The sequence below is a fragment of the Nerophis lumbriciformis genome, linkage group LG09, assembly GCF_033978685.3.
Source record: "Nerophis lumbriciformis linkage group LG09, RoL_Nlum_v2.1, whole genome shotgun sequence".
Taxonomy (NCBI): domain Eukaryota; kingdom Metazoa; phylum Chordata; class Actinopteri; order Syngnathiformes; family Syngnathidae; genus Nerophis; species Nerophis lumbriciformis.
This window is the reverse complement of record NC_084556.2, coordinates 10,324,484-10,450,000: the sequence shown is the minus strand read 5'-3', so window position 1 is coordinate 10,450,000 and position 125,517 is coordinate 10,324,484. Positions and strand designations below refer to the sequence as shown.

The following is a 125,517-nucleotide window of genomic DNA, read 5'->3' as shown; positions in this document are numbered from 1 at the left end:
AGTTGAAAATGATTTGCAAATCATTGTATTCCGTTTATATTTACATCTAAAACAATTTCCCAACTCATATGGAAACGGGGTTTGTACAAGGTAATGAATAGCATTATAATGTTTGTGTTTTCATTCTGGTAGTTTAATGTTAAGGTCTTAATAAAACATGTTTTAATGTTTGTGAGGGGCCACAAATTAGCGCCTTAAAGCTAAATGCTAGCCTCCAAATGCTAGTCGCTGTAGGATTCCCAATTTAGTACTTTATAGAATAGAACTCGGGCCGCATTACAAGGAAAGAAACTAACGTTGCAATTAAAAAAAGAAAATAAATTTGAAATATTATAGGAAAAAAGCAGTTTGTTGTTTTTAATCAAAAAGTTGCATTTTTATAGAAAATAGTGTGCAATATGACTTGTCGCTAGCTAAGCTAAGCTAAGCACAAGCTTTGCTTCCTAGCCTGAAGTGTCCCCAACCAAAATATTGGCATCCCAAGGCTATTTACAAGCTAATAATTATTGTTTTAATTTAAGTTAAAAAGTTAAAGTACCACACACACACATTAGTTGTGGTGAAATTACTCTCTGCATTTGACCCATTCCCTTGTTCCACCCCCTGGGAGGTGAGGGGAGCAGTGAGCAGCAGCGGTGACCGTGCTCGGGAATCATTTAGGTGATTTAACCCCTAATTCCAACCTTTGATGCTGAGGTTATGCATTTTTATAGTCTTTGGTATGACTTGGCCGGGGATACTCTAACCATGTAGCCATGAGCATTCTAATTTTGGTAGTTTAATATTTTTAATATTAAATATCGATTTGTATGCACCGAAAAGCTAGCATCTTCAAGCTCGATGCTCGTTATTAAATGCTCGTCACTAGCATTCTCAATCCGTTACTTTTTAGAATAGAATTACGGCTTCACTCAAAGGAGAACAACTTTGAAAAATTCCGCTAAAATCCTATATTTCATCCCCTTAAATATATATTTTTAAAGATCATTTTGAAGATGAACATTATTATTTTGAGAACGGCAGCAGTGTTAATGTGTACAGGATAGTCATAATAAAACGAGTAAAGTCATATTTAAAGTTAGAAAAATAATGTTGTAACATTTTGGAGCGGAAGTCTTCCCCTCTTACTAAATGCCACATGATCTGTAAACCTGATATGAAAGCCCCAAATTTCACCTTGAACACAACATGTCTGCCAATTGAAGCCAGCATCACTGTTGCCACCCCCTCCTCTTCCTCCTCCATTATCCTGCGGCTTCAATGATGAAGAAGGTATGTGGGCTCTGAGCCAGCTGCCCTGCCTGCCTGTGGGAGAAAAGCACCCAGTGTGGGGTTCAACACTATGAGGCAGGCAGGTTACCACGGCAACCGACCAACCAACCACCAGCAGTCAGTCAGGGAAAGCTCTTGAGCAAATTAAGGAGACTTTTCAAGTTGTTTAACATTACAAAATATCTTAACATAAATTTTTACACCATTGCATTAAAGACAGTTATTTTATTTTATATATTTTAATTGTTTGTTTCTCACACTCTTTTAGTTAGCTCCTTACCTTCCTCTGCTTCGTGCTCAGCTGAAACTTGTCTCCAAATTTGTGTTCATTTTCCCTTTGTCATTTTTATTAACTTTTAAATGTTATTTATTAACTATATATTTTACTACAAACTGTATATCTTTTTTTTTTAATTTTACATGTACTCTCTTATCATTTATTTTTTGTATTCATAATTATGATTGTATTGACATCTATTTTTTATTAACGTCTCTAGAAAAAGATTTAAAAGTAGTTTTTTTAGATTCCAAAATATTATTTCCCTTTTTATTAATTTCATTCATAGTTATTGCACAATTCTTCAAAATGTTATTTAATTTGTATTCTTTCATACTTAGTGGATTCCTTGTGTTTTGTTAACTAAATGTTTTTGCTATGTTTAGTTTGTTATTCTTCATGAACTCAATTAATTATTTATTTGTATGCATATTTATTATTATGTTCATATTATTATTATCATTGCTATTGTATTATTGTCTCCAGCAAAATATTATAGTTTTTTTTTACTTTAAATGGATTCCCTAAATAATATTTCCCTTATTATTTTTTGCCATTGTTATTTCAATTTAAAAAAAAAAAAATTAAATTATGTGTATTTTTTGCATATTTAGTCGACTCCCTATTTGTCATGATTTATTCAGTTTTTTTTTGTTTATCATTACATTTTTATTGTTATTTATTTAGCTAAATAATGTTATCATTATTCTTGAACTTTTTGCAGATTCCTTAATTGTATTGCATTATTATTAGTAGTAGTAGTAGTACTAGTAGGGGTTTTCTTTGTCTTTAGCAAAGTATTCAAAAGTTGTTGTTTTTTTTACTAAAAATGATTTGTCTACTAAATGTATTTGTCAATATTAAACCTTTTCAAAATGGTATTAATTAATGGGAATTTATTTTCATATTTAGTGGATTCCTTATTATGTGTCATGATTTATGATGTTTTTGTCTGTCAATGCCTTTTATTTATTTTTTTTTATTTTTTTTGTTTTACTAAATATTTTTATCATTGTTCTTTAACTTTGCACAGATTTGCATTTTTTTGTTTATGATTATGTTTATTATTTCTATTGTTATTTGTCTTAATAGTACTATATTATCTGTATTTATCATTATTTTATTTTTAATTTTGTTAAGTATTTAATGCCTCAAGCAAAATATTAGTAACATTTTTCTAACCTTATGCTGCCTTTTGTTTTTACTGTCATCGTCAACTTTCACTAGTCTCTTTATAAAAAAATTCAATTAGATTTTTTCTCTTTTACCTTTTATGGATCCTTCATGTATTATTTGTAGGGATGTCCGATAATGACTTTTTGCCGATATCCGATATTCCGATATTGTCCAACTCTTTAATTACCGATACCGATATCAACCGATACCAATATCAACCGATATATTGTATTGTACCATATGTCCCGGCAAGAAATCTGCGTTCAAAGAACTCTGGCTTATTAGTGATTCCCAGAGCCCCAAAAAAGTCTGCGGGCTATAGAGCGTTTTCTATTCGGGCTCCAGTACTATGGAATGCCCTCCCGGTAACAGTTAGAGATGCTACCTCAGTAGAAGCATTTAAGTCCCATCTTAAAACTCATTTGTATACTCTAGCCTTTAAATAGCCCCCCTTTTTTAGACCAGTTGATCTGCCATTTCTTTTCTTTTCTCCTCTGCTCCCCCCTATCCCTTGTGGAGGGGGAGACACACAGGTCCGGTGGCCATGGATGAAGTGCTGGCTGTCCAGAGTCGGGACCCGGGGTGGACCGCTCGCCTGTGCATCGGTTGGGAACATCTGTGCGCTGCTGACCCGTCTCCACTCGGGATGGTTTCCTGCTGACCCCACTATGGACTGGACTCTTACTATTATGTTGGATCCACTATGGACTGGACTCTCACAATATTGTGTCAGACCCACTTGACATCCATTGCATTCGGTCTCCCCTAGAGGGGGGGGTTACCCACATATGCGGTCCTCTCCAAGGTTTCTCATAGTCATTCACATCGACGTCCCACTGGGGTGAGTTTTTCCTTGCCCTTATGTGGGCTCTGTACCGAGGATGTCGTTGTGGCTTGTGCAGCCCTTTGAGACACTTGTGATTTAGGGCTATATAAATAAACATTGATTGATTGATATACAGTCGTGGAATTAACACATTATTATGCCTAATTTGGACAACCAGGTATGGTGAAGATAAGGTCCTTCTTTTAAAAATTAAGAAAATAAAATAAGATAAATAAATTAAAAACATTTTCTTGAATAAAAAAGAAAGTAAAACAATATAAAAACAGTTACATAGAAACTAGTAATGAATGAAAATGAGTAAAATTAACTGTTAAAGGTTAGTACTATTAGTGGACCAGCAGCACGCACAATCATGTGTGCTTACGGACTGTATCTCTTGCAGACTGAATTGATATATATTGATATATAATGTAGGAACCAGAGTATTAATAACAGAAAGAAACAACCCTTTTGTGTGAATGAGTGTAAATGGAAGAGGGAGGTTTTTTGGGTTGGTGCACTAATTGTAAGTGTATCTTGTGTTTGTTATGTTGATTTAATAAAAAAATTTAAAAAAAAAATAAAAAAATAAACGATACCGATAAAAAACAAAAAACGATACCGATAATTTCTGATATTACATTTTAACGCATTTATCGGACATCTCTAATTATTTGTCATGCCTCATGACTTATAAATATTTGTATACAACATCATCATTCATTATCCTTCTCAATTCTATGTTTTGTGCATATAGATATGACTCCAGTTGTTAAATGAATTCCATAAATATTAGGACATGCATCTTTCCGCAAGACAAATTAACAGATGTCTTGTTTTTTTGTTTTTTTTTCCCATTGCCTTCTGCTCATTGGGCCTGACGCCTGTTATGATTTGCTGTGTGATCTACTTATTGGGATTTTTGACAGCACAGAAACGTTCACGTGGCACAAGCGGGCTTATCAAGGTGTAAATTTCCGGCACTAGGACCTCTCGGCCACCGTGACGTTTCCCTTTGTCTCCCCCACTCAGGACTTCCTCCTCCTGCTGCTGCCGCCGCCGCCTCAGAGGGGCTCATTCCGCGTCTTTTCTCCCATCAGCAGCGGCCTGGATGCTCGCCGGGCTCGAACATGGCTGTGAATCTCGCAAAGAACAGACTGGCTCTGCTCACCGCCTACCAGGACGTCATTGACGAGACTTCCGACACTGACTGGTGAGTCCTGCATTGCCCCTCCGCCCCTCCTCCCACGAACCTGCTCTCATCTTCGGGATGCTCAATCTTTTTGTGTGTCCCCGATGAGGATGCCGGGTTAATAAGTCCCATCGCAAGAGCATGTGGAGTCAGCCTCCATTTAAAATCCAAAGTGTGACTACTTATCAGAGCCTTAATAAGTGGAACTCCATTATTGTTTCAGCCCCACTCGTGTTTTTGCACTGCAGTAAGCTCAAAAATTGCTCGACTTGCCAAAAAAAAATAAAAATACAGCATGATACTGATGAGCTTCTGCATCCCCAAAATGAGGGCGAGGAAGGAAGGAAGAGAGGGGCGAGGCTCGTAGAGGGTTGGTTTAGTGAAGAAGGAGGAGGAGGAGAAGGAAGAGGGGGGTTTCCATCATCACCCTTTGTGGCCTTACACCAGTGTGATCCAAGTTTTTAGCTGATAAGGTTAGGAAACAACATATTTATGTAGGTCATGATGGCCTCGTGGATACCTGATGCTACACAAGTATTGACCTACAATTTCTTCATCTTTTGATGTGTATATTTTTGGGGGGGGGGGGGGGGGGGGGGGGGGGGCTTGAAAGATGTTGCTGTGCAGCGCAGATAAAGCTGTTGATTATATTGTTAATGCTTGCATGTTCCCCATTATGATGACGATTGGAAGTGCATGAGAATGTGGGAATACATTTAATTGCTTCCGTGGCGCTGCTCTTAAGTCAAAACACTTGTATCTCAAATCAGTGTCACCCATATAAATGAATTGCAAATCAATGTTATTGGTGCCCCTCCCCCCCCAACCCCCAAACGGCACAATTTGAACATGTAGCATGCCTTTTAAAAACAAACTTTAAATATGAAGTATCGTATGAAACAACACAACAGAAGATACGAACAATGAAGTAATGTAGTAACAGCATACGCTGTTTACCTTGGAGTGTTCACTTACACTGTGTCTCCTTCCAGGTTATTCTCCATCAAACACACCATCAGCAGCTTTTCCGTATTTTCATGGTTAAATGTGCGCTGTTTAGATACTATTTTAACATTCTTGGCTGGCATTATCAACTCAGACTAGCAGTGGTACGCTCCAATTGCTTCTACGCTCATGTTTTTGATGTTTTCTTTTTTTAATTCAATGAATATCACCCACTTCTTCTTCTCAGCTCTGTCCTTCACAATCACTTACTTCCTTCCAATGCTTGGAAAGACAAAGTTATGTTGATCTCTAGCTATAAGCTAATGCTAGCGAGTGCGACCAGATGTTTTGTTTCGGCTCTTACGGGGTTCACTGTAACATTTGTTTACGCCAACAAATGTCGGGCATGCTTGCAACACACATTTTTGCTTTCGACTTAAAGCATAACAATTAGCTGAGAGACACACTCATTAAGTTGGGACACTGTTGAGTTGAGGCATCACTCGATACTCGTGCAGCACGAGGAGCACACTGCTCAGTTAGCATTATTACCTCGGCATCTACTGTAAACAACTGTGCGAGTTTCAAACCGACCGCGGAGTAGTAATTTTTTGAAGTCCAAGATAAATTCTGCTGATACTCTAAATCAGGGGTGTCAAGCTCAAATACAGAGTGGGCCAAAATTTAAAACTGATCAAAGCCGCGGGCCAAGGTTGAACAAATTAACCTTTTAATAGGGACCCAAACAAGTTTTGCATTGAATATTGAACAAGCAAGGCTTATATAACTTTATAGTGACATGCAAAATCGAGTTTCAAATAGCAATAATAATAATTAAAAAAATATCAATGGCATATCAAATACAATTTAAATAAAAATTGAATGCCTCATTTCTATTTGCAGCCTTCTGAGGTAAATATCAACATTAACTTTTTCCACAGGCTAATAAATTTGAAAATAACCAACCATTCAGGGCTTTAAACTGCTCAGTTTGCAACACACTGATGTGCCCAAGCCAGATACCTGGCATCTTTTCTTGGATGCTAGTTCATTAATGTCGGGGCTCAGGCTTTGAGCTGAGGCAACCTTCATTATCGAACGAAGGTGTTCATCTGTCATTATATCTCGTAGTCCACCCGAACCACAGTCTTGGGGGCGTGCCTTAAAGGCACTGCCTTTAATGTCCTCTCGGGCTGTCGTTACGTCTGCTTTTCATCCATTCTAACAACGTGCCGGCCCAGTCACAAGATATGTGCGGCTTCCGTACGCACAAACACGTGAATGCAACGCATACTTGATCAACAACGATACAGGTTACACTGAGGGTGGCCGTATAAACAACTTTAACACTGTTAGAAATATACGCCACACTGTGAATCCACACCAAACAAGAATGACAAACACATTTCGGGAGAACATCCGCACCGTAACACAACATAAACACAACAGAAGAAATACCCAGAATCCATTGCAGCACTAACTCTTCCGGGACGATACAAATACACCTTGTCGCGTCCCGGAAGAGTTAGTGCTGCAAAGGATTCTGGGTATTTGTTCTGTTGTGTTTATGTTGTGTTACGGTGCGGATGTTCTCCCGAAATGTGTTTGTCATTCTTGACACCCATGCTCTAAATAAAAGCGACTATCATTGTTTAAGGCAAATAACAACAAACTACATTAAGAGGTTGCCCACAGCCACAACTGTCAATGGCAATCATTTTTGAAAGGGCGGTTATCGCAGACTCCGTGGTACATTTGCTCTCATAGAGAGGCGACGAGGGTGCGGGGGGAATTTAATAGGTGCAATCCTGGTTCGAAATTTTAAATAAAGTCATACTTTTAAATATATTGTTATTAACAAGATGGACAGCGCCCCTGCTGGCTGAGGCCAGGTAGTGCACTCAGATTTTCCTCAATTGCTTCAAGGCGCGATTAATCGGTTTCACGCGATCGATAGAATTCTTAATAATCGATTATTATGCTGACGCGTAGTTGGTTAGCACCTTTTTAGCATTAGCAGAACAAAACTTATATATTTTTTTAATTAAATAGGTCTGCCCCAAATGTACTCGTCTTGAGCTCTGCTCCTGCAGTTTTTGCCCTATCCTGCCAAATAACCAACATGACCATCGTTTAAAGTTTTTTTCTGGATAGAAGCCACGGCGAGCATCTGTGATTATCAGTGCTGACAGCGAAATGTGTTCACGTCACCCAGCTGTGGCCATCGAACAAAAATCAATATATGGTGCCCCTCTATTGTCGTTTAACTATCACTATTTAAATCCAACCCCACACATGATGGACTCCATCTTAAGTAGATATGGCATGTACTTATGTTTGCCCTTCTGGTCGGGAATGATTTGTATGTGTGTGTGTGTGTGTGTGGGTGTGTGTGTGTGTACGACAGAAAGTAAATTATTCCTTCCAGGGGCCGATCGAGCAAAAGGTAAAAAAGTCATTGGCATAGGTCATATTTGACTTTCAGCAGACGTGTAGTTAAACTGTAACTTATTGTCCTTGAACGTGACACCTTTTTGTTTTTTTTAGAAAAGTACACGGTAATGGTTTAGTTGATTTCGGACATGTTTAAGTATTAAGTACCGCAAGTAATTTTTTCCAAGTCCAAATCAAGTCTCAAGTCTTTCGTCCCATGTCCAAGTCGAGTTTCAAATGACTGAAATGAAAGTTTTCGCATCAAGTGTACAGTTATCTGAGATAACACTGCATTGCTGTGTTTTTTTGAATTTCGAGTATGTACTGTACTATACCATCTATCAATGTTATCAATTAATAATCATCAATGACTAATTGTCTGCCTCAATTGTAACATTTTTTAGCATTAATAACAAATATAACATGACTGTGCTTCTATTCTTCGCGTCATGTTAGTTAGCAGATTTTAGCATGCTATAACTTCATCAGCAAAAAATTAGTATTTGTGTCACTAACCGTGTTCAGAAAATCACTTTGAAAAAGTAATACATTTTAGTTACTCATTACTTTACCAAAAAATAATTGTATTATTAACGGAATTACCATTTAATAAATGTCATTAATTACTACCGAAAGTAATTGTGTTACTCAAAAAAGAAAAAAAATCAAATATATGGAATATGCTGATAGACGTTTCATGAGGGCAGAAAATGTGTTTGTGTGTGATGTGTAACGTCAGCAAAAGCACGCTTTGAGCAGGATTTTAACAGCGTTAGTTTACTGACAGTGAAGACTGCTCTGTTGAATCTGTTAACTGGTTTGTGTTGCCTCTGGTTAATAAAGAGATTGAATCATATCTTCTTGTCCACATACGGGGGTATTGTAGGATTACAATCTTGTCACTTCAATCATTGATTTGTTGTTCATTATTACCTCGTAGTAGTAATGTGTACGTGTGCGTGTATTACATGTTGTTTGCTGTGTGATGTTGCCTTTTATTTGAAATCCAGTTCATTTTAGTGTGGTGCTGGTTGTTTCATTAGTAAAAAGATATTACCTGCATTTAACTTGCTTTGCTTCTGACGCTGTCTTGTTGACATAAAACCACATAAAAAATAGCGTGCCACATTACATCAAACGCATCGTTAACGGCGTTGCAATGTACATAAGAGTAATTAATTAGATTTCCGTATTTTTCAGACTATAAGTCGCTCTGGAGTATAAGTCACACCGGCCGGAAATGCATAATAAAGAAGGAAAAAACATATATAATTCGCACTGGAGTATAAGTCGCATTTTTTGGGGAAATTTATTTGATAAAACCCAACACCAAGAATAGACATTTGAAAGGCAATTTAAAATAAATAAAGAATAGTGAACAACAGGCTGAATAAGTGTACGTTATATGACACATAAATAACCAACTGAGAACGTGCCTGGTATGTTAACGTAACATATTGTGGTAAGAGTCATTCAAATAACTATAACATATAGAACATGCTATACGTTTACCAAACAATTTGTCACTCCTAATCGCTAAATCCCATGAAATCTTATACGTCTAGTCTCTTACGTGAATGAGCTAAATAATATTATTTGATATTTTACGGTAATGTGTTAATAATTTCACACATAAGTCGCTCCTGAGTATAAGTCGCACCCCGCTATGAAAAAAACTGCGACTTATAGTCCGAAAAATACGGTATTTGTTACTAGTAAAAGTAATAGCGTTTGTATTCGTAAGAGCGTTATTACAAATATTGGTAAAGAGTTAGTATTTGTTTCACTAATTTTAGATACAACGTGAAGTTAGTTAATGTCAACACAACTTGAATTTTACATTGAACTTATTAAATAGCGATGGTTGCTGCTATGGTGGATGCACGATCATGTTCAAAGTGTCGCCTTTATCATTGCTAATGTATCCTGTTTAGCATTAATGTGTGCTAAACTTCTTTTGTGTCCATCTGTATTTTTACAGCAGCTGAAGTATTCTCAAACAGCCAATTTTGTCGTTTTAGTTGAGGGGAAAGCCGAAAAAGCTGCCTTCAGCAGGAGGCTAATTTCCCTTTTACCCAACCAAGTGACTCATTTCTTGCTTTGGGTGTGAAACTGAAAGTTACTTTTCTCTGCAGCTGCCTTATATCAGCAGGAAGGAAGAAACACAGGTTATGCAATGTTTTTATCTCGGACTACATGTTTGTTTGGACGCAAGTGCACATATGAATGGAAGCCAAAGGACACTGGTCATCAGAATCAAACATGATTTTGGAGATTTTAGTCCCGGTAGTCTTTTTTTGGGAGGACAAAAATTAGTGTGTTATTGAGCAATCTCAGTTCGACATACAAGGTTTTGGACTGATAGGGCTTGGTTGTTATTCTCCGCCAAATCAAGACGCTTTTGCAACTATGCTATCATCCTCTACAATCCGTGCTGATTTACGGTGTGGAATTCTAACCATGGAAATATTTACAAGATCAATCTTAAGCGGAGATACAAGGTTATAGCTAACTCGTTTTAAGATTTATTTTCTGGCGAATATGCTATCATCTTCTACAAACTATTTTGCAGTGCTGACAAACTGTTAAATTTTAACTGCAGCGTTATTCATAAAATCAATCTGAGGTGGAGATAAGGGATGTCATGATAAACGATATAATGATAAACCGCGATAAAACTACCCACGGTTAGTATTATCGTTTTAAATTAAAATTATCATTAAACTGATTGATAACTCTTTGATAAACACTGCTCATGACTGGAGAAGCAACCTACCCCCAGCTAGCCTAAATGCTAACACGAATACAATACACATTAACCTCTTTCCCCATCTTAAAACGACATACGCCAACCTAAACTTATGTAAACACATTACTGTCTGAGCAACAAAGAAATTAAATTGTGCACATTGAACCTATAGGCTGTGCTCTATTAGTCAGAATCGATCGATAGTCGAAGGAATGTGACAACAGTAAGTGAATTTGTGTGACATCACAGATACCTTTTTTAAATCACAATATGGCCTGAACAATATCCAGAACAATATTGTTATGTAACATATTTATTCTTCCAAGAAAGTACATTGTGTGGCTATTTATTTATTGTATTTATGACTACTTTTTGAGCACATTCAACTATACCGTGATAATGATAAACGTGATAATTTTGGTGACAATAACTGTGATATAAAAATTATCATTTCGCTACATTCCTAGTGGAGATACAAGGGTAACGCTAATTCTTACAAATGTTTCCACAAATTTTAAATGAAAGCGCTTGGTAGTCATCCATCCATCCATTTTCTACCGCTTATTCCCTTTGGGGTCGCGGGGGGCGCTGCAGCCTATCTCAGCTACAATCGGGCAGAAGGCGGGGTAAACCCTGGACAAGTCGCCACCTCATCGCAGGGCCAACACAGATAGACAGACAACATTCACACTCACATTCAAGCATTAGGGCCAATTTAGTGTTGCCAATCAACCTATCCCCAGGTGCATGTCTTTGGAGGTGGGAGGAAGCCGGAATACCCGGAGAGAACGCACGCAGTCACGGGGAGGACATGCAAACTCCACACAGAAAGATCCCGAGCCCGGGATTTAACTCAGGACTACTCAGGACCTTCGTATTGTAAGGCAGATGCACTAACCCCTCTTCCGCCGTGCTGTCCGCTTGGTAGTCATTTCCTGCCAAATCAATAGTCATTTGCAACAATGCTGCAATCTTCTACAAGATGCGCTGACTGTCGAATTTTAACCATGGCAGTATTTACAAGATCAATCTTAAGCAGAGATACGAGGTTGAAGATTTTTTCGTAAATTTGGACTGATAGCGCTCGATCGTTGTATAATTTTCTGGCGACTTTATACTCATTAGGAACTATGCTAACATATTCTAAAGTATATGCGTCGGTGATGACTAGCTGTGTTTAATTTGAAACACAGCCATGATTATAAGATAAATCTTAGGCAGAGATGCAAACTTACAGCTAACTCTTGCAAGATTTTCACAGTTTTGTACTGATAACGCTTGGTTGTTTTGTTGTCAATAAGAACTGTTGTCAATTAGTTCTCATTAGCAACTATGCTATCATACATTATACAATATTTCTGGTAGTGCTGATTAAGTTTTTCATTTTTACCACAGCACTGTTAATTAGATCAATCTTTTAGCGCGGGAATAAGGTTACAGCTAACTGTTTTTCACAAATTTGGACATAGAATCCATATTCATCAGCAGCTGTGCTAACTGTGTACAATTGTAGCCACAGGGATGTTTATAAGAAGACCTTTGGCGGATCATTGCTATACATTAATAATTAAGGCAAAGGTTTGTTGTGTCTGAAATGTAAAATGTTGTAATGGTGTAGTCGGTGTGATGGTGATGCAGCAGAGGGCCTGAGGCCTGGCCCCGTTTTTCACACTTGACAAGATTTGAACAAAAGCAGAGACTTCCAAACGCGACTGACCCCAAACAACACCCCCCGACAATTCCCCTTCAACACCGCCCCTAGTAATGATACACTCATCAATCCAGAGACTGCAGATCAGAGAACGCCACGGGTTTGTTTTAACTGTTGAAAATGACTTTAATGTGCAGGTGCGTTGGTTTAGGTGATGATTAAAAAAATTGAAGATCAAGATGTCAGGGTGTCTCTCTGACTTTGTGCCCGGTGGAGGGATCAAGCAAAGCTGTTAGGATTAACGTCGGGAAGGTCATCTTTACATGCATGACATAAGCCATGTTTCCACCAAGGTAAACCGTGATCCCAATCACTAAACAGCAATGGTCATCATCAAACCATACTGAAGGGTACTGAATACAGATGAAACAATATAGGTTTTGTTGTTAAACCTGTGATAAAACTGCTATTGTACCACATAAAAATGTAATTATCACGTTTATTGGATAGCCTTAGTGATGGATAGTCTTAGGGATGTTTGATGTAGTTGATGTTTGCCGTTGCTTTCCCTGAAGCCATAAGAGAAAAAAAAAGACATTCATCGACAAACTGGAAATGTCAAGATGTCAGTGAAGGTGACGCTCTAGAAAAAGACTGGTGAGCAAGTCAAGGTTATCCCATATCAAACAATCCGCAGACGACAGGTCGAATGGAATGCGGCGCAGCGGCTGATTGGGCCGAAGGCTGCTGTCTGTCATATGACCCCCACCACCCCAATGGCCCTCTCCAGCTGTGTAGAGAGGACATTACCTGGTGAGTCAGAAGGAGAAAGGGCCAGTAAGAGGAGCTGAGCAGGAGGACCTGTTACCTGAGCAGCTCTCGTCTCAAAAGGCCAATGTTGTGACATTTTTCAACAATTTTAAATAACAATTAGTGTAATTTAGAGTCAGTCAATCGTGTATTAGCCGATATGTATTGATGATGCTGGAAGTTGGACAGTTTCATGTGATTTCCATAAGCGATACCGGATTTGTAACATCCCGTTTTGTGTGTTTATATTTTTGATGCTAATGCTAATTTGTGCACTCCTATCTGTGTTCCCAAGAAGACCTTTTGATTTTTACGCATACACTATATCTCTGCACATGTTATTTTAAAATGTGCAGCAAAGCCTGTTTAAAAAAAAGAAACATTTTAAATAAAAGTAATTAATAATATTTATATGTGCTTTTTTCTAGTGATTTAAAGCGCGTACACCGAGAACCCATTATACAATCAGACGTTGGTGGTGGTAAGCTACATTTGTAGCCACAACTGTCCTGGGTAGACTGACGGAAACGTGGCTGCCAATGTGCGCCTACGGCCTCTCTGACCATCACCTAACATTCATATACCTTTGTGGGTGGCACTAAGAGCAAGGCATTGACTAGGATGACAGAAGCTGGATTAATACCAGGAACCCTTAAGTTCCTGGACAGCCACTCTACTATCTGAGCCACACCGCCCCAAATGTCCTATTTGGCCGTATACATGTACATACTGAACTAGTTAGGGGTAGGTCAGAGGCGATATCATATTATAAAGTGTTTTCCTTCATGATGAAAACCTGGAACTTCAAATTTGATGTCTTCTCCCAAACGTGGAGTAAACAAATGAGGAAGGTTATCATTTTTTTCAAACGTTTGGTGGGCATGAATGGTGCTTACTGGTACTGTTAGAACATCATTAGAAAGTCAAATTTGCATAAGAAGGAGTACCTTTAATTGTGGAAATTCAAAAGATGCCCACTGGTATACATGTGGTCAATAATGATGTGTGTTTCTAGTTGAGTTCAGTTTTTAGACCAGATATACATGTCAAGGAGTTGGTGAAACCGTCATTCGATTTCTTACTGCTCTCCTGAACATCTCCAGCTGCTTCTTTTCAAAACCCTTAGGTGTCACACTGTGACGCAGGTCCCCATAGACAAATAATGGGGTCTTAACCTCCGGTAAATAGCCCAGAAACCCGTGAGATTGTGTTTTAGGCGCCAAAGTGTCACACAGAGGTCAGTTTCATGAGGATGAGGGATGAGGAAGGTGATGCCCCACCAGTGGATGACAGCAGCAGCAACAATTAATCCCTTGCCTGAACTCCTTTCATGGCAGCAATCTAAAGAACTTGTATTCATACCTTGAACCCGACTAAATCGTGAGATCTGTCTTTTCAGCATCTCCTCCACCTTGTGAATGGTGTCTTCTTTTTCAGTGAGTGTCTGAGGCCAACAGTGAACAAAAGACTGGAAAAGGCTTCAAGTTTTCTCTCAAGCTTGCTGTTATTATGCCAGACGTGTCGAAGAAAAACACACACCAATAGTTCAGTCGCTGTGACTCATTCTTTAATATTGAGTTACACATTCACTGAGACCTACCGATAGGCGGAGTACTCTTTGTTTAAGTTGGGTCTGGAATGGGAAACCTGGGTGCTAGTCGCGCATGCCCATCATCCTTCCCGTGGCATTGTAGTATTGGATTCTTAAACCTATTAAAGTTGATAGTTAGTCCTCTTTTGTCCCGTTTATCATCAACATCAACACAAAGCTGCTGGAGCTCTCGTTCAAAACAGCAAACTATCGCAACTTCAAAGACTCATGCCTCTAGATCTGTGGAAACAACAAATAGATGGACGAACAGAGGAATAGATGTATGGATAGATTGATGGATGAATAGATGAAGGAGAGTCCCACTGACATTTCCTGAGACTGTTGAATAGGTACGAGGTGGTCACGCAGAAGCCAACATTTTTGTTTTGTTTCGGTGTGAGAGCATTCTGTATAAATGACGGCAGCATCACTGTGAGAAGACAGCTGCTGCAGATGTTTTGCAGTATAAGGAGATAAAAAAGGCAGCAATGCTCCAAGAGAACAGCTAATAAACTGCTAGCATACATCTGGGATGTGTCTGCTTCTGGCTGAAGCATTCTGCAGAAGGTTTTGTATCAATTGCTGTAAAACATTGCTTAGGAAGAGTGGTCTTAAAGGTGCCATATGTAGTAATGTGGCCAGAAATGGTACTGCAATCACTGTCAAAATTCTGTAGTCCCCTTCCACTCTCCATGACTGAGGTTGCCAGATACGCTGCCGAATCCCAATCCTACTCCAAGGAACTTCAAATGGCAGTCGACGAATCCTACTCTGTAGGTTTCTCTTGTTTATGCTTCTTGCAAGATGGTTTACTATGTAATTATGCCACATTTTACTGATGTCGATTAGCCAAATGTATTTGTAAAGTTACCCAGCAATATTTTCGTCGGTAGTCGGGACAGATTCTTGGCATTACCCTGCTAAAATGTCTAGTTTGACCGCACGGACCACCATCAAAATAATTATAAATAATATTATATAATAATATATTATATATCGCATTGGCCTACTTTGATGGCAAGTCAAGGCCGACAGTAAAATTGCCACCACATTTTGTTCAGCATAACTCCATGTTCCATCCAACCTGACGCACTGCATTTTCTTCCATGTACGCACATCACCATATTTCAGTGCAGAGTGCAATTCTATGAGCCAACCCACGTTACGCATAAATCATTAAGCCTACTACCATGTCAATACACAAAGTAGAAAATCATTACATGCAATGCATTATATTGTGCCTAGCGAACACCACCTCATATGTGTTTGATGCACATACAGTACCAGAAACCGCAATTAGCTGTACTAATGTTGGAACGGATTTCCTCAGCATATCAGCATATTGACACGGAAATAGGCACTGACATTACCCATATCCACATAGGTTTTATTTGTCGAAAATATACTTTTCCCTGTCAGTTGGATGACACATCGATATACAGGCTAACGGGCATATATTTCCCCCTTTAGCCTATATGTCAATGTGTCATTGACTGGGCTAGCATGCTAAGCATTCGTTGCACAAACATACTAACTTTGTTAGTCAAGATCATAGACTGTTTTGAACAATATAGTTTACATACAAAATGTGCCTTTTCATTTATTACATGTAATAAGTAAACGTAAATGCCTGACTTACCTTTCAAAGAGGAAATTAGCAAGTTTGGCGTGAGATGAAAAAATCTTCTCCGCCTTCAATCGCCTCCATCTTTTAAAGGTATCCCCAATACAAATCCTCGTTTTGTTCCTGACTTTGTCACTAATAAGTTGAGAATCGTAACGACGCCTTTTAGATTTTCTAAGGTCTGACATGTTTAGTAACTTTACCAGTGGCAGTAGCTCGACGAAGAGGGCGGTGCGTAACTGGCAACCGGGATGTGACACACTCACAGACCTTTTAATTGGTGAAACGGTGGAGGGTGGGGCATCGAAATTAAAACAATAACAATATTTTGGGGCTGTAAATCTGATTTTGAAATGAGCATATCTCGGCTTAACTACCGTTATCAGTTATAAAGGTATTCGAAAATAACATGATTTATTAATGCCTTTTGACACATCAGGGCCATTTAATGATGACTTGACATTAAATTATTACATATGGCACAATTAGGACAATCCGGTTATCAGATTTCCGACTGGAGTACCTGTATTGATCCAGAGATCTCTTTTTTTTGAGACGGACAATATTTAATACAAGAAAGGCAAGACTGGTACAAAATAGACATATTTCTTAGCTTCATTCATCACCATTGGCATCTGTTGTTTATTGACAACCATTGAGACACTGGTTTGTGTGAGTGACAGGAAGAAAAGCTTTGACTCGCTTGAAAGAGAAGTGGTTTTGGAACCACTTGTTTGTTTGCGTGTGTAAATCTCCAGAATATAAAACAACTGCGTTTTTTCACTTTTTACTATTGCCCATTAAGAACTGGCCATCCTAATGTTGCGGTTCAGCACAGAGAACAAACTAATGCCGAACAGACCCATCTTTGTCCGAGGCTTCTTTCCCTCCAGGCAATGAAGACTCGACCATGATTTTTCTGGCCGGCATTTTCCTGATATTCAGCTTTCCGTCCCGAAGCACTTTTGGGTTTCTTTGTCTAAGAGACAGCCGTTCAGTCTCCAGCTGCGGCCTCAAGTCTGGAGTGGAATTTATTGTCTCTGTGTGAAAGGTTCTTCCAGTTAAGCCCGCTGTAATATCAAACCTGCGGACTTCCTGTCCCATATTTTATTGTCACTGCTAATCGTGGGCCCATCGGTTCTGCAGACACCTTGTCCTTCCCCGCCTCTCGTCCACATGTCAGTCGCTATCACCCTCTTGTCTCATTCCAAGTCGGCTCGGTAAAAGGCTTCCTGTTTCTTGGCTTCTGCTGTGGCGATGGAAGACACTTAGAAAAGCAGGGGAAGTTCACAGCACTCTCTTTCATTTTATTCACATTTAGACGCTCATTTCTTATCCGTCTGTTTTCTCCTGCAATTTGTCGACACGCCTCTTTGACAACCCCCTGGATGAACCCATGTCAACCCTTTTCTTTCGCAAACCCGTAGTGTTGACTTCTGCTGAGGCTGTTGTATGTTTGCTAGTTGGCAGCTAGAGCTGTGGGACATTTGGGAAGATGTCAAGTGATTTATTTGCTGCGTAGGATGGCTTCAGAGCCTCGGTAGAGGTGCACAATATGTGGAGTTCTCCTTTCAAAAACAGAGGCAGCCTACAGAGAGGCTTTTTGAAATGAGATTACCAGACACTGAGGGTAAAAGCACAATGTGGGATGAGAAGAAGATTGAAGGTATTCATATTTGGGGACGTGGGCGGGGGGTGGGATACCGTTTAAAAAGGGGGCTTTATCATGTCATCGTATTTTAAATGTTGCTTTCTGGGTCAGTTGTAGTGGAGAGGCTGCAGGGCTCAGGCTTAGAGTGGGGGTGTGGTGTGGTGCTTTTTCTTTTTATCAGCATTTTATTAGTACCATCATTTTATAATTTCATGGGCATTTTCACCCTAAGGCATCATTTTAAGGAATAGCCACATCTTGATCATCTAGAATTGTCTGGAACATTAAATGGCTCTGATAACAAAAACGAGATAGTGTTGGTATTGGTTCCAGGACCAGGAAGTTGTGAGTGAAGCAGCGCAAAATCAGGCTTTGTTTATTCACTAATAATTATCTGGTTGACCTATACAAGAAAACACACTCGTAAGTTGTGGTATGCTAACCATATCTCAGAGTGTTTTCTATAAGCTGTGTTTGCTTACTTTAAACACTGTGCACTGCAAAAACTGAAATCTCAGTAAGATTAAATATCTCAAATAAGGGTGATATTTACTTGTTTTCTGTCTGATAAGATAATTCTTCTCACTAAGCAGATTTTGTGTTAGAGTGTTTTACTTGTTTTAAGTGTTTTGGTCCTAAATGATCTCAGTAAGATATTACAGCTTGTAGCTGAGATTATATGACCTATATTGAGTAAAACATGCTTGAAACTAGAATATCAACTGATGCAAAGCTGTGTCATTAACACTCACAAGTATAAAACTACTTTTTTAGAGTAATAATTTCTTACTTGTTCACGAGTGAGGGAAGAGTGGATCGTGAGATTGACAGGTGGATCGGTGCGGCGTCTTCAGTAATGCGGACGCTGTATCGATCCGTTGTGGTGAAGAAGGAGCTGAGCCGGAAGGCAAAGCTCTCAATTTACCGGTCGATCTACGTTCCCATCCTCACCTATGGTCATGAGCTTTGGGTTATGACCGAAAGGACAAGATCACGGGTACAAGCGGCCGAAATGAGTTTCCTCCGCCGGGTGGCGAGGCTCTCCCTTAGAGATAGGGTGAGAAGCTCTGTCATCCAGGGGAGCTCAAAGTAAAGCCGCTGCTCCTCCACATCGAGAGGAGCCAGATGAGGTGGTTCGGGCATCTGGTCAGGATGCCACCCGATCGCCTCCCTAGGGAGGTGTTTAGGGCACAACCGACCGGTAGGAGGCCACGGGGAAGACCAAGGACACGTTGGGAAGACTATGTCTCCCGGCTGGCCTGGGAACGCTTCCGGATCCCCCGGGAAGAGCTGGACGAAGTGGCTGGGGAGAGGGAAGTCTGGGCTTCCCTGCTTAGGCTGCTGCCCCCGCGACCCGACCTCGGATAAGCGGAAGAAGATGGATGGATGGATTTCTTACTTCAAGCATGAAAAAAAAATCTTGATGCCGAGCGCATATCATTATGTCAAGATAATGGCACTAGCATTTACTTAATTTAAGAATATTTTTCAAAATATTGAGCAAAAAGGTCTCTTTTTTTTCTACCAAGAAATGTGCACTTGTTATTAGTGAGGATATACTTATTTTAAGGTATTTTTGGGTTCATTGAGGTTAGCTAATTTTACTTGTTTTGGAAAGTCTTGACAAGCCGAATTTTCTTGTTCTATTGGCAGATAATTTTGCTTAGTTCAAATAAAATACCCCTAATTTTTGTATTTTTTTTCTTGTTTTTGAACACTGACTTTTTGCAGTGTGTTTGATTAATGTGTTCAGACCAAACAAAGTGCAGTCTGATTAAAATTGTCTAATAACCTTGGAACACTTGTCAATGAGCACCTAAGTTGCTGATCTAGTTTCTGCGCGTTTCCTGCCATAAACGTTTGCGCTCGCTGTTTGTGATATTAGCTCACATTTCAGAATTTCATACATTGGAACTCCTACTATCTCCATTGCTGGTTTATCGGATTCTCTTACCCCATTCCCTTTACACAGAATGGCCAGGTGTATAAATAAATAACGATAGCTGGGGGATTGTTTTTTTTTAGATCAACAGTAGCCAATTCAGAGATATCAACACCTAAATGAGTGCAGACCTCAGCATCCTAGCGTCTCGTCCCTATCAATGTCCGTCAGCACTTAGCTCTGTGGTGTCTTTTATTGCATGTTTGAAAGGACAGCGTGTTTACTTCCAGTAACGTTCAGTCCTTCATTTTTGCTTTGTGCCTCTTTGCTGCGTCGCTCATACATATTTATCTCTTACTCCTCCCAACCCCTTGCACATGTGTTAATACTGTTAAAATGTGTCTGCCGGTGATTACATTCTCCAGCCTGGCTCAGGGATGCACAGTTACAGGGTTTAAATGCTGGAGGTGAAGAAATATGCAGCATTTGTAACTGTCTTCAGTGTGCTGTAATGTCTTAAAAGCATGCACACGTATAATAACAACTTGACATTTTGCCATAATAAGCTAGTTACTGTGTTTTTCCTGTCCTGTCAAATACCCAATCAGCCATTAGGTCTATCTTTAAGCACTTCTAAACATGCAGCTTCCTGTTTCCAGTAGTATTCCAAATGAGCCTGTGAGGCTTTCCTTCAGCTGGACGTTTTAATTCCAGTGTTCATGTCAGTGTCATGTCTTTCTCTCTTCCTCCATCAATCCCATAAGCCCCCCGCCTGGCAAGCGTGTTGGCACCAAAGCAGCTGAGCACAGCTTGACTCCTCAAACTTGGACTGTTGTCCATTAGGAGTCACTCACAGCGAGGTTCTGTCTGGCTTTGCTGGAGTCCAAACACAATATGAGGAGACAGTCTTGTCCAATTTAAACCCTGCAGTCGTGGCTCCATCTCAATGAAGACATCTTTGTAGAGAAATGCTCCTTTGTGAACATACTGTAAAAGACTGATTACGTTATTTGTCTGAGCAAATTAACAGTATAACCATGCTGTTTGGGAGCATCAGAGGGGGATGGTATGCTAGCTATGTGGGGCACAGAAGTGTCAGCTTGCCCTTCAGTTGAGCCTGTTGACAGCAAATGTGCATGATTTAGCTCACAATGATGCCTCTGATTTGTTTGCGCATCCAGCCAGCCAGCTGATCCCTGCATCTCTTGGCTTTGCTGCAGGTTTGAGATTGAAGCAGCTGCAGGAGAGCATCAGCTATTGACTAGAGTCATTGATACTGATTCTTTCAAACTCAGAAGTCCCTTATTGTGCAAAGTGTGCTTTTAAAATGTATTCTGACAGTAGCAAGTGCCCCTAGAGTCTCATTGTGAGCAATCTTTTGTATACACCAAACCACCAACAATTAAGTACAGTTGATCTCTGCTACTCACAGAGGTTACGTTCGAGGCCCCCTGCGAACACTATCTTATAATAAATGTCTTTTGCATTACGTTTTACTCATTAAAAAACAATTATAGTCATACAGTAAGATATTGTACTCACAAAACATGCACGTACACAACATCAAGTCTTGTCAGAGCTTCTTTTTGATTGACTTGTGAGCAGAGGTGAGTAGTAACGTGTTACATTTACTGAAGTAACTTTTAGAATACATGTGTACTTGTCAGAGTAGTTTTAAAGGGGAACATTATCACAATTTCAGAAGGGTTAAAACCATTAAAAATCAGTTCCCAGTGGCTTATTTTATTTTTGGAAGTTTTTTTCAAAATTTTACCCATCACGCAATATCCCTAAAAAAAGCTTCAAAGTGCCTGATTTTAACCATCGTTATATACACCCGTCCATTTTCCTGTGACGTCACACAGTGATGCCAATACAAACAAACATGGCGGATAGAACAGCAAGATATAGCGACATTAGCTCGGATTCAGACTCTGATTTCAGCGGCTTAAGCGATTCAACAGATTACGCATGTATTGAAACGGATGGTTGTAGTGTGGAGGCAGGTAGCGAAAACGAAATTGAAGAAGAAACTGAAGCTATTGAGCCATATCGGTTTGAACCGTATGCAAGCGAAACCGACGAAAATGACACGACAGCCAGCGGCACAGGAGAAAGCGAGGACGAATTCGGCGATCGCCTTCTAACCAACGATTGGTATGTGTTTGTTTGGCATTAGAGGAAACTAACAACTATGAACTAGGTTTACAGCATATGAAATACATTTGGCAACAACATGCACTTTGAGAGTGCAGACAGCCCATTTCAGGCGTGCTAAGAACATATATTTTTCCACGATTTCACTCAGGTTAACCATACCTAAATAGACACAAAATACTGCATGACACAAGACTACCCGAATGTACTCGAATGATTGAAAAAAATAATTGCTTCCCGATGTGACGTCACAACGTGACGTCATCGCTCCGAGAGCGAATAATAGAAAGGCGTTTAATTCACCCATTTAGAGTTCGGAAATCGGTTAAAAAAATATATGGTCTTTTTTCTGCAACATCAAGGTATATATTGACGCTTACATAGGTCTGGTGATAATGTTCCCCTTTAATGAAACATATTTTAATTGAGCATTTTTGTGAAGAAGAAACTGTACTTGTCGTGCGTTACACAGTTTAATTTCAAATGCTACATTTATTTACATCATCATTACGTGTCTTTATAATCTATTGATTACTGCTTGAAAAGATGTATTGTTTTGGTTCGTTAGAGAGACTTCTTCCGGCGGCCACTGTCACGTGACTCTATTTCCTTAATCCAACGTAAACACTAGTGAAGTTCGACTCCATTTCACCAATCAAACGGAGGCTGGCAGTCACAGGATCGCAATCAAACTTCTGCGGCCCCACGCTGTAAAATGTGACACGAGGGCGTGCGACTCGCAGTCAGAGGAAACAGCACGCCTCTTCAATGTTTACCTTACAAATTGCGAAAAAGAACAGCAATATCATGTGGTGTCATCTGTGTCAATAAAAATGTTCACATTTCAGTCAGTCATTTTCCACTTCCAACTATAGAAAACATAAGTTAAAGCAGTTTTATATGTTATAGCTGATCATATGCTAGCTAACATTAGCCCTGTTATGACATTATAAGCGACAATCTTTTGTGGTAAAGTACATACTCTAGTAGAACAGAACACTTTATTGTTATTAAACATGAGAGCATGACAAAAATACAAGTGGAAGTGCAGTTGAAATTAAATATAAACAATAAATAACATGTTGAAAATAAATACATAAATACCTGTCACAAACGTGTCGCGTTGACGAAAGTCATGTTACTCAGGATGCAATGGACAAGCAGGAGGCTAAGTGCAGGAAGAATATTTAATCTTAAGGAAGAAACAACACAAAATGGTGTTGTGCCGCTGTGTGATGCTCACGGCAAGTTTAGTTTTAGCTAGGGCTGCCGATATTATCGGCCGATAAATGCTTTAAAATGTAATATCGGAAATTATCGGTATCGGTGTCATAATTATTGGTATCGGTTTCTAAAAGTAAAATGTATGACGTTTTAAAACGCCGGTGTGTACACGGACGTAGGGAGAAGCACAGAGTGCCAATAAACCTTAAAGGCACTGCCTTTGCGTGCGTGCCGTCCGAGTCACATATCTACCGGCTGTTCTCATCACGAATTAATGCAAGGCATACTTGGTCAACAGCCATACAGGTCACACTTAGGGTGGCCGTACAAACAAGTTTAACACTGTTACAAATATGCGCCACACTGTGAACCCACACCAAACAAGAATGACAAACACATTTCGGGAGAACATCCACACCGTAACACAACATAAACACAACAGAATAAATACCTATAATCCCTTGCAGTACTAACTCTTCCGGGACGCTACAATATAAACCCCCCGCTACTTCCTACCCTCACCCACCCCAACCCCGCCCACCTCAACCACCTCATAGTCTGAGCATGTCCCAAATTCCAAGCTGCTGTTTGGATAGATAGATAGATAGATAGATAGATAGATAGATAGATAGATAGATAGATAGATAGATAGATAGTATAGATAGATAGTACTTTATTGATTCCTTCAGGAGAGTTCCAGCAGCAGTGTACAGAATTGAACATCGAATTTAAAAAGTAAAAGTAAATATTGGGGGTATAAATGGAAACAGAATAGAAAAATATTACAATAAGAATACAAATAAAAAGCAACAATGAGAATAAAAATATAACAGTAATATAAGAATATAACAAGAGAAACTAGGCAGTAGTGACCATGTTATGAAAAAGTATTGCACTGTTATTGTTTTGAGGCATGTTAAAAAAAATGATGCACTTTGTGACTTCAATAATAAATATGGCAGTGCCACGTTGGCATTTGTTTCCATAACTTGAGTTGATTTATTTTGGAAACCCTTGTTACATTGTTTAATGCATCCAGCGGGGCATCACAACAAAATTAGGCGTAACAATGTGTTAATTCCACGACTGTATAGGTATCGGTAATTAAGAGTTAGACAATATCGGATATCGGTAAAAAAGCCATTATCGGACATCTCTAGCAGCAAAAAAAACAAAGGTAGCAGCGTCAAGCATACAGCTAGAAGGCATACTAAACAGACGCAAACCAAGAGCGAAACTTGTCGCGTGTAGCGAACAGTTATCCAGCAACTAAGGCTGGGTAACCAAAGAACATAAAGGGGAGTGATTAACTAAGGATACAGGTGGGAACACTAATCACTAAACAGAAACAGGAGTGTCTAATTAGCGCACCTAGCAACAAGAAAAGTAAACAGAGGAAAGAGCGCAGAGGACAAAACAGAACACTACACCGTAAATAATAACCAAAACACAAAACAAGACATGACCCAAATAGCTAGTAAACAAAGTTACTCACCAGTTGCTCGGTACTGAAATATTTTTTTCGTGGAATACTTTGGAAAGGATAGGATATATTTTTTTTATTTAGGACTTTATTTATCCCACAATAGTTAATTATGTGGAAAAACTCGAGAGAAACTTCACAATCAGAAAGGACATTAAAGACATTAAAAGAGCTGATGCAACCAGCTGCCACTCCAGCAGCACCATTTCTACATACAGCAACAAAAGTAAAAAAAAAAAAAGTATATATATATATATATATATATATATATATATATAAATAATACATATTGCGTATATATGATTGCACCATGCATAGACAAACAACAAAACAAAAACACTATCTCAATACCCACATCCCCTGGGGTGTGGCAGCACGGCCGAAGACAGGAACAGACCCAACAAAGCGACCGAGCGAGCCCACTCCTTCCGAGGCTCCCCACCAGCTTCCAGCTAATGTCCGGTCTGCGCGGATAAGTCCAGGGAGACAGTGTTCAATACATAATTACCCAGCCAGGGCTCTGTGAAACGCATGCATCCTGCTGTAGAGAGAGTAAACCTCTCTCATGACAACCGATGGCAAACACGGCACAAACCTCCGCCCTTTCTCCCGACGCCCAACGGCAGCTACGCAGCCCCTGTGTCCTGTCTCTCCACGCGAACATCAGTGTGGGACAGAGCCAGCAGCTGGTCTCTGGTGCAAACAACCGAACCATGGCCAAAAGGCATCCCTCAATAAGGCAGATGTGAAAGTCCACAAAAATCACCAAAAAGCAACACAGAAGTCACGAAAATGCCACCCCTCGTTCCGCAGTGCCAAAGGTAAAACACGAGGGAAATGTCAAAGAACACAGAAGACACACAAGAGCATAGAGATCCTGCAACCAGCTGCCACTACAGCAGAGCCATCTTCAATCAATCAATCAATCAATGTTTATTTATATAGCCCTAAATCACAAGTGTCTCAAAGGGCTGCACAAGCCACAACAACATCCTCGGTACAGAGCCCACATAGTGCAAAGTGTGTCAAACTCGTTTTCATCAAGGGCCAGATCGCAATTATGGCTGCCATCAGGGGGCCGCATGTAACTGTGAATATAAATGTAAAATAGCCTCGTTACACAAAATTTGCATAGGAAACTCTTTTTGATTATTATATTTTCTATTAACAGATTGATGAATAGCTTCCTTTGCTTGTTGCAGGATCAGATGATTTTGAAGTGAACAACATATGCAGTTGGATGCAGTACATTTTTCTTCAAAAAAAAAAAGTCTTACTTAAGTAATCATTTGGATGACTACTTTTTACTTTTACTTGATTCATATTACTCTAAAAATATAAGTACTATACATATAGTATAAACTTTACCATTTTGACTACTATACCCTCTTCTACTTGTGAATCTGGATTCGTAGCTGCAGCACTTTTGCCGCTATAGATAGCGTCGTCAAACCACATTCGATTTAAGTTACGATTTAAAGAAATCAATGAATATGTGTAAGAGTGAATATGGTACCGCAAATAGGAAGAGATCTACTGTATATAAAAAAGCTGTGTCCACTGTTGTTTTTGTGAGCCTCCATGATGCTAACATTTCCTCCCAGAGGACAGACGAGCAAAAGAGTGCGAAGCGTATCGAGGAATGCTGCTCACGTCTCAGGTGGATGGTAAAAAATAAAAAATACAGACGCGAGAGTGGATGAAATAAAAATCTGGTGAAAGTATATACTGCAACACACACACACACAGGCACCTGGATGCTCACATGAAATGTTTGATGGTTCGCCTGTATTGTTTTGGGCCTTTTTAAAGCTCTGTGGTTTCAGCTGCAGGCATGAAGAAACAAAAACTGTAAGAACGTTATCCATCTCCCCTTTAGCGAGTTTGACAAACTGATCTTTCAGCATCCAGATAGGACAGTAATAATGTCAAACGTGGTGATCTGCAGCTGTGGCCTTTTGTGTTTGATCTGAAGATAATTGGAAGGGTGTCCTGCTGAAGCTCGGCGTGTTTGGGACGACTCTCCCCCCACCCTTCTCCATTAGTCGGGCCTGTCCCTGGTATTTAACTAGGATTTGTATGGCACGCGTGTGTGTGTAGCAGAAGGATTTGGCTTTACATTTTTGATCCCAGCAGGGGTGAAAGCTCCACCACTGAGCCCCAAAAGACCAGGGACTCATTGAACCAGACTCCCCCGTCACTCCTAATATAATCTCTTAGTGTTGTCACGATACCTCAACTGCTAAGCCTAACAGACTGAGTCAAATAAGTTGCTTTATCATATGGTAATTTGTTGGTTTCTTGAAGTGTGAGGCGCAGAAGTTTGAGAAAAATAAAGAAAACCCATTGTTTTCAAGCCTACTTAGCTACTTTCAGCTATGTTTAAAGACATTCTATAGAGATTTTTAAAATATCCTACAGTAGACGAGCCACCAACTATGTTATGTTCTGTGAGGCTCATTGTGTAATGCAGTTTCAAATGTAATCCAATGTGTTGTCCTGCAATACTTGCTATAATATTTGCAATATGAATGGATATACACTCAAGGAAATGCTTTGCTCAGACACAAAATACCCCTCAAAGGTGAAGAGTTATCTGGAGCTAGCAATTCCGTCAAATATCCTCCTGAAAACCAGTGTCCTCTGCAGAAAAATACAGACTAAAAACAAATGTCCACTGCAGTGGACGCTGGTTATCGTAGAAGAGGTTGAACCTTCCCTGAAATAAAAAGGAGAAGTTGTTGCAGGACTGTGTTATTTGTATGAGTTGCTATTGTTAACATAACATGGCACTTTTTATATGTTTGGAATTAATGTTTGCTACTTATTTTTGTCTACTAGCATTAGCATTTTAGCTTGTCTGGGGTTATTGACCATTTCTAACCACATTGTCCCTCCATTCTATCTATGTGTTGGTACAACAATTACTTCCATTCATGCTGCCTGTGAAAAACAGCTTTTTTCCACACAATTTTTTCTAGAGTTGCTGTTTTGTAAAAAACACAAAATGGGGAATGTTGAATCAAGTAGTATCTGAGTCTTAACAAAGCCTGTGCCTTGTGCACATAGGATCTCCTCCTATGACAATTGTGCAGGATGATTGTATGAAAGAGGCTATACTGCAGGGCTAATCATCTGGCGAGTGCCAAATCTGGCCGGACATGACACTCTACTGGCCCCTGAGTTCAGTTCAAAATTTGGGAGACCAACATTTTGAGCAAATTCCTAAAAACACGACTTTGCTCTTGTCGTGTAGAGGAACTTGTACCATTGTAAACACATTGGCAGATCCTTGCATAGATATTTTAACCTTGCTAGCAAATATGGAACAGTCGGGTCCAAACTTGTGATTTACATAACAGAGGCACCCTAGTAAGTAATTTTTCGTAATGTGATTTATGTAACTAAAGTGTTGGTGTAGCCTATTTACTTCAGATGCAGTCAGTAGTCATTTGTTTAACTTCTTTAGTTATACTGGTGGTGTTCCTCAAGGTTCCATTTTAAGTCCTGTCTATTTCATCATTTGAGCTATTCAATTGGTGGCCCGCAAGATCAGTTAAAAAAAACTAGTGAGAGACTCACATTTTTGTAGCAGATTCTCAAAAACACCAGAGTGCTGTCAAAGAGATGATCTTTGTCTAGCTTTTCTGCAGAAGGTCCTTAAAAACAGCAGAGCGCTCCTGTAACTCAGACACAATCGAATGTCCACTGTAGAGGATGCTGGTTCTCCGGAATGTACAATACAGGACTAATAATAATAAGTTTGGCTACCCAGTCCTTAGCTTTGCGGAAATGTGGCCCCCAAAACAATTTAGTTGACTATCCCTGCTTTACTGTAAATAATCCTGATTATTAGTGTAACAAGGTTTGTCCGCCGCATTTTCTTCCTGTAAAGATTAGAATGGTCATTATTCTCAGTTCCCAAAATGTATTATTGTCAATACCTTGACAAAAACATTTATGAGGTGAATGTTGTGTTAAGAAAAGATGTTAGCAGGCCTCATGCTATTTTGGGACTGGTATTTTAATAAAAACAAAAGAAAGATCTGTAGCACAACCTCCTACCTCCTGCTGTCCTGCGATTGTCTTTGCGCCACATCACACTTTTGCTTTGTTTACAGTCATCTTTCCACCCTATCCTCTATTCGCAGCTTCATTTTCTTAGCTTCCCAACTTTGCCTTCATTTAAGGACATAACACTTTTGTTTCTGTGACAGCGGAAATAAATCGGTCCTAGCAGTGACACTAATGCTCCAGACGGACCTGAATCTCGATTTTTAAGCCAATCTCCGACCAGTACGACACCACGGGAGATCCGTGTAGAGAGTTGTTTGTGGAAGAAACTGGGAGTTCTGCCAACGAAAACAACATAACGGGTGTTTGGCATGAACTGTCATAGGTGCATATCATGTAAATGCATAATCCTAGTCCTTTGCCTCAGAAACATAAGAAGTTTTTACAAAAATGTCAGGTAAATAAATAATAAATAAATAAATATAGGAATGGATGGATATCATGTTCTAATCTGAGTACATATGTCACAGTCTATTAGTGGGTGTCATTAGCTAAATGCTAACTAACGCCGACAAAGCAGCAGCAACTGCAAAACCAGAGGACCGAAATTATTGAATAACAAGAGCTGAGTGCCAATACGAGAGATAGCAGCTTGGCCTGCAGTTTGCTGAGTTCAGCACTCTGCCGTTTTGCAGTGAGTGTGTGCTTCAGAGGGAGGGAGGGCAGTCCACAAAGGCATTGTGGGTAGTTTCCACACAGGTTTTCTCCCTCTGCCTGGATACAAGCTTCTCTCTGTATCTGTAGATTGTCATATTTAGGCTGTTCTTACCTTCTGCGCCTGAAGTATGAAAGCTGTACCTTCTGTATTAGGACTGTTCATCGCTACATCGATTAAATAAGGTTAATGACATGTCTCCGTTGACGCAAGCTGTGCCAAAACTCAATGTTTTTTGCGCAAAGCTTCCTCGCAGTAAGCGGTCTGTTTTTCTGTGCCTGTTTGCTTCCAACAATCAGCCCGCCGATACCGGATGCCTCAGAGCTATTTGAGCTTGATTACGTCCCAAAGCACACAGCTTTTTTACGGATGTCCAAAGCCAGACAGGGAAAACTGTGCCGCTCCGTTTCCCCTTAAATAATTCATTCACTATAAATCTTTCAATTTTAGTCGTGGTTAATTGAGTGTCTGGGCAGACTTACAAGACGTTCAGACAAGGCATTCATAGATACTGGCAGTGTTCATTCTTGGTGTCTTCCTCCTTTCACGCTTGATGCATCCTTCTCAGATCATCGTGGTCCAGCCAGTCTCTACTGTCGCTCTCTCCGCATACCTGAACACATCAGTCAGCTAGCAGAAATAAGTAAAGACAGCAATGTTTTTTTCAAATGACTTAAGATAAATCAGTATGATAAATTAACAAAGATAGCTGGGTTAAAACCCCAAGTTTTTCCTTAAATCTTAGGCTGGGTTGTTTTGCTGTTACACCACAATGTCTGTGAACTAAAAGCTCTCCTAGCCCTAAAAACAACAGGAAAGGCCTAAGGAAAAGACTAAATCATTTATGAGACAATATATCAACTATTGTCAGACTCAATTGAGTTTGTGTCTGCGGAATGAGTATCGAGCAAAGCGATAACGTCATTGCTGGCTAAAACCCAGCCCTCATTCGGTCCAGATGCTGCATGATCCTGTTGAGTTTGTAACAGAGGAAAAAAGCAACATGCTGAGTGGAGAAGCCACAGAAAAAAAACGGTGATGAAATGACTAAATGATTCTGGAGACAGATTCCTGCTCGTAATTTGCAAATGTTTGTCTTTTTAATGCTCTGATCTTTTCAGATTGTTGGCCCACAAGCTGCCAATTCCCCCCCATAGAGAGAGAGCGAGAGAGAGATTAGGACTTTTTGGGCAAGCGTACAGTTTGTATGTTACACAAAATAAGGCTATTATGTAAAGTATGAAGCTTACCCTGCCCTCGCGAGTCCCCCACACACATTCTGCACACAGACAGAGAATCAGCATTATATCTTTTTAAAGGTTATACTCCCATCTCAATTGGATTCTATACACATTGTTTCTGGGTTACAAAATACTATTTTGACATGACAGATGGCCATTTGTCGTATTCATCTAAATATTTTCTGGAAAGTCATCATATACTGTATTCAGGATATATAGATGTATAAATGAAGACCAACAATCTTAAAGATTATTAGCAAGTTAGCAGAGTAGGAGTTATTATGCTAATTTTCATTTTAATGGTGATTAGTGAAGCAGTAGCGTAGCTAAGAAATATGTATACACTTAGCGATGAGTAGTGAATTTGGTACTTTTATAAATACAGATTAGGTACCGGAAATTTGTACCGTATCGTTCAAATGTGAAAGGTATCCATCTATATCTACCAGTTGTTATTTAACTGGTGACTGAAGATAAACTGTGCCTGTTTTTTTCCTAAAAAATAGTTTTTCCCCAAAAATTTATTGAAATAGAGAGTCATTTTATATTTCATCTGACATTCAGTTCATTACAGTAAGGCAACCAGAAAATATCCATTAAACCATAAAATCAAAATTGTTTGTATTGTGTTGCATCATGAAGTGACGGCACATATAAACTCAATGCGGCCTATAAGAGATAATTAGTCTCTGAATGTATTGATTTTCTGGACTTAGTTCCTGTAAAAATGGACTTTCCTATTGATTTAGTTTGGATATCTTGCATTGGCCACCATTTTTTAGACAGTTCACCTCAAACGAAGGGTTTTGCCAAATCAAAAACATTAATACATTAGTACCTTGGCATACAAGTTTAATTGTTTTAGTTGGCAGCGCTCGTAAAGCAAAAATACTTGTATCTCAAATCAATGTTCCCCAATTGAAATTTGAAAGTAACTGTAATGCGATTAGTCCATGGTGAGCTCCCAAAAAAACAGCACTATTTTAACACGTAATACTGCTTTTGATGAGAAAAAGAAACTTTTAGATAACAGATATCGTGTCAAAAACAATGCCATATGTATTGTGCCACAAACAACTACAGTAGTTTTATGAAATAATATAATAACAATGTTCGGAATTTACCTTGGAGAGCAGACTTTTACTGTATTGTGAGCTGCTTCTCTATATTCTCACGGATATACTGTATGTCATCTGTTTAATGGTGGGGATTGTAAAGTACTACGTTAGCCTCGTACTGCTTTGCCGAGTCAACTAAACACACACCTTGGTCATGTTTTTCCATTTTTTTTTTTTTTAATTCAACAAATATCATCCGCTTCTTCTTCTTAGCACTGTCATTTACTCTCACTTTATCCGTTCCCATGGTTGGACAAACAAAGTTATGTCAATCTCTAGCTAGAAGCTAATGCTTGCGAGTAAGACTGTTTTGGTCGGATCTTACAGGGTTCACTGTGACATTCACTACGCCAACTAGCTGTGGGGAGGCTCGTTACCCGAAATTTTACTTGCAACCTAAAGCAAAACAGTTAGCCAAAAAACGGCTCGGATCCCAAAAACCTTATGAGCTGACAGCCGAGATAGCACTGTATTGATTTCAGTCAACTAAAAGCAGACTGCAGATTGCAGATAGAAGAGACTTCTGCATATTTTAAATCTATCCCTCTTATACTCCATAATAATCAATTCAAACTAATTTCACTTGCACCTACACGTCTTAGCTCCCACTGAAAATAACCCTGATGAGAATGGAATCAGTCCTAAAAACGCTTTTGGATGTCTTCCCATCTGGTTAAAGCAAAACTGATGCTGTTGCAGGACAGGAATATTCTAGGATAAGTAGTTTGAACGTAGATGTAAATAATAAAAGAAGGTGAAGCTGCAGTATCTGTCACTTCGAATGAGCAGGCTATAAATATCCACAGGCTGAAATAATCCTGTGGGATTGTACCTGTAATTGAAATAGGTTGCACTGAAATAGAACACCATGCAGGATGTTCTGTAATTGTGCTGTTTTTGCAAGGAATGAGCAAAGGTCGATAAGAACACTGCAGCCTCCAACATTTTTACATAAGACCATTAAGTCCTCGTTACTGGTCTGAGATCCTCCCCGTCGAATCATCAACAATCCATTCTTTGATGCCACACATATCGGAGCCATTTCACCTGAATGTTGAATCACAAAAGACACCTTTGAAAGTGCTCCGGTGTGTCAGACAAGCCGGTAAACCGAATGACGCTGACACACTTAAGTCTATTTCTGTTGGACGCCTACGACGAGCTGAAGAGTGCTACGCCGAGTTATTACAGTGTGAGGGACATTAGGGTGGATTCCATTTGTTCCATGAAATAACTGTGTGCTCAATGGAAATACATTGTTTTATCTGTCCACTCTTGCAGACAAAATTAAGAAATGGCAGACTGGAGTGATTACCAGAAAAGATATCGGATGAAGTATCACTCAAGACGCGTTTTGTTTTTCTGCTGCCTCATCGCTGCCATTAGTTTTGTTTTCAGTCTGACGAAGTAAATGTCATGTTTTATTCATAGCGCCAGGCTCTTCAGTTGATTTGTGTTCAAGGACATATGCTGTCTCACCCCTCTATGTAGCTTAATAGCCCCTATCCTCTCTGCTTGATCCCGTAATGGTTCCAGTTTTCGCCGCAGGGATTCGTAGAGAATTCATTGCGCTCAGAGAAAAGTTATTGATTTTGAATGCAAAGCTCTAAGTGTTTCACTTCACTGTTGCTCAGATGGCTTCTTGTAAACCGAAAGCAAATTCGGGTGGTTTCCTCAATTTAACAGGAAATAAAGGGTGACGGATGTCTATGACTCAAGAATATTCCAAAGTTATCATGTGATTAAAAAAGGTCCCTCATTATGTAAAATTAACTTTTTAATAATGTTCTTCCAATAATGTGCCCCTAGAGCCTATTTATGAGGACCAAATGTGTGAAACATCTATCATCTCCCTTACTTGTTGCACTCAATCAGTTTGTAATGACAACTATTCATGACCTCATATAGGAAAAACGTCCCTCCTGATGGACATGATACCATCTGTGGCCTATGCTCACCAGTTCATAAAAAACAACTTTGTAAAAAAAAAAAAAAATTTGCAACACATCTTAAAATAAAGCTATCGCTCAGTCAGCTACAGATGTGGAAGTCGTTAGTTTCCTCATTCTGTTTTTCTTCAGCCGGTATGCTAACCTAGCATGATGTTGCTATTAAATTGTGAGTGTAACACATTTTAAAATAAAGCTAACGATCCCTCATCAGCAACAGATGTAGAAGCCGAACATTTTTTTATTCTGTTTTTCTTCAGCAAATAACCTAACCTAATTTTTCCGGTTCCAGTTCCACTTTCGATTGTGCTTAACAGTTTGGGTCTTTATCGGTTCTCTTATCGATTCTTATTTGGGAAAAAAGATAACAAAAAGGTGGATTAGCATCAATTGTGTTTAGTTTAGAGCTAACATGACCTTACAAAGCCAACAGTGCGGTCTTAAAGGGGAATCATACTTTTTTTGGGAATTTTGCCAAACGTTCACAAGCATTATGACTACAGATGTATTTTTTGAAATGCATTCTAACTCGTAAATAAACTTAAGTAAAAGTTCGCTTACTGCGGAGCCAATAGAAGGCCCTCTATTCCGCCCATAAAATCCAATAAAAACATCCAAAAAGCGCCAACAATACTCCATGTACATTTTGTGACTTGAATATTAACCAAGTATTCGTGATATTGGTATTATAGCGCTAATGCAGACAAACTATTTATAGCGGTACCATGATCACAAGCTTGAGTGTCAGTGTTGACATGATATTTCAAGCCTTCTTTTGATATAATGTTGATGATTATGGCTTACAGTTTATGAAAACCTTGAATTGAAAATCTAAAAAAATGTGGGGTTTTCAAAAACTGTAAATCATGACCATCAAAATGATAATACATAAAGGCTTGACATACCTCACTTTGCATGTAATGACTTTATATCACATATTGGTTTCACATTTGAAGTTTAATTGCTGACGTGAATGGACTTTTGCACAATATTCTAATGTTATGAGTTACACCTGTATAATATAATGACCAAGTGAAAATGTAGTTGGAGGAAAACATGCAACTTTTCTCTGACTACTATTGAACATTCACCTACTGAAGGAGCATCCACTGTGACAAATTGTTGCAAGCTTTTGACCACAAACACAGTCACTGCTCGGTGACATTCATCGTTCCTGGCAGAGTGGTTCTCTTGCCTGCCGCGGTGAAAGCTAGTGGCAGATGTAAACTGGAGCCATTACTGCCTGCTTCCAAACCAGTCAGAATAGGTATTCTCATGCTCATCTGAAAAAGAAGGCATTCCTTTTAAATTAACAGGTAAAAGTGCTAACATTATAGCCGGTATTAATACCTGTTGTATTTTCGTCAGATGACTGCTGCTGCCTGGGGTAAGATTGGTGCGGTTCAAAAACGTGACATATATTTATGAATATTGAATGCTATATGTTCAAATATTTCAGAATATTGCTTGTATGTCCTCCTGATGAAATAGCAACCTTGGAATTATTACAAGTAGTGCTGTTGCAATTTTTTTCTTTTAAAATTTCGGCAAACTTCAGAACGTTTCTTCTGCCCGGGCGCCGCCGTGTTGCTGTCTTCGGGTCACTACACACGTTGCGTGATGACGTCATCCTCACCCGGAAGTAGGGCTGGGCGATATGGACGAAAAAGTGTATCTCGATATATTTTTGCTTAAACTCGATATTCGATATATACCTTGATATGTTTTTGGTGAAAATTTACATATAAAGATACTAATTTCTGAGTGAAATTCACTGAAATGTAACTGAATGACAACTGTACTGTAAATAGACAGTGGCACTTTTATTAACCCAGATAGTCAAGATGGGTATTAACAGCACACACAATAAACTGTTTATGTAGCACAGAATTACATAACATAAATAAAATAGAAAAACAAAGAATGTATACATAAAATAGAAAAATATTATCTCTACATAAAATAAATAGCATAGCAGTGCAAATTATATAAAATGTATCAAACTCAGATGAAAAATAAATTTGCAAGCAGGCACTTTTTAATTCCCAGTCGACGATGTAATGGACTGTCACACATGTGTATGGTTCTGTGGTCATACTAGACCACGTGTCTGTGGTCAGCGCGAAATAAGTGACTTTACTTAATTGTGCGACTATGATCTTCCTCACTTCGGCGTACACTTTTGGCAGCATTTCTCGTGCGAAAATTGTCCGGCCTGGCAACAGGTACCTAGGATCAAGGACTTTGATAAGGCGAACAAACCCGTTGCGTTTGACGGTGATAATGGGGACTAGATCTTTAGCAAAGTGATATACGATCGCTCTGGTTATCTGTTCCCACTAGGTTTGTTTTGCTCAAACTTTTTGTAGCCACGGCTTTCTACGGCTTTTCGTCCAGTGGCTTAAATCCGCACCAATGTCACACAACCGAGCCAGAAGCATACCTGCCAACTTTTGAAACTCAAAAAGCCTAGTTTCCGGGGTCCAAGGACCGCAGGCCCCCGTAGGTCCAGGACAAAGTCCTGGTGGGGGGTTCATCCCCCCAACGCAAAATGTATTTCAGCATTCAGACAGGTTAGATTGTGGCTAAAACCTTTACATTTGTCATAATCAGGGGCAACTTTTGACACACAAAAAAACTGCCTAAATCATAGAGTACAAACAATGTTTATTCTATTAGTTACTTTCCTTTATCTGAATAGCCATGTGTGACGCATAGCATGAAATAACAAATATCTTGCAGTCATGTTGTTTATGTTTTAAAATGTTTCAACTATTCAATGTCAAAATATAAACAGTAGAAATAATGAACAAAATGTCAGCTACTGTCTTGTTCTAAACACCAATGAAAATGAAATCTAGCATTTAGACAGGCTATACTGTAGCAAAAGTCATCACGTCTGCCACAACCATGTGTGTTCTTAAATGTATATTCCACGTCTTCCATGTCGAGAGCAGTTTTGATTTGGGCTTACATGTTAAACAACTAAAATGAATGTTTTGGGCATTGTTTTATCCAGACGCATACATTTGTCCAAATGTGGCCAAGTAGACGCATTGTGGGTTTCCTGGACGTCGTCTACATCGTTAAAAGAAAAATCTAAGGAAGAGAATCCCTCTGCCATCTTCCACTAGTTTTTTAATATATAAATCGCCCGCTTGAATATTCCGTCTTCTCTTCTCCGACTCTTTCGCCGTCATTTGGGATGTGAGTCTCTGTTGTTTCGGTTCGATGACCCGCCCTATCTTGCCTCTGATTGGCCTGTCCGTAATGTTTTGCCCCAATCTTAACCAATCGTGACTCATCATAGTAAACCAACCAACCAATCATGGATGTTCTTATACGTAAACCAATCAATCATCATTATTTTTTCCTGTATATGTTGGCCCCTGCCCGGGAAGTTACACTAGTCCATTTATCGCTTTCTCTTCTCCCTCTCTCTTCTTTTGTAGCATGTAGCTTAGCTAACCGCTACATGGGTCTAAAAATAGCTAAGCTACGTAAATCGCTACTTGTTTAAAAAGTAGCGAAGCTACTGGGAAATGTAGTTGAGCAGCTACGTAGCTTTGATTTTTAAGTTAATTATTTTTAATGGAAAACTGTAGTTTTTACCACTGCAGCCGTGAACCGTAGTTGTTGGCAGGTATGCAGAAGTTCGCGTTTTACTTACTAGTTGGTCACTGGCACACGGGTCGCTGGTGGCACAGTCATACTCCATATTTGATTGTGGGTCAGTACAGTGGGTGGGAGAGGGCAAGCACGTCTTGGAAGGAGGGAGGGGTTTAATAGCCCATGGAGTTTTGAGAGGGAGTGGGAAGCGAGGGGAGAATCAAGTAACACAACAAAAAAGCGCAGTTTGGTCATTTTAACGTGAAATAAATTATATCGATATTACCATATTTTCTTAATTCATATCTTGTTTAAAAACCCGGAAGAACCGTTAAGGGAATCGTTTAAAGAAATGCCAAGCGATTCCAAGGAACTGATACACTGGCAACGGGTTTCGAACAAGAACCGGTTTTTGAATCCCATCCCTAATGATGCTGGTATTAAAATGCGAGCGTAACACATCTTAAAATGAAGTCAACTGCACCTCAGTCAGCTACAGACAGACGTAGAAGCCGTAAGTTTCATCATTCTGTTTTTTTTCAGTGAATATCCTAACCTAGCTTGATGTTACGAATAATGTGATGCAATGTTAGGCTATTTTTGGGCAACATACTTCCAAAACACTATTGTGGATACTTTGAAATGGTTTAAAAATCGTAGAATAAAAGGAACCTTTAAAAAACTAATTTCTTTGGTACATTTTTGCAAATTGCAGTGATGACTTCAAAGACAAGCCTTCTCTTTCAGGCGTTGTATGCCATGGCTGTGATTGATTTATCATTATTTATTATACAAATTGTCTCCAGTGCAATCCTAAGGGACCAGGTTTATGGGGGGGATGGGTGTATTATCTAGAACTGAGTGCAAGTCTGTACAATTTGTATCGATGCTAAGCATGGTGACGACTAACAAAGCTGAACTCTTGACACCCCTCTGCTCCAGACCTCAAGAGCACTTCCAGATCCGAAAGCTATCTTTGATGCTCGCTGCTGCCGCGTAAACTCTTTCCATGTGCTTGTCTCTGAGTGGTAGGATGGGATCTGCGCTGGAGAGATATAGGCCAGGAGAAGCCTGCTAGGCGGGGGAGGGGACCTGGATGCTGCGACCCATCATATGTGCAGACGTCACAGATGCAATACTTTTACTTACAGAACACTCAAAAGAAGCTCCTTCCAAAAATTATTAATGAGAAATTCAACTTGGTAGTCTTGAAATAAGCCGCAAAGTCAAGAACATTGCAATAACATGGCCTATTCTATAAAAAGCCTATCCTAATAATACAGTGTTGTACGATGAAGTAATGGCAGACTGGTACACAGACGAATGCTGTAGAGAAGCATGTGTGAGACCGTGTGTTGACAGCATCAATAAAAACTGTGTTAAAGCCATTACGCAATCAATTTTGCAATCAAGTCAGAGGATATTGCAGGCGGAGTGACCCAGATTTGAATCAGATGGCGGCTTAATTTTTTGGTGACTGTGAAATTAGAACAGCATACTCCATCCAACATGTTTACATTTCCTGTCTTGAGTGTAGCCATGTTGTCCAAAGTGTGTCTCTAAATCACCCGATATGTTAACAAAGTGCTTTCAAAACAGCTTTGAATGTGAGTTGTGCAAATTATTTGTTCCTCAAAGCCAGCCATCCCTTTTTTTTCTTTATCTTGTTTAACGCTCAGTCAGTACGCAATTTATCTCATTAAGTGATGCTTCAAAGAAATGTGACTCGATTATGGCGGCCAAAGTAGTTTTCCGCTGTTTTTTAAAATTGGCACATTATGTGAATCTTTCTTTAAATGTGTTTTGAAGTACATGGTGTTCCAAATGCTTTTCATCGCGTCACGGTTGGCAGACATTCACATTTCCCTAAAACAAATGCTTGGATGTCAACAAGCTCCATAGACCATGCGCTTTGAACATACTGTTGATAGTAGAGATGTAACGATATAAAAATCTCATGTCACTGTTATTGTGAACAAAATTATCATGGTTATTAATATTGTGGTATTGTTAAATTTGCTCAAAAAGTACTTGGAAACACACTAAAATCTTTTAACCAAGTGTTTTTTTTTTATAAAGAATTAAAATGGTTAGACACACAATGTACTTTCTCGGCAGAGGGAACATTAAGTATTGTTCTGGCTTAAGAAGAGCCAATTATTTTTATTAAACGTTTTAGAATGTTTTTTACTAAATAAAAATTTGGTGATTATTTTGCTTAACTTCCAGTTTATATGACACAAGTTCATTTCCTGTTATTGACACCTACGTCTGTTTCAACTCGACACTGTAGTATTGCTGGGTTGCAATCATGTGACCTCGAGGCACTTCTGGGTTTCAAGCGTCTAGAGCAGTGGTTCTTAACCTTGTTGGAGGTATTGAACCCCACCAGTTTTATATGCGCATTCACCGAACCCTTCTTTAGTGAAAAATAAAAAGTTTTTTTTTTCAAATTCAAGACAAAGTTATATGTTTTTGGTAACACTTTAGTATGGGGAACATATTCTAAGTAACAAAGACTTAATTTAGAGTTATTTGGACGCTATGGGAACATATTCCAAGTAATAAAGACTTAATTTAGAGTTATTTGATTAGGGTTAGGGTTAGAGGGTTAGGGTCAGGGTTAAAGTGTTAGGGTTATAATAAGGCCATGCCGAATAAGGCATTAATAAGTACTTAATAATGATTAGTTAAGAGCCAATATGTTACTAATTTGCATGTTAATAAGCAACTAATTAATGGTGAATATGTTCCCCATACTAAAGTGTTACCATGTTTTTTTTCCCGGTGCATAAAATGAACCGTGCATGAACATCCCCTTGTTCAAACAACAAAACAGTGCATAAACTCACAACAAATTACACACCTGCAAATCAGTCAGCTGTTGGTGTATCCGTAATACGCCGATAGGGAGAAGTTTGTATTTACACGATGAGTCAGGTGTGTTTTGACCTCCGCCGAACCCCTAAGGCCGACTCGCCGAACCCCTAGGGTTCGACCGAACCCAGGTTAAGAACCACTGGTCTAGAGCCCCTTAAGGCTACTGTTTATGTACCTGCATCAGTGCAGATTTGGGCGTATTTTTGAAAGGTTTATGGGCAAATATATAAGTGATCAAGAAAAATATATTTAATATGGGATGAAGTGGATTTAAACACTCTTAAGAAAAATAATTTTTAAAAGATTTAAACCATTCATCATCACCAAGATGTTACTGCTCGCTACGACCTCACTTCGTTTGACACTCACACGGATTTAGAGAAGAAAAGATTGGAGGTACATCATGTCTTCACATCTGGAGGGGTCCACAAATTAAGCATTAATCTGTGAAAGACAAAGTTGGATATATTCGTGCATCAGTAAGTATCAGTCAATCAATCAAATTTTTACTTATATAGCCCTTAATCACAAATGTCTCAAAGGGCTGCACAAGCCACAATGACATCCTCGGCTCAGATCCCACACCAGGGCAAGAAAAAAGTCAACCCAATGGGGACACTGAAAAACCTTGGAAGGGATGGCAGATGTGCAGGGCATGGTAAAGTTATTAGTGAGGTTATCGATCGAGCCCACATAATTTAGAAATGGTGCCAATACCGAGGGCAATAGGCCAGCAAGAGTCATAGTTGTAGCTGCATAAATGTCGCGGCTGCTAAAGCATTGGTTATTAGTAGTTTGTTGACAATGAGTTAGAACTTCAAATTTGATAAGCTAGTGGGAGTACCATAACTTTGGAGGTGGTGACACCCCGGACAAGGACTACATCTATGGTATTACCGTTGCGATGCGTGGGTTCATTTATTATTTGTGTAAGATCACAGCTATCAATTATAGTCTGGAGCGCCATGCACGGAGCGTCTGATGGGGTATTCATATGAAGGTTTGATCCTTTTGTTTCTTCAATGAATAGGCCAACCTAGCATGGTGTCTTTAATGTTAGCATTGTAGCTCACAGTGCTATGCTAATGTTGCTAACATTTGTGTCTTCCTGCTCTAAACACAAACAAATCCAAACTTTAAGCCAATTGGTCTCTGCGACTAAAACCCATTAGTGTTATGTCAGCTTCTCAGCAAGACGTTGATGATGCATTTGTTGTTGTTGGTCTCCAGCTGCCCTTGCTCGCCCTCACTGTCATCAATCCTGACAGAAAAACAAACAAAAATCTGGCCCCACTCTCATTTTTGTCTATGGGATGTGCCTAAGAGGGCGGCTGTCTCTCTGCAGAGAAATCACCATGGTGGAGACCTCATGTGGCGTCTTGGCATGGAGTGTTGCCACCTCGTCTCGAATAATCTACAGTGACACCAAAATGCTAGCTCGGCCATTTGCCATGGATTTATGAAGTCTGTAATACAAACCATCATCTAGTAAAATATGTAACCTCTTTTCGTCTCAAGCTAAAAAACACATTGACACAGTTTTTTTGTTTTCTTGGTCAGCGACTCTCCGCTCTAAACTATTGTGGTCTTGCCTACCAGGGGACTAAATTGGGCTTTCCTCCGTCAGACCAGATTCATTTTCCTTCCTGTAAAGTGCTTACTAATATCCTGGAACGAGACTAGCGGGGCTTCTTCCTTTACATTTGTTTACCGAAATGGAAGGAATCCACTGAGATATTCTTCGTAGCAATGATCTGACGAGTGCTTTGAAAGCAGCTGGCGTTCAGTCTGTCCGTCTTGGCGTGTTCGTATGGCAGCTTTGAGGTGTGAACGGACAAGGCTGTTAATGAGGAACAGCAAGACGCTGAGCATGGTGGACTTGCTGGATCAATCTAAATTTAAAGCCTAACTAACAAGTGTGAGGAGTACACGCCTCAAATTTTAGGTATGTGTCTTATATCTTCTCAAGGGATAATGCTAAAGGAAGTAAACTTGTATATACTTAAGAGTAGTCAGTGTATAGCTTGTGAAGCAGAATATATTTGCTGTCCACTTAAAATTACTCAACATAAAGTCACACATGCATCTTCTTCTGCTTATCCGAAGTCAGGTTGTAGGGGCAGCAGCCGAAGCAGAGAAGCCCAGACTTCGCTCTCCCCAGCTCTTCCCGGGTGACATAGTCTCTCCACCGTGTCCTCGGTCTTCCCCATGGTCTCCTACCGTCGAACGCGCCCTAAACAAGTCCCCAGGGAGACGTTTGGGGGCATCCTGACCAGATGCCCGAACCACCTCATCTGCCTGCACTCAATGTGGAGGAGCAGCGGCTTTACTCTGAGCTCCTACCGAGTGACAGAGCTTCTCACCCTATCTCTCAGGGAGATCCCCACCACACGACGGCCGCTTGTACCCGTGATCTTGTCCTTTCGATCATAACCCAAAAGCTCATGACCATAAGATAGGGACGTAGATCGACCGGTAAATTGAGAGCTTTGCCTTGTGGCTTAGCTCCTTTTTCACCACGAGGGACTGATGCAGGGTCTGCATCACTGCAGACACCGCACCATCCGCCTGTCGATCTCACAATCCACTCTTCACCCACCCGTGAACAAGACCCAGAGGTACTTGAACTTCTCCATTTGGGGCAGGATCTCCTCCTCAACCCGGAGATGGCACTGCACCCTTTTCAGGGCGAAAACCATGGATTCGGACTTGGAAGTGCTGATTTTCATCCAAGTTGCTTCACACTCAGCTGCAAAATGGCCCAGTGAGAGATGAAGATCCTGGCTAGAGGAAGCCAATAGTACCACATCATCCGCATAGAGCAGTGACCTATTCCTGCAGCCACTAAACCGGATCCCCACAACGCCCTAACTGCGCCTAGAAATTCTGTCCATAAAAGTTGGAAACAGAACAGCCCTGGCAGAGTCCAACCCTCACTGGAAACAGGTCTGACGTATTGCCGACAATGCGGACCAAGCCCCGACACTGATCATACAGGGTGCGGACAGCCACAATCAGGCGGTCCGATGCCCCATACTCTCTGAGCACTCTCTACAGGACTTCCCAAAGGACACGATTGAGTGCCTTTTCCAAGTCCACAAAACTCATGTAGACTGGTAGGGCAAACTCCCATACACACTCAAGTATCCTGCTGAGAGTATAGAGCTAGTCCACAGTCCCACGACCAAGACAACTATCCGGCATAGCCTCCTCTCCAGTACACCTGAATAGACCTTACCGGGAAAGCTGAGGAGTGTAATCCTACGATAGTTAGATCACACCGTCCTTTTCCCCTTTTTAAATAGAGGAACCACCACCCCAGTCTGCCAATCCAGAGGCACCGGCCATATGTCCACGCACCATGTTATGGGCTTGCATGAGTCCTGCCAACAATATGGAGCTGCCACCATGTTATTGTGACATTGTGAAGCTGGGTCGCTTGAAAGTTTTTCAATAAAAGAAGCCCAAACACCTCTGATATGATCCAATGCCTTGCTGAGGAAGCTAAATATGATGGATTCAAGTATGTCTTCTCCAGATCTGAACCCATTTGGGCACCTGTCAAGCATCATTAAGTGGAAGAAAGGAAGGTGGGATAGTCTAAGGCAGTGGTCCCCAACCACCGGGACGCGGCCCGTTAACCGGTCCGTGGACCGATTGGTACCGGGCCGCACAAGAAATTAAAAAATAAATAAATAAATATTTTTTGTTTTGTTTTTTTTGTTTTATTAAATCAACATAAAAAACACAATATATACATTATATATCAATATAAATCAATACAGTCTGCAGAGATTCAGTCTGTAAGCACACATGATTGTATTTCTTTATGACAAAAAAAAATAAAAAATTGCAGCACAAATGATTGGACAAGTTTGAGGAGATTTTGACAAGGGTGGTGGGGCATCTTCACAGGTAACAACTGTGAACAGCTCTGGTAAATTCTAGAATTAAGGCAGTGCTAGATAACACTGGCGTTTCATAGTTTCATTTCCATAGTGTTGTCCCCCGACAAGATATATGATAAATGGTATTAAGGATGTGCCAATCGATCTGCCATCAATCAATATCGGACGTTTTTTTTTTTAAGTCTGTAATTGCCATTGCCAATTAATGTAAATTAATGCGTTTCAATGACGATCACAAATGGCAATCCCCTCTGTAATTTAGGAATATAAATCAATATACCGATGTATCGATCAATCGTTACACCCGTTATATATATATATATATATATATATATATATATATATATATATATATATATATATATATATATATATATATATATATATGAAAATAGATAAAAGCAATACATTGTATGAATTATATACTGTGTATATATATATATGTATATATATATATATATATATATATATATATATATATATATATATATATATATATACCGGTGTGTGTGTGTGTATGTATACAGTATATATATATATATATATACCGGTGTGTGTGTGTGTGTGTATATATATACAGTATATATATATATATATATATATATATATATATATATATATATATATATATATATATATATACCGGTGTGTGTGTGTGTGTGTGTGTATATATATATATATATATATATATATATATATATATATATATATATACAGTATATACCGGTGTGTGTGTGTGTGTGTGTGTGTGTGTGTGTGTGTGTGTATATATATATATATATATATTATATATATATATATATATATATATATATATATATATATATATATATATATATATATATGTATATATGTATATATATATATATATATATATATATATATATATATATATATATATATATATATATATATATATATATATACACAGTATATAATTCATACAATGTATTGCTTTTATCTATTTTCACGTAAAAAAAAAAAACTTTTAAAGTGCGACAACTTTTATTTTATTTTGTAGTAGTAGCAACTTCCTTGTGCATTTACCGAATCCGGTCAACTTCGTTTGTTTTCACTTTATCAAACTGCGCATGGCAGTGACGCCGAGGCCACATTTGGGCCACATGGGGGCCTGTGCGCATTTATACTGGAGACTGATAAACTGTTAGCTGGAAAAAATCTGATTTAGAAAAAATCTGATTTGGATCACTTTGGCCTGCAGTGTAAACGTACGGTAGTCCAAGTGTAGATCAATATATAATCGATACTAAAATGATTAGATTGATATTTTTATTTTCTCAAAATATTTTTGTCATTGTTTTTGTTCATGTTTACCAATTCAGACAATAAGTCATTGGACCCATTATAATGATTTCAATGAGTAATTGATAGTGCAGTAGTTGTTGATTTTCTGTAGTTATTGTGTACTATTGACTTTGTTTTGATTAAACAATTGTATGTAATAAAAGAGGATAAGGAACTAATTATATTAGTGTGCTGATGTTGTTAACATGTCAATAGCACTCACCATCAATACATTAAAATGTACAGTTAATACATGTGTTAGGTATCAGTATTGGTATTGGCCAATCTAACATAGGGATGATTGGTATCGGACTCGGCAGGATAAAACCCTGTATTATTCGTAAAATTTCTATAATGTTGTCCTTTGACAAGATGTACTACAGAAAATGTTGACTATCAGGAAAGGCGTGTCAGTGTTTGAGAGTAGCTGTGGGGGCGTAACTATGTTTTGAGAGTAGCCACCAGGTGGTGTCTGAATTTGATTGACTTAATTTTAATGTCGGTGTTTGATGGCAGCTGTAGCTACAGAGGCGTGGCTGTTTTTGATTGATCGTATTGCAGGAAGTTGTGTCCGTGTCTGAATTACAGTAGCAAGAGAGGTGTGTCTGTTTATGATTGACAGTAGCTCCCAGCCTATGGTGTATTTGTTTGAATGGCAGATATTATATGTTGTCATGCGGAGCAAATTGACACAGTAGGGGGTAGACAAGTGATCCAAATGAAGCTATTTAAGCCCAGTATAATCATCAACATTTTTCAATGTGTGCACAGATTGTGAGATAAAGCAATGTATAACATCGTAGGCTTTCACTTTGGATGAATAAGCAGAACAAAAGGCAGATTTTTTTTCCGGTCGATATCGTAATCTTTTGAGGGCATCCTCCTACCTAAAAGTCCTCTCTCTCCTTCTCTCTCTTGCTAAACCATCCACCCACATTTTTTTTGTTGGACTTATTTCCTTTAGAATTGTGCCAGAGCTGCTGCATGATCGTTGAAGTACATAATAATGATACTTCCTGGCTGCACAGATTGATGCAGATTGCTGAAATAGTTGAGTTCCACTCATTGAAGCACGACCATTTTGTCGAACATTTATAAAGTGAAACTAAAATATATTTTTTTACTTGAGATGAAAGCTTCAAGACTAACAAAGTACTTTTTATTCCTCCCTAGAGTTCTGAGAAATCACTTCTGTAAGTCCCCAGCCCCGATTATACAGTTCTGGGAGCATTCATAACAATTACATCTACAACTTTGACATGTGAAAAATTCAGAGACAGATTGGAACAAATCAGTCAAGTTTGTAAAAATGTGGAGATTTTAGCTCAAGTATCGTCGTGTCTAACCTATTGTACAAAATAGGGATAGATAATTAATATGTCCAATTTATCATGATCCCTTATGACAGGCATGGACTTGTTTTGTGTTTTAAACCCTATTTCCTGTGTTTAAATTTGTTTCCTTTACAGCACTCTTGTTTTGCCAAGTCCACTTTGTTTTTCCATGTGTAGTGGTAACTTTACCTCTGCTCTCAGGGCTAGCTCCTCACCTGTTCCGGCCTGATTGACAATCAGGAGGCTCACCTGGTTCTGATTGCCAATCAGCGTTGTCTGTTTGACTCCTTGTGCTTAGAACAGCCTCATGTTGATGCCATACCCGTCCCGTGTTCCATATTTTTCCACACTGCTTTATGCCTGTAAATGTTTGCCATTTGTTCTTGTTTGATCTTTGTTAGTTTATTTTTGCTTCGTCCATGCTAGTGCTTCCCGATTTTTTTGTCAGTAACTTTATTTTTACCTATACGTCGACTCCCATTTCTGCATCCTGGGTTCACGCCGCCGGCTCAGCCGTGACACAATTGACGGCATACTTGTTAACTCTCCAATTTTCCTCTATACCTTGCGTAATTTGCTCTTCTTTTCCAGCGCCCTCTGGTTCTCGTGTTTTTCCTTACGTCTTCCGTACCGCAGTACGACACTTGTCAGCTAAGAAATTAAGTTATGTATAATTTCGGAAATATTAGCCTCTGTTCAGTTATTGCCTAATTCCAATCATTCTTTTTGTGGTTCTTATTAAAAAAAAATATCTCAGCATTTCTCTCTGAATGTGCTGAAGCGTGACGTTCTTTAGATAGCAAATTAGTTGTAAGGGAATCAACTGCGCCTCGGCTGGCTACAGCCGACTGTTTTATTGCGGCAATCTGATTAATCAAAATCAATAACATTCTCCACATTTAATCGATTACTAATCTCTTTTCTCTCTCTGGCGTCTGATCATATCAGGTAAGACAATGCTTTTTTATTTGCTCCGAACCACACAAATGTCATGATGGCCATCATTGAGAAGAAGCTAAGTCCAATTCTAAAAGAGAATGTGGTATGTAAATGGGATATGATACGACAGTGGCATAGCTGACCTTTTATTTCACATTTTCTCTTCGCTTCAGCCTTCACCGCAAAGGTCTTGATTGTCGTTTGTAGCATGGAGTCAGTCAGTAGCCAGCCTTTACGGCAGTAGCCAGCATCCACCCCGCAGTGTGGTGCCAAATTTATCGAACCCTAACCCTATTCAGCGTTATTGACCGAGGGACATATTTTTCTCTTCAGGAGCATTCACAAGTGTCGGTTACCTCGATTAGAAGCCGCCTCTTATGTAAAGGTCCAGTGCTCAGCCCTGCTGGGAACACTGGGAGTCTGCGTGTAAATAAAATCAATGCGACAGGGGACATGGAGCTTGTAAAGGTCACGGCAAAGTGCAGCCGACCCTAGGGATGCATCTAACAAAGCCAATAAAAAAAAATGATGCATTTCCAATTAAAGCTTCAATTACTTTTTTTATCGTGCTTACCATTCATTCACATAATTTACAAAAAGGAATAGATTGTTTTTATTGTTCAAACAGCAGAAGTAGAAGTTTTTAAGTGGCGATACAAATGCTGCTTGTATTGACAAGAGGCGATCCATAACCCGGGTGGAGGAGCATGCGGCAAATACCAACATATGAGAAAGAGTGACTTCACAACTTGAGCTTTAGAAAAGCAACCTGGCAAGATGACGAGCATCCATTTTGTTCATAGGCAGTGATGGGCAGCTCGATACCAAAATACAATACTGCCAATAGCACATTTTCTCACATTGGTATTGACTATCATATGCCAATATTGCTATTTTGACTCATTTGGGGGAGTTGTGTGTTCGAGGGAAGCAGACAACTATAGTAAGTATGTATCCAGATTAGCATCTGAGTGCTAAATTGGGCCACTTTTTAGTTTATTGTAATTTAGTATCATGCGTATCTATCTTGTCAACATCTCAAATGAAGAAAAGTATCAGCAGGCAGGTATAATGTTATGTTGGATACCTACATAACTAAAATAGGTTACAATTTTAGCATAACATTTCAGTTTCAGTTCAGTTTCAGTTTATTTCAAACATGCATACAATGTAATGCATCACATATTCCCAGTTGTTTCTTTGCAGCACGTCCGAAAAGGAGTAGGAAGGAGCAGAGCTTATTTAATCCTACCCCTTTTCATATCATAGCAATTTTATCCCATTTCCTTGTTCTCTGTTTGTAACAGAACAGTTGAATGATTCCACATATAGATATGCTAAAGGTCTTATTTTTTATTATACATATGAATAGTATAATAACAGCATTAAAAGCGTCAACAAACTGTCATTAAGCACAAGCCACAACGACATCCTCGGCTCAGATCCCACACCAGGGCAAGGAAAAACTCAACCCAATGGGCTACATTGAGAAGCCTTGGAGGGGACAGCAAATGTGGGGACCCCCGCCCCCTGGGCGACCGGTGCAATAGACGTCAAGTGGATCTCGTTAATAGTGTGGGAGTCCAGTCCATAGTGGGGCCAGCAGGGGATCATCTTGAGTGGAGACAGGTCAGCAGCGCAGAGACGTCCCCAACTGATGCACAGATGAGTGGTCCACCTCGGGTCCCGACTTTGAAAAGCTAGCGCGTCATCTGTGGTCACCTAATCTGTGCCCCCCCTCTCCTTCGTGGAGAGGGGGGGCAGAACAGAAAAGAGACGGCAGATCAACTGGTCTAAAAGGGGGGTCTATTTAATGGCTAGAGCAGTGGTTCTTAACCTTGTTGGAGGTACCGGACCCCACCAATTTTGTATGCGCATTCACCGAACCCTTCTATAGTGAAAAATAAAATGTTGTTTTTTTTCAAATTCAAGACAAAGTTATATGTTGTTGGTAACACTTTAATATGGGGAACACATTCTAAGTAACAAAGATTTAATTTAGAGTTATTTGGTTAGGGTTAGGGTTAGAGGGTTAGGGCCAGGGTTAGGGTTATAATAAGGCCATGCCGAATAAGGCATTAATAAGTACTTAATAATGACTAGTTAAGAGCCAATATGTTACTAATTTGCATGTTAATAAGCAAATAATTATTGAAGATGTTCCCCATACTAAAGTGTTACCATGTTTTTTTATTGGTGCACAAAATGAACCGTGCATGAACATCACCTGGTTCAAAGAACAAATCCAACACAGTGCATAAACTCACAACAAATTACACACTTGCAAATCAGTGTGACTTCTGCTGTTGCCCTATTCGTAATACGCCGATAGGGAGAAGTTTTTATTTACACGATGAGTCGGGTGTGTTTTGACCTCCGCCGAACCCCCGAGGCCGACTCACCGAACCCCTAGGGTTCGATCGAACCCAGGTTAAGAACCACTGGGCTAGAGTATATATACATGTACAATGTTTGTCTAATCTTGAACGGGTTTCTGGTGAAAAGGAAATGTTGTTGTACTTGTTGTACAATGAAAAAAAAGATAATACAATACCGTACCATACCATAATACCATCTCTAGCTAGCTTTTAGCATGTAGCTCATAATGTTAACTTGGACAAAAAGCTGTGATAGCAGAGCTTATTTATTTTATCTACAGTAGCAAAACACATTTTATTAGCATTACCCTATTTCATCTACTCCCTTGTTGGGAACATTTGCATTTTTAGTAGTGACTGGAGTGTTGTGGTGTTTGTTCGTCTCACGTGTCTCAAATAGATGTTTCTTCTTTAATAACTCCTTGAGTTATAGTCTTGTTAACAACGTACTTTGATAAATTGCCACACTTTGATATGAAAGCGGAAACTATTGCATTTAATGCTTTTGTCATGCTAGTTCTTACTTCTATAGAGATATATTGATTCCAATCTATTTTATTTTGCTTTACTGTCTGTCACACTTCTCAACCGACTTATTTTAGCATCAGTGTGTAGCGTATGTGCTTCTCTTTGGCATGCGGCCAGATGCGCTCGCATTCACAGCGGAAATTAGAGAAAGAAAAAGACGGTGGAGGAAGGAGTGTTAAGTATCGAGATGCAAGAAAGCGGGAGTTTGTGGCGTTCAGAGTACTGAGCGGATGAAAGGCCCCCGCTGGCTGACTGCCTACGCTGACCCGGCCTATCAAAGCCACTCTGTGTGAGTTCTTGTTTTGTTTTAAGTTCAAACCCTGCGACACAAACGTCTCTGTCAGTGGGGACCTCACCCAGTCGACAACACCTGCTGATTTTTAATGAACACAAATGACGACTCAACGCCCGCCTGGCAAGTCCGTGTTGACAATAGAAGGGCATAATAGAACAATTTGCAGCGGAGGTTCGTTTCGTGATGCTGTTTGCAGGGGCGTATTTAGCACACTTGCCAACCTTGAGACCTTCGATTTCGGGAGGTGGGCGGGAGGGGGGGGGGGGGGCGTGGTTGGGGGTGTGGCTAAGAGGGGAGGAGTATATTTACAGCTAGAATTCACCAAGTCAAGTATTTCATATATATATATATATATATATATATATATATATATATATATATATATATATATATATAAGAAATACTTGACTTTCAGTGAATTCTAGCTATAAATATATATTTCTTTTATTGTATATATATATAAAAGAAATACTTGAATTTCAGTGTTCATTTATTTACACATATACTTGTTGAGTTAAGGGTTGAATTGTCCATCCTTGTTCTATTCTCTGTCACTATTTTTCTAACCATGCTGAATCTCTCTCATGATGCATTGATGTGTGGCACGCACAAAAGTGCTTTCATCAAATGCACTAGATGGCAGTATTGTCCTGTTTAAGAGTGTCACAACATTGCTGTTTACGGCAGACGAACTGCTTTACGGCAGACCAAAACATGACTGCTGTTGTTGTGTGTTGTTACCGCGCTGGGAGGACGTTAATGAAACTGCCTAACAATAAACCCACATAAGGAACTAAGAACTCGCCCTCGATCATTCTACAGTTATAATGTGATTGGGCAGGCACACCGTTTATATTGTGGGCGGACCTGAGTCCGCCTGAATTTCGGGAGATAATTTGTTCCGGGAGGTTTTCGGGAGAGGCGCTGAATTTCGGGAGTCTCCCGGAAAATCCGGGAGGGTTGGCAAGTATGGTATTTAGTCATTTAAGGGGCCAAGGTAAATATAATAAAAATAACATGGTATTTTAGCATGTTGGACACGACCATTCGAGCTGCACATTAAAGCCTGGCGAGCCCCGCAATTACCCAACGCTCTTACTGTAATTGATAGGAACATTAATCAACATCAAATAGCGATCGTTATTTTCTTAGCAGAGTTTGACCGGATGCGACATGTAACACAATTATTGTGAAGGCCAAAAGAGTGTGACTGATGGGGAAAAAGTGAGTTCTTGACGGTGGCTGTGTTTGAACGACTGTTGACTTTAAAAAAAAGTGCCTCTAGGGGCTTGCACTGCATGTGAAAAAGGTTGACACCCACTATGGACTGGACTATGGACTGGACTCTTACTATTATGTTGGATCCACTATGGACTGGACTCTCACAATATTATGTCAGAACCACTCGACATCCATTGCATTCGGTCTCCCCTAGAGGGGGGGTGGGGGTGGGGGGGTTTACCCACATATGCGGTCCTCTCCAAGGTTTCTCATAGTCATTCACATCGACGTCCCACTGGGGTGAGTTTTTCCTTGCCTTTATGTGGGCTCTGTACCGAGGATGTCATTGTGGCTTGTGCAGCCCTTTGAGACACTTGTGATTTAGGGCTATATAAATAAACATTGATTGATTGATTGATTGATTGATTGATTGACCTTAGGCAGTTTAAATAAAAATGTTTGCTTTCTTCTCGGTTTCTCCTCTTCTATGCTCCACTTGGGTAAAACCTCTGATAACCCCACCAACATGTTTGTTTTGGTCCTTTTTCCGAACTCAAACCTGTGCGTGTGCAGTAGCATGTACCGGTAATCGTTCATTGCGTGCGAAGGAAGGGGGAGCTGTCAAAAATATGATTAAGCTTTTTAAAATATTTTGAAGTGCACAAACTAAGACAAAAAAACTAAGATTTGTTTTAGATACTGTTGAAGAAAACGTTATAATTGTTTTTTATGAGATATTTTGGGCCGCCCTGTCTGTTTGCCTATAGGTAAGTCCACCTCTGGCTGTTTGACATTTATTGGAAGTAATAAGGTTAATTGTTGTCATAATACCTTGATGAACTGGCTATGAACTTTTTAATATTCTTAGCCATCATACAAGTATAAAAAGAAGTACCGCAAACCACCCTATAATAACTATAAAATAAAGTATAACTACTCATTCTTTAAAGATCCCTGATGCATGATTTGTTGGCTAGCTTCTCTCTCTCTGTGTGTGTGTGTGTGTGTGTGTGTGTGTGTGTGTGTGTGTGTGTGTGTGTGTGTGTGTGTGTGTGTGTGTGTGTGTGTGTGTGTGTGTGTACATATATATATATATATATGTGTGTGTGTGTGTGTGTGTGTGTGTGTGTGTGTGTGTATATATGCATATATGTTACTATATATATATGTATGTATATATGTGTATATATATATGTGTGTGTGTGTGTGTGTGTGTGTGTATATATATATATATATATATATATATATATATATATATATACATATATATATATATATACATATACACATATATATATATATATATATATATATATATATATATATATATATATATATATATATATATATATATATATATATATATATATATATACATATACACATATATATATATATATATATATATATATATATATATATATATATATATATATATATATATATATATATATATATATATATATATATATATATATATATATAAACTTACAACCCTATATTTGAATTTTAATGAACTTTTTATTGACCTTAAAATGTATTTAATGACTCCAGGAAATGCAACATGAATTAAAAATGAATCCATCAATCAAAGAGGGGGTGTGCGGTTTGGTTTATCGGCAATTTATGGCCTTGGTTTGATTCATTGGAGAAGTACACTTTGTGTTTCACGACAGTGTTGTGAATAGAAAATACTGCTTTGCTTAAATCCACAGTCCAGGCTAAATGTCTTAGAATACAAAAAGGGGTGCGGGCTATCACCGCAGAACATCGGGTCACAGTCAAACATCCCCTCGCCCGTCTAAACATTCTCTGTTGTCATTCTTGTTTACACTCGCTGACATGGCAACGGCCCAACATTGCGCTGGACTCTGTGCTGGTCAGCGCTGGGTTCTGATTGGTGCGAAGGAGAGAGGCGGCAGCAGAAGTAGTCACAGCAAGTCCATTATGAGCCGAGCTGTACACAATGGAAGACTGTGAACGCGGCTTGGGCCCCTCTGATGAGGAGTCACGACAGCTAGGACTTAGCATCACATCAAAATTCAGACGTTGTCTAAATTAGAAAAGAAGTTCACAAAAAGTATTTTTGCTATTGCAGAAAATCCAAAATTGACTGGAGAATTCGAGCTCATTTAAAGTATTTGTGGAATGATGGACAGACACTCCGACTTCTCCCTGAGGGACACTGAAGGGCTTTTCACTTGGCTGTTGTGATTGCATTGGATTACCAAACCCAAGCAGCCACTCTATCCCCAATGTTGTCCTAAGGGAGCAGGCTAAACCATCATCCCCCCCAGAGTCTATTAGAGTCAGGGGCAAGAGAACCCTGCAAAGCTGAAACTCATCTAGAATGTCCAGAATTTCAATTCAAAACAACTGGCCAACAAGTCACTCCCACACTGCCGGAAAAAGAAGCAATTTTTCCACATTATTGCCCTGTTGCAGTTCTGAACACTGAAATTAATTGAGGTAAAACTTTTTGGAAGTACAGTAGAACCTGTGCAGAAACCGAGGCCTGTCCTGATGTGTTGAAAGCGATTGTTGCTCAACAAATATTTGTCATACAGGACTCTGGGATTGCAGAGTGCCTTATTTTTCTTAATTTTTCCATGTTTTAAACTGCAAATGTTGACAGCAAGGTTTACACCACAACATAAAGTTACCCAATCATATTTTCATGTAAGCATGTGTTTTTTACCGCACAGACATTGGTCCCACGACAACAACACCGGTGTCAACTCTAAGTGAAGTGCACCGAAGGTGGGTAGCTGTAACATTTCAACTGATACTCTACCAATTCCCAGTACCTGAGAAACGATACCTGTCCTCAATTTTCTGTACTTTTGTGTGCGTTCATGTGTGAATAAATCATCATTTGTTTAATAATCTAATTAAAAAAAAAAAGTATTTAACATTTAACAGTAAGCTGATGATAGTAGTACTGTCCAGTTGTTATATCTTGTTTTCTCATTTGCAAGTATTATATGCAGTGGAAGACTTTGCATTCCTGATAGCAGTAATGTATAGACTACGATGTGTTGCCTCGTCAGGAAGTAGCCTTTGCCATTAAAGCTGAATCTAATTTTTTGTCGTGCCCTAAAAAATTGTTTATACTGTAAGTATTGTACTTATTACACACCAGCTGCTGGATTGTAACGTGCATTTTAGTTGTTATTTTCATTACCAAATTTGGAGGTGTTGAACTCGCTAATGCTAATTAGTAGCATGTCTATAGCAAATCTATTATAGATCAGCATCAAACTACCGCATTTTGAAAAGTGGAGGCTTACTGTAAATTTCAGGCATACTAATGGAACATTACCACATTACCAGGGGGGGCTCCACTAACCACGTTAAACCCAGATTCCGATCTAACAAAGGTCTTAACTCATTCTCTTTCTATGCCACATCAATGTGGAATGCGCTCCCAACAGGTATAAAAGAAAGGGCATCTCTATCCTCCTTCAAAACCGCACTAAAAGTACACCTCCAGGCAACTTCAACCCTAAACTAACACCCTCCCCGGATTGTTAATAATCAAATGTAAACAATCAAATTTAGATATTTTTCTTATGCCTTCTGATCTCTCTCTCTCTCTCTATGTCCACTACTTGCTGTACATATCCTACCAAGTCAGACCTACACTGTTTCAATATCCATTTCTCTGTTCGCAATTGTTGATGACTGATGATAACAACCAAACCTAACCCCCCCCCCCCCCATCCATACATCCATCCATCCATCTTCTTCCGCTTATCCGAGATCGGGTCGCGGGGGAAGCAGCTTAAGCAGGGAAGCCCAGACTTCCCTCTCCCCAGCCACTTCGTCCAGCTCCTCCCGGGGGATCCCGAGGCGTTCCCAGGCCAGCCGGGAGAGATAGTCTTCCCAGCGTGTCCTGGGTCTTCCCCGTGGCCTCCTACCGGTCGGACGTGCCCGAAACACCTTCCTAGGGAGGCGTTGGGGTGGCATCCTGACCACCTCATCTGGCTCCTCTCGATGTGGAGGAGCAGCGGCTTTACTTTGAGCTCCCCCCGAATGACAGAGCTTCTCACCCTATCTCTAAGGGAGAGCCCCGCCACTCGGCGGAGGAAACTCATTTCGGCCGCTTGTACCCGTGATCTTGTCCTTTCGGTCATGACCCAAAGCTCATGACCATAGGTGAGGATGGGAACGTAGATGGACCGGTAAATCGAGAGCTTTGCCTTCCGGCTCAGCTCCTTCTTCACCACAACGGATCGATACAGCGTCTGCATTACTGAAGACGCCGCACCGATCCGCCTGTCGATCTCACGATCCACTCTTCCCCCACTCGTGAACAAGACTCCGAGGTACTTGAACTCCTCCACTTGGGGCAAGATCTCCTCCCCAACCCGGAGATGGCACTCCACCCTTTTCCGGGAGAGAACCATGGACTCGGACTTGGAGGTGCTGATTCCCATTCCAGTCGCTTCACACTCGGCTGCGAACCGATCCAGTGAGAGCTGAAGATCTTGGCCGGAGGAAGCCATCAGGACCACATCATCTGCAAATAGCAGAGACCTAATCCTGCAGCCACCAAACCAGATACCCTCAACGCCCTGACTGCGCCTAGAAATTCTGTCCATAAAGGTTATGAACAGAATCGGTGACAAAGGGCAGCCTTGGCGGAGTCCAACCCTCACTGAAAACGTGTCCGACTTACTGCCGGCAATGCGGACCAAGCTCTGACACTGATTATACAGGGAGCGAACTGCCACAATAAGACAGTCCGTTACCCCATACTCTCTGAGCACTCCCCACAGGACTTCCCGGGGTACACGGTCGAATGCCTTCTCCAAGTCCACAAAGCACATGTAGACTGGTTGGGCAAACTCCCATGCACCCTCAAGGACCCTGCCGAGAGTATAGAGCTGGTCCACAGTTCCACGACCAGGACGAAAACCACACTGTTCCTCCTGAATCCGAGGTTCGACTATCCGGCGTAGCCTCCTCTCCAGTACACCTGAATAGACCTTACCGGGAAGGCTGAGGAGTGTGATCCCACGATAGTTGGAACACACCCTCCGGTTCCCCTTCTTAAAGAGAGGAACCACCACCCCGGTCTGCCAATCCAGAGGTACCGCCCCCGATCTCCACGCGATGTTGCAGAGTCTTGTCAACCAAGACAGCCCCGCAACATCCAGAGCCTTAAGGAACTCCGGGCGGATCTCATCCACCCCCGGGGCCTTGCCACCGAGTAGCTTTTTAACTACCTCGGCAACCTCAGCCCCAGAAATAGGAGAGCCCACCACAGATTCCCCAGGCCCTGCTTCCTCATAGGAAGACGTGCTGGTAGGATTGAGGAGGTCTTCGAAGTATTCCCTCCACCGACCCACAACATCCGCAGTCGAGGTCAGCAGAGCACCATCCCCACCATACACGGTGTTGACACTGCACTGCTTCCCCTTCCTGAGGCGGCGGATGGTGGTCCAGAATTGCTTCGAAGCCGTCCGGAAGTCTTTTTCCATGGCCTCCCCGAACTGAGGCCACACCCCAAATTGTAAATAATGTAAATAATTCAATGTATACACCCTGATGATTATCTTGTGTGATGACTGTATTATGATGATAGTATATATGATAGTATATATCTGTATCATGAATCAATTTAAGTGGACCCCGACTTAAACAAGTTGAAAAACTTATTCGGGTGTTACCATTTAGTGTTCAATTGTATGCAATATGTACTTCACTATGCAACCTACTAAAAGTCTCAATCAATCAATCAATCAATCAATACCAAAAGGCAGTCCAACTGAGTTCGCTCTGAGTGATGCGTGAGTGCTTCTTTAAATACGCTCTGTGCCTATAAATGTTCCAAATTTGGGAGCCATCCCTACTGAAGTGCGCACTAAGTATAATTGTAAACTTTTGGTATTAACTAGGATAATGTTTTTATTTGTGGCCCTTAAAAACAGTTAATACTTCGATACTTGTTGTTTTGGATCATTGTCGGTTACATTAGTTACAGTACCTCTAACTTCTGTTTTAGTAGTTCTGGTTTCATTTCACTTTAAAACAAGTATGACTGGGAAGGTTGAGGTTAGTATTGCAACACAAGTCTCTCTTTTAACTTCCTTTATTGGAGACATTTGGACATGAATGTTTCCCTTCTGTTCGAGACAGTGTCAACGACCCCCCGCCTAATTGAGTACGATCAAACTCAGCCTTTTTTCTGTAAACGGTGACACAGCCAAACGTGGCGCTTTGCTCACAAAATTCTTTCACATTGATGGAAAAAAATATTCCTCAATTTGCTGCTTCAGCTGCTGCTGCTGGTTGGCAAGACCTCTGGGATTCCCATCTGGTCAATTCATCACTAGCCGTTAGCGGCTGTTAAAAAAGTGCTCTCGTTTGGCTTAGAAGAGACAAAAGACATGCTCGTAATGTTAGCGTTGCCAAAAAGCCCCCAACGTGATCTTTCCGAGGGGTATTTGATGCCCAAGATGGACTTTTCTGGTCTTTTCAGTGCCTTACTCACTGCCATCACGCATAATGCCCCACCCTCAAGTGCTTCATTGCTTTTGCATGAAGTCACTGCAATGGTTTTCTCCCTCAATAAATAACAATGCTATCTTAACTGTTTTCCGCATACTTCCCTCCAATGCTCCCTCCTTCTCGCTCTGTCTGCTCACTATGAACATACTTTTAGCCAACCGCATGCTTTTGCTATTAAATCACTGGTCACTTTAAACTTCTGACGATAGATGTAGTGTTTATTTCAACTTGTGAGGCCGGCACATGAAAGAAAGCAGCGTGTCACATCTCCTGTCCTGTAAGGAACTGTTTCCTTGCACACGTCATCATCTGGCTTTTCATCCCTAATGGATCAGCAACGTTCCGTTGTCATCTTCCCCGAGTCAGTCGGAGATATGACAACCGCTTCGAGAGCTGGCACGGTTCATAACATAACGGTTCCAACTTGTGGTGACTTTTATTCTCACCAGCAGGCCCGGACTGGCTGAGCCTAGAGGGAGCCTCTGCAAGTCTTTAATTCAAACTGAAACTCTTGTTACTTTGCATACTTAAACCTCCATTGAATGAGGCCACTTTCATGAGGTTGTCACGGCGACTGATGATGCAATTTGTCCATAAATTACTTCGCCTTTTGTCGCTGATTGAACATCATTAGACTCTGTGCTTAAAATATCGCAGTTGAAACTCAGAAAAGGCAGTCTAACTCAAGTGGAACCTTCACATGTTCCTATAGGAAATCATGTTAAATAAATAAATCTGTTTCGGGGTCTAACAGTGGTAATATAAATGTGTGTGTGTGTGTGTGTGTGTGTGTGTGTGTGTGTGTGTGTGTGTGTGTGTGCATACAGTATGTGTATATACAGTATGTGTGTGTGTATATATATACAAAATAACAAGTTAACTCATGTGATTAATCCCAAAAAATTGCATTATTTATGTGTATATGCAGATTAATCAAGTTTTTTTTCTTTCTAAGCCATGTGGTCTACATACATCACACAAAGAAAAGGGCCAATTTATTTCAGGCCAGAACAAATTGACACAACTATTTTAAATAGCTGCAACATAACATACATAAGTAACACACAGCATAATAACAACATGTCACAACATAGCTGTAAACCTGGCTTCACCCAAGGAAGGCACACATGACATACACAAAACCTAACCAGGCATTTTTTTCTCTCAAGGAATTTGGAAATAAAATCATGTCTTCAGGAGATTAACTGTACTGAAGCCCAGAATACTCTACGCATTTCCCCAGTTTTAGTTTAGACATAAGGAAAGATTGGCCTGGCCCACCAGGATCCCTCGTTATGTTTGTGAACATTATAGTCTATACATTTAGAGTGATGTGGTAATCAAACACTCTAGAAGTCTGGAATGAAAGAGCAACAGTATATAAGAGAATTGACAGAGTGTGTACCTTCAGTGATGAATGATGAGCAGAGGCAGAGTTTGGAGAGTTTTCTTTACCTCGCTTTCCATTTTTATGTACTCACTGTCCAGGTACGTGGAAAATGTTTTCCGTGCCATTTGCTGTTTGACGCCGGTATCATGCTAATTAGCTGCCTGAAATCGGGTGACTCCACTGTAGAAATAGCCTGCATGTCTTCTAGCACATACGCTGCAATGGCTCTATCAATGTTGTCCTGGCTAGCAGTGCCTCCGTTAAAATCCTTAGGTGGAGGTGGAGGTGAAATGGCATCGGAGTCTGTGTCTCTCTTTACTAGCTTTGTCGAAGCATGTTGCTTTTGTAGCTGTTTCAGCATATTTGAATTGCTGTTTTGGGCAGTAGATAGGATCTTTTATCCAAGACACAACTTACATTTAACTAAAATGTTATTTTCTTTGTGCTCGAGAAAAGAAAAGTAGTGATAATATCTCCATGTTAAGAAACTCGACATGTCTTGTTAGTAAACACAGACAGGGATTGCTCATATTGTACTAAGAACACAGACACTTCCCTATCTTGCAGTACATTCAATTTACAGTTTTATGGTCATCACATGTTTCCGCTGTATCGCTTGAACGTCGTTAAATGTTTTTCTAAAACTGGGGTTCTTAACCTTTTTGACCACGGGGCCCAACTTTTACACTACAGAAGGGCCCGGGACCCACTCAAATATTAACACACAAAAATAAATGTATATACAATTATGTTGTGCTTAAATAAACTAACTTAATAATGAATGTTTCTTAACTTAACTGTCAATAAAATTAAAGTGCAAATAAAAATACAGCTTCATCACTTTAGTTATCATTTTTGCGCTTAAGAAACTACTCTATAAATTCATCTCCATACTTCTGTTTGTTTGAGATTGTCATTTATGCCACAAGTGGTGAAAAAGTGTAAACAGATATTTTTGGGATAGGGGGCGCTCGTGGCCCAACAATGGACCCCAAAAACCCTGTTCTAAAAGATATCCTAGTTGAAAGAACATAGTGGGATCTCTAAAATAATCCACAACTTTATAGGAAAATGTCAAGTAACTTAATCTGTTTTAGAGTCAAACCGCGACCGCCATTAAACTTCATTAACCGTGCAGGCAATGTTTTACATAACATTGATTAATTCCTAACTGCTAGTCAAACTGCTAAAGACGTAAAGTAAAAGTAGTTGTCTTTTGAAGATGCTCAGTAGACAGGAAACAGTAAACAACAATGCCACATCGTGTTTTACATCCATTACTTATATTGTACTAAGCAGCCAGACTCTTTACTCTATGTGGCTGTTCTATGGTTCTCATCACACTTTTCTTCTTTAGCATCTTTGAGATGGTGGAATCATGAAGAAATACAAAAAGTACTTTTAAAAATATACATATATATGTATATATTTATTTTTGGACTTCAAGCATGCTGATGATGGTTTGAAATTCAAGTTTTGAAGCATATTTGTCCAAAGAAAAGAAGAGGCGATTACGTGAAAAGTATTCACAGTACGGAGTTTGCATATTCTCCCCGTGACTGCGTGGGTTCCCTCCGGGTACTCCGGCTTCCTCCCACCTCCAAAGACATGCACCTGGGGATAGATTGATTGGCAACACTAAATTGGCCCGAGGGTGTGAATGTTGTCTGTCTATCTGTGTTGGCCCTGTGATGAGGTGGCGACTTGTCCTGGGTGTACCCCGCCTTCCGCCCGAATCTAGCTGAGATAGGCCCCAGCACCCCGCGCGACCCCGAACGGGACAAGCGGTAGGAAAATGGATGGATATTCACGGTACTGTAGATCAGAGCTCTCTCCATGCAAAAGATCTCCATCGCCCCCTGGTGGTATTGGACTAGTAAGGTCAAAAATTAATGAAAGTGGACCTAAAAAAAGAAAACAGAAAACATAAACAATATAAGTAAGATTATTTCTTATTTCTTGTAAAATGTGTTGTGCTGCTTTCTGCGTCTTTCCTTTATTTAACAAGGCCGCTCCCCTCAGGTCCCACTCTGCTGTTGCTTCCATAGCGATGGGGGGTGGGGGGTGGGGGGTGATGCCCAGTTACCATGGTGAAACTCTCCAGTGGGCTATTTTTCCGTGGTGTTAAAACACATTAAAAGGTCTGCAATGGAACCCCGTATCCTTCTTGAGCAGATCAGATCAGAGAAAGTTGCAGGAGCTCCTCAAACTTTTGATTAATCCTGATTAATGGAGTCCTTTCACAATCCCTCATTATCTTTATCCCCCGTCCTCTTTTCGCACTCATCACTTCATCTGCCTTCATCCTTCATCAATCGTCCGCTTCATCCGTCCGCCATTTTATTCTTCTCTTCCTTCCTCCTTCACACTATTTTTCTCCAAGTGGTTTCTGGGTCATGAGGCCTCAGTATGAATAATAAACAGCTGTCTGCTTTACTCGGAATTATTTATAGAGCGCCCCTCGCGATATTAACTGCGCTTTTTTCTTTTTTTCATCCACCCTTTTGTTTTTCTTTTCACAGTTTTGTCGTCTTTTGCCATTTCAGCTGCTCTGTCTCCAGCAATTAGCCGGTGCCCTGGTGACTGTCCTCCTAGTGTTTCCATCAGAGGCATGTTGTTGCATTTGTACACATTGCATAGTCATCTATGCATGTAGAGGCACAGTCAGAGGATATTTATGTCCCTTGAGGACCAATTTACACTCACATAAAGCCACATGTCATTGGCTTATTTGTGAGATTCTCCATTTTCAAAGGCCAAAAGCTCCAAATAAGGAATGTTGGTCAATATTAAAAATTCACCCCACACATTGTGCCATACACTGTATATGGACATATCACCGCCACTTCCTTCTAAATGGTACACATTGACACATTTGTACTGTGGTCAAGCTTTCCAATGAAAATTTTGAATAAATAAATAAATATATCATTTTAAATGAAAACATATTCACATCAGTTGCACAGTCCAAAAATAATAACAATAAAGAATACAATGGAATAAAAAATGTATTATTGTATGTATGATTCTTCGTCAGACAACGCTAAATAATAAATTAAGTCAAGGAATAGGTTTTATAATTTTGTGTTAGTTTTATGCTTTTTATCCATTATTTATGTATTTTTCATTAATTACACAACACCAATAACAATATATTTTAGATTAAATAACGATGCATTTTTTTTATAACTGTAGATTTTTAATTTCACAACCCAAAAATAATATATTTAAAAAAAACTGAGCATGACGTTTCCTTAGTTTTGCATAGGTTTTTTGTTTACATTTTTTTTAGATTTAAATATCTGTTTTTTATTTTAATTACACAGCCCAAAATAATAATAATAATAATAATAATATTAAATTTGATTTAGAAGTGTTTTTCTATAAACTGCATTTTACAAAAGACAATAAAATAATTAATAGCAAAAAAAAAAGCAATGAATACAAATAATATCACTCATTCACTTAAAAACAACTAGACATTGAATAATTGAAGATTAAAAACTAGATTAAAAATGTGGGTTTTGCCATGCGTCTGGAATGTGGACAAGTAAGTGCAGTTATGTGCACGATAACAATAACATTAGTGTTTTTTTTTTAGTTTTGCATTAAAACATTTTTTTTAATTGCACAACCTACACATAATAATAAAACAAATAAATTAATTAAATTTTAAAACTAAACAATGCATTACTTTTGGTGTATTTTTTTAATTATTGTATTTATTTGTGTATTTACTAAATGGTACAACCCAAAAATAATCTGTTAAAGCTACATTATAAGACTGCATCTTTGAAAAGACGACTGGTCAAATTGTAGAATTTAGACAAGGAAGGTGTACCGCAAAATAATAGTAAGAACAAAAATAAATCGCCCCTGCTTGTGCACTTTATCGCTGATATTACGCTGTCAGTATTATTTGTGAGGTTAAACAATTACAGGGCAAAGGGCTGTGGCTATTTCCGTGATCTTAAACGATGACATAAACCGAGAGGAAGAGGAATGTTTTTTGGAAGGCATGTGACTAAGCAGAAAGAGACAGAATGAGTGGGGAGGTCAGCACAAAGTCAGAGCAACGCTTCAGGCTGCAATAGTGTAAGGTCATGTGGACTGACTAGTAATTGCCACTTTAGCCACGAACACACCCAGGCACACACAATGCAACATCCCTGGACAGCAGGATTAAGAAGCAAACAATACTTATTCTATTATTAATATTTTATAGAAATTATCAGATTTTTTGTTGCTTGCTAAGGTCATAGTTCAATCCCCCGATGGCACTGTACTGTACTGTATGACAGAGGTATATTTTATATATAGGTATATTTTAATCTCTTGTCACTTTCATTTCCTCTCACCCGAAGAGAATGTGTGATCTTTCAATACGTTTTCAAGTTACAATCTATGAAAGCATGTTCCGCAAGTGCATATACTTTGGTGTTTATATCAAAGAGAGTATGATGAATGATGGTAATGTATCCCCCTCCTGTCTTGTGAACAGGGCTTTGTACGCATACGACGATGACAGCAACGATTTAACGCTGGCATCATCAGGAGGTATGTTTGAGTTATACTTATTTCTCATGCAGCAAACTGATAAATGTCACTTATTTGTATGTATTTTATTTTTGGCATGATCTATTCTATTCAATGCGTCACAATTCTGTGTGAATCTGTTGTCTGTTTTATTTATTCCATGCATTTTATGATGCAATCTAGTCGAATGTATCTTTCTTTTTTCAATTTTCAAATGTGTTTAATTTTACTTAATTTTATTCATTGCAATACAATTAAATTCTAATTTATTTATTGTAAGTTGACCTTTTTATTTATGTATTTCTTTGTCCTGCACTAACAGATACATTTCACATATTTGTATGAATATTATTGTTTTATTGTATTCTATTCAATGCATTGCAATTGTATTTGAATGGTCCTTTATTTTATATATTGTTTTCTATGTATTACATTGTTTTTCAACCAAACTTTAATCATATAGCAGTTTTCATTCATAGCCAGTAAAAAAAAAAAGAAAATACACACACTCATGCACGCACACACACACTCACACACACACAGCACTATTGACAATAACAAAACATGGCAGAGCACTGAGGATTTTATTTGAAGCGATACAATTTTTTTCAACATTTTATGTTTATTTATTTAAATTTGAATTTGATATTTGCTTTTCCTGCAGCTGTCAGATAAATGTCATGTTTTTTATTTTAGTTTTATTCTATTCTGTTCTATGCAATTCTATTTTTTATGTATTTTATTTCATCATTTAAGCTAGAATTCTATTCACGTTTAATTTTTTTAACTTTGAAACACATTTTATTTTCAATTTATTGTATTCAATGTGACATACTTCTGTTCACATTTGTATTAATTTATTGAAATTTTATCTTCCTATTTATTTATTTTTTCTTGCAGCTTGTAAATAAATGTCACATATTTGTTTGTATTTTACTTTTGTTTTATTCTACTCTATTCAGTGTGTTGCAATTATTCCTTTTTATATGTATGGAGATGCAATTCCATTCACATTTTTCTTTTCATTCTGAATTTTCAAATGTATATTATTTTTACTTTATTTTATTCAGTGTGATACAATTCTGTTGAAATTGTTTTTATTTTAATTTTGTTTATTTATTTATTCAATAGTTAAACTCCAGTATTTCCAGAAATTATTCTCTCTGCAGCACCTTTTTAAATGAAATTTTCTGTGAAAAAAATACAAAAATGTTGATGGATATTCTTCACTCTTTGTGCTGCAGGGGGCGGCCTCGCAGAGATCACGCTGTCCTTTGACAATGGCAGGGTGATGTATGGCTTCTGTAGCGTGAAGGAGCCCAACGCTGCCTTGCCGCGATACATCCTCATCAACTGGGTAAGATATACAGTACATACAAGATCCATACATCAAGCTCATATCCATTTGATCCCCAGGCGGTATATGAACGTATGTAACCCCTGCAAATAACAACAAATCAAGAAAAATAGACACAGCTATCAAAATGCCTATTTTTGACACTTTAAGTCATTCAATACAGTTAAACATTTTTGGAATAGCGACAACCGTGCTGTGGTCTCCTGTGGTTCCGCGTCTAATTCCCTCCAAAGTGGCTAGGGGTGCTATGTGGCGACCTTGCTCGGCAGGCCGCTGAATCCTCCTGACACGATCCACTGTTCATGAAGCATTCTTCTTATACTGTATTTCAGAAATGTATTAAGTCATGTAGAAAGTGGCTTGAGTCCCAATCTGCCTTTTTTTTTGCTTTATTTGAATGAGCCGTGATCACTGAGTGTCATTGTTTAAAAAACGGGGACATAACAGGTGAAGAGATAGATAGATAGTACTTTATTGATTCCTTCGGGAGATAATACGCTCATTCATTTTTATCGCTTTGGATGAAATGTACAGTTAGTGGAGCGCTGCCTATTTTTCGCCGTGCTAGCGAGCCTGTGCTTATTTTGTTTTATGACCCTTCACTTCCTCAGGTGGGCGAGGACGTGCCGGATGCAAGGAAGTGCGCCTGTGCCAGCCATGTTGCCACAATTGCAGACTTTTTCCAGGTAAATTGACACTTTTTTACCAAAGAAACAATCTAAGTGATTTGATAATACAGTATTTTAATGAGAAACACCTGGTAAGTCCCTTTTATTAAATGCTAACCTTTAGCCTGACTCTACTCCTGAACCGCTGCAAACAAAAGAGTGAACATTTGCCACAACATGCACTCCTACTTTGCACTATTTTTTTTTTGACAAATACACCACAAGGTGGCGCTGTTATTTAACCTATTAGTTGGATCGGCTTGAAATGTTTCACTCTTCAAAGGGCTTTACAAAACAATCCACTGTAACTTTAAGGCAGTCCTTTTCAAATAGTGCCTCTGGGGTGGCACTGTGCAATGCCAGGCGGGTCACGTGTGACCCCAGGGAACATGCTTTATCAGTATCATGTAGAGATGTCCGATAATATCGACCTGCCGATATTGTCGACCGATAAATGCTTTAAAAAGTAATATCGGAAATTATCGGTATCTGTTTCGACCTCCCGATTTTCCCGGGAGACTCCTTAATTTCAGTGCCCCTCCCGAAAATCTCCCGGGGCAACCATTCTCCCGAATTTCTCACCGGACAACATTATTGGGGGCGTGCCTTAGAGGCACTGCCTTTAGAGTCCTCTACAACCTGTCGTCACGTCCGCTTTTCCTCCATACAATCAGCGTGCCGGCCCATCAACATAATATATGCGACTTTTACACACACATAAGTGAATGCAATGCATACTTGATTAACAGTCATACAGGTCACACTGAGGATGGCCGTATAAACAACTTTAACACTGTTACAAATGTGCGCCACACTGTGAACCCACACCAAACAAGAATGACAAACACATTTCGGGAGAACATCCGCACCGCAACACAACATAAACACAACAGAACAAATACCCAGAACCCCTTGCAGCACTAACTCTTCCGGGACGCTACAATATACACCCCCCGCTACCACCAAACCTCGCCCACCTCAACCCCCCTCTCCCCCCATCTCCCGAATTCGGAGGTCTCAAGGTTGGCAAGTATGATCTGGACTGAAGCTGTGTGCCTTCATTGTTTTTGTAGCTGTTGTTTTGAGGCATGTTTAAAAAAAATAAAAAAAATAATGCAGTGCCATGTTGGCACTTTTTTCCATAACTTGAGTTGAAGTTGTTCTCTTATTTTGGGAAACCTTGTTTTTGATTGATTGATTGAAACTAGTATTAGTAGATTGCACAGTACAGTACATATTCCGTACAATTGACCACTAAATGGTAACACCCGAGTACGTTTTTCAACTTGTTTAAGTCGGGGTCCACGTTAATCAATTCATGGTAAAGTTACATTGTTTAATGCATCCTGCGGGGCATCACAACAAAATTAGACATAATAATGTGTTAATTCCACGACTGTATATATCGGTATCGGTTGATATCGGAATCGGTAATTAAGAGTTGGACAATATCGGAATATCGGATATCGGCAAAAAAGCCATTATTGGACATCTCTAGTATCATGCTTCAAATCCCGTTTCGAAATGCTGTGCACTACAAAACGTGCCCATTTTATTCATGAATCCTGACTTCCTCATTTTGATTAAAATCGACATAAGGGCTGTGAATCTTTGAGCACCACACGATTTGATTCGATTCTTGGGGGGTAATGATTCGATTCGGAATCGATTCTCGATTCAAAACGGTTCTCAATTCAAAATCAATACTTTTTAATAACATTGTGTCCCAGTTCTAGAATTAACAACATTCCTCATCAAAATAGATAAACGGCTCTAATAATTATTTTTATGTTACCTAAAGAAATGTTTAAAAAAATATATACCCAAACATTTGATAAAGACAAATACAAATTAGGCAAGAGAAGTATAAATCTGTACAGCAGATACGGGCATCTACATCAACACTATGATTTGGCTGATTGGCTGGACAGAACAGATTAAATAAATAAATTATTTATTTATTTTATTTTTTTATCGATTTTTGATTAAAAAATAAAAAATAATGTATTATCGAAATTGAAATCATTACAAATAAGAATAGCAATTAATTCCAAAATCAAATATTTTTTTTGACACCCCTACAGCACACATTGTTTTATTCATTTGTGTTTTGTAGGTTAATGTTATCAAATGGTTCTACTCAGGCAAACCATTTTTTATAGTTTAAATAAGGGTATGTTTATATATTTTTAAATTTCAGGCGAATTGATGCGCTTTAGATATTTTCTGCTACAATGTTAATAAAGTTCTTGTTTGTTGTAAGTTGATCTAAATGTTTGTCTTCTTTTAATATTAATACAGGTTCAATGTTATGCAGAGGTGTACTTATAAACAATTTGATGGACAAATGATACTATTTATAGTTGCGGCTGCCATATATTTTCTTCTTCCTAGGGGGGCGTTGTAGAAAATAATTGAGAAGCACTGCTTTAAAGTGGGCAGCATGGTGGAACAGGGGTTAGTACATGTATAAGAAGGTCCGGGGTTCGATCCTCGGGGTCCATCTGTGTGGAGTTTGCTATTCTCCGCGTGACTACGTGGGTTCCTCCAAAGACATGCACCTGGGGATAGGTTGATTGGCAATTGTCCCTAGTGTTTGAATGTTGTCTATCTGTGTTGGCCCTGCGATGAGGTGGCTACTTGTCCAGGGTGTACACCGCCTTCCGCCTGAATGCGGCTGGGATAGGCTGCAGCACCCCCGCGACCCCGAGGGACAAGCGGTAGAAAATGGATGGATGGATGCTTTAAAGTTTCAAGCTGAATCACCACAAAATTTGGCATACAAGCACATGAGTGTCACATTTGAGCAAGATTGATTAAAAAACATGGCCATTAATTTATTTTGACGGTTTGTCTAATGACTATACAACTTTAAAAATATTGTATTACATATAACTGTATGCTTGCATGACTTACAAAGCATTTGACAACAATCCATAGTGCTATGCTAGTTTTGTAGCTATCATAATTGTGTAGGTGCGTTATCTGCGTCAGCATTGGTATATAATATGGTATACAATAACACATGTTATTATAGCTGACCATTTATTCTACTGGCATAAAGTATATTTACTGGACATACAATACAGAATGTACTGGAACATTTCAATATTTGTTTTAGAGCAGCAGTGGCCGACAATCAAGCTTCAATACATTAAAGCTTGTAGGATGATCAAAGAAGTGTGTGTGTGTGTGTGCACGTGTGTGTGTGGTGTGTCGCAGTACATGACTAATATCATCACTCTTTTAAGTAATCTCTCAATGCTGTGAGGCCTCCTCTCACCATGCCAATGTGTGTGTGTGTGTGTGTGTGTGTGTGTGTGTGTGTGTGTGTGTGTGTGTGTGTGTGTGTGTTTGTGTGTGTGTGTGTGTGTGTGTGTGTGTGTGTGTGTGTGTGTGTGTGTGTGTGTGTGTGTGTGTGTGTCGCACCTGGCCGAGAGTCTATTTTTGGATGTGCGTAGTCGATAAAAAGAAGAGACTAAAGCACCGGTGAAATTTCACTCATATGTTTGTCAGCCACATGAGGACGCAGAACAATAAAACTAATAAAGATAGAAAGATTTTAACCCTTAGAAATCAATAAAGTCCCAAAAATGATTTTTATGTTGTTTTGTTATTATATTTGTAATGATGATATAGCAATAGCACCAGGGTGTACTCCGCCTTCCACCCAAATGAAGCTGAGATAGGCTCCAGCACCCCCCGTGACCCCGAAAGGGACAAGCGGTAAAAAATGGATGGGATGGATCATGTACGTCAGTGATCACGGATAAATTGTAATACATCTGCCGCTGCATGTTTACCTTGGTGCATATTCTAAGTGATACTAGTACCAAATCTATACTATAACAACGGTGCTGGTGCTTAAACTGTACCCTGTCAGGACTTGGTCCTTGGGTTTTGTTTTTCCGGAAGGCAACGGAAAGTTGGCTCGGGCGAGACGGGAATGTGAGTACATATTTATTTTTACTATAACAAAAAGAACAAACTAAAGGCGCGCACAAGGCGGAAGTACAAACTTGACAAATGAAACAAATACTTGCACGTGGGCAAAAAACTAAGGACATGAACAAAAGTCGCTAACTGTGGCATGAATAGAAACAACTTACTTGGACATGGCATGAAGTGCGCAGAGGTAAACAGAGTGTGAAGCAGAGAGTCAGGGGTATGATGTCGCCAGACAGACAGCCTGGCAACTGGAAGCTTAAATAATAGTGACATGATTAAAGACAGGTGCGTGAGTCGTGAGGGCAGGTAAAAAATAATGGGTTGCTATGGTGACAAACAAGAGTGCACAATGAGTCCAAACGTGGAACAGGTGAAACTAATGGGTAACCATGGAAACAAGACAAGGGAGTGAAAAACAGGAACTAAAAAGCGTCCAAAAAACAAACAGCACATGGCCAAACAAAAACATGATCAACACAGACATGACATACCCAAACTTTGCCTAAACTAGTACTTAAAACAATGGAAAACATACACATTTTTGTAAAAGAAACAATGCTTTTTTATTTTTATGGAATTATGTTACATTCAAATAAATGAAGTGATATGTAAATAATACTTTAAAAATTTAGAAATACATTCTACGACACTGTCATAATTATTGCAGCAATACAGAACGTAGAAAACATGTGAAAAGCAAATTACTTGAGTTGTAATGTTTGATGCTCAAAATTCTGAGTCTTCCTGAATGCAACCCTGCTCGCTGTAACCATCATTGGTGAATAATGAAGTGCTGATTTGTTGTTGTGGATACTGGCTAGCCAAGCCTCCCCCGCACAGAAACACTAATTAATTTAGAAACTACCGCATTTTCGCCGACTTAACTTTTGCCTGTCCCACTAAACACACCAATAAGCTTGTTAATAGATGTATATCAAAACTCCTTTGATATAGTACATGGGACAATGCACATTAATGGACATATAAAATATTAATGTGCCAGATTTTAGCCAAAGGCACATTCTTTATGCTAATTTTCTTTACTGTTTTTATCTGCCACACGTGGAAAGCCGGTCCGCGAAAATAAGGCAAACATTAAACTGGTCCCTGGTGGAAAAAATGTTGGGGAACCCTGGTCTTGTATGTTCACTATTGTATTTAATGCCAAAATTATTCTTTGGTAGCAATAAGAAACACATTTTTGTTTGTGGTCCCCTTTATTTTGAAAAATATCTAAATACATTTTGGTACCAAAATATTGGTATCGGGACATACCAAATGGGTAGCATGAGTGGTGTTCTCCTCTCCGACATTACTTCAACACCATCATCCTGCCAGTGAAGTAAGTAATGTAAGGGATACACACACACTTTGTGTCCTTTCAGGGTGTGGCGGTCATCATCAACGCCAGCAGTCTGGACGACATCGATCCATCAGCCATCGGACAGCGTCTTACCAACGGCACGGCGGTCGTGGCTAGTCCGGTTTTGAGCCGCCTGAAAACCAGAGACGAGGAACACGGAGATGTGGTATTTGAACAGAGGGGTAGGACATGCTCGACGCTAATTTAACCCTTACTCAACGTTTTTTTTCCTACACTTTGAAGGGAACGGTGTACGAGAAGACTAATGCGGAGGTGGAGATGAAGAAAATCAATCGAGAGGAATTTTGGGAGCAGGCCAAGGTTGGTTGACATTAGGGCTGCGAATCTTTGGGTGTTCCCACGATTCGATTCGATATCGATTCTTGGGGTCACGATTCGATTCAAAATCGATTTTTTTTTTTTTCGATTCAACGCGATTCTCGATTCAAAAACGATATTTTCCCGATTCAAAACGATTCTCTATTCATTGAATACATAAGATTTCAGCAGGATCTACCCCAGTCTGCTGACATGCAAGCAGAGTAGTCGATTTTTTGTAAAAAGCTTTTATAATTGTAAAGGACAATGTTTTATCAACTGATTGCAATAATGTAAATTTGTTTTAACTATTAAATGAACCAAAAATATGACTTATTTTATCTTTGTGAAAATATTGGACACAGCTTACGAGATGCGATGCAAGTGTAAGCCACTGTGACACTATTGTTCTTTTTTTTTTAAATTTTTTTTATAAATATCTAATGATAATGTCAATGAGGGATTTTTAATCACTGCTATGTTGAAGTTGAAACTAATATTGATACTGTTGTTGATAATATTCATTTTTGTTTCACTAAAAACCTACTCAGTAGCCTAGTGGTTAGAGTGTCCGCCCTGAGATCGGTAGGTTGTGGGTTCAAACCCCGGCCGAGTCATACCAAAGACTATAAAAATGGGACCCATTACCTCCCTGCCTGGCACTCAGTATCAAGGGTTGGAATTGGGGGTTAAATCACCAAAAATGATTCCCGGGCGCGGCCACCGCTGCTGCCCACTGCTCCCCTCACCTCCCAGGGGGTGATCAAGGGTGATGGGTCAAATGCAGAGAATAATTTCGCCACACCTAGTGTGTGTGTGACAATCATTGGTACTTTAACTTTAACTTTAACTTTACTTTTGGTTTGTTCTGTGTCGGGTTTGTGTCTCCTCTCAATTGCTCTGTTTATTGCAGTTCTGAGTGTTGCTGGGTCGGGTATTGTTTTGTTGGATTGATTAATTTAAAAAAAAATAAAATAAAATAAAAAATCGATTTAAAAAAAAAGAGAATCGATTCTGAATCGCACAACGTGAGAATCGCGATTCAAATTCGAATCGATTTTTCCCCACACCCTAGTTGACATGCAAAAAAAACATTTTAAAACAATATTTAGTTTGTGGCCCCATTTGGGTCTTTAATATTACTTATGTAACACGCTGGAGGCTATAGGGTGAGTATTGCAATACAGTCGTCCCTCGCCACATGGCACTTTATAAGTTTATGGATTGCCAAGGTGGCTATGTGGGTGTTATCTAATCTTTAAAAGGCTTTCTTCATGTTTAAATACATATTTAGGAAGATGTAAACAGGTTTTTGATATTTCTTAGTTTGCAAAAAATCATTTACTACGTACGGCCAATTAACAGCGATAAGCAAGGTTTTTTTATTTTTTTCATTTTATTTTTTATTAAATCAACATAAAAAACACAAGATACACTTTAATTAGTGCACCAACCCCAAAAACCTCCCTCCCCCATTTACACTCATTCACACTCATTCACACAAAAGGGGTTGTTTCTTTCTGTTATTAAATTTCTGGTTCCTACAATATACAACAATACAGTCTGCAACGGATACAGTCCTTGAAGCACACATGATTGTGTGTGGTGCTGGTCCACTAACATTTTCATTAATTACTATTTTTTATGTGATTGTTTTTATATTGTTTTACTTTATTTTTTATTCAAGAAAATGTTTTTTATTTATTTATCTTATTTTATTTATTTATTTATTTTAAAAAGAACCTTATCTTCACCAGACCAAGTTGTCAATGAAGTTAGGTAGATGAGCAAGGGTTTACTGTAAGACTCTTTTTTTGGCTATGGGAGTCTGGGTGTGTGCATAAAATACACAACCAACAAACATACAGTTCAAGTACTTTTTAGAATTAGTAACTGATAAATAACTTTTTATTAATATTTTATAAATGATGTAAAAATGTACATATACCGGTATGATAAATAAACAAAAACATTACAATGATAACTAAAATTAATTTCAACACCAATATGTTAAATAGTTCAGTTAATGTCCAAAGTTCAAATGAAAAGGTAAAAAAGATAGGTCAAAGAGGAAAGAAAAGTGTTCGATATCTCCTACCTGAGTATTGTTCACATTTGAACCGATACTGTACCTATACTTGGTACCTGGGAATGGATACTGGTACTCAACGGTACCAATTTTCTGTACTTTTGTGTGTGTTAATAAATATTAAATATTTCTGATAATAAAACACAACTTTTTATTGCAAAATTTCAAAATAAGTTGATTATGATAACAGCTGTTCAGGTGTTATGTCTTCTCATTTTCAAGTATAACATGAAGTTGCAATTACAGTTGGAAGTGCAAGACGTTAGTGTATAGTTTATGGTGTGTTGCCTCGTCAGTTCAGTCTTTGCTAAATCTGGTATTTTGTTGCACCCTAAAAATACTGTAAGTATTGTACTTATTGTGCACCAGGTGTTTGATTGTAACGTGGAGTTGTAGTTTTCAATGACAAATTTGGAGGTGTTGAAATCGCCAATCTTTAATGGTAATCAGTAGCATGTCAATAGCAAAGCCAATGTATATTAGCATCAAGCTAGCGCATTTTTGACTCTGTTGCTTTGTTGGCATGGAAAATTGCAACATTACCTAGAGCAGTGCTCAAATCGTGGGGCTGGCCCCTCTGGGGGAAAGCTGTGCGAAACCATACGGTGGCTGCGAACATGCTTTACCAATATCATGCTTCAAACTCCACTTGGAAAAACTTTGCAATACAAAACCTGCTCTTTGTAACAATTAATCCTGACTTCCTCATTTTGATATTCATTTTTGGTTTGTAATTAGGTGTTTTATATATTGTGCTCCTGAGTTAATGTTACTGATCAATTTGAATGTATTATTATTTATTGGGTTTACTTAATTGTATTTTTAAGACGGTCAAAAAACGTTTATCGCTTAAATAAGTAGGTCTTTTTTTTTATTTCAGCCAAATTTATGCATTTTAAACCTCATTCTTTGTTGTAAGATGAGCTATATACCGTATTTTTCGGACTATAAGTCGCAGTTTTATTCATAGTTTGGCCGGGGGTGCGACTTATACTCAGGAGCGACTTATGTGTGAAATTATTAACACATTACCGTAAAATATCAAATAATATTATTTAGCTCATTCACGTAAGAGACTAGACGTATAAAATTTCACGGGATTTAGCGATTAGGAGTGACAGATTGTTTGGCATAGCATGTTCTATATGTTATAGTTATTTGAATGACTCTTACCATAATATGTTACGTTAACATACCAGGCACGTTCTCAGTTAGTTATTTATGCGTCATATAACGTACACTTATTCAGCCTGTTGTTTACTATTCTTTATTTATTTTAAATTGCCTTTCAAATGTCTATTCTTGGTGTTGGGTTTTATCAAATAAATTTCCCCCAAAAATGCGACTTATACTCCAGTGCGATTTATATATGTTTTTTTCCTTCTTTATTATGCATTTTCGGCAGGTGCGACTTATACTCCGGTGCGACTTATACTCCGAAAAATACGGTATATATTTTTTTTCCTTATTGTTAATAATGATACAATGTTATGCAGAGTTGTACTTGTAACAATTTGTAGACAAATTATACTATTTATAGTCGCGACGGAGAGGGGGATGTGCAAAATGTTTGAGAATAATTGAGAAGCACTGATGTAGTTTGGCACAGTTCGCTCTCAGTGCTGCTGGAGTGATCGCCAAGCCGAAGTGCGAATAGCTGAGTCAGCAACTGGGGGTGACGTCACGTGCATCCCATGTATCGTATTAAAAAAATAAACAAGACACAATAAATGGGCGTAAAATATATATTTTTTAAATAAATAAATGCTCTTAAACTACATATTTGAGGAAAAAGTTTACCTATTATATAAACAATGACGGCGTGTGTGTCACTGTCCAGCGTGAGGAGGAGCTAAGGAAGGAAGACGAGAGGAAGAAACTGGCCGAGGAGCGGCAGCGTTTCGAGGAGGAGCGAATGGAGCTGGAGAGGAAGGAGCAGGAGAACCGAGAGAGGAGGTACCGTGAGCGAGAGAGGCAGATTGAAGACCACAGGTGAGCAAACATATACAAGTAATATTTAGCCTCATGTCGCTGCAGTATAATGCAGTGCAATTCTATATCATTTCAATCTACAGCGTGTATAGTATATCTGTGTACTGAGCATTATACTGTCAAAAATTTGTGATTCTGTGTGATTAGGAAGAAGATGCAGGAGGAAGAAGAGGCCAAAGAGAGACTGCAGAGTCAGATCACCTTAGTAAGATTATTACATTTGTCGCATTCTTACCTTTTAAATCATATTTTTGTATTTTATATTTTTGGTTTTTTTTGCAGCCTGCAGAGCCGAGCATCGATGACCTCAGCCTGGACAAGAAGGAGTCTGAAGTAGAAGTATGTAGTATTAGTGGTGGCATTCTCAAGACATGTGCTTTGAATCCTGTGTAATAAAAAAAACACCCTGTCGATCACCGCGCATGTTCAGGAGGCGAAGGCCATCATCGCTCGGCGGTCGGGGAACCCGCGGGAGTTTTTCAAACAGAAGGAACGAGCCATGACCATCAGCGTCGACACCTCACCTGTCACCATCCACCGCAGCGGTGAGTGCTTTTAACTAACATTGAAAGGGTTGAAGAATGCACAGAAAGGTGATTTGAAACCAAAAAAATTAATGGTCTTTTTATATTATTCTTTACAAGACTGTGTTTACAACAACTGAAGCTAAAACAAAACAGCGCTTTACAGCACAACACTGAGACTCCGCAACTGCTGTATGGAAAGTTAACCAAGTAACTAAGTTCCCAAAAAAGCACAATAGAAATATGTTGAAAAATGTAATCTTGTGATGTTTACAAAAGGTAAAAAAAAACGGATACTTTTTTTTTTTCAAGACAAGAACCGAGAATGAACGGTCTCTTACCAAAGACTTGACTCTGTTCAATAGTGTTTGTGTTAAGGACATGCATTCTTACAACATTTATAAAAGCTTAAGTACATTTTCATTTAACTCTAATTTTCAAACCCGTCCTAAATAAAACTCCCAGAGAAATTTCCCAGCTGTCACGTTACTATGACAACAGTCTACGCTGCGCCTAACTGCATCTTAACAAGTTAGAATATCTTTGAAAAGTTCATTTACTTTCGCAGTTCAATTCAACATTTCCTCAAAATTCTTATTGTAGTTTAAAGCAAAAAAAACAAAACAACAAATTTAGGGCCTGATTTACTAAAGGTATGCGTGTACTACAACACGTGCAAACCTGATAGCAAACGCAAACCGTATCTACTAAACTTGTGTAAAGTGGATCGAGCAGAATTAAGCGTGAAATCCATTTTGCGTTTCTGTCTTCATTAATATGCAAAATATATGCTGATCATCAAAACGCCCACAATACTGGGAGGAGAAGACAGAAATATAATTATTTAGCACGTGCAATGTGATTTATCAACACTCATCACCGTTTTGTGAGCACTATTTGGCGTTTTATTTAGCACCTGTAAGAAGGACGTGCAAACTGACACTTCCTTACACGGCTGCAGGCATACTTGCCAACCTTGAGACCTCCGATTTCGAGAGGTTCGGGGGGGGTGGGGGGGGGGCGTGGTTGGGGGCGTGGTTAAGAGGGGAGGAGTATATTTACAGCTAGAATTCACCAAGTCAAGTATTTCATATATATATATATATATATATATATATATATATGTCTTAATAAGGTTATCCAAAAAATAGTGCTCGATACCGTAGTAGAGCGCAATATATGTATGTGTGGGGAAAAAAAATCCCAAGACTATTTCATCTCTACAGGCCTGTTTCATGAGGGGGGGGTACCCTCAATCGTCAGGAGATTTGACGATTGAGGGTACCCCCCCTCATGAAACAGGCCTGTAGAGATGAAATAGTCTTGTGATTTTTTTCCCCCACACATACATATATATATATATATATATATATATATATATATATATATATATATATAAGAAATACTTGACTTTCAGTGAATTCTAGCTATAAATATATATTTATATTATTGTATATATATATATATATATATATATATATATATATATATATATATATATATATATATATATATATATATATATATATATATGTATATATATATATATGTATATATACATAAAAGAAATACTTGAATTTCAGTGTTCATTTATTTACACATATACTTGTTGAGTTAAGGGTTGAATTGTCCATCCTTGTTCTATTCTCTGTCACTATTTTTCTAACCATGCTGAACACCCTCTCTGATGATGCATTGCTGTGTGGCACACACAAAAGTGCTTTTATCAAATGCACTAGATGGCAGTATTGTCCTGTTTAGAGTGTCACAACATTGCTGTTTACGGCAGACGAACTGCTTTACGGTAGACCAAAACGTGACTGCTGTTGTTGTGTGTTGTTACCGCGCTGGGAGGACGTTAATGAAACTGTCTAACAATAAACCCACATAAGGAACCAAGAACTCGACCTCCATCATTCTACAGTTATAACGTCATTGGGCAGGCACACCGTTTATATTGTGGGAAAGCGGACTCAGGTCCACATGAAACTGAGTCCGCCTGAATTTCGGGAGTCTCCCGGAAAATCCGGGAGGGTTGGCAAGTATGGCTGCAGGATCAGTGCTCACACTGTAAAGACTGACGATGGACAGACGAGAATCCTCGGTCCTACGTGTGTGTGTGTGTGTGTGTGTCAACATTTTGGACGGTACAAATAAAAAATATTAGACACATCGTCTATTCAGTTACATAATTTTATAATCTTATGGCTGCTAGAGGGCTTAATGGGCTGAATCAAATAAATATAATAAATATGTTTTGTTGTCCTTTAGTATTTTTTAAATGACGTTTGTTTCTTTCACATATAATATACAGTATATATTATTAAAATATTTCTTACATGAAAAAAACTTCTTGAAGTATGCATTTTTTACTTTCAAGCGTAGTAAGTGCAGCCTCTCTTCCATGCACTTTCAGCAGTAAAAATAAATAAAGGGGAGTGAATGTAGATGCACTGCACGAATGCTGCTAAAATGCCCATAAAAAGTGGTAGATGTCTCCTGCTTGTTTGAAAACATAGCAAAACGCCACAGGGAGGAGGAGCATGATAACATGAATGTGCAGTAAAAGAGTGTCTCCGTGGTGATGCCCAGTATAGTACATGCAAAATCCTTATTTAAATAAGGCAGTCTGCACCACTTTTCAATTGCACAAGCATGGAACATGCCCGCTAATAGTACACACTATTTTATTGTTTACTGCGTGCGTGGTGTTTAGATCTTAGTACCGTATTTTTCGGTCGCGCCAGAGTATAAGTTGCACCGGCCAAAAATGCATAATAAAGAAGGAAAAAAACATATATAAGTCGCACTGGAGTATAAGTCGCATTTTTTGGGGAAATTTATTTGATAAAATCCAACACCAAGAATAGACATTTGAAAGGCAATTTAAAATAAATAAAGAATAGTGAACAACAGGCTGAATAAGTGTACGTTATATGAGGCATAAATAACCAACTGAGAACGTGCCTGGTATGTTAACGTAACATAAGAGTCATTCAAATAACTTTAACATAGAGAACATGCTATACGTTTACCAAACAATCTGTCACTCCTAATCGCTAAATCTGATGAAATCTTATACGTCTAGTCTCTTAAATGAATGAGCTAAATAATATTATTTTATATTTTACGGTAATGTGTTAATAATTTCACACATAAGTCGCTCCTGAGTATAAGTCAAACTATGAAAAAAACTGCGACTTATAGTCCGAAAAATACGGTAAATCAGGCCCTAAGTGTCTTTTTAAAAAAAATGCAAAAACTACCTGCGCCTTTAATTGGGTGCTTTGTCCAAATTGAACTCCTGAAATCAAATAGCTTTTGCATGATATTCTCATTTATTGCGATGCGGTTGTATGCTTGCTTTGTGTCTATGAATACTGCTAATTTTGCTAAAGCCAACTTGGTTTGGCCGTTTATTTTGCTACTTAATGGCAAGAAAACACAAGCTGCGTTTCATTCTTTGCATGCTGTCTGCACTGTCATCGTGTGCAAGCGCACTAACCTCGTCTTCTTTTCTCCTTCTATCGTTTATTTGTTAACATTTCCTCTCTTCACTTTTTTGTTTCCTTTTCTTTACGTCATGTCTCGTCTACACATCTTTCTATCTTGGTTGCGTTGCTTGTCGTCTTCCTATGCGTTGGGCTGTGTGTGCGGCTGTGTGTGTTGCCCTGACCTGACCCGCCCCGCCAGGCCGCTTGGACAGCCCCTTCTTGAGACAGCAGCACAGTCCCTGCAGCCCCAGCTCCACTCCCCCGACCAGGGGTGTGTCGCCGCTCCGCACACCGCCACATGTACGGACACAGCAAGCCGGTAGGTACAGAACATATCTGAATCCCAGCATGCAGTATGTTACAAAAGTGAGTACACCTCCTCCCTCGCAATCGCAGCAACCATTGGATATACTTTAGAGCAGAGGTCGGGACATTTTTGGCTGATTAGACTTTTTAACATATTTTTTAGATTTGTTATTATACTATATTATTTATGTATATACGTTGTGGAAGTCGCGTCTTAGCGAGTGCCGCTGATCACACACTTTCACCGGAGTCTGCCGTTCAGAGTTGAACAAGGTTTTATTAACCATAAATATTCTGCAGTTTTGACTTTTCAGTCTGTCGCCCTCCTCTCCAACTCTCCAACCCTCCTTTTCCTGCTGTTCCCGACCGCTACTGTTAGAGACAACAGGTGATTAGACAACTCGTACCACCTGGGAAATCTAATCGCCTGCCAGCTGTGTCTCGCCGTCAGCACTGCCACGCCCCCGTCTGATGGTGCTCTGTCTTCAGCACCATGGACAGAGGCGGTGACCTTTGCTCCTGCAGGCGCGCTGATCACTCCCTCCCTCCACATACGTATATATGTTTTTTAAATATGTGTATTATATTAATTATATATATATATATATATATATATATATATATATATATATATACCGGTACACACATATGTATGTACAGTATATATGTATGTATATACTGTATGTGGATGTATACTTGGGTGTGTGTGCGTGCATGCGTGTGTATATATATATATATACATATATATTATTTTATTTCTATATTTATATCTTTTATATTCCCTTCCACAAATATAAATGGATCCAACACACTGTATTGTAGTTTAGAAATGACAGTAGCATGGCAACTCTAATATGTTGTATCATGGGGCGGTATAGCTCGGTTGGTAGAGTGGCCGTGCCAGCAACTTCAGGGTTGCAGGTTCGATCCCCGCTTCCGCCATCCTAGTCAATGCCGTTGTGTCCTAAGGCAAGACACTTTACCCACCTGCTCCCTGTGCCACCCACACTGGTTTAAATGTAACTTAGATATTGGGTTTCACAATGTAAAGCGCTTTGAGTCACTTGAGGAAAAAGCGCTATGTAAATATAATTCACTTCACTTCACTTCATCATTATATTCATGTTAAGATAGCTAGCGATTAGCGCTCTAGTTGCTAGCTCCCAAATAACGTGCAAGCTGCCAGCTCGCTAACAGGGGCCCTTTACAGTATTCTTTGAATATCTTAATATAGCACACCAACAAAGTACCTTTAGTAATTATATACATTGAAATTAGTCATTTAAAACACAATTTTATAAAGGATATATAAGTAGGGTGTCTCTGCTGCATTTCTCCATCAGTTTGGGGGTCCTTGGTTTGGAAAACTTTGAAGACCCCTGTATTGATATATCCATGTTAGAATTTAAGATAGCTAGCGATTAGCGTTCAAGTTGTTAGTAGTGATTAGTGGAGCTAGCAATTAGCACACCAGTTGCCAACTAGCTAATAGTGGCGCTATACAGTAGTCTCTGAATATCTTAGTATTGCACAATAACAAAGCACTTTTAGGACCAGTTTAAGGAAGGAAAGTGTCCACAAGTGATGTCTAAATGGAGAAGTGGAAAAGGACAACCTGTACATTACTGGCCAATTTCTTGACCAAGAGGATTAAGGCAGTACCAAGGAACCATTGTGCACACACTCAATATTCACACTGAGGACACAATTTGGACATGTTCAATGTTAGATACCTGTGCTCACTACTCACCTGTGTTATCTTGGTAGTAAATATATACACTGACTACTCTAAAGTATATCCAAGTTTACTTTCTGTAGGTCCTTGACAAGATATAACAAAATGGCTGCTGAAATATGAGTGGTGTGCTGACTTTTGTGAAGATACTGAATATCACCTCGGCGTTCCCGGATGTTGACATGCCTTCACTTCCTGTCAACACTGTTAAGTATGGATGTTCCGATCAGGGGTTTATGCTGCCCGATTTCGATACTGATCATCCATGAGTGAGATCAACCCATACCAATACCGATCACATGTATTACTTGTGATTTGTTCCAGTTTGAACACTTTTGGACAGTTTAACAATCAGGCATGTGATTTTTCCGTCTAAAGTAGGAATTCCGTCTTTTTTAATCTCGGGGGGAAAAAAATTATCTCCCGTTTTTCCGTTTTTTTCCCGACCCTAAATCAAGATTCGAGACGTAGTTTATATTACGCCGTAGTTGATTGGTCGATATGTTCCTTGTGACCAATCAGGACATCTGTTATGAATGAACATTCCTGGCTTGCTCTCATGGTTAGCCTTGTACTACAGTGATACCGTTACTTGACAATGATACTTAAGATACTACAAATAGAGGGGATTATTAGTAGTTTGGGGGTGCAGCTCTACACTGTCTTTGGAGCAGCATAAATAGCTGTTGCCGGAAGACTAAAAATAAATATAGTGTCAGAATCAGAATCAAAATTGTTTGAGGACGGGTTCACAAACTAGGAATTTTTCTTGGTGCAATCGTGCAACATAAAACACATAACACAGAATAGGTAATAAAATCAGTCAGCCAGAAGGGATCAGCGTTTGTGATCAGCAATAAAAGGCATTATTCAGCAATTTACGTGTACTTTTTCACGAAAATCGTCCGATACTGATCAGTGCCCGATTGATTGGCACATTCCTAATATTAAGGGGAAAAGGGAGAAAGGTATTCCACTAACTATTTGTATCAAAACCTTTCCGTGATACGCATTTTCTGTAGCCTTTTCTTTATATGATCTAAAAAAAAAAATAGAAGAAGGTGACATTACACTGTGAATCTAAACATTTCCAGGACTGTTGATGTTGCTTACATTCTACGATCTCTTTCGAATGGCAGAGCTAGAAGTGATTTATCATCTCATCTTGTCTACTGTCGGTGTTCTCCTTTTATTCCGCACTTTATTGTCTCGTGTAATCTGACAAATCACACTCAAGGCCTCTCTGATTTATTTTTCCCGGCGCTAACTGACAGTGCATGTATGTCATGATGCCACTGTGATTCACCATGCTAACGAGGGACGTTCCCATTAAGACTTCTATCGGACACCATCCTGGACCATTTTGTTTATGATCTACTATTCTACTCCCTAGAGGACGACCAAACGAGCACAGAGCGCACCGTGGCTGCCGTGTCACCCATCCCGAAAATCGTCACCACGCCCATCAAAGAGGACTCGTATCAGGAGCAGGACTGCACATTTGACTGGGGTAAGTTTTTTTTTTTTTTTTTTCAGATTCAATGATAATTTAATAATCTGAATAACACCAAACCATCTTGAAACTATTTTTTTAAAGCCACATGTCACATACATTTTGAAACATGAATAGTGATACCATTTGTTGTTATTGATATTACTGTTAGTCGTATCATTCATACTGTTATATTATTATAATCATTAGTAGTAGTAATAGTAGTAGTAATACTTAACCTACTATTTTATTTTATTTTACCCACTTTTTACCTTCATTTGCCTATTTTACCAACATGTTTACCTTCTTTTACCTCTTTTTTACCTTATTTGAACTATGCTTACCTACTTTTACCTTCTTATACCTATGCTTACTTACTTTTTTACCCTCTTTTACCTGTTTTTTATCCTTCTTTTATCTTTTACCGTCTTTTATCTTTTACCTTATCTAACCTTCTATTATCTGCTTTTTACCTTATTTAATCTTTGTTTACCTATTTTTACCTGCGTTTTATCTTCTTTTACAAATCTTTGTACCAGTAGAAATACTAGTACCAGAAGTTCATATTTTTTAAATGCTAAATCTTTAGATTTATATACATATATATTTATAAATATATACATATACTGAACAAGAATATAAATGCAAAACGTTTGTTTTTGCTCCAATTTTTCATGAGTTGACCGCAAATATCTCAAACTTTTACTATGTACACTAAAGACCTATGATATTGTTCACAAATCTGTCTAAATATGTGTTAATGAGAACTTATTTGCCAAAATAATCCATCCCACCTCATAGGTGTGACATATCAAGATGCTGATTAAACATCATGATTATTGCACATGTGTAATTTAGGCTGCCCACATTAAAAGGCCACTCTGAAATGTGCAGTTTTGCTTTATTGGGAGTCTGGGGGTGTCAGAAAAGCAGTCAATATCTGGTGTGACCACCATTTGCCTCACGCAGTGCAACAAATCTCCTTCGCATAGAGTTGATCAGGTTGTTGATTGTGTTCTGTAGAATGTTTGTGCACTCCTTTTCAATGGCAGTGCCAAGTTGTTGGATATTAGCAGGAATTGGAACACACTGTCGTATACGCCGATTAACCAGCATCCCAAACATGCTCAATGGGTGACATGTCCTGTCAGTATGCTGGCTATGGAAGAACTGGGATGTTTTCAGCTTCCAGGAATTGTGCCTGGCCACATACAACATGTGGCTGTGCATTGTCATGCTGCAACATGAGGTGATGGTCTCGGGTGAATGGCACAACATTGGGCCTCAGGGTCTCGTCACGGTATCTCTGTGCATTCAAAATGCCATCAATAACCACACCTACACCTTGGGCCACTCAATTCACATTGTTTACATCATCAAACCGCTCTACCACACGACGCCACACACGCTGTCTGCCATCTGTTTTGAACAGTGAAAACCGGGATCCATCCGTGAAAATAACGCCTCTCCAACGTACCAGACGCCATCAAATGTGAGCATTTGCCCACTCTAGTCAGTTACGATAACAAACTGCAGTCAGGTCGAGACCCCGATGAAGACTACAAGCATACAAGCAAGCAGATGTGCTTCCCTGAGACGGTTTCTCATAGTTTGTGCAGAAATTATTGGGTTATGCAAACCAATTGTTGCAGCAGCTGTCTGGGTGGCTGGTCTGAGACGATCATGGAGGTGCACCTGTTGGATGCGGAGGTCCTGGGCTGGTGTGGGCCGGTTAGATGTACTCTCAAATTCTCTGAAATGCTTCTGGAGATGGCTTATGGTAAAGAAATGAACATTCAATTCACGGGCAACAGCTCTGGTGGACATTCCTGCAGTCAACATGTCAACTGCATGCCCCCTCAAAACTCGCAACATCTGTTCCATTGTGCTGTGTGGTAAAACTGCACATTTCAGAGTGGCCTTTTATTGGGGGCAGCCTAAAGCACACCTGTGCAATAATCATAACGTTTAATCAGCATCTTGATATAGTGGGATGGATTATCTTGGCAAAGAAGAAATGCTCACTAACACAGATTGTGACAGATTTTTGAACAATATGGCCCTGCGAAGAAGTGGCGACTTGTCCCCAAAAGGGACACACACACACATCACACATATATGTACATATATATATATGTGTGTGTGTGTGTGTGTGTGTGTGTGTGTGTGTGTGTATATATATATATATATATATATACATATATATATATACATATATATATATATATATATATATATATATATATATATATATATATATATATATATATATATATATGCATAATGTATATTTATATACACATGTATATACATATAAATATGTATGTATCAATGTACATACAGTACATACAAACCCTGTTTCCATATGAGTTGGGAAATTGTGTTAGATGTAAATATAAACGGAATACAATGATTTGCAAATCCTTTTCAACCCATATTCAATTGAATGCACTACAAAGACAAGATATTTGATGTTCAAACTCATAAACTTTATTTTTTTTTTTGCAAATAATAATTAACTTAGAATTTCATGGCTGCAACACGTGCCAAAGTAGTTGGGAAAGGGCATGTTCACCACTGTGTTACATCACCTTTTCTTTTAACAACACTCAATAAACGATTGGGAACTGAGGAAACTAATTGTTGAAGCTTTGAAAGTGGAATTCTTTCCCATTCTTCTTTTATGTAGAGCTTCAGTCGTTCAACAGTCCGGGGTCTCCGCTGTCGTATTTTACGGTTCATAATGCGCCACACATTTTCAATGGGACACAGGTCTGGACTGCAGGCCGGCCAGGAAAGTACCCGCACTCTTTTTTTATGAAGCCACGCTGTTGTAACACGTGCTGAATGTGGCTTGGCATTGTCTTGCTGAAATAAGCAGGGGCGTCCATGAAAAAGACGGCGCTTAGATGGCAGCATATGTTGTTCCAAAACCTGTATGTACCTTTCAGCGTTAATGGTGCCTTAACAGATGTGTAAGTTACCCATACCTTGGGCACTAATGCACCCCCATACCATCACAGATGCTGGCTTTTGAACTTTGTGTCGATAACAGTCTGGATGGTTCGCTTCCCCTTTAGTCCGGATGACACGATGTCGAATATTTCCAAAAACAATTTGAAATGTGGACTCATCAGACCACAGAACACTTTTCCACTTTGCATCAGTCCATCTTAGATGATCTCGGGCCCAGAGAAGCCGGCTGCGTTTCTGGATATTGTTGTAAATGGCTTTCGCTTTGCATAGTAGAGCTTTAACTTGCACTTACAGATGTAGCGACCAACTGTATTTAGTGACAGTGGTTTTCTCAAGTGTTCCTGAGCCCATGTGGTGATATCCTTTAGAGATTGATATCGGTTTTTGATACAGTGCCGTCTGAGGGATCTAAGGTCACGGTCATTCAATGTTGGTTTCCAGCCATGCCGCTTACGTGCAGTGATTTCTCCAGATTCTCTGAACCTTTTGATGATATTATGGACCGTAGATGTTGAAATCCCTAAATTTCTTGCAATTGCACTTTGAGAAACGTTGTTCTTAAACTGTTTGACTATTTGCTCACGCAGTTGTGGACAAAGGGGTGTACCTCGCCCCATCCTTTCTTGTGAAAGACTGAGCATTTTTTGGGAAGCTGTTTTTATACCCAAATCATGGCACCCACCTGTTTGCAATTAGCCTGCACACCTGTGGGATGTTCCAAACAAGTGTTTGATGAGCATTCCTCAACTTTATCAGTATTTATTGCCACCTTTCCCAACTTCTTTGTCACGTGTTGCTGGCATCAAATTCTAAAGTTAATGATTATTTGCAAACAAAAAAATGTTTATCAGTTTGAACATCAAATATGTTGTCTTTGTAGTGCATTCAACTGAATATGGGTTGAAAATGATTTGCAAATCATTGTATTCCGTTTATATTTACATCTAACACAATTTCCCAACTCATATGGAAACAGGGTTTGTATGTACTGTATGTATGTATTTATGTAGTTATGTATATATAATGTTACTGTTGTTTGTGCTTCCTCAGAGCCAAAGCAGGAGCAGAAGGCTCCAGTTCAAGAGTCGACACCCTCCAAACCCGTGCAGAGCGTTGCCCCTCAGACCCGCGACTCCTCTGGGTTCTCTATGTGGGACTCCGGCACAGATAACCTGGTCGACGTGTGGAACAGCAACGCCGCTGCCCCCGCTAGCGAGCCCTCCAAAGCCTCCCACTCGTCCAATCTGGTGGATCTGATGGGCGAAGACGACATCCCGCCTCACACCGTCACCACCAGCGGTCAAGCTCAGCCCCTCCTCAGCTTCGACGACATGATAGACGGCGCTCTCTGCTCGACCGCCGAGGACGACCCCACTAGTCTGGTGGACGTGACCACCTCTGAGCAGATGACCCTCAGCTACCAGCATGCACTGCAGCACGCCGCCGGCGACAGCACGCAGCTGGAGGATGGACAGCTGCTGTTGACCAATGGAGAGACGCTGACGAAAGAAGGAACTCAGGTATGGATGCTGATGCAAACAATGATGCAAATGCCAAGAGGTTATGTTAGCCCTTTGTTTCATAGATAGCAGGACAACGCTAAAAAACACAAAATTAGTTCCTGTTGAAGCACGAGCAAAGTAAGAAACTGTTACATTGCAGGTTTGGGTTATTGTTCAAAGCATCCAGCAGATGGCGCTATAGTGAAAAGAGTTTGTTCCCCAACTTTAATGCTTATGACTGCCACCTACTGGACTAGGGTGTAACTGAGTTGTTGATGCATGGCTTTTTCGTTTCTAACAGGCGAGTGAAGGCTATTTCAGCCAATCACAGGAGGAGGAATTCGGCCAATCAGATGAAGGCACGGCAAAACCGGCACCTGTCTTTTATAATAAGCCCCCCGGTGAGTCCACATTGTTTTCTTACCGAGTATATTTAAAAGATAAATCCATCTCAAAATGTTGTCTTGAATTGTTATTTTGTCTTTTCCTGAAATAGCTTTTTTCTGGCTTCTGATTGGCTAAAGTGACTTTACAGCTAATTAGAGCTTATAGTGCCACTTGTGTTGTTTGGTTACAAGTTCAACTGTAACTCCTTTTTTTTTCCCAACGCTCTACCTTTTCCAGAAATAGCTTTCTTCATGCCTCTGATTGGCTAAAATAGCCAACAGCCAAAAAGGGTGGTTATGAATCAATTACGGTTGTAAATTAAACACTGTGTGGAATTAAATTATGGAATGGATTAAGTAAAGAAGTTAAAAATTGTACTGATATGATCCAGTTTAAGAGGTTGTTCAAAATAATAGTGCTTACAGAGTACAAAGAAGATGAATGATGAGAAATACTTCCAACCTTATTGAAAATAAGATATTCTTCATCTCAGTATGTTAATAATGACTGAATTAATTAATTAATTACATATTACAAAACTGTTGTATACTAATTCATAGATGTTATTTTATTATATAAAAAGGTCAGTAAATGATTCTATATATTTGTAAACGCTTTGAAGTGGGTAAGGGGTAGGATTAAATAAGCTTTGCTTCTTCCTACTCCTTTTCGGGCATGATGTAAAATGAAATGATATGAAATTGTGTGATGTATTATGATGTAAGTGTGTTCATGTTCGAAATAAACTAAAGAAAGAATTATTCACTTGTTGTGTGTCCAGAGATTGACATCACGTGCTGGGACACAGACCCCGTGGTGGACGAAGACGACGACTAAGCCGGCAAATCACACACGCCGAGACAAAAGTAGGAAGTGCGCTTCTTGAGGAAACTTTTTTTTTTTTCAAAAAAAACAAATTGTGTTAAAAAAAATTGTAAAAAAAATAACCTCAAAAAAACCGAGTGTGTATCTTTTTTTGAGGAAAATAATAACGGTAGCCAAACAAGCTGGGGTTGAAATATAAGACAAATTGTTTTTTTTTTGTGTGTTTGATACTTTATTTATTTGTTTTTCTCTTTATATATATTTTTTTTGCTATGCAGATGTATTACCTGGGAGCGGGCGGGGTAACTTTCAGTTTGCGACGACATCTTCTTGGTATTAAAGTAGCGCAGTGCTGCACGGTAGAGACAATGGGAAGCGCATTGTAGTGCTTTAAAGAAAAAACTGCAGCCTGTAAAGCTCATATGACCGCCATGTTGTCTTCACCTGCCTTTGCTTACCTTTTTTCTTCCTGCCAAGACACAAGTCGCTTAATCTTCTATTTCAGCGAGATTAGGTGTCTTGATGATTATTATTTTTTTCTTTTTGCTGCACTTTTTTGTCTGCCTATTTAGTGGATGAACAGCAGTTTAAAAGTCCTGTCTGCTTCCACCCAGTTTTGCTATTTTTAATTTGTTTTGCCCTAATTTTGGCAAATTTACCGACGCAAAAAATACACCATTTTGCATCTAATCCTGATGATTATACTGTAGATATTTTCCAGGTTTTTAGAAGAGCAGTGTGGACATTTTGTTTTACTGTCCACTCATATACAAACAGGACATATGTTACATAGGGGGAGGAAACAACTGGAAACAGCAAATATGACTTTTATCTGTAACGATGCATTTAAGTGGACATTTTGTCCACCGGGCAGATTGTATTAGTATTAAGGGCCACACCGAAAATTATAAAATAATGATACCACTATGAAAAGTTGTGGTAATAGTGAAGTGTATATATTTTACAAGAATAAACTCAAAATATTATGAGGAAAAAGTTGTAATTTTACATTAAACATTTTTAATATTTTAGGAATACTCTTGTAAAATGACTAGTTTTTCTTAATAAGTAGGAACATTTCTCTAATAATATGACACATTTATTATTTTACTACTTTCATAATGCAAGCTTATTCTCATAATTAGTAACTCTGATAAATATTACACATTATTGTAAAATTACAGCTTTTTTCCACATAATATAGCAAGCTTATTCTGATATAAAAGAAGACAGTTTTTCCTATTTAAGTTGTTTCACTGAACTAATCAAATTTCAGGAGTGTAAGCTAGTTATATTGCATTCGACAATGTATTATAAACATTAAAACTATTTTGCAAAGGAAAGTCTTCGTAATATGACACAAAGTGTCAATTCTCCAAGAATATATATATATATATATATATATATATATATATATATATATATATATATATATATGTGTTCACTTCATCATATATATATATATATATATATATATATATATATGTATGTATATATATATATATATATATATATATATATATATATATATATGTCTTAATAAGGTTATCCAAAAAATAGTGCTCGATACCGTAGTAGAGCGCAATATATGTATGTGTGGGAAAAAAATCACAAGACTATTTCATCTCTACAGGCCTGTTTCATGAGGGGGGGTACCCTCAATCATCTCCTGATGATTGAGGGTACCCCCCCTCATGAAACAGGCCTGTAGAGATGAAATAGTCTTGTGATTTTTTTCCCACACATACATATATATATATATATATATATATATATATATGTTCACTTCATCATAATAATCTGACTTTTCACTGCAATTTTTTTTAGTTCTAATTTGGAATTTTTCAGCTTTGACAAGCTTATTTTCGTAAAAATTGGTACTTTTCAATTCTTGGAGAATATATATAAAGAATTAATTGTAAAATAAAAAGAAACATTCCAAAAAAGTTGTAATTTAATTAGAAACTTGTGAAAAAATAACAGATTTTTATTTTCTACATTTAAAAAGAAATGTAGACATTTAAATTCTAAAAAAAAAAAATTCAGTGTGCTCCTAAAGCCCCTCCATTCTGACCCTGTGCTCGACTGTTTTTGTTCCGTGTCAGTGCAAAAAAATAAATATTTTTGTTAAATTTTAAATACAGTAGATATGTGTGGCGTTTGCCACCAGGGGACGTGTTTGTTTTTAAAACGCTGTTAAAAAAAAAAAAGAAGTCGGCTAGCAAGTGACTTGCAAGGCCCCTTTTTGAATATTAGCAATGACATTGTTAGTCTTTTTGCTTCTATTCCTTGTAGAAAATTTAAAAAAATCTCCTAGGCAATAATCATGACCATATTAATTATGTGTGCGTGAGCGCGTTGGACTCATTTGCCTTGTTTAGAATCTCACATCTACATTGATTACATTCTGTAATAAGTAATACATCAGTTAGTCAACAAATATGCAACTTTAATTTGCTAAAAGTGGCTCGTGTGTGTGTGTTGAGAATATTAAAGAGGAAGATTAGTTGAAAGAGAAGTGAATTATTTGTTGGATTGAATTAAAAGATGATGCCTTGAACCCGTCACACACACTTTTCTCTCTTTCTTTCTGCCACTGTTGAAGATTTCCAAGCTGCTTCGCAATAGCTGACTCCTCCTTGTAGTTCACATGTCCGCCGCTAGATGGCGCCATTGTCACCTTTCCCTTCAACTCTGCACTCTTGATGGTTTCCTGTCCACCTGCCACATTATCTCATGCTTCACTTCAGATATATTAAACGTACATAATCACCATGTTCCTCCATTGTCATCTCTTCTAATATGTCAACTGATGCATTAAAATGTCTTTTCTAAAAGGTGAAATTCATGATTTTTTGTTTGTTTGTTGTATCCGCCATGCATTATATTCTAATATGTTGCCCCTCTCATGTAGCATTTTAGGTGATCAGATAATGCTTTGTGTTGACGGGCGTCACCATGACAACATGTATGGGTGCACTCTAAAACAAGGCCAAACAGGTTGCCAGGCAACACAGACTGATACAGATGCCACCCTGAGACGAGACAGCTGGCGGAGGGGAAACTGAAGAGGTGTTTCTAATATTTTTGGTTACCTCTTTTGTACATACGAGATGGGCTAAATATTAGAAACAGTCATTGCAAAATACAACCACCATGTAATCATATTGTTAAATGAATTTTTTTTTTTTTTTTGTCAAATATTTTTATGTATGTTTGTGCGCCGCGGGTAAATTTTAACAAAATTAAATATTGAAATAGATTTTCTGAAAATATAAGATTTGTTTTTACCTAGAAAAAATGGATGTGTTTGTGTCCAAAATTTGAAAAAATATTTAAGTCCTTGCTTTTTTTTTTGGTTTTACATTTTTGTCCTAAATCCCTTATTTTTTTGTTAAAACATGTAAAATATTAAGAGGATGGACGTTTTGAGCCAAAATAATTAAGATATAACATTTTTGCCAAATTTGGACTGAAAAAACAATGCTTTTTTTTTTTACATTAAAATATATATATTTAAAATAAATGATACATATATTATTAAAAAAAATATGTATATATATACATATTATTGCATAACTGATATTAATTTTATGTTGTTTTTATGAATGTTTTTGTGTCCAAATTTGAAAAAATATACAAAATTAAATATATAAATCTTTGCAAATTTTCTTTCCACTTTTAGTCATAAATTCTTTATTTTGTAAACAACAACAAAAAACATTAAGAAAAAATGGAGACTTTTTGTTTTCCAAATTTAGATTGAAAAAAGGACTGCATTTTTATTTTACATTAAAATATATATCTTCAAATAAAGAGATGATAAAGCTTTTAAATACATCAATAATATTCATGTATTTAACTACTTTTAATGAGTGACTTTCATTTATTTTATTTTGCTTCTTTTTTATGGATGTATTGGTGTCCAAATGTATAAAAGAACAAACAAACAAACATGTAAAATAATATATTTAAATATTAGCAATTTGTATTTTTAATTTTTTCCCCAAAATGTTTTTCTTTAAAATAAAATAAAACACGCAAAAGTTTTAAGAGAATAATGGAGAACTTTTTTGTGCAGAAATAATTCTAAAAAAACACTTTGCATTTTAATATTTCCAAATTTGGATTAAAAAACTTGTGTTTTTTTACATTAACATATATATTTTTATATTGAGATTATGCAGCCATTATAATATCAATATTATTAATGTATTTAACCAATTAGTAAACGACAAGTATTTTTCATGTTGCTTCTCATTTTGCTGGAACGTCATGTAATAAAAAGCAATTACATGCATAAAAAGGTTAATACATATAACATATATGAATTTGGTCATGAAATAGATAAATGGGTTCGGGCATTTAAATAATAATAATAATAATACCTGGGATTTATATAGCGCTTTTCTAAGTACCCAAAGTCGCTTTACATGTAGAACCCATCATTCATTCACACCTGGTGGTGGTAAGCTACTTTCATAGCCACAGCTGCCCTGGGGTAGAATGACGGAAGCGTGGCTGCAATTTGCGCCAACGGCCCCTCCGACCACCACCTATTCATCATTCAATCACCGGTGTGAGTGGCACCGGGGGCAAAGGGTGAAGTGTCCCGCCCAAGGACACAACAGCAGCGATTTTTGGATGGTAAGAGGCGGGGAGCGAACCTGCAACCCTCAGGTTTCTGGCACGGTTGCTCTACCTACTACGCCATGCCGCCCCATGACATTTCGCTTACATTGCACTCCAACATTAGTTGACAAATTATTAGTATTTTTTTTTTTTTTATTGAATTGGCTTTCCTAATGTACTTAGCATAAATACAGAATTGTATTAAAGCCATTGATTGACCAGTGCAACAGGCTAAATAAATGTCAGTATATTTCTAAACAGGCTGAATCAGAGGCTCGTTGAGGGATGGGGGAGGGGCTTGTCCTGAGTGGCTGAGATCCATTTCTGTTTATTTTTAAAGGCGTAGGGTGCAAACTGAAATTGATCATCGGTGACTCACGGGCCTGAAGGCTGCAGCCGGCTGGTCTTTAACAGTGTGGGAAAACAAGATAATTTGCCTTTTAGGAGTATTTTAAGATGCCCGTGTGGCGTCACAAAGCGCTGAAAGAACGCGGGTGACGCGTTCAGTAGGAAAGACGATACAATATATAAGCAGCGTGTTTATATGCTGGCAACTTTTCTGTGTCCATCCTACGTTACACGGAGCAGATAAAAGGAGGAGCGAGGTCGTCGCCATGAACACGCAGGGCCCGGACGCCATGGCAACGGCTGCTGCGGAACAATAGGAGGCTCGGGCGCTGAGAGATGAAAACGCCTCGCTGAGTGTCTGAATCTTTGACTCAATTAGCGTCCTGAGGAGATGACTCCGCCCACTTAGACAGCAGTGCTCCGGCCCAGCAGAGGGAAGGCTGTAGGCAGACCACAGCCAGGCTCCAGGCCTCTTAGCCTCTGCACGCCTCCCTCAAAGTCCGCATGGTGGAGTCCCTGCATCCGTCCTCTAAGCTCACCGGTCCTGTTCTCCCGGCGGGGCATGGTCGCCATGGTGACGCCCACCTGCAGGGAGCGAGCCCCCGGCGGTGTGAGGTTGTACTGGTTGAGGTCCATGTTGGAAAGCAGGTGGCCCAAAGAGTCCCAGCGCTGCGACGAAGGCAGGCGGATGAGGGAGGAGTAACCCCGACCGGGGAACACGGACGACGGCGGCGGCGGCGGAGGCTTGCCGGTCTTGGACGGGAACGCCGGGCTGGGATCCTGGTGTTCCCGCAGGGGCGGCGGTGCGGATCGATAAGGGGCGGGTTTCAGGTAGGTGACCCCTCGCGGTTCTGACAGGACTTCGGTGTAAGGAGGGGGAGGGTCCTCCATTAGGACCGCCTCCTCGTAGCACGGCGGCTTTCCAAAAGGATCTGCTTCTGGAACACAAGAAAGTGGAAATTAAGATCCAATGTTGTGTGCTTTCTGTGACTGTTCTCAACTCCTGTTTCCACGCAAGTGCAGCTCAAATCACACAAATGCACACAGAATGCGAGTTAAGTCCAGCAGGGCTAGACAATGAGCTTTTTAAAAGCCCTGCGCTATCAGCACACTGTCCAGCGCAGCTCTTAAGGTGTCAGGAGGAAAGGTTTGCACGGTCACACTGGTTGTTACAGTCGCAAGGCCTCTCTACTTGTTGCTAGGCGGAATTCTACCTGTCCACTTTTCTTTACTGTCAACGCCTGGGCTGGAGACTAGAGATGCGCGGTTTGCGGACACAACCGCGGAGTCCGCGGATAAACCGCGGGTCGGGCGGGTAAAAATAGATTTTAAATAGATGCGGGCGGTTGGCGGTTGAACCAATTCGGAAATATATATACATAGTTAAATGTTGTTACCCACATACGAAAAACGAGCAGCACTCTTTGAAACAGTCAATTATTCATCAGGCACTGCAGCACAACACAACACAACAGAAGAAGAAGAAAAAAAGAAAAAGATGGCACCGCGTCCCAGTCAACAAGTGGCGCAAGTGAGCGCTCCTTCAGCGCAGCAGGGCGCATTTTAGAGGCCAGGCGCTCTCGCATGAATCCTGGCACTGTAGATGCCATTTTATTCCTGCATAGTGTTAACAAAAATAAAAGTAAGTAGACATACGGTTGGATATGTTAAATGAATTAGTCTACGTTACCTATAGGCTATACCAAATAAGCCCATGTCTAACCTATATTGAGTTCGGTCAGCTAAATAATTTTGATGGTTACGTGTTGTTTGGGCGCACTACAATGCAAAGGAATTAAGGCAATTGCGTTGTTTATTGTGTTTTTTTTCTATTCGAGATATACTACTGTGTGTTAATTATTTGGCCTCGCTTTCAAGTGAAGCGCATCTCCGATTGGCGACAATGTAAGGCTATTTAGCCTGCTTTGTTGGTCGCGACCGTCTATTTTCATTATAATTCAAGTTTGATGATAAAGTGCAGTCTGATGGGTTTGATTTCCCCCCTTCAGCTATTTGCCTTGGCCAATAAGTTGCAGGTAATTTATTATTATTATTTATTTAATTTATTTTTGTTTAAATAGAGATGACATACATATGTTATTGTATAATTTAAGTTTGTGCGCGTGATTGACAGCCTAAGGCTTATGAGGCACATTTTTTATTTATTTTTTTATTTCAACTTAAAAACGTATGAGCCTATGCCTACAACATAGGCTATGTGTTCATCTTTATTTTCCTGCCTGTCGTTGACAATGGAGATTGTCTGATATTTTGTCATGGCTGCAGATCAATCAATAAAGGTTCATCTTTGTCGCAAAATTGTTCACTGTTTCACTGTGCACCCCGCCCTCGTCCCTATTTGAGCATTATAACGTTAACAAGTTAATATTCATTGAAATAAATTCAGAAATTTTTTTTTACCTAACGAAAATATAGGCCTAGTCTTTCTAAAACATTTTTTTAACTTCTTAAAAGCCTCGTTCTGCTTGCTGCAACTGCGCACACAAAGTGTGAGGAACGCACTCCTGATCTGAGGGCATTGGCAACAATAGTCAACACTTTCTTAATGGAAATGACAATAATATTATAATAATGATAAATAATATTATCACGCATTAATATCTCTTAGCCACTAATGTGTGGCCAAGAGATATTAATGCGTGGCACGCATTGAATGTCTCTGCTGAATTGGATCAGTCTCCTTTCTTTAACAGGCAAAAGCTTTCTAACCTCACTAATGCCTTGCATCGTCTATATTAGATATATAACAACGCGCGGGTGGCGGGCGGGTGTGGTTTTGATAAAATGTTGGTTCGGGTGGATGGCGGATGGACGATGGACGAAGACTTTTGTGATGCGGTTGTGGATGAAATAATTGCCTATCCGCGCATCTCTACTGGAGACAATCCCAGCAACAAACCGAGATTATGAGAATACACGTCATAAGAAAAACTTGACTAGAATAAAGTCATAACATCATGGAGGGGGGAATGTTACGAGAAATATATAATAATATGAAAAAACAATAATTGGAATATTATGTAAATATATGTGAGCTATGATAGGAATAAAGGTCAGCAAGAAAGAAAACATTTTTTGGGAGAATAAAAATGAATTAATGACATAATTAGGGCAAAAGTTCTATAATTTTTCGATGATATTTTTACTTTTTCAAAAATAGTCATACCACTATGGGGGAAAATACAAGAATAAGCTAACATTATGAACAAAAACACAGTATATAATATACACTATTAATGTAATATTACAATACATTTGTGATATTACAGGAATAAAGTTTAGCAAAAAAATAGGTGAATAAAAATTATTTTTAAAATAATGGGATTTTATGAGAACAATTCTATAATTTTGCAATAATATAGTATTTTTTCAAAAATAGTCAGTATGAAAAAAAAAAAAGCAAATGTTACAAGCAATATATATATATATATATATATGCTTGTAACAGTTGCTTATTTATGCGTTTTCTTTATTTTCATGACTATTTACATTGTAGATTGTCACTGAAGGCATCAAAACTATGACACCTGTGAAGTGAAAACTCTTTCAGGTGACTACCTTTTGAAGCTCATCGAGAGAATGCCAAGAGTGTGCAAAGCCGTCATCAGAGCAAAGGGTGGCTATTTTGAAGAAACTAGAATATAAAACGTGTTTTCAGTTATTTCACCTTTTTTTTGTTCAGTACATAACTCCACATGTGTTCATTCATAGTTGTGATGCCTTCAGTGACAATCTACAATGTAAATAGCCATGAAAATAAAGAACACGCATTGAATGAGAAGGTGTGTCCAAACGTTTGGCCTGTACTGTGCATATGAAAAAAACCTTCATAATTTTGTGGAGGAAAAACTTCTGCAAAAATCAGGTTATGGTTTCGGGCAAATAAAGTTGCCATTTTGCACAAATTGACTCCGGATTTTGCAAGGAACGATTATAGTGTGGCAAAAATAGAGTCTGTGCTGGAACAGGTGTGTGATAACAGGATTATATGTATGTATATGAGGATTACATGCATGCATATGAGGATTATATGTATATGAGGATTATATGTATATATATATATATGAGGATTATATGTATGTATATGAGGATTATATGTATATGAGTATTATATGTATATGAGGATAACATGTATGTATATGAGGATTACGTGTATGCATATGAGGATTATATGTATATGAGGATTATATGTATATGAGTATTATATGTATATGAGGATTACATGTATGTATATGCGGATTATATGTATATGAGGATTATATGTATATATATATATATGAGGATTATATGTATGTATATGAGGATTATATGTATATGAGGATTACATGTATGTATATGAGGATTACATGTATGCATATGAGGATTATATGTATATGAGGATTACATGTATGTATATGAGGATTATATGTATATGAGGATTACATGTATGTATATGAGGATTTCATGTATGCATATGAGGATTATATGTATATGAGGATTACATGTATGTATATGAGGATTACATGTATGCATATGAGGATTATATGTATATGAGGATTACATGTATGTATGAGGATTATATGTATATGAGGATTACATGTATGTATATGAGGATTATATGTATATGAGGATTACATGTATGTATATGAGGATTATATGTATATGAGGATCACATATATGCATATGAGGATTATATGTATGTATATGAGGATTACATGTACCGTATGCATATGAGGATTATATGTATATGAGGATTATATGTATGTATATGAGTATTATATGTATATGAGGATTATATGTATATGAGGATTACATGTATGTATATGAGTATTATATGTATATGAGGATTACATGTATGTATATGAGTATTATATGTACATGAGGATTACATGTATGTATATGAGTATTATATGAATATGAGGATTACATGTATGTATGAGGACTAGTCAGCTAGTTTATTTCTAGCTACAAAATGGCTTTTTCCAAATTTGCCAGGCCGCTTGTTGCTAGGCAGAATCCCCTCCCTCCGTCCTTTTTGTCTTATCCCATTCAGGGTCAGGAGGTGGGCTGGAGCCTTGTCCAGAAACTACACCTTGGACTTTTCCCTGCTGCAGAAAATGTACGGCCCGCAGTTACGCCTACTTTGGTGTTTCCATGGCAACACGGTGGAGGCAGAAGAGAACCAAGTAAGTTCCTTTCTCTTTGTGTTCAATCTAAACTATCCATCCATTTTCTACCGCTGGTTCATCTGCTCTGTACTAAAAACACAAGTATTAAGTAGAACTTTACCCCACAACACACTCACAGTGCCATCTGCTGGATCTGGCGGGGCACTAACCAAGTTGCCCCTAAATGCAAAATGACCTCTGACTGGAAGCCAGAAAGAATCTAAAAAAATGTAGGAGGACTGATTATTGAATAGTGGTCATGACAAGTAGAAGGCAGTACTCGCTTGCAACCAGCAGAGGCGCTGTTGATGCAGTTCTGGCTAGTTTGCTGTCTAAAGAAGGCTTGTGAGCTGCTCAACACTATATGTGGAAACAGGATTCAGAACATTCCGGAAAAAAAAAGGAGATATTGTTTATTAAAGTCGGAAAAGGAAAGTGTCAGTGAATTGCTGACTATTTAGGTTTTGTCAGTCCTGCACAGTCATGAGTCCATTAGCAGTCATTAGTCTGCTCATTAGCATCCGTCCCACCTGCTGTAATTCACTTTTTCTTGCGCATCAGTCACGGCCCTGTGGCGTCTTTACTTCCCTCCCCTGGTCATGTACTTCCTGGCCCAACGTGCACACCTGCGCTGCATTGGCACAACACTTTTGTGACGAGTCAGCACTCCGATGCTGCCCACACGCAGCCTCACGACTCCTTCAGGCGCTCTCGCTGCACTTTGTTTGCACGCCCTGTATTTATATCTGGCCCTTCGCCCTCGAATGCAGCATCTCTTTCAAGTGTTGCCATGGCGCTGGATGTCGAATTTATGGACGCCAAATGTGTGTGTGTACCTGGCCGCCGTCCCACCGCGCCTCCATCACGCTTCAGGAGCTCATACTGTAGCTCGTCTAAACGGACATATTGCATTTGGAGCAGTCATAATATTATGATGTAACAACACTATTATTAACACAGGACTAAAGCCACATGTAGCAACACTGGATTCTTTGTCGTTGCTATGACGACCCTGAATCCGCTACTGCAGTAGTTTATAAATGTTGCTGGACCAGCCAGGACACCCCAGGAACAGGCTAGCATTTAACAACAATAAAGCCCTGCTAAAGCCACGATACGTAGAAACACTAGATTCTCTGTTGTTGCTATGGTGACCCTGAATGGTACTGCAGTGGTTTATTTATGTTGCCAGACCAGCCAGGACAGCGCCGGAACATCAATTAACAATTACCACGAATTGCTAAAGCCACAGTATAAATGATAAATGGGTTGTACTTGTATAGCGCTTTTCTACCTTCAAGGTACTCAAAGCGCTTTGACACTACTTCCACATTTACCCATTCACACACACATTCACACACTGATGGCGGGAGCTGCCATGCAAGGCGCTAACCAGCAGCCATCAGGAGCAAGGGTGAAGTGTCTTGCTCAGGACACAACGGACATGACGAGGTTGGTACTAGGTGGGGATTGAACCAGGGACCCTCGGGTTGCGCACGGCCCCCCTCCCACTGCGCCACGCCGTCCCATGTATGTACAGTAGAAACACTGAATTCTCTGTTGTTGCTATGGTGACACAGAATCAACTACTGCAGTGGTTTATAAATACTGCTGGACCAGCCAGAACACCTCAGAACAGCAATTAATAATGATAAAGAATTGCTAAAGCCACAATATGTAGAAACACTGGATTCTTTGTTGCTGCTATGGCGACCCTGAACCCGTTATTGCAATGGTTAATGAACTCTGCTGGACCAGCCAGGACACCTCAGGAACAACTTCTTCCAATAACGCTTCTGTTCGAACCTTGTTGCTTTGCTTGCACAGAGTGTAAAAATGCTTTGAAGTACTCAAAAATGAGAACAGCATCTCTGACTTGGCTACTGCCATGGTCAATAAATATTGCTGGACCAGCCAGGACACCTCTGCTGTTAACAATAGCATCAGCGCTGATTTAAACGTACACATCTTGCCATGAATAAACTAGTGCAATGGTTTCGAATGCTGTTGGAACCAGCCAGGACATCGCAAAATGCTAGAGCTAGCCTCTGAGCTAACGCTATTGTTCCAAGTTTTACATTGCTTTCACAAATTCTGCACACCATCACATCATCCAATGGTGACGATTTAAAGATAGGAAGTGATGAAGTTATTAGCAACAGCGCTTAGCACACATTAGCATGGCTTCTTTAGCTTGTGATTATGGTTTTGTAGGCCAACAAACGTACAGATGCTAACTAAGTATTGTCACGTCTGGTTACACCGGGCCATTTTGTTAGTGTTCTTCTGTGTTTTGTGTTAGTTCCTGTCCTGTGCTTTTATTTTGGCTGCTTTTCCGGTTTTGTTGGGTGTTTTCACTTCTGTCCCGGAGCATTTCCCCTCACCTGTTTTCTGTTTGCAATCAAGACTATTTAAGTTACTGTATTTTTCGGACTATAAGTCGCGATTTATGTGTGAAATTATTAACACATTACCGTAAAATATCAAATAATATTATTTAGCTCATTCACGTAAGAGACTAGACGTATAAGATTTCATGGGATTTAGCGATTAGGAGTGACAGATTGTTTGGTAAATGTATAGCATGTTCTATATGTTATAGTTATTTGAATGACTCTTACCATAATATGTTACGTTAACATACCAGGCACGTTCTCAGTTGGTTATTTATGCGTCATATAACGTACACTTATTCAGCCTGTTGTTTACTATTCTTTATTTATTTTAAATTGCTTTTCAAATGTCTATTCTTGGTGTTGGGTTTTATCAAATAAATGTCCCCCAAAAATGCGACTTATACTCCAGTGCGACTTATATATGTTTTTTTTCCTTCTTTATTATGCATTTTCGGCCGGTGCGACTTATACTCCGGAGCGACTTATACTCCGAAAAATACGGTAATCCTTTTCCCTACCTTCATTGTCAGGACATTGTTATCGATTCTCTATTCACTGGTGACCATAGACGATCCTGTTGATGCTCAGCGCAAGTACACTCGTACTTTGTGGACGCCGTCTGCTCCACATTTCCCGTAAGTGTTTTGCGTTTTGTTTTGTTTTGATCATAGCCTGTCCGGTCAGAGCACTTCCCCGTTGCTCTCGCTTTTTGTTCGTTTTATCAATAAATAATCAATTTCTTTACTGCACGCTGCTACCTCGTTCGGCTGAATCCTAAAATCCCAACAACCTCCTGCGTAGTAGATAATCAACTGGAGAAGGAGAGACCTCGATTGTTCCTTACTATGACTTTAGTCCTCTCTGGTTCAAGCTCTTTGCGTGGCCCCCTAATGGCCATTAGGTTGTCAAGCATATAAAAAGAAGTGGACATGTCCTCCCTGTCCTGGTACAGTTTTAAAAACGCCTCTTGGCTCCATTTGGGCCTGCTTGTCTTTCAGACCTGGTGCTGCCTGGATACTAAAACCCTCCATCAGTCTCGCTGCGACAGTATTGTGGCCGTGACGCCAGGTGCCTTCCTTTTTCCTTTTTTTGTTTTTGTTGCATTCCTCATTTATTGTGCTCAGCAAGCGTCACACTGGTTGCAGCTGATGCTCGTTTACTTCCTTTTCTGGACTTTGTATGGCTGCAAAACCTCTACTTTACACTGTCTAGACAAAAGTATTGGGACAGCGGGTTGTTAACGCCAACCGACACGAAGTGGAAAATGTAAGCAAGTTGAGTTTGCAAATGTATTTTTTGGGTCATTTGTGAAAATTGGTTTTTCCGTTCCAAACTTCTCCAAGCTCGCCTTCATGGACCTTATTTTGGATCACGCTTAGAGATGGGTACCTAATTTAGTACTTTTTAGGCACCCACAAATTCTACCGGTACTAACAGGTATCCATTAACGTAAAATCACACGGTTCCATAAATCTAAATGTTTTTTTATATAAATATATACATACAATACATATACTTTTTTTTTTTTAATAACTAAAAATATCCATAATTCAACACCTTTGTTGCAGGTCCTGTTGCAGACTCAGCAAACAAAGAACTCAAGCACCACTTAGAATGGACACAGCTGGACTGCCTCTTGGTAATGATGCAATGTTCCATGCCAACAAAGCAAGTATGCTTAAAAGAGAACACTCGAACGTAGTAAGGCTGTACTTTTCACAATGAGCTAGCTCTATGTTAATTTACTTTGTATTTGCCATTAACATGCTACTGATTAGCATTAGAGATTTTACATGGCAATTTCAACACCTAAAATTTGGTAATGAAAGACATGACTGGCAGCACTAAATTGTCTCTCGTGTGTGAATGTTGTCTGTCTTTCTGTGCTGGCCCTGTGATGAGGTGGCGACTTATCCAGGGTGTAACCCGCCTTCCACCCAAATGCAGCTGGGATAGGCTCCAGTCACCCCGAGAAGGACAAGCTTGAAGAAAATGGATGGATGCATGGAAAACTACAACTAAGCTGCATGTTAAAATCAAACAGCTGGAGTGTATGAAGAACAATACTTACAGTATAAACACTTTGTAGGGCGCAAAATAAGACTAGATTCAGTTTAATGGCAAAGAATACTCCCCGAGTAGGCAACGTACCATAGTCTATACTAGAGGTGGGAGACTTTGGGCACTTCATGATTCAATCCGATTCTTGGGGTGACGATTCGATTCAGAATCGATTTTAAATACAAACCGATTTTTGCAATGTATTATTTGGTATAACAAAACATTTTCAAAACAGCTTACAGTTTACAAAACCTCCTTTTCGTTGATGACGTATGACCTATACATGCAAGCGAGTAAGCGTAGCGATGGCCTAAATAAGGTAATTTTAAAAATGTTTTCTTAAAAAAAAAAGTTTTTAATTTTAAACTTGTTTTTTTATTTTAATTGTTAATCGAATTAAAATCAGAATAAATAAGAATAGCGATTCAATTGTAGATCGTTTTTTTTAGCACCACTAGTCTATGCACTACTGCCATCTAATGTCTCGGAATTGCAAAAATATTATTCTATATAATACTTGCAAATGAGACTCAGAAGTGTAAGAAAACAATGTTTAACAAAGGGACAGCACAGCTGTCATTATCAGCTCACAAATAAATATAATTAAAATACCAAAAATTGGTGCCGTTGAGTACCGGTATCGATTCCCAGGCACTGGTAATTGGTACCGTATGGATTCAAATGTGAAAGGTACCCATCCTTAGACAAGCTGGAACAGAAATGTTTTCCACTAGAGTGCTAACATGAAAATGTAGTGAGATGAAAATTGCTAGCCTAAACCGCGATTAATTCATTGATTAAAAGGTGTGTTTTAATGACTTTGGATGAGTCACATACCGTAAATAAGTGTTTTTCAACCACTGTGCCGCGGCACGGGTGTGCCGTGGGAGATTATCTAAATTCACCTATTTGGGTTAAAAATATTTTTTGCAAACCAGTGATTATAGTCTGCAAATTACGTGTTGTTGTTGAGTGTCGGTGCTGTCTAGAGCTCGGTGTAATACTCTTCCATATCAGTAGGTGGCAGTCGGTAGCTAATTGATTTGTAGATGTCGGAAACATCGGGAGGCAGTGTGCAGGTAAAAAGGTGTATAATGCTTAAACCAAAAATAGACAAAAGGTGAGTGCCCCTAAGAGAAGGCATTGAAGCTTAGGGAAGGCTATGCAGAAAGAAACTAAAACTGAACTGGCTACAAAGTAAACAAAAACAGAATGCTGGACGACAGCAAAGATTTACTGTGGAGCAAAGACGGAGTCCACAATGTACATCCGTACATGACATGACAATCAACCATGTCCCTACAAAGAAGGATAAAAACAACTGAAATATTCTTGATTGCTAAAACAAAGTAGATGCGGGAGATATCGCTCAAAGGAAGACATGAAACTGCTACAGGAAAATACCAAAAAAAGAGAAAAAGCCACCAAAATAGGAGCGCAAGACAAGAACTAAAACACTACACACAGGAAAACAGCAAAAAAGTCAAAAAAAAGTCACGGCGTGATGTGACAGGTCGTGACAGTACACCTACTGTGAGACAAGCACTATATTGATGCATTGTTGGTTATGGTTTTAAGTCATATCCAACAATTGCGACTTTTTACTGTCAACTGAGTTTCGTTTTTTTCTGATTTCTGTTGGTGGTGTGCCTCTGGATTTTTTTCAACGCAAAAATGTGCCTTGGCTCAAAAAAGGTTGAAAAACACTGCCGTAAATGACCACTTCTACTTTAATTATAGCCGAGACGTCATCTACCTTAAGAGGTTCAATGAAACAAGGTAATAATTGGAGAGAGGCTGTTATTTCTGAAATTTAAAAACTTAATATGTAGTCCTGAGAACCAGCTGATTGATGTTGAATGATACTTCAAATGCAGCTACAGCCAAAATACATCAGGAGGTTGCCTACAGCCACCGCTGTTAATGCCAGACCACTATTTACAGAAAAAGAAAAGGATTCGGTTCCAACCACTTACCAGGCATGCTGACCCAGTTAGCTTCAGGCAAAGGATGAGGAACTTGAAGTGGAAGCGGCGTCGACAGCGAGAACTGCGGTGCCATTTGCTGGGAAGGCGGCGGAAGCAGGGGCGGGGCTAGTTGAGAAGTGGCGAGTGGTGGCGGCGGGTACGGCAGAGCGGGACAAGCGAGCGGCTCCGTCTCCACGGTTCGGAGACACTGCTCCCTCAGCCGAACTTCGCGGCGCCGCTTGAGCCGGCGCTGCAGGAAGCTGCAGAAACAGCAGAGCATGACCACGAAGGCCCAGACCAACCAAAAGCCGGCAAAACAGGCCAGGAAGGTGTAGGTGCCCTGGGACATCACCATGGCGGTGAGGCTGGAAATCTCCTCTGGTGCTTTTTCCTACTTGACTATTTGTCTCCTTGGTACTAATCCGAGGTGAGTTGTTTGTGGACTGAATGAAAAAAACGAAAAAACGGCACTTTTCTGAGCACGGTCAATTAAAAGCAGCATGATCACAAAGCAAAAAAAACCAGCATGAGCCGATCAATGACCTCCTCCATGAGAGATCCATGAATATGGAAAATTACAGCATGTACGGCCCACCATGATCGATCAATACTGGTCCATATTAGAATATTTGCAAAAAAATAGTTTTTTTTAATGGGGAAATTGTTTTTTTTTTCTGTTTGAAAAGCTTCTCAAGAACTGGCACACATTTTTTCCACGGGCCTGAAAGTGAATTCTTGTCTGTGACACCAATCATTACAGATGTCCGTAAAGCTGAATGAATGTGAGGCGTTGGGAGGAGTATCCATTCTTCTGGATGGCATGTGGCTCGTTCAGTACAGTGGCAATCAAAAGTGTGTCCATCCAATCAAAGTCCAGCACCGTCAAGGATTCGCCGGGCCGCCGATTCATTCATGGTGGTCTACAAAAACCCAGAGAAGAAGAGATGAGAACTGCAAAACTGAAATCAGGTTCATATTTTTCTTCTCAACCTAACATTGGATCCATGAAGGGTATGCTACCATATCTTTATTTAGCTAAAATGTCAGTTAAGCGTTGCTTCTTCCTACACCTTTTCCTTGAGGAAATGTGCAAGAGTGAAATGTGACGTGCCTTGATGTGAAATGTTAATAAGCATGCCTGAAACAAACAAACTCTTCTGCGCCATAGTTAGCAGGCTACTTCCTGTTTCCTGAAGGGCGGTACCATTATCATTTCGAGGGTTGGGCAAAGACAGTTTTGTCAATCTAGTATTGTGAACTGATTGTCCATTAATCGCAGCTTGAAGAAAGTGAGGCAAAATGGAGTACCTTCCATGTAATGGCACAATTCCAGGCAACATTGTGCTGCTTAACATACTGCACTGCCATGGAAACAGGAGTTCAGAAAATTCAAACACTGATTCTACCATCGCATTAAAAAACTGATTTTAAAAAAGGCCTCATAGTTGAGCTACATAATTTAGTCAAATAAATTCCAAAATAATCTGGAGGCCATAGACACTCAAATATTGTAAACTAATTCCTTCAGCTACACCTTTGTTCAGATTCTCACCAAAACGTAATATACCTCTATGCACGTTGGTGTCATCCTGCTGACTGTGTCTTACTATTCTCAATGTAAAAATGACTGCTGCGTGGAAAAGCTGTTTTGCCTTTTTCTACTATACACCTGGAGTTTCCATGGCAACTGAATATCAATTTTCACACGCCTCTTTGGAACAATAACAAAAGCCATGTTTATAGTCTGCGGCTTATAGAAAGTGACATTTATTTCCTAGTGCGACTGTGGCATCAAAAAATGTTTATTTTATACAAAAAAAAAACATATCTATTGTGCGTATGTGTGCGTGCGAGTGTGTGTGTCTTTGTCTGTGTGTGAGTGTCCTCATTTAAAGAATGTGAAGGATTCCTGGAGGCCAGCAAGTCTGCCAAGATTCAGCCAAAACACCACAATGCTTCTGTCTCATTACAATGATTAGAACCTAGTCTTAGTGCAGACGCTTGTCTGGACTCTTTTTTTTTTTCCAAACGGGCTTTGTTCCTGCAAAAGTCTTGTAAAAATGAAGCTGCCGGGAACCGAAAGTCCTGCGGGCATAAAATGTCAAGCACCTCCATCATCATCCCTCAAATTGACTTGACAGTGTAATGTCTTTCCGACGGTCGATTAGTGACAATCAATAGTTGGGTAGCTTTTTTGTTTGTTTGTTTTTACATTAAGACATAGCCATGGGTGATAGGTATTGAGTTGGGACAAACTAACCAGATCTAATACAAAAGATGCATCCAAAACTCAGCTTTTATAGGTTTAAAATGTAATGTAACTAAGCTTTATCAAAGTAAATAAAGGCACCATAGGAGTAAAAACAGCTCTGAGTATACAACACTGCCAAATTTAACCACAGTAATAAGCATGCTGTTATAGTTATTGCCAATTGCTTACACACTAAATTTTAAATTTTCACACAGTTAACAAAGTCTACACACAGTAAGCAAAACCACTGTGCAGATTTTCCTAATATTAGGCATAGACTCTGCTTCACAGTTTTTGCGAAATATTACACACAACGCTTTACACACACCTTCCCATCTTGCACACATACAAGGATTGTGATACACACATCTTCACACTTAACACACACATTAAGATTGTGATACATACGTTTTCACACACATTAGGATTGTGATACACACATCTTTATCTCCAGATTTTTTTTGAAACCTTTTTATTTGTCTCAGATTTGAATTTTTACTGCATGTCATTGTTGACTACTGTGATATGTTACTTTACCTGACTGTGGTAAAAATAAATATTTGCAGTTTGCAGTATCATTGTTGAACAGTTCTTGAAAATATTACAGGATATTTTTACTTTCTCTTCAGGTCCTTACGTATAGGCCCACTTCAAAGTAAACAATGACGATTGCTATGGATTTGCCAATATATTTTGTCAAGTTACAGTAATCATTCATCACATATGCTAAACAGGTCGGGCAAAATGCCCCAAACATGTGATTTCTTATTGTAAAATAGTTTTTTTTACAAATGTGTTTTGTATTCATCACTGTTCTGGTTAATTCACTCCAATAGGCCCTAGTGTGTGAATGTGAGTGTGAATGTTGTCTGTCTATCTGTGTTGGCCCTGCGATGAGGTGGCGACTTGTCCAGGGTGCACCCCGCCTTCCGCCCGATTGTAGCTGAGATAGGCTCCGGCACCCCCCGCGACCCCGAAAGGGATAAGCTATGAAAATAAAACTGCATTTTTACAAATGCTCGCTTTTTTTGATGAATGGGCATATGTTTTGACCGAAGTGTGTCATTTTGCAAATAATCTAGGAATCAAGAAAATTGAATGTGGTGTTTGGAAAAGTGTGTATATCTCTTGAAAAAAGACACACCGTTAGTAAAATTGTGTGTAAGCAAATGGAAAAAACTGTAAATCCCTACCAATCAAAGCTGGGCATTAGTTTTTAAATGTATACTTTTTTGATGGAGTTCTTGTTTTGGTTCCCACAAGTGCAAGTGGGTGTTATGAAGAGGAAAGTGAGCATACACACAATTATAAGCTATTTTTTAAAGCATAACACGTACAATAATAGATTTGAATTACAAATCGTGTACATATTTGCACGTAGTTGAGTAAACATAAACAAAACCGCCAAGTCTTTCATGCACATGTTGTCTCTGCACTAAAAACACAACACGTCAGTCAAGCCTACACTGGAATAAAACATGCCGAAGAAAGACAGATAAAAACCTACTTATAATCGGCCCCATTATTTCAAGAAAACAACATTGTAAAAAGGTAGCCGTAAGAGGTTTGACAAATTCAGAAGGTAAACTCACCTTTTTCAGGGATTGACGCTCTTGCCTTGACCTCCACCTGGTTTGTAGCCAACCGAAGCGTTGTTTCTGTCCGCTCGTTAAGGCTGAGCACCTCGCGTCTCTGGTGAGTCCCTCCCTTCCTTCCTCTCCCCGTCTCCCTCTCCTCTTCCCTGGCTTCGTGACACCGTCTGCTCGTATAGATGATGAGAATGGTGGGGAGGGGTTCCAAGGACTCACTATTTGGCAAGCACCACTCACAGTTGGGGTTGTTATGGGGGGGGGGATTTCATCACTCACGAACGAGTAGGAGGCTTCTAATATGGTTCCATGATATTTTGGCAACATAAGACGGAGTCGAACACAACTAAAATGAGTTTAGAGTTTCTATTTGAAGACTTTGTAAGGATGGAGATTAGATTTATGGGATGTTAGCATTGTGCTAACGCTAGCTCACACTTATTCTGCGTTAATTTACCTGTGCACGCCCCAACAACCCACCTCTTGTTCTGCAGCGCCCCTAGCGGTAAGGGTCAAACATACACAACTATTACTGTTGTATATGTGTGCTGAATGCTTACTATTGCCAATTGCGTGTTGTCCATCCATCCATCCATTTTCTACCGCTTATTCTCTTCGGGGGGCGCTGGAGCCTATCTTAGCTACAATCAGGCGGAAGGCGGCGTACACCTTGGACAAGTCGCCCGCTCATCGCAGGGCCAACACAGATAGTAGAGATGCGCGTTTTGCGGGCACAACCGCGGATTATCCGCGGATCGGGCGGATGAAATTTTAAAAAATTAGATTTTATCCGCGGGTCGGGTCGGGTCGGGTGGTTGAAATAAAAAAAAATTAGATTTTAAATAGATTCAGGCGGGTGGCAGTTAAACCAATTCGGAAATATATATACATAGTTAAATGTTGTTACCCACATACGAAAAACGAGCAGGCACCTGCTGCATATGCCACAACAGAAGAAAAAAAAAAAAAGAGATGGACACTTTTACGGAGCGGAGAAGGGACGCCTCGCCGGGGTCCGGGACCGAGGCCCCTTCCCCCGAGAGGGCCCCACCGGGAGCCGTAGCTGAAGGGCCCGACGCACGTCCAGGGTCACCACCGCGCCCACCGCACCGACACCCCGCCTCGTCCGCCTTCGCCGCGGCCGGCGTCACGCGCAGCAGGTAAGCAGCTTACCTGCCCGCCACCCCCGTGGCCGGGGGCTCGTAACAGGGGTCACTCCGCGCGCGCAGCTTACCTGCCCGCCACCCCTGTTGCCGGGGGCGCGTAACAGGGGTCACTCCGCGCGCAGTGCGCTCACGAAAGGGGTGGGGCTCACCCTAGTTGATATAGACAGCAGCTAGGACGGTGGCCATGGAAGTTGGAACCCACTAAGGAGTGTGTAACAACCCACCTGCCGAATCAACTAGCCCTGAAAATGGATGGCGCTGGAGCTTCGGGCCCATATACCCGGCCGTCGCCGGCAGCGAGATGCGCTTGGAGGTGCGCTCAGCGCGGCTCCCATATGATTGCGCACTGGTGTGCGTCTGGGTCGTGACAGCGTGGCACGCGAATGGCAGTGCTGCATTGGATCAGTCTCCTTTCTTTAACAGGCAAAAGCTTTATAACCTCACTAATGCCTTGCATCGTCTATATTAGATATATAACAACGGGCGGGTGCGGGCGGATGCGGTTCTGATCAAATGTTAGATCGGGTGGATTGCGGATGGTTGACGACTTTCTGATGCGGTTGCGGATGAAATAATTGCCTATCCGCGCATCTCTAACAGATAGACAGACAACATTCACACTCACATTCACACACTAGGGTCAATTTAGTGTTGCCAATCAACCTATCCCCAGGTGCATGTCTTTGGAGGTGGGAGGAAGCCGAAGTACCCGGAGGGAACCCACGCAGTCACGGGGAGAACATGCAAACTCCACACAGAAAGATCCCGAGGCCGGGATTGAACTCACGACTACTCAGGACCTTCGTATTGTGAGACAGACGCACTAACCTCTCTGCCACCGTGCTGCCCAATTGCGTGTTGTATTTAATGCTAATTAGTCATTACACTGTAGAGCTTATGAAAACGTCTATCCATCCATTTTCTACCCCTTGTTCATTTTGTGTGACTTATTGCAGGGGTTTTGAACTTTTTTTGACCTCGGGGCCCAACTTTTCCACTGCAGAGTGGCCCATGAATTGTGAATCACTGAATTGTGACACTATTGTTCATTTTTTTAATTTTTTTTAATGGCTGTGATGATAATGTCAATGAGGGATTTCTATTCACTGCTATGTTGGAATTCGTATTAATATTGATACTGTTGTTGATATTATTCATTTTTGTTTGACTACCTTTGGATTGTTTTGTGTTATGTTTGTGTGTCCTCTGAATTGCTCTGTTGATTGCTATCCTGAATGTTGCTAGGCCGGGTTTGGTTTTGGAATTGGAATTGCATTATTATTGTATTATTGTGTATTATTTTGTTGGATTGATTAATACATTTTTTTTTTTTTAACAAAAAAAACAACAACACTGAATTATTAAAACTTACGCCTGATTTTAATTGTATTAAATATTTATATCCAACCTATGTTTAAAACATTGTCTAATGATATAACATCATGCCTTATTCACAAAGATTATTATTATTATGATTACTGCCTTTTTTACATCATGGCCAGGGAACTACAGATGAAAACTAGCCTTCTGGCTAATTCTGGCTTTTTTTTAACCATGTGTAGTCATGTGTTTTATGAAATTGCATTGTCCCCTTTGAAATAAACTAATCTAAAAAATAAAAAAAATACAAGCTGATTAGAACAATAATAGTTCACCATATAGACTGCATCAAAAGGGACTCATAAATAACTGATGGAAGGTAAAAATATATACCATTATGTATTGCTAAAATAAATAAAATAATTAATAATGAATGTATCATAACTAAACTGTCAATAAAATGAAAGTGAAAATGAAAATATAGCTTCACCACTTTAGTCATAATTTGTGCGCTTCAGACGCTTCTCTGTGACTTTAGCTCCAGACTTCTTCTGTGTGTTTCAGATTGTCATTACTGCCAAAAGTGGTGGAAAAGTGTATTACAACTGAGTACCATACAGACCACCATGCAGACCAGAGATGCATAACTTCTTTAATTTTTGTGGCCCTCGAGGCGGCGCTCGCGGCCCCACAACGGGCTCCGGCCTTATGGTTAAAAAACACTGACTTAAAGCATGGTGTGATTATATGCCTAATGTTATATATTTACCATTTGTTGTAGTTGTTTGTCACTTATAAAAATAGGCATACATAAACGTTAGCTTTTTACACTTCTTCTGTGGCCATTATCGTTATCAAACGTACACTATTACAGGTATGATACAGCAGTGACATTAGTGTACCATCAGAGATCATCAAATTATTATTTGCTACAAATAATTTGTCTTTGTTCATTTGTCCTTTATGCGACATTTTTGTTTGGTTGTGGGTAAGGCTGCAGCTATCGATTATTTTCGTCACTGAGTAATCTATCGATTTGTTTGTTTGATTAGTCGAGCAATCGGATAAAACACATTGCCTAACCTCAATGCGTATTTTAGGGAAAATAGTTGAAATGAACAGCACAGTGGAAGAGGGGTTAGTGCGTCTGCCTCACAATACGAAGGTCCTGAGTAGTCCTGGGCTCAATCCCGGCCTCGGGATCTTTCTGTGTGGAGTTTGCATGTTCTCCCCGTGACTGCGTGGGTTCCCTCCGGGTACTCCGGCTTCCTCCCACCTCCAAAGACATGCACCTGGGGATAGGTTGATTGGCAACACTAAATTGGCCCAAGTGCGTGAATGTGAGTGTGAATGTTGTCTGTCTATCTGTGTTGGCCCTGCGATGAGGTGGCGACTTGTCCAGGGTGTACATCGCCTTCCGCCCGATTGTAGCTGAGATAGGCTCCAGCTGAAGGGAATAAGCGGTAGCAAATGGATGGATGGATGAAATGAACAACAATTTTTCTGCTTGCCATAACCTTCATTTGTTTTTTGAACATCATCATTATTGAAATTGCACTTTTAACATGTGTGCATTAATAGAAAAGCACAGAACACTGATAACGGCATCCAAACACCACCGCTTTCAAGTGCGCTCTTCTATTGCTGCAGCCGTGCGGAAACTATGTCCGTGTATTGAAAGTTCCCGGAACTCCATTCGGTCCGGATTTTATAATGTTCTATTTTTATCGTTTTATTAAACGATTAATCGAAGCAACATAATATAAATCTAAGCTTTTTTTCTGATTGGATTAATCGTTGCAGCACTAGTTGTAGGCCTTGTCTTTTTTTGATGAAAAATGGAATCTGGGAAACTTTGTGATACTGGATGCATAGAAATGATCGTCCCATCATTTTGTATTTTATATTTATTACAGACTTGTTATTAATGAAAGTCTAAAAATATAGTATTTTTTGCGACGTCAATGACATGTTAATTTATGTGTAAAAATCATATGTCGTAATAGTTTGTCATTGATTGGTTGAACCATTTTTAACCGTCACTGAAGTAACCAAATAGGTTACCTCGCCCACTTAAAGAATGATATTGACAGCTTTTGGTCTAAAACTGGACATATATAACTATCCTCTTCATTTAATTGATGTACTTTGGTCAAATACACTATATATAAGCATTCTTCAATCATTGGAGGAGTCACTATCACAGTAATCATTGATTGGAGTGATTGGAGAGGACTCCAATCACAGAAGAGGAAAGCTGTGGTGATGATGACAGAGCATCATGTGATTGACACGCAAGAGGCCGCCCGCTGGTTGAGTCACAGTCGCACACACACACACACACACACACACACACACACACACACACACACACTCACGGTAGTGACAGTCGTTGGAACACTGACACCGTTGTTCTTTTTCCTTCAAGTATAAAGATCAATCTATTCAACAGCTCACAGACGCACACACTACTTTTAGAACCAGACATTAAATTGACTGTTTCCTTGTGATGAACTCATTATCATGCTGACCAGCCATTCCACAGCGCTGACGTCACCTCTTCCTGTTTTCAGGGAAACCCAACTATCTCCTGGCAAACATTGAATATTTCAGGGTCACACATCCCCCTTCAAAAGCTTCTCAGAACCCTCATACAAAATTTAAGTTATTTCTAGTTTCCTCTGCTTTTTCATCAAAGCACAAGAGGGCACACCAACCACATATTTCGTTCAGCCAATGCTGAAGTTTAACTGAAATCCTGGAATTTTCTTAGAATTGTTGAAGTAGAGCACACAATTCCCAAACAGGCTGAATATTTTGAAGTTGTGACAGTTTGAATCAGATGAAAAATGTGGGAGTTGTGGAACTTTGAAGAATGTCCCATTGATTTCAATGAGAATTTCCCAAAAATTCCGGCAAAAGCGGGAATTTTTTGGAAAATGGTAAAAACCTGAATGGTCTGAATGAGTTGAAATTATTGGTGTTGGAATATTTCAAATCGGTCGACAAATGTTGAAGTGGTAACATGTTGAATTGAGAAATGGTATTATGGAATTTTGGAAAAACCGAGAATTTTTCCAGTTCAAAAAACAACTTTGTTTTTGTCCTGATTAAGAGAAATGTTTTGACGGTAGAACGGTTTAAATGCGTTGAAAAATGTGGAAGGAGTAGTCGCCAGAAAAAAGGGTGGAAATAGGGCTTTGGAAAATCAGGAATTTTGGAAAATCCTGGAGTTTTTTTGAACTTGGAAAAAAGGTAGTTTAAATTTCCAGGATGGTGGAATGTGTTGAAGGTAAAATAGTTTGAATCGGTAGAAAATGTGAAAATGGTGGAAGTTTGAAAAATGGCCAATTCATTTTGAATGGGAAAAATGTCCCAGAAAACCTGAAATTCTGGGAAATCTGGGAATTTGGGGAATTTGCCATGGGAAAGCCCGCAATTCCCGAATAGGCTGAACAGTTTGAAGTTGAATCGGGTGGAAAATACGGAAGGTAGAGCACGCCAAAATCTGGAGAAGAAGAAGAAAAAAACATCTGTGTGAATACTTTGGAGCATTCACACAATAATTTGCTCTTTTTGCCATTTGAGTCCAGATGGAACCAGTCATCCTCTGAGAGATGTAATGATCCCACCTTCTTAGGTCACTTTCCATGAACCAGTAAGTTGTAGTAAGCAACAAACACAACATAAATGCCCAGTTCAAGTTTTGTTTTTGTTTTTATGAGTCTCGATAGGACCTGTTCCCCGTCCTCTAGAATAAAAAAAGTAACAATCTAGTCTTGTTATGTCATCTTTTCTGAACGATTAAGTAGCCTACTAGTTTACAAACACAGGTAATGGAAATGCGCTGCTCCATATTTTGTCTTTTGTTAGAATTGATTGTAGCCTGCTAGATAACAAACGGATAGAAAAACAAACACATATACATTTTTTTTCCATTTTTGTTAGGGGCTGTATTTTTTTTTTTTTTTGCCATTCGCATCACGATGGCGCCATTGCCTCATCACATAATCAGAAATGGTGTGATCTTGTTGTTTTATGCCATCTTTAATGAACCAGGACATATAGTCGTGGTCAAAAGTTTACATACACTTGTAAAGAACATAATGTCATGCTTGTCTTGAGTTTCCAATCATTTCTACAACTCGTATTTTTTTGTGATAGAGTGATTAGAGCACATACTTGTTTGTCACAAAAAACATTCATGAAGTTTTGTTCTTTTATGTATGTGTTATGGGTCTACTGAAAATAAGACCAAATCTGCTGGGTCAAAAGTATACATACAGCAATGTTAATATTTGGTTCCATGTCCCTTGGCAAGTTTCACTGCAATAAGGCGCTTTTGGTAGCCATCCACAAGCTTCTGGTTGATTTTTTGACCACTCCTCTTGACAAAGTTGGTGCAGTTCAGCTAAATTTGCTGGTTTTCTGACGTGGACTTGTTTCTTCAGCATTGTCCACACGTTTAAGTCAGGACTTTAGGAAGGCCATTCCAAAACCTTAATTCTAGCCTGATTTAGCCATTCCTTTACCACTTTTGACGTGTATTTGGGGTCATTGTCCTGTTGGAACACCCAACGGCGCCCAAGACCCGACCTCCGGGCTGATGATTTTAGGTTGTCCTGAAGAATTTGGAGATAATCCTCCTTTTTCATTGTCCCATTTACTCTATGTAAAGCACCAGTTCCATTGGCAGCAAAACAGGCCCAGAGCATAATATTACCACCACCATGCTCGACGGTAGGAATGGTGTTCCTGGGATTAAAGGCCTCACCTTTTGTCCTCCAAACATTTTGCTTGGTATTGTGGCCAAACATCTCAATTTGTGTTTCATCTGACCGCAGAACTTTCCTCCAGAAGGTCTTATCTTTGTCCATGTGATGTCAGATGAAAGAGCTTTTTGTGTCTCAATGGAACCGTTCCCCCTGACCAAAATCAAAAATGGCATGATCTAGTTGTTTTATGCAATCTTTCATGAACCAGGAAGTAGCCTGCCAACAAAGGGATGGAAAAGCAAACACAAGTGGATTTTTTTTTGTCACTTTTGTGAGAAAATTTAGTTTTGTCTTTTTACTATTTGTGTTACGATGGACCCGTCCGTCCGCCTGACCAGAATAAAAAGTGGTATGATCTTGCTGTTTATGCCATCTTTAAAGAACTAGGAAGTAGGCCTGTTAGGTCAACTGGCATTTATTTCCTTTTTCTGTGTTTAATAATCTTGTTTTACAGTTTTTTAGTTGAATAGACAGCGTTATTTCAATCGTGCATGTCATTCCATTTTGCAAAACACATTATATTTCCAGCATTAGTTGATTTTCATCCACAAATCAGTATTTCCGCCACATATAACGGTGCCAATGTGTTTGTCCTCCCAACAAACGTCCCCCCTCCAACTCAGGCGAGGAAACAAAGTAAAAACAAGCGTTTTATCTTTTTATATCCCGATGGAGCGTCTAAAAATGGACAGAGTGAGCCCTGACGGCAGGTGGTGTTGGTGGTTGAGTGGAAGCACCTCCAAAGTGTATTGATGTGCTTCCCACTTTGAGAGTCCACTCACACTGACTGTGACTGATGTGTGAGTAATTGCTAATGTGACCACATGATGTCATACATACTAAAAAGGAGGCTTTAGGCGTTAATAAAATGCTTCCTAATGTTCATTTGACTCAAATTCTCACATGTTAAATGTTGAGTGCCCCCCCTCAGCTGCAAAAGCGGCACTCCATGTCTCTGATGGTGATTACTGAAGCCTCCTCTCCTCTAACCCTAAATCTTTTCCTCCATCATCAACAAGCAATCACATCGGCGCACAACGGGAATTCGAGATTGAAATGAACGCACATGATTTTGTCAACTGTATGTGTGTGTCTAACTTGTCGTCTATTCGTTTCATTTAGATGCTGCCAGGCTTTGGGGTTGCCATAGTAACACATGAGAGGATGACGGAGAGGGGATACTGACACAAACGCGGCCTAAGCTATTTTAATGTAAGTAGACGTACACATTTTTTTTTTTTATTGTATGTTGATGTTTGGAGAATCCATGATGTGTTTTAGTAAGTTTGGAGGTACGGAGAGGGGGGGGGGGGGAAATGGGAAACCCGAGTTGGAAAAAGTTTGAGGCAACCCTGGTTTAATTTGTTAGTAATTTTCGATAACGAGCAAAAAAGCATGTAGCACAACACTGAATTACAGTTAATTAAAAATAAAAAATAAGATCAAAACATTAAGAAAAAAAAATCAAATTTCAATGTAAAAGCACACAAATGAGATTGGAAAATAAACAATATAGTATTTAGCTGTTGTTTGTATATTTTATATGCATCATATCTGAATAATATTTGATTATTGTTATTATATAATACACAGTATAGTTTTATAAATTTGTATATTATTTATTTGAAAAACATAAAACTGTTTTACTGTATGTAAAAGCGTAGTAACTATTTTCATTTTTTTAAGATCTGAATCTCATTGTCGCATAATCCCTCGAGACTTTTACGTAAATCGTCCTAGACACAAACTGAGCTGGACATTTTTTAATAGATAATTTCTGTAATGTATTTAGTTTTTGCCATTTTATTGGTTGGTTTGTTTAGCTGTGCTTTTACAGAATGTTCTGTTCTTATTGTGATGTTTATTCTATTTTATTTTTTTTGGCATTCTGTTTTTAATTTAAACAGCACTATAGAGCAGTAGTGGATGTTTTTTTTTAACATTAATTAAAGTGTAATTAATTAATGTTTTCAAAATAGACCTTGACTATAAACCTTTAATATTATTAATGCGGTGTTTGCATTATTTTATCTTCAAACTGTAATGTGTTTTTAAAGAAAATATTTATGAAGTAATTCAAAAATAAACAAAGTTAGTTTCTTGTTTTTGTGTGCAGGAATAAGTGTGGGAATTTTTTTTAGTCTGTCAGTCTTTAGTTCGGTCATGTTCATAATGTATAAGAGCTAATCAAGCGTCCTACGTCCATATTGTACAGCTTTAAAAAAAAAAAAAAGTGTGTAGGCATGTAGTGCAGCCTCCTTGTTTCATGTGCACACATCTCAGCAGAGCACTTCTATCCTTAGGCTAATTACAGTTAATTCGATCGCCCGCCTGCGTTTGCTCCTTCGTGATTATAAACCGTGGGGATGAAACCCAGCAGGACCACTCATCCTGACTTAAAATGATCCGCAGCCATTATATGTCCCTCCGAAGCACAGGATGCTCAAATTCGGAGCGGTTTCTTTTGTGGCACCACAAGGTGTAATCACACCCATGAATCATGAATCTCAACGTCAGGTGAGGAGCTGAGAAGGAGAAAATTATGATAATGGAACTTTGGAGATGAACATTAGTCACTGGTACTGTAGTTTAGTGCCAATACAAATAGAGTAGCTTTGCATGAAACAAGCCGTTTGCATCAGGGCCGAGCAGTTCCTGGTGACCTTTTGACAACGCTATTTAAAGTCTCAGACCAGAAAGGGTTCACATGTCACTAATCAACATTTTCATACAGTTTGTAGAAAACCGTATGCCAAATTGAGCAATTTTCCTAATTAAATGTATTCCACAAACATGGCCTTCAAGCTATAAATGCTGTATTTGGTATTGTTTTTGTATTTCCACAATGTTCACTAAAGTCATGTACGGTATATCTTTCTACTTGGCACTGTTTATTCTTCTTGTACAAAATCATACTGTACATCACCACTAATCTAGTGTTTGCAGGTGACTTCATTTTTAGAAGAACTTCAAAATATCGTGACACCCATCATAGAGCATCATCATTATTAACAAAAATGAACCACAGTCCATATAGTAGCAGTGCCACAGGATAAAAACAAGACACATACCTACCTTTCACCTTCTAAAAAGTCACAGGAATGTGTAGGAAGAAGAACAGGAAGTCTGTTTAGATAACGTAACTGACGAGCTAAAAGTGTAATCTCTGCCTCGAAAATGACAAAAGTCCGAACTTTGAGTTATCTTAGGTCAGGGATGTCAAACATGCGGCCCATGGGCCGGATCAGGCCCGTGAACAGGTTAAATCCGGCCCACAAGATGAGTTTGCTAAGTGTAGAATTGAGTCGCATTTTTAAATTAAATTAACTGCTGTTCTAAATGTGTCCACTGGATGTCACAATAGCAATTCTGTTAGGCAAGCAAATAGTTGATGAGCAAGTATACCCAGCAAGAGGTACACCAGGGGTCACCAACGCGGTGCCCGCGGGCACCAGGTAGCAGAGGTGTGGACTCGAGTCACATGACTTGGACTCGAGTCAGACTCGAGTCATGAATTTGATGACTTTAGACTCGACTTGACAAAATGTAAAAAGACTTGCAACTCGACTTAGACTTTAACATCAATGACTTGTGACTTCACTTGGACTTGAGCCTTTTGAATTGACATGACTTGACATGACTTGCTACTTTCCCCAAAACCCAAAGATGAAAAAGTTATTCGGGAGCGCTCTGTATTTTTCATTGTGTACCTGTCTATCAGCGTTGCGTGTGTCAGCTGGTGTGGTCTCAGTACAACAGCCAATCAAATTAGATCTACTTTGTTTTCATCACACAGCATTCATCCAATCAAATTGCAGGACAACCAACGAAGAAGACATGTCCAAACCACACGCCAGTGAACAAAAAATGATACCTAAAATAATTTTGTTTGGGTATAAAAATTACGAGGTGGTCAACACAAAACGGTTTGCAGTATGCAACACATGCGGTTCGAAAATTACTGATGGAGAGGCAACAACTTCCAACTTCGTCCGGCATTTGAAGTTGCACAAAGAACGGTAAGTTTTGAATGTAAGATAACGTTTATTGGCTAAGTAACGTGACTTTTATTTGCTGTGTAGTTAAATCAGTGAGGCTGTAAACTCACTGCTAACGTTATTGCAAACACGGGAATCTGTTGCAGTTCACTCCCTTATTCATACTTTTTGTTCAGTGATTTTTTTTAAGCAGGGTTACGTTAGTCAATATATCACACGTAACGTTAGACGGCGGTCAGCAGCACCGCGTATTTTAGCCACCTAAAAAAAGACAAAAATAGTAAAATAAAGGTCAGTTAAAATGTATACTATATTATGAATATGTGTACCGTTTTAGCTAGCTTTCTGACATACTGTTGGTTGTTTACCTCAGTGGTCCCCAACCACCGGGCCGCGGCCCGGTACTGGTCCGTGGATCGATTGGTATCGGGCCGCACAAGAAATAATTTTTTTTTTTTCTTTTTTTAATTAAATCAACATAAAAAACACAAGATACACTTACAAGTAGTGCACCAACCCAAAACAACTCTCTCCCCCCTTTTGTTCTGGGCATTGAACATGAAGACTCTTCCTTCACTGTTCCGAGTGGCCATGAGAGTCTTGGCAGTGCCTGCCTCCAGTGCTCCAGTGGAGCGAGTTTTCAGCCATGGTGGCATCATACTACGCCCCCATCGTGCACAAATGACTGACAGACTCTTGGCTAATTTGGTCTTTTGCAAATGCAATGCAGCATAGGGCCCTGACATATAAAAAGTACAACTTTTTTGTTATGTTCACGTATATGTCATGTTTTTTCAATGTTAACACTTTTGTACAAATAAGTACATTTGCACTTTATTTTTCAATGTGTTTGTTCTGTAAAGGAATGAGTTAATGTTTAAAATGACTGGTTAATAGTGCTATTATAAAGTGCAATGTCAGCACAATTTTCTTTCCTGCAATTTAAAATGCACTTGTTTTAATAAATAAATACAGCGTTTGAAAAGCATACACAATCTGTGTTAATATATTAGTCTGTGGTTAAAAGGACTTGAAAGGACTCAAAACTCAAAATGCAGGACTTAGGACTTGACTTGAGACTTTCCAGTCTTGACTTTGGACTTGACTCGGGGCTTGCCTGTCTTGACTCGGGACTTGACTCGGACTTGAGGGCAAAGACTTGAGACTTACTTGTGACTTGCAAAACAATGACTTGGTCCCACCTCTGCCAGGTAGCCCGTAAGGACCAGATGAGTAGCCCGCTGGCCTGTTCTAAAAATAGGTAAAATAGCAGCACTTACCAGTGAGCTGCCTCTATTTTTTAAATTTTATTTATTTACTAGCAAGCTGGTCTCGCTTTGCTCGACATTTTTAATTCTAAGAGAGACAAAACTCCAATAGAATTTGAAAATCCAAGAAAATATTTTAAAGACTTGGTCTTCGCTAACTGACAAAGAAACAGATAACAGATTTGGTGTCCAGTTCAAAGTGTGACATGATTTATTAAAAAAATTGAGAGTTGACTTTTGTATTTTACATGAGTTATTATTTGTACAAACATGGTGCAAAGTAATTCATGATTTGTTAGAAAATTTTAGTGGCTAGCTAGTTAAAATGGGATATTGTGATTTCACAAGACTGTCTTAGAAGTGATCATTTGAAAATGTTCAATTTGAAAAATGTGCACTTAGAGAAAATATAAAAATAAAGTGTTGCATATTGATATTTATCTGTTTCTATGTATATTTATTGTGAGAAATCATTAAGATGATCAGTGTTTCCACAAAGATAAATATCATTAATTATTAATAATAACATAGAGTTAAAGGTAAATTGAGCAAATTGGCTATTTCCGGCAATTTATTTAAGTGTGTATCAAACTGGTAGCCCCTGCGATGAGGTGGCGACTTGTCCAGGGTGTACCCCGCCTTCCGCCCGATTGTAGATGAGATAGGCTCCAGTGCCCCCCGCGACCCCAAAGGGAATAAGCGGTAGAAAATGGATGGATGGAAACTGGTAGCCCTTCGCATTAATCAGTACCCAAGAAGTAGCTCTTGGTTTCAAAAAGGTTAGTGACCCCTGAGGTACACGGTAAAGCGGGGCTGCAACTCCTCCCCCTCGACTCAACGTAAAACAAACAGGAGTAAAAAAACAAACAATTGGTAACCCCACTTAAAATGCCGTATGAGATGCTGTACATTGATATAGTTCTGTGAAAATTAATGTTTTCTGTGTAAATTCAAATAAAGTGAACAATCTGTGATTTACTACAATACTTTTCAGTCTTTTAAGTTTTTATTTTTGGTTTGTTAAAATTGTTCACACATTGCACAGCTTTTACTTTTCTATCAATACACAGTGATCAGGGAGTAACTCAACCCTCTTGAATAGTTTCTACCTCAGTTTGTATGGTTTGTTGAGTTAGCACATAATTAATATGTGGACATGACAAAAGAGGTAGTTGATACATAGAAGAGTTTTTATTCATGCTTTATTTTGTTATTTGTTCAATCCTAGATGGGCTGTGACTTAGAGTTTAATTGTTTTGTAGATCTACTGAGGTTAAGTCTAAAGTCATTGTGTTTTTCATGGTGTTTTTGAAACTGCACCAATTTTTCCTCAGATTTTTCAACTAACTTGAAGTTTTTTGTCAAGAGGATTATTTGTGATATGTACATTTTCAGAATGTGCTTGTTCTATTTTGGGCCAAAGTAAAACAAAGAAAACGATCTAAATTTGTCACAGTTGTATTTTTAAGTTATTATACCATGATTTTACTCGTGCGGCCCGCGTGGCATCAGATTTTCCTCCATGTGGCCCCTGAGCTAAAATGAGTTTGACACCCATGTCTTTGGTGATTCCAGTATTCAACTCAGCAGTAAATTGAGTCCTGATTAAAACGTTGTCTTATTGAAAAGTCCTCCAGAGTTCTTTCAGTTTGTAGTCTATTCCGTTCAGGTAATGGAAAGTTGTTGCTATGCATTGTTTATAAATCGAGATACCTTCCCAAACACCACAAAAGGCATCTTTGGACGTGGGAGTGAAAAGTCAACTTTAGAGCATGTTTTTGCCAGGATGAATATTAGTTCAGATTATTTTTATTCCTTCAACGTCATTTCTTGCCTTCCTTTTGTGGTTTCTTGGCATGCGGATAAAACCTGGTAAATATTAAGGCACTAAGGAACACTTCTTGGTCACAACATACCATTTTAAATGTATGTCAGGTATGGATCCAAAGCTGCAGACTTGTTTAACTTAAATCAGGTCAACAGTGGATGATTTACTAAACTAATGGAAGCATATAGCAAACGAAAAGAGCTCTAATAGGGAACCCTGCAGTACTATGCTCGATGAATAGCTTAAATTTAGCAGCAAAAATGTTGCGTTCAGCTCAATTTGACATGGTGTTTCAAGCAGACTAAATATGTTGTTCAACATTAAAATAGACGTTGCGGTAACAAAATATTGAACTAAAGGTATGTAGGGGCACTATCGAACGATATGTAACATTTCAATGCAGTTTTATGGTGTTTTAAGGCTTTGGTGTCTTGTTCCTCTGAATGTCACGTCTGTTTTGTCTAATAAAAACAGATAGAACATACAGTAACTTCACAAATAATTGGACGTTCACATTCCCAAGTCGTCACAATAATATGTTAAGAACTTAAGAGGTATTTAAATTCAACAACTTAAAATCAAGGTTGTCGTCATTACGGAAGCCATACGTTCCCCGTATGAGTCAAACCTCAAACATTGTATAGCTAATAAACTGTGTTTTCACTTTTCAATGCTATCATTGAGTGACAATGTGGCCCTGAGACACATGACAGTAGTCACACTGCATAGAGATGTTTGACACACTAACGCCCTCTAGTGGCTGCACTACTGTATGACCAGACAGCCATGCATGGCAAGTACAGTACACTGAAAAGAACAAAAAATACTAAGAATTGTGACAAAATAGTTGAAATAGCAAGAAAAAAAAATAGCATTTGTACGAGAATACTGTAATAAGAACAAAAAGTGAACATGAGAGTTAGAAGTTTAATATCATGAAGGTAATGTCAATTAT

The 125,517-nt window shown here is 39.1% G+C and overlaps 2 protein-coding genes across 7 annotated transcripts; one reads left to right on the top strand and one right to left on the bottom strand.

Moving 5' to 3' along the window:
* The first annotated feature begins 4,583 nt into the window (after positions 1-4,583).
* dbn1 (drebrin 1) lies at positions 4,584-91,192 on the top strand. Of its 5 annotated transcripts, XM_072913787.1 has the most exons (16): positions 4,584-4,764; positions 64,785-64,840; positions 66,064-66,176; positions 66,788-66,862; positions 72,178-72,321; positions 72,399-72,476; positions 76,403-76,554; positions 76,702-76,759; positions 76,837-76,895; positions 76,981-77,099; positions 80,772-80,891; positions 84,007-84,123; positions 88,132-88,601; positions 88,885-88,984; positions 89,752-89,805; positions 89,855-91,192. In XM_072913787.1, coding segments are annotated over exons 1-16 (1,800 nt in total). In that variant the 5' UTR covers positions 4,584-4,681; the 3' UTR covers positions 89,857-91,192. The 5 variants fall into 5 exon arrangements, with proteins under 5 accessions (XP_072769888.1, XP_072769887.1, XP_061818640.1 ...); XM_072913786.1 differs by having other exon boundaries at positions 4,585-4,764; positions 89,752-91,192; XM_061962656.2 differs by having other exon boundaries at positions 4,586-4,764; positions 76,837-76,893; positions 76,985-77,099; positions 89,752-91,192.
* A 3,399-nt stretch (positions 91,193-94,591) lies between these two features.
* On the bottom strand, positions 94,592-110,681 carry prr7 (proline rich 7 (synaptic)). 2 transcript variants are annotated; one of them, XM_061962661.2, is made up of 3 exons: positions 110,211-110,681; positions 106,377-107,287; positions 94,592-95,710 (listed from the first exon to the last, which is right to left on the bottom strand). In XM_061962661.2, the coding sequence occupies exons 2-3, from the start codon at positions 106,720-106,722 to the stop codon at positions 95,181-95,183; spliced, it is 876 nt and encodes a 291-aa protein (XP_061818645.2). In that variant the 5' UTR covers positions 106,723-107,287; positions 110,211-110,681; the 3' UTR covers positions 94,592-95,180. The 2 variants fall into 2 exon arrangements, with proteins under 2 accessions (XP_061818645.2, XP_061818644.2); XM_061962660.2 differs by having other exon boundaries at positions 94,592-95,713; positions 110,211-110,679.
* Between the last annotated feature and the right edge of the window lie 14,836 nt (positions 110,682-125,517).

Bases quoted from the DNA above. Each gene is read 5' to 3' on its own strand.
- prr7 (XM_061962660.2), bottom strand. From the start codon at position 106,722: ATGGTGATGTCCCAGGGCACCTACACCTTCCTGGCCTGTTTTGCCGGC. The intron at 95,714-106,376 runs GTAAGTGGTTGG...CTTGTGTTCCAG, and splicing joins TAACTGGGTCAGCATGCCTG to AAGCAGATCCTTTTGGAAAG.
- dbn1 (XM_072913787.1), top strand. From the start codon at position 4,682: ATGGCTGTGAATCTCGCAAAGAACAGACTGGCTCTGCTCACCGCCTAC. The intron at 72,322-72,398 runs GTATTTGAACAG...TACACTTTGAAG, and splicing joins ACGAGGAACACGGAGATGTG to GGAACGGTGTACGAGAAGAC. The intron at 80,892-84,006 runs GTAGGTACAGAA...TCTACTCCCTAG, and splicing joins TGTACGGACACAGCAAGCCG to AGGACGACCAAACGAGCACA.